Source organism: Canis lupus, chromosome 3 (genome assembly GCF_003254725.2).
Source record: "Canis lupus dingo isolate Sandy chromosome 3, ASM325472v2, whole genome shotgun sequence".
Classification (NCBI taxonomy): Eukaryota; Metazoa; Chordata; class Mammalia; order Carnivora; family Canidae; genus Canis; species Canis lupus.
The window spans coordinates 68,133,057-68,277,235 of NC_064245.1; the positions used below are offsets into that span (position 1 = coordinate 68,133,057).

The 144,179-nt window shown below is 38.6% G+C and overlaps 2 long non-coding RNA genes across 2 annotated transcripts; both read right to left on the reverse strand.

Moving 5' to 3' along the window:
• Positions 1-14,329: 14,329 nt before the first annotated feature.
• LOC125754886 (uncharacterized) lies at positions 14,330-23,809 on the reverse strand. The gene is made up of 3 exons (XR_007409930.1): positions 23,527-23,809; positions 15,405-15,486; positions 14,330-14,826 (listed from the first exon to the last, which is right to left on the reverse strand). It is a non-coding gene; the product is annotated as an uncharacterized LOC125754886 (long non-coding RNA).
• Positions 23,810-49,437: 25,628 nt separating this feature from the next.
• LOC125754887 (uncharacterized) lies at positions 49,438-83,873 on the reverse strand. The gene is made up of 3 exons (XR_007409931.1): positions 83,074-83,873; positions 57,747-57,837; positions 49,438-51,554 (listed from the first exon to the last, which is right to left on the reverse strand). It is a non-coding gene; the product is annotated as an uncharacterized LOC125754887 (long non-coding RNA).
• Positions 83,874-144,179: the final 60,306 nt, after the last annotated feature.

The window sequence follows — 144,179 nt, forward strand, 5'->3', positions numbered from 1 at the left end:
TAGCAATACAAGCATCCCTCAAAAAATTGGAAAAAACTCAAATACACAAGCTAAACTCGTACCTAAAAAAACTGGAGAAAGAACAACAAATGAAACCTGCAGCAAGCAGAATAGAGTTAATAAAGATTCAAGCAGAACTCAATGAAATAGAGACCAGAAGAACTGTAGAACAGATCAACAAAACCAGAAGTTGATTCTTTGAAAGAATTAATAAGATAGATAAACCATTAGCCAGCCTTACTAAAAACAAAAGAGAAAAGACTCAAATTGATAAAATCAAATATGAAAAAGGAGAGATCACAACCAATACCAAGAAAATACAAACAATTTTAAAAACATATTATGAGCAGCTATTGGCCAATAAATTAGGCAAACGAGAAGAAATGGATGCATTTCTGGAAAACCACAAACTACCAAAACTGGAACAGGAAGAAATAGAAAACCTGAACAGGCCAATAACCAGTGAGGAAATTGAAGCAGTCATCACAAACCTCCCAAGACACAAAAGCCCAAGGCCAAATGGCTTCCCAGGGGAATTCTATCAAACGTTTAAAGAAGAAACAATACCTATTCTACTAAAGCTGTTCCAAAAGAAAGAAAAGGATAGAATACTTCCAAACTCGTTTTATGAGGCCAGCATCACCTTAATTCCAAAACCAGACAAAGACCCCACCAAAAAGGAGAATTATAGGCCAATATCCCTGATGAACACAGATGCAAAAATTCTCAACAAGATACTACCCAGTAGGATCCAACAATCCACTTAGAAGATTATTCACCATGACCAAGTGGGATTTATCCCCAGTATGCAAGGCTGGTTCAATACTCATAAAAGAATCACAGTGATAGATCATGTCAAGATCTATCACTAGAAAATCACAAGAACTGTATGATCCTCTCAATAGATGCAGAGAAATCACTTGACAAAATACAGGATCCATTATTGATCAAAACTCTTCAGAGTGTAGGGATAGAGGGAACATTCCTCAGCATCTTAAAAGCCATCTACAAAAAGTCCACAGCGAATAGCATTCTCAATGGGGAAACACTGGGAGCCTTTCCCCTAAGATCGCAAACATGACAGGGATGTCCACTCTGACCAGTGCTATTCAAAACATAGTACTAGAAGTCCTAGCCTCAGCAATCAGACAACAAAAAGAAATAAAAGGCATTCAAATTGGCAAAGAAGGGATCCCTGGGTGGCACAGCGGTTTAGCGCCTGCCTTTGGCCCAGGGCGCGATCCTGGAGACCCGGGATCGAGTCCCACATCGGGCTCCCGGTGCATGGAGCCTGCCTCTCCCTCTGCCTGTGTCTCTGCCTCTCTCTCTCTCTCTCTCTCTCTCTGTGTGTGACTATCATAAATAAAAATTTAAAAAAAAAAATAGAAAAGATTGGTCTTAAAAAAAAAAAAAACAAATTGGCAAAGAAGAAGTCAAACTCTCCCTCTTCGCAGATGACATGATACTCTACATAGAAAACCCAAAAGACTCCACTCCAAGATTGCTAGAACTCAAACAGCAATTAGGCAGTATGGCAGGATACAAAATCAATGCCCAGAAATCAGTGGTATTTCTATACACTAACAATGAGACTGAAGAAAAAGAAATTAAGGAATCAATCCCATTTATAATTGCACCCAAAACCATAAGATACCTAGGAATAAACCTAACCAAAGAGGTAAATGATCTATCCCCTAAAAACTACAGAACACTTCTGAAAGAAATTGAGGAATACACAAAGAGATGTGAAAATATTCCATGTTCATGGATTGGAAGAATTAATATTGTGAAAATGTCAATGCTACACAGGGAAATTTACACATTCACTGCAATCCCTATCAAAATACCATGGACTTTCTTCAGAGAGTTGGAACAAAGCATCTTAAGATTTGTGTGAAATCAGGAAAGACTCTGAATAGCCAGGGGAATATTGAAAAAGAAAACCAGAGCCAGAGACCTCACAATGCCAGATTTCAAGTTGTTCTATAAAGCTGTGATCATCAAGACAGTGTGGTACTGGCACAAAAACAGACACATAGATCAAAGGAACAGAATAGAGGACCCAGAAATGGGCCCTCATCTCTATGGTCAACTAATATTTGACAAATCAGGAAAGACTATCCACTGGAAAAAGGACAGTCTCTTCAATAAATGGTGCTGGGAAAATTTCACAGCCACATGCAGAAGAATGAAACTAGACCATTCTCTTACACCACACAAAGATAAACTCAAAATGGATGAAAGATCTATGTGAGACAAGAATCTATCAGAGTCCTAGAGGAGAACACAGGCAACACCCTTCTTGAACTTGGCCACAGCAACTTCTTGCAAGATATATCTATGAAGGCAAGGGAAATAAAAGCAAAAATGAATTATTGGGAATTAGTCAAGATAAAAAGCTTCTGCACAGCAAAAGAGATAGTCAACAAAACTAAAAGACAACCTGGAGAATGAGAGAAAATATTTGCAAATGACATATCAGATAAAGGGCTAGTATCCTTTATCTATAAAGAACTTATTAAACTCAATAACAAAGAAACAAACCATTCAATCATGAAATGGGCAAAAGACATGAACAGAAACTTCACCAGAGAAGACATAGACATGGCCAACAAGCCCATGAGAAAATGCTCTGTATCCCTTGTCATCAGGGAAATACAAATCAAAACCACACTGAGAGGGGATCCCTGGGTGGCTCAGTGATTTGGCACCTGCCTTTGGCCCAGGGCCCGATCCTGGGATCCTGGGATCCAGTCCCACATCAGGCTCCCAGTCCCAGCATGGAGCCTGTTTCTCCCTCTCTTCTTTCTCTCTCTCTCTCTCTCTCTCTCTCTCTCTATCATTAATAAATAAATAAAATATTTTTTAAAAAACCACAATGAGCTACCACCTCACACCAGTGAGAATGGGGAAAATTAACAAGACAGGAAACAGCAAATGTCAAAGAGGTTGTGGAGAAAGGGGAACCTTCCTGCACTGTTGGTGGGAATGTGAACTGGTGCAGCCACTCTGGAAAACTGTGTGGAGGTTCCTCCAAGAGTTAAAAATAGACCTGCCCTATGACCCAGCAATTGCACTGTTGGGGATTTACCCCAAAGATATAGATGCAGTGAAACGCCAGGACACCTGCACCCCGATGTTTATAGCAGCAATGTCCACAATAGCCAAACTGTGGAAGGAGCCTCAGTGTCCATCGAAAGATGAGTAGATAAAGAAGCTGTGGTCTATGTATACAATGGAATATTACTCAGCCATTAGAAACGACAAATACCCACCATTTGCTTTGACATGGATAGAACTGGAGGGTATTATGCTGAGTGAAGTAAGTCAATCGGAGAAGGACAAACATAAATGATTTCATTCATTCGGGGAATATAAAAAAAATAGTGAAAGGGATTAAAGGGGAAAGGAGAGAAAATGAGTGGGAAATATCAGTGAGGGAGACAGAACATGAGAGACTCCTAACTCTGGGAAAGGAACAAGGAGTAGTGGAAGGGGAGGCGGGTGGGGGGACAGGATGACTGGGTGATGGGCACTGAGGGGGGCACTTGATGGGATGAGCACTGGGTGTGACACTATATGTTGTCAAATCGAACTCCAATAAAAAAATAATAAAAATAAAATAATTTTAAAAATAAAAGTTAACTTAGCTCTCTCTGTACATTTTGAAAATATTTATATGACCAAATAACTTTCTCCTATATTCCCCAGGAATAATATGTAAAGTTTGTTTGGATAAAAATCTGTATTTTAAAAGATGAGTAAATTTCTTAAAGTAAGATTCATTTCATGATAAACACACATAAAGGAACCCAGAATTGAGTCTTACGTCATAGTTAGCTCAATATTCTTTACTTTGTTTTGTTTTCTCCAAACTCGAAAAGACCAGACAGATGACACTTGCAGACTTTCTGAAAATAAATAACAGCAATATCACCTAGCCACAAAGATGGACAATACCAGCCAATCACATAGGCCAGTCCTAGAAATAGAATGAGATAAATCATGGCACAGGACAGTATGACCAAGATTATGGGAGGGTTTGTCAGAGAAAGGCTCTGCATTTCTGGAAGTAGTATATTTAGTGTGAAAAGGAAAACTGATGAGAAAGGTCACCAATGGATTACCTTGTACTGTGGTAAAATCTTGATATGTTGAAAAGAGGCAACATCAATAATTCTGAACGATTTGGATGTGGTATCCAGAGAGGTAACACTGAATCCTAGCTCTGCTCCTTGCAAGCTGAGGTATATGAGGCAGATAATTTACTGTCACCAGGCTCAGTGTTATATGTGTAAGTGAGAATTACATATGTATATAATATATATATATACACAATTATATATATACACGTATATATGTTATACAATGAGGAATTGAGGAACTAGCCATATAACTGCTATGTATATGTACCTGTATATAATATTATATGTATAAAATAATATTTTATGTATTAAATTGCCTCAGTGATTTTTTTAGGATCAAAAATATAAAAATTGCTTGGTATCAAAAAAGTGTTGACATGAATAAGTGTAGGAAAAATAGTGATTATTTGTATCATATAGTTGATCTCATTTTGTTTTCTTTTACACTAATGTTTTACACATAGAAATTCTATAGAGAAGGTCAGCACTTAAATACATGATAAACCCACCTTGAGGATGTCAACAACTGGTAATGTAAACTAGACCAGATCTAAGCATTAAAAGATTCCAGAAATGTCCCTTGAGTATGGAAAAGTCACAGCTCATGGATTGCCTTCATCAGAACAATATTTAATTTTATGCCCATTGTATACTGCAGCCTTTCCTTTAAGGAGTCTGAAAATCCCTTTATTTGGAAGTTAGGTCAACATAGCTATTGTGTTTGCTTGCAGCACCTTCCTCCTATGTGCTGTTCAAATTGACAGCAACTCAGAAAATCATCAAACATCGGAAAATGCTTACTGCACACACTAATGTGTCTGCTCCTGCCCTTCGATGGTTTTGTACCTACTAATGCTGTTTTGAGTGCGATGTTCTCATCTCTCATTGGATGCCTGTCTTACAAGAAGTAACTGTGTAAACAGGGAGGAGAGAGAGAGAACAATTTTTCTAATCTAACTACATGGTGCTTTTATTGTGTTTTCACTTCCAATGAATAGAGAATTCAATGAATGGAGAATAAACACTCCTGTGGGTTCCTTTCCCCGAAGAGGAGGGAAATACTGGGTTTTCAAAACAACGTTCACTAGGAGAAGCTGCATGCAGTATCAAGCCCACATTTGGAAGATGTGAGACCTTACCTCCCACCTTGGCTCCAACCTGTATAAGCCACATTACTTTGCTCAAGTGATTTGAACTGTATGAACTGCCGTGGCACTATTAGTAATGTCTGCTTCATTGGTGTGTAAGATGTGAAAATGTTCCATAAACCATCAAGCACAATGCAAACATTAGTTATTATTGTTATGACTTTTTTTTATTACTTCTATAGGGAAAAGAGTGCTGCGAGTTATAAGAATTCAAGTTACTTTACAATCCCATAAACAATATCACAAAAAGCCTTAAATGCTAAGAATAAGGATCATACATCAGGAGAGTTTATATTTATGTTTTCTGTATATATACACATATATATAATAAGATTTTTTTTCAGAGCCAATAATATGGTCACTAAAATTGGCCACAGTTGTAAACACAATGATTATTAGTGTTATAAAGCACACATAAGCTCAACATGTAAAGGAATGGTATGTAATACAAGCTTCCCAGCTACATAATATCTGGAGAGTATTGTGTTAACACACACACACAGGAAATAGCATCAAAAAAAAAAAAAAAAACAGGAAATGTAGTTGCTAATGAGTCCAGCTAAGGGTAATATTTCCCCCCAGTACAGGGGATTTGGTTAAACACTAGGGAGCCAGGGGCCTTCTTAGGTCTAGAGAACCAGTCTACCTTCTAAGGGTTCCCTTAATTCAGGAGAAATTTAACTGCAACAGATCAGATTCCAGATCTACATTTGCCTCTGTAATAAGGATATTTTCAGATACATCTATTCTCCCTTCACCTTGCCAGTGCAGATAAAGTGTGTCCCTGACACCCAACAAGGGCCTAGTTATCTGGCTCTTGAGTATGGCATTGTTGAGCGTGCCACTGGCTGCAGTGACAGCTGTTCCCTCACAGATGTTAAGGCCCAACAATTCCTTAAGTCAGGATGAATACATGAAGTGGGACAATTCTTTGCTACATGGAGTGTTCTGTCCATGTTCACTGTGGGTCCTTTCACTTCACCTTTTCCCACTGTCAAATTCTAGTAAGATCTCACAATAAATTGAAAAAAGTATTCATGTTTCCAAATGCTTCCCACAGAGGAATTAACACCATCTTGAGAACCTCTGGGCTTTGAGTGTATTGTTGTTGAGGATAGATTCTTAAGAGGAATCTGAGAACTCTTCTCTGAACTAATTCTACCCTTAGACCTAGAAGATACATAAAGTTGCAACGGTCAAAAGATGAAGGGCTATGTAGTAGTACACACCTGGTATTTTATTGATTTCCCAGAATCTAAATACTTTGCTTATGTTTACATGATCCCTACTTGTCAATAGATTTGATTTTCCAAGGTCCCAGGGAAAAGAGGGTGAAGCTCTGCAAATTCCCTCAACAGCCCAGAAGTGTGTATCTAGGATCAGTGATCAGAGTGAAAAATTTTGTTTCCTGGTGGGCAGCAGGCTGAGCAAGAACATCAAAGGGCCAGGGTTAGTCCACAACACAGTGATGGTCCTACATGCAATGCTGGCAGCAGGTGCTACTGCCTTTAGGTTCTCCTTAGACTTGCTCTCTAGCTCTCTTCACACTGGTTCTGGCTAATAAGCTTGCCCTCCTTCCTGCCATTTTCTGAGTCTAGTTCTCCAGTTTTCCTGGAAATCTAGGAATTGTTCTCTATATTTTTAGTAAATATATTTTCCACTTAAAGTAGTTCTAGTTGGCTTGTATTGTGAACTGCAAGTTTGTGTTTTCACAAAAATTATATATTGAAACTCTAACCTCCAAAGGATGGTATTAGGGGGTGGAGTTTTTGAAAGGCAATTAGGTCATGAGAGTAGAGACCTCATCATGGGATTAGTGTCCTTATAAGAAGACACCAGAGTACTTCCTCCCTTTATGTTCTTGGCCATGTGAGAGTGTAACTAGAAGACCTCCAAAAGTGCAGAACAAGAAGAGAATCCTCACTGGTTCACTTGGTACTGGATTTGCCCATGCTTTGATCTTGGACTTCCCAGCATCCAGAATTGTGAGAAATAAATGTTTGTTATTTAAGTCCCCCCATGTATGGTATTCCACTACAGTAGCTTGGACTTACCTAACATAGCTTGTATTGTTTCCACCTAAAGCCTGGAGTGATGTGGATAGTTGGGGATTAGCAAACCCCTGAAGGGGATTCAGCATATGGCCTTGTACCTTCTAATCCTTCCTTAAATGCTAACTGTGCACCAATATATGCCAGGTACTGTGCTGAGTGCTGTGGATGCAAAAATGACCCAGACTCAATTCATAACATGTTGCTCACCATGTCCAGGGGCTTGGGGGAGGCAGATAAGCAAATGTTTATATTCACCGGCTAGTATTGAGGCAGAGGTAATTGTTATAAGTAGCGAACCCTAATATTTTGTTGGCTGTATGTATTACAAATCCAGTTTATGACCTTCCTTTTCACTTTTTTTTTTACAATGTCTTTGTTATAGAGTTCATTATAATTTGTGCTTCTGTATCATGTGTAAAATATCTCTTCCTGAAATCCAAGATTATTAAAATTCTAACCTAAAAATATTTTTTCTCACAATTTTACATTTTCTATTAGTTTTTTAAATTAATTAATTTAGCAAATGTTTCCCCAAATCTGTTGAAGTGATTTTATGATGTATCTCCTTTAGTGAGTTAATGAAGTGAATTACTTTAAAATATTCACTAATATTAAGCCATACCAGCATTCCTGGAATACACTCAAATCAATCTTAATTTTATTCATAAATCATTGAAATCCATTTTCTAGTATTTTGTGTAAATTTTTTTATATCTACATTCATAAGTGAAATTGCCACATAATTTTTATTTACCATTTGTCTCTGCCTGATTGATACCAAGATTGTCTCAGCCTCATAAAATGAATTAGGGGGATTACCTGTGTACTAGTTTTCTGGAACAGTTTGCGTAAGCTTGGAATCAACTTTTGATTTTTTGTCAAAACTTGCCTTGTGAAATCTGAGCAAGGGGACTTTTTTTTTCTTTTTGGTGGCTAGAAGTAGCCATTTCTTTCCTGAAAAATCACTGTATCCCTCTGTAATAGTTACGTATTTTAAAATTTAAAAATGCATGAATGAGGCCATTCATTATTCTGCCCACACACACACACACACATACACACTTTCTCTATTCATTCTAATTATTCCTTTGACTATCTTTCCTCTTTGTGCCCCTTTCAGGTGTTATCTTTTTTATATTACTGTCTGATCTCATTCTGTCCCAATTTGATTTCTAAAGAAATCTCTAGTACCCTGGAGAATGGAGTGTATCAAGGTTCAGTAAATGGTTCTTCAATATTCACAGGGCTCCAAATGTTCCCGTTTTATTAAAACACCCACTATCCAACTCATGAGTCCCTTTGGGGAATGTATGGTCTCTCCTACAAAATCATTTGTAAGCATTTAAAGAACAATCATGGGGCACCTGGGTGGCTCAGTGGTTGAACGTCTGCCTTTGGCTCAGGTTGTGATCCTGGGTCCTGGAATCGAGTCCCACATCAGGTTCCCCTCAGAGAACTTGCTTCTCCCTCTGCCTATGTCTCTGCCTCTCTGTGTCTCTCATGAATAGATATTTTTTTTCTTTTTTTAAAGTCACTATGTATCAGACTGAGAGTCAGGAACTTGAAGGAGTAAAACAGTGTCCATACCCTCAGCCCTTCCAGTGAGGTTTCACAGACTTTTTAGGAGATGGACCAATAATTTGAAAGCAATGAGATAAATATGGAGATAAGAACCAAGAAACCCAGAGGAGGTGATGTTTAAATGCCCAGGGATAAGAGCTTGTCACTGTGGAGTCAACTTATTCCTCTAGATCTTGGATGGACAACTCTTTGCCCAGGAACATCCCATTTTTAGCACTGAATGTCTTAACACCTGGGAAACTCCTCAATCCCTGGCAAACTGGGTCAACTGGTCACCCCATCTAGACCTTCAAGAGTCTAGGGCTACACCTGGACAGCAAGAATCCAACCAAAGGGCATATTTGATTGATTGACATAAGACCTGAATAACCACAAACAGTAGATTTTCATCAGGCATAGCACATTAGAGATGGCAGGGCAGTCAGAAGGAACAATGGATGCAGAAGCAGGAGAGAACAGGGTTGTGGTTTGGAAATACAAGTCTTTCTGTGTGACAGAAGGTTCAGTACAAACAGGGAGAGGGTGAGAGATGAGATTGCTAGAGTAGGCAAAGGCTCAAGAGCGAGTCTTGTTGAAGAGAGTTAGCTTAATTTTACCCTTGGTCACTCTGAAGTGATGGCATTAAGGGAGTTGACTCTGAACTAACATGAGCATGATAGTATAGAATCCAAACTATTTCAGACCCTTGTAAATTCAGGTTTGTTACCACGGGTTTGGCAGACTTATCTGCATCTTTATTTTTTTTTAATTTATTTTTTATTGGTGTTCAATTTACTAACATACAGAATATTATAATCAGGATCCAGTGTCATGAAGAAGAAAAAAACCTCAAACTCCTGCACTCATTGGAGTGGGTTACACATTCACTGTGTGACCTCACAGGAGTATCTAAAATTCTCCCAGCCTTTGTATCTTCCTCCCTAAAACAGAAACGGTGATACTAATTCTATTACTTCTGTAGGGAACCAGGGGGAAAATGTCTGTGGGTGGACTCTAGAAAATGTCAGGCAACTAGCAGATCTAGGTTTGGAGTTTGTAGTTGGAATAATTGCAGAGCTAATAGTGTAAGAGAAATCTGACTGAAAAGAAAAGAAGCAACTGAACTCATTAGCTATTGAAGTTAGCCCTAAATTGTCTGTGCAACTTCAGCGAGGCTATATAATAGGCCTTGAACTTGAGATAACTCAGCAATAGCATAGCTCAGCACAGTGAAAGTCAACTGTATATAATTTGCATGTGAAATGGATCAGCCTGTGATCTCAGTGCAAAGGAGGGCTATATTTAACCAGACTCAGAAGTGAAGCTAACTTATGAAAGAGTTAACAACCATAAGGTTGATAGAGCATTTTAAATTAAATGGCACCTATCAATGTCTTTCTCACTTAATTCCAACAGGGACTGCACATTTCCCTCTGCGAGGTTTAATCTCCCTGGCTCTTAGCACTGCGAACACTCCATTGTTTCTATTTACTTTGAGATACCAACGTATTGGCCCACTGGGGCCTCAGGTGCCATTCTGACCTGCATATCTCTAAGCTTTGCTGTCACCTACATTGCCCATTTCCAAGCTGTCTGCTCCCAACACTGTAAGTGGGGCTGTGATCCTGGCTTGTTTATAGAGGAACTCTGGGTCACATTTGTTTACCTGATTTACCTTGTTATTAGGGTGAGGTTAGAATTGATATTATGTCCATAGATAGAGCTTGCTGAGAATAGCATGAACTCATGGCCCATAGATTGCACAGTGGCTTAGGACTCTTGCGTCCTGGTTTCTAGTCTCTGGTCTGCTGCTATCCGTTGAATGACCCCGGGTGAATCTCTTGAATACTCTGAGCCTGAGCCCCAGCTTTCCATCTGTGAAGTGGAAGAGGGTAATTTTATCTCTTTGACCCAGCGGTTGGGCTACAAATAAAGAACGATAAATGCACCTTTGTAAATTACAATTGCTACCAGGGTTATGAGTCTGAAAAAGAGGAAGGATAAAAGTGCCAGATTTTGACTCAGAAGTTAAAATTCTATTTTGCATTTACAGGTTGGATGATAATCGAGAAGACGGCATCAGCATCTTGGAGTAGTTAAGGGTTTGGCTCTGGAGCTAAAATACCTAGGTTCAAATTCTAAGGCCACAATTTGCCAGATGTGTGTGGCCTTTGGTTCAATTTCTTCACCTCTTTCATCCCGATGATATTAATTGATTATAAGATTGACAAATTAATTTTAATAGGTACTTACAGAGTCTATGCTAAGTAGTTGACATTGGAATAACCAAGTTAAAAACCTATAAAGCACTTTGATCAAAGGCTGGCACACTGAAATTTCTTTATCTATGTTAGTCATTATATTTATTTCTGTTACATCTTCAGAAAATGAGTAAGATGTGGCAGCCTCAAATGATACATTTTAAAATACTTTGTCAACTTCAAAGGACAGTTCAGATATCACTGGTGTGTGTGAATAGACACTGGTGAAGTGTACCTTTGCTGTGCCAGGTGGAATTCCTGGGTCTGGGGTCTCTCTCCCTCACACACACCACACTCAGACACAGACACACATAGCTGCACACATATACATTCACACATGTGTCCAAACACTCTAGAACAGTTCTGATTGTTCTCAGTACAAAAGTTGCTCTCTCTCGTCAATGTTGAAACTAAAAGACTAAAAACCAGGACCTTCCAGACAATCCACAACTTACTTTATTTCCAGGAAGTCCCTATCCCCCTGAGGTTATTGATTTGCCAGTCATGGGTCATTAATTTTAAACAAGACCAGATTTTCCTCCTTTCAGGCACTTGGTTACCTCAGGTCTAAGAGGAACTAGGTTACCAGACATGAGTCAGTCCATGAATATTTGTTAACTGACCAAATGAATGATTCTACAGTAAAAGAAACCATCACTGCCAAGATGTACTTGTTATGGCAAAATGCTTTGGAGTGTGCATTTTTTTCAGAACAAACTCTGTTATGTAAATACTTACATTCCCTAGGTCAGCCCAGTCCCTGTTTATTTTTCTCCTGTAGATCACTGAGTCATCTACAAAAGTCAATACTCGGAATTGAATGTGCATAAAAAACTACACTGGAAAATTCGTCCCTGAGAATCCAAGTCCTGTCTTCTGGGTACTCCCTGTCTCTCATTCATTCATTTTTTTGTTCATCTGTCATTCAGCCATTCAGCCATTCATTAGCAACCTTTTGCTAAGTGCTTTCTCCATAACAAACATCATGCTGGTGACAACAGTAGAAAAATGAAAGTGATAGGTTTCTGACATTAAGAATACATTCAGATGGGAGAGGTGAGAGATACAAAAAAAAAAAAAAAATGTGGCAAAGGCTTTCTGGAGGAGGTGATGGTTGAGCTACCACGAAGAAGAAGCAAGAGTACATCAGGGTTTCTGGGTCTGCTGCCAGTTGGCTGAAGGTTGGCAGCAACTCTGCTCAGCTCTTCTCCATGCATCTGCTCCTTCTGACACCCACACTATGGGAGCATTCCCTACCTGGCCTGTGGGCAGAGAGGCAAGAAGGACTTCACTGACAAATGAAAGATGGTACCTATAGTGTTTACTCAGACATAGAAAACATCAAGTTCATTCACATCCTGTTAACCAAAGTATGTCACATGGACAAACCCATGTTAGAAAGACATGGGTATATACTCCTGCCATATGGCAAGCCATGTGACAGTCAATGAGACATATTATCCTATTGTATGAAGACAGAGAAGAATTGGGAATACAAATTTAATCTGTCATAGACATTTTATTAAAGCACAGACAACTTATTAGGGCTAGGCACTCTGAATTAAAGAAGATGAGAATGAAGCCTAGCCAGTGGCAATCCTCCTGGTAAAGCCAGTTGATGTAGTTGTAAACCTTAGAGTTCTTTAACTCTTTATTTTCTCTCTTCCCCAAAGTGAATCACTTACTAAATCCCAGATTAATTCCATCTATTTGTGTTATATTAGCAAATACTAGTATTAGTATTATTTGTTATATAATTGATGAATGAATGAATGAATATAAGGTTGAAAAAAATGAAGGATTTGCCAGCCTTCCCTGGCAAAGTCCATTTTAGGTTGGCTCATGTAAGAGCACCTGAGCACCCGGGCTTATCAATTACTGTTAGACCTACTAATAATTGTTAACTTCTCTTCCACACACTACACTGTGTTGACTGTGAGGTCAGGATGTGTCATCTCTTCTCTCAAGGGCCAGGCACAGTATCTGATATATAATAAGAGCTTACTTATTTGTTCTGATTCCTAGTTGTCATTATCATCATGACGTCATAACCACTTTGCATATGATAAGAAAGGCTTTGTTTAGGATATAAACACTTTGTATATGATATGCACCTAAGAGGGGCTGATTAACCACAGGCTAGCTGTGTCACACGTTGAATAAGTGATGACACTAGAATTTACCAGGTCAGTATGTCTCCAACTCACACGTGTTACACTATATCATGCTGACACCTTAAGATCAGCCACAAGCTGAGAAAAGATACGTTTAATATAAGCAACAAAAAAATACGTAGGAACTTGTACAAGCTAATAAGAAAAGTACAACTGCCCAACAGAAATATGAGCAAACAATTTAGAGATCTGTCATAAAATAGAAAACTCAAATGGTTTATAGAATTCAAGGAAATATTCAATCCCATTAGCATAAGATCAAAATATGTTATTATTTTATGCTCATTTGATTAGCAACAATTAAAAAGTGTGACAATACCAAGTTTGGGAAAGTAAAAACACAAAACAAAACAAAACAAAAAAACAACCAAATCACAGCATATCTGGTATATTGCTGATGGATGTGTAAACTGGTTGAATCACTCAAAAATAGTTGGAAATTATTTTAAAGTTGGACATTTTAAAATCATAAAAAATAGCAATTTTATGAATACATGCAGAACCAAGGGAACTTTTTAAACATGTTCACCAGACATAAGTCCAATATTATTCACAGCAGCATCTTTGAAATTAACAAAAACCTGAAAACAACCCAGTGCCCAGAGAAAGGATAACAGAAAAATAAAGTGTTGCATATTTAATTGTACTATATCCCTAAAAATAAATGAGGTACAGCAACAAATAACAATATAAATGAGCCATAGCAATATGTCTAAATGAAAAACTAAGTTGCTAAATATTATGTATAACATAAATTCTTTTTTTATTAGAAAAAGTGAAAATAATTCATTTAAAAATAAGTCATTTCTTGAATGTATAAAAAAAGAAATGAGAAGGAAGAGGAATGATACCCAAAGACTTTGGGATGGTGGGTGACTCTGCATGGGATAAAGTAAGAAAAAGATTCCTCACAGTTTTTGTGAAGGTCTTGCCTCGACTTTCAAAGACGCCTATCACATTATTTCAAGATAATTAATTCAAAGACGCTTATGACATTATTTCAGGATAATTAATTATTTTTAAAAGTTTTAGAAGAGATTAATCTATGGAGCAATGATACAGTCCATGGCCAAGTTTTAGAAACAACACAATTGGACTTGAGGCCCATCAAAAAATAAAAGGAAACAAAAGACCTAAGCATAATCCAAGGACCTAAGCTCAGAATTAAATAGAATATGGGTTTTGAGGAGAAATCTTCCAATCTGTCATAGTCCTCTTCAATTAGTTCAAGTACAGTTGTAACAGGAAGATGGTCAAAAGGGGCAGAAGAGGGCCCCCAGGATCCGGGATACACATACTGTGGGTCAGAGACAAGTGAGACAAACAGGAATCAGGATGCCACAGATGACACCGAGCAGAGCCAGGCAGCCGCTTAACAACCAGAAGGCTGGTAGTCCCCGGTACACCCACGGGAAAGGAGAGGTCAGACGGGCCTCGTGCTGGGTAAATAATCAGGATTTGAAGATTCACAGGAAACAGAGATGCTGAAAAACAGTTAATAAGAGAAGCTGTGCAGTGAACTGGAATAAAGACTAAACTGGAAATTACAAAACTGTCTTTAGTTCTGTTCCTGGCTACTATTAGGCTTTCATGCAAGTCATTTTCTCTGGCTAAATTCCAGTTTCTTGCTAGGATGTCTTCCTCCTTTACAGAGGCTTTTTTTTGTTTGTTTGTTTTTTTCACATGAGAAAACATACAAGGATGTTCATATTTGGAAATTACAAAATGCTTAATAAAGATAAGAAGTTGTTATTATTTTGGTTATTCTGCTCATTAAGGATATTGAAGATTGAGTAACCATAAAAATGCCAGGGGGGTCTCTGATGTTTTTCAAGTGCTCATCATCTGTCTGCCTCCTTTAGTGGATTATAAATTCTTAAAGGATAGCGATATTAACACATTCTCTGACACAACTTTTGCACCTTGCTCATTAGATGATCCCTGTATTCTGTGAAGTATTGAATCAATTAATGGAATAATTGCAAACAACTCTAGTGGTGACCTTTTTATAACCCAATTGTACAATGACAATGATTTCATAGCTAGATCTTTTTCAGCTTACCCTCTACATAGGTGACACCCCAGCTTGGAAGAAAAATCTCATTTCATGATGCTGTTTAAAATTCCCTTGAACTCCCTCAAGTCTAAAAAGAGAGAGAGAGAGAGAGAGAGAGAGAGAGAGAGAGAGAAGCTCAAATTCCTTAGCATGATATTCAACACTGATAACATAGTTTGTCTTCTCCCTACATTTCCTCTCCTTACCTTCTCTTGTCTTCCGCAAAGGCATACTGAGCTGCTGTGTTCTAGAACCTGTGCCATGCACTTTCCGAGCCTTGCAGCATCTCATGTTCTTCCTCATGCCTGGAATTCTCTTACCTCTCTTAAGTCTATCCTTACCAAGCAAACCACTGTTTATACTAACAGTGGGAGCTCACACATCCATTCTCCTTGTCAGTCCCAGGCGGATTCCCACCTAGTGGTGTGATCTGTTTACGTGTGAGCATTCTCATGGCAGGAAATATACTTCTCTCTTACCTCCAGCACCCACCATGGTGCTTAGAAACAGAGGACCTGCTCAGGGTAGGTTCAGTGCAAGAACAGAAGAAAAGATCTTGCCCACTCCAGTTGAACACCGTAGATATTCCCAGGGACCTTTACATAATGATCCCTATAGAGGGTGGAAAATCAACAGCAACAACAAAGTACTAATATTTTGAACTTCACAAATGTGCCCAGCCCTCAAGAGCTTATTTCCTGTGCCACTTTGACTCTACAGAATTGAGTGTGATTTTATCAAATCATAATTTTTCACATGTGCAATATGTGGAGGTGGGTGATTGATGTAATATCTTAGAAAATTACTCTAGCATGTCAAAAGGACAAATGGATTAGTGAGAATTATTATTTATAGTGGTAAAGGTGGCTTTGCATTAACTCAGCCAAATCAAAGCCTTATGTAAAAGGAAGTTACCTCATACCTGATTCCTTCCCTAACTAAATATTATTACTAGTGAGGCCAATGTAGTGAAATAGCTCAATTGTGTTGAATTTCAGGCCTTACATCTGCTTCCTTTGATTAGTACTTCAGAACATTTTTAAACTATACTCATTTAGAAAAAAATGACTCTGAATATTACAAAGTCTTTATATCTCTAGAAATAAAAATCCCCAAAGAATATAAATACATTTTGCCCAATCTTTTTTGTTTTGTTTTCTGTTTCTTTTTTTTTTTCAAGTCTCTAAGTTACTGTTGTGTACTGAATTGTGACAACTACCCCCAAACACATATATTAAAGCCATTACCTCCTCTGTGACTACATTTGGAGATAGGCCCTTTGAGGAAGTCATGAAGGTGAAATGAGGTGATGAGTGGGGTCTTAATCCAATAGGACTTGTGTCCTTATGAGAAAGAGATGCCAGAGCTCGCTCACACACTCTGTCTCTCTCCTCATGGTCACAGAGCAAAGGCCATGTGAGGACATGTGGAGAAGGCAGCTATCTATAAACAGGAAGAGAGATTTCACCAGAAATCAACTCTGAAGGCACCTTGATCTTGAACTTCTAGCCTCCAGAAATATATAAAAAAAAAAAATTTCTGTTGTTTAAGCCCCACATTCCATGGTGTTCTGTTTCGGCAGCCTGAGCTGATTAATACAGGGACATATACGGCCTTAAAGGGGCATTGCAATATTTTTTAACATATGCATATTCTCATGTAATCCCTGCCTAATCAGGACAGAGCATGTTTTCAACAACCCAGAAAATTTTAAGCTACCACTTTTTAAGAAAATCTGACCTGTATCTCCTACCCAGAGGAAACCTCTGGTCTGATTTCCATCATCATACATTAAGTTGTGCCTATAATAGAAGGAAATCTTACAATATGTATTCTTTTTGGTCTGAATTCATTAGCTCAACTTAATTTTGCTAAGATTCATCCATGTTATTTCATGTATCAGTAGTTTGTCATATATACATAAATATATATAATTATATAGTTATATAGTAAAATACCATGCAGAAATAAATTGTATATACAAATATATATACTTGATATATACAATTTATATATATTATATATACTTGATATATACAATTTATATATACTATATATATACTTGATATATATATATATATACACACACACACACACACACACACACACTTGACTGGTATCTCTCTGTGTAAATGTATCACAATTTATTTATCCATTGTTCTTTTAATGGAATATTCTATGTTTGCTGAGAGTTTGTATAATTTTTTTCATTTATTGAGATGATTATGTAGTTTTTTTCTTTTTCTTTGTCAATTATAGTGAAGTATATTGATTTACTTTGTAATATTAAACCAATCTTGCATGCTTTGGACTAATCTGACTTGATGATACTGTATTATCATTTATATATAGTCAGAAATTATGTTAGTAATTACTTTCTAAAGGTTTTTGTGTCCATGCATGAGAAATATCAGTTTTGAGATTTTGTTTGTATAATGTATGTCCAGTTGTGATGTCTTAGTTAATGATGCCTCATAAAATGAGTTAGGAAGTGCTTCTTTATTTTCTGAAAAAATTTGTATATTACTTTAAGGATTTGCTTGTGTTCACCAGAGAAGTCATTTATGCTTTGAGTTTCATTTGTGGAAAGACATTTAAATACAAATTAACTTTTTCTAATGGATATAGGGCTATTCAGATCTTCTATTTCTTCCTGAGGTTCTGACAGAATGGACCTTCAGTGAATTTTTTTTTTATTTTATTTAAATAGGGAAGTTTGTTGGCATAGAGGGTTTCTCAATCATCTTTTAGGTCTGTTTTATTATTGGTTGGATTCTTAGTGATGTCCTCATCTTCATTCCTGATTGTGCTGATTTGTGTTTCGTCTCTTTTCTTTCTTGATCAGTCTAGTTTTTAGGCTATTGATCTTACTACTCATCTTTCAGATATATCAATTTTGGCTTTTGTTCACTTTTTATTTATCCTTTTTTATGTATTTCTGCTCTTATTTGTATTATTTCCTTCCTTCAACTTAATTTGCACTTGGATTTACTCTTATTTTTCTAGCTTCTTAGTGGTTAAGCTGAGATCATTAATTTTAGACTAACATTCATTTATAATATAATTATTTGAAGCTACAGGTTTTCCTTTAACTAATTCTTAGTTGCATCCCACATGTTGTGTCTTAATATTATAAATATTCATTGCATAATATAAACTATTTTATATTTATTATTTTAAAATTATACTTAGCATGTATTATTTTATCTTCAGTATTATTTAGTATTAAGTAGTACTAAATATCAAAAGGTATTTCTTCTATCCATGGCTTATTTAAAGATTTCCCATCTAATTACCAAATATTTGACTATTCTTTCAGACATTTTAAATTGCTTTTCATACAATTTTATTATGAACAGACTCTTTACAATGTAATTTCTTAAAAATGTACTGAGTTGTTTTATGATCCATTATATGAACTATCTAGGTAAATTTTTGTAACAGTTGAAAACAATGTGTTTTACACGCTTCCAGTTATTCTATAAATATCAATTAGATCAAGTGAGTTAATCATATTTTTTCAGTTCTATATCTCTAATGGTATTTTATCTACTCTATCAATTTTTGAGAGATATTTCAATCTCAAACTGTAATTGCTAATTTTTAAAAAAAACTTTTTACTTTAGTCCTATCAGTTTTTAATCAAGAGTTTTAAAGCTCTTGTATTAGATGCATTTTAGGTTTATTATATCTCCCTGAAAAACTGACTCTTTTATAATCATAAAACTCCCCCTTTTATCTCTGGAAAACTCTTTGTTTTAAAGTCTACATTGTCTAACATTACTATAGCCACTCAGTTTTCTTATGATTAATTTTTACAAAGTACATCTTTTCCCATCATTTTACTTTTCACCTATTTGTGTCTATTTAAAGTATATTTGACATAACAGCACAATATTAGGTTTTGTTTATTTATCTAGTCTACTAATTTCTGCCTTTTCCTAGGAATGTTTAATCCATTTATATAAAATATAAATATTAACATAACTGGATTTAGTCTTTCATGTTTCTATTTGCTTATTATTTGTCTCATATTTTTGTTTCTTTGTTATGTTTTGCTTCGCTTATGAACCACAGCCTGTGATCTCTGTTGCCAAGGCCTAAAAACATTTTCATATACTTCATCCAGTTTTTCTCATTGTTGTTGCTTTTACAGACAAAGAATAACTTCAATATCCATTATCCATCATAACCAAAATGGAAGTGCTTTCCTATTTGTTTTGAAATTTAATAGTAAATCATCAGCATTTCCAATGACAAAGTACCCCATAATCTTTGGGCTTTTATCCCAGGAAGAGATGTGCTTTACATTCTGAGTTATCAGCTGTAGGAGTACATGTGGAAAAGAACCCCTGGGTTATGGACTGGCTCTGGAGGAACGGGTGCTGAGGGAAACTGGGTCAGAGGTCAGAACAAGCAATGCATCTGGAATCCCAATTCTAGGCAAGCTTTCAACCTAAAATCAATTGTCACATGTCTTTGAGCTACCTGACTTAGATACCCATTGCCGGGAACAAGAAATTTAATTGATATTGAGAAAACATGTAACAGCAAATTCAAAGAATCTTTTATCAGTGGAGGAGGGAGTGAGACTGGAATGGAAGCAAAAGCTGGCTGAGATGAGGGTTCCTGAGCTACATCCTTCCAAAGCAGAAATCTTCTCTAACGTGTTTGGAATTTTATTTATTATTCATCACTTTGTAACAAACTATGCAAAAAAAAAAAAAAAAGTACCAGCTTATAATAGCAAACATTTGTTATTCCTCTTTGTTTCTGTGGGTCAAGAATCCAGAAGTGGTTTTAGCTGGATAGTTTTGGCTGAGGATCAATCAGGAAATTGTATCAGGCTGTTGATTAATGCTACAGTTATCTAGTTTTTGGCACACCTCTGGCTGGTGGCCGGAGACTTCAGTTCCTCACCCCTCAACCTCTCCCTAGTCTACTGTTTTCATGACATGGCAGCTGGCTTCCCATGAAGTGAATGAGAGAGAGAGAAAGAAGACAATGCCATAATACTCTTTATGACCTCATCTCTGCATCACGCACATCACTTTGGCCCTATCCTATTCATTAGAAGTAAGTCATAAAGTCTAGCCCACACTCAATGGGACAGGTTTACTAAGGACATTACTGCCAAGGGGCAAGGGGTCTTGGGGATCCCTGAAGCTGGCATCCTCAGAAGCTGTGATGTTAGTATTTAGGATGTCCTGTTTGCTTCTTGTTTAGGGGTAGGCGTGGCTGTAAGAACTGAAACTACAAGAAGTTCTCAGTGCTTATGGAAGAGAGAGTTGTAGTTGTGTGTAGGCTTACCTATTTTAGCTACTTTAGGCCAACACTTATTTTCGTTATCTGCATACTGGTCATTCCAATCTCTGAGATTATAATCTAAGAGATATTCCTTTCATAATTTCATGTAAACCATATATTTTGTTTTTACCAAGAGGGAATATACTTACTGCTTTACAAACTAAAAAAGTAAAGGCCCTCTTAAATCACCCCACCCTCAGGTAACCATGATTAATGTTTTGATGAGCATTTCAGACATTTCTGTAGCCACATAAACACCTAAACTACATATTATATAATTTTACAATAGTATTGCACCTGCTTCTCAGCAACTATATTTTTCACTTGATAATATGCTATGAGCAATTTTCCATGTCAATAAATATAGCTCCATACCATCATTTTGAGTGACTGCAGTGTGTCCCATTGTATGGATGCTCTATAATTTAGTCTACTAGTTACTTATTATTAGAATATTAAGGTTGTTTCATATTTGTGTTTTTAGAGGAACTGAATGAGCAGCTGTGGGGATGCCCAGCTTAGCACAAACCTAAAATACAGAGCATTTATTATCTTGGTTTTGTTTCCTTTTTCTATGCCTTTTCAGATTTTAGTGGAAATGTCCGTGTTTAACAATTATTTGTGAAGCTGCAGATTAAAAAAAAAAAAACAAAAACTTCAAGAAGCCACAGTTTACAAAGAAATATGTGATTCAGAAGGGTTTTCCTATTTCCTGGGTAAAGCTAACTTCATTAATTTTATGAGAAGACTCACAGCCCACACTCTCTCCATTCATTCCTGACATGACATAGTGAAGACAGGAAGAAACATTAATCAGAGTTATTGGTGAAATTAGCCCCAAAGGGACAGTTTCAGGGTAAAATCACACTAAGCAAGAACTGAAGTCATGACTACACTTCTATTCCCCCATGTTCATTGCATTCTGCATTCTTCCCATGAAGGTAAAAGAACATTACCCTTAGATCATGTAATACGGATGACTATGTAATTTATAACCTAAATGGGGCACTTTAGGGAATGAAACAAGACGTTATTAACAATTATCTAGGACAATTGACATAAACCAAAACAGTCCCAGGTCAACTGGAACATATGGTCAATGCAAAGACATCAGTTAAGGAAACTCAGATACAGATTGTTGAAATAAATTATCAGCACTGAGAACTAGTAAATTAGCTGGGAATCAAATCAGACTTCTCCTGTGCCAGATCCTTTACATTTCTGTAAATTTCCAGGTCCCAGAATATCTGTACAAGTTTGGTTTTTTTTTTTTTTTTTTGGTTGGTGTTGCTTCTCCCTAGGTGAAATCTCACTAACACAAATTTTTATTCATTGGAATTACTTGGAGGATATATTTCTATAGTGTAAATGTATTTATTCTTACCCAGATTCAACAAACATTTAGCTACTTTATATGTCCTGGGTATCTTCAACATCTTACTCCTGTTCTTACAATCTAGGATAAGGCAGAGGGGTAGTTCATAGGTCCACCACTAGAGAGAGTGCTGGCCAAGATTTTGGGTCTATAGCCTGCAAGTTGTGAATAAGGAAGAAAAGGGGAATTTGCTTTCTTTTTTCTCTGAGAGAATGAGATGACTTTTTATACAACCATAAAATCCTAATTCCCACTTCTGCCTTTAATTTTTGCTAATTGTTTTGTTTTTTAGGTTTTTTTTTTTTTAATCTAATTTTAACATCTATCAGAAACTTTTGCTCCTCCATTTATGGCTTTTCCCCCAGTATCTCCCACTCTATGTTCCTTGTTTCCTGTAACTTCCAGGTTTACCTCTCTCATTTAATTCATCATATTATGTTATAATTACTTATTAATGTTTCTGGGTGCTCATCCTTATCAGTTACAATCTCCTGAAGGACAAGAACTACCTTATTAATTTCACTTTTTCCAGCATCAAGTTGGCACTTGGTTAATGTTAAATGAATTAGTGAAAGGATGAATGAACAAATTAACAAAATGTAAGTATATGATATGATCCAATAGGAAATCTATATTTTAGGATGGCAGTTTCGAGACAAGATGCCACTGACTGGAATATTAAATTCAAATATTAAAATTTCAAAGAAAGAAGGTGAAGCCAAATAAAATATAGCAAATAGCTGGCTTCTTAAGCTTATCTCGCTTTTGACATTCAGTCAAAAGAAAAAGAAAGGGATTATTCCATGTTCCATAAAAGAGAAATCATTCGTGTAAGCCAAATAATCACAGACACTGTCAGGATCTTCAAGAACCTTGATTCTAGCACTCATAATAGTTAACACTTCCTATCATATGTTATCTACAACTTCCATGTATCTGTAATCAGATCATTGTTTAATTAAAATGTTAACTGTAACAGGTTTGACAAGATCCTCAGAGACATCAGTAGGGACCTCTGTTAAGTTTGACATTGATTTATTATGTCTTTGTGCTTTATGCAATCACCTATGAATTAAATTATTGTACTATCATGTAGCCCACATTTCTATTTGCTGGACATGGTGGGACCGTGAGAGTTTTCCCAAATGCCTTCTAAAATCCAGGCAAAATATATCTATCTATTTCTGAGTCTAACACCCTTGTGAAACATGTTTGGTTTGCATGAACTCATTTTCAGTGAACCAATGCTATTTGCTGGTTGGTTGGTTGGTTTGTTTTTGATTCTTGCCTTTTACCTAGGAACCAGTTCATTTAGTCACTCAACAAATTTTTTTCTGATGAATTCTCTGTGATAAATATTATGCTACATACTTGTGTCAAGTCTCTAACTTTTAATATTTTGTATCTATCCTTGGTCTTCTTTTTTACAAATTAAACAATAGTTACCTGACTCCAGTCTTCAAGGATCTATCTGTTCCCCCAGAATTCCAAGCTAATACACTGACAATGTTTCTCTGGAATCAAATTCAAGACTTTTAAATTTTTTCTTGTCAGTATCAGATATGTATTTTTTTCTGGCATAGTCTCAGTCCAGACAACTTCAGGATCACCTAAAGCAAGTCTCCGTTTTTAATTCCTTCCTGATGAGTTTCTCTTACTTGGGACCTTGTTTTTCCCATGCTTTCTCCATGGAGGACCAATCTCCTGGTTCTTTGAGCCCCTCTATGACCTACTTAGATTCCTTCTGTCATATGTCCTCAGTTCTGTGTTCTAAGTTGTTTCTTTTACTCTGTAACCCATGCTCAACATTTGGTATTCTTGGAAATGAGAAAAGGGAAGAAAAACGTAGCCCTTTTGGTATTGTCACATTTCTATCTTCTTCATTGTCAGTAACATTGTGCTCCACTCTGACTTTTTAAGGAAAAAGTTTGTTATATCATGTGGACACAGTATTTCTAACAAGCCATGGATGTTCTTTCTGTATCTTTCTGTATCTCCACCCTTAGTCCTAGTTAAGGTTGTCTTAGCTACCTATGGCAACTTGTTATTTCAGATCTATTGTAGTTTACACTGATGGCCATGTTAGGATAGAAGACTATAGCATCACAAAAATGTTTAGAGATGAGATTATCTATATGAACCTTCAAAATCATTGGATCGTTCAGTCTTGCATAGGTCCAAATAATGACCAGAAATCATATGTATTACTGTAATGCGAAACCCCATGATCTGAAGTTCTTTCTGTATTATTTTTGCCAATATCCCCTGGTAAAATTATCTGTTTTGCTCCCAATTCCTGCCTTTGGTTACATGACAATAGCTTATTTTTAAAAAAATAATTTGCAAAATTACTATGCAAAAATGCTTCAAGCCAAATGCTCTGTAGTGAATATTGATTGAGTGCCTACATTGTAAAACACTGTGTCTTTTCCCAGAAAACTTACTCTGAAAAAAATAGAAATAAAACAACAACAATTAAGATATAAAACAGAGCCAAGAATGAGGACATAGCTCAAAGCCCTAAGGTTATTTTGTTTTGTGTTATTTTCTCCTTTCCTTTAATTTTTCTTTTCATATTCCCTCCTAGGAACCTTGTCTCCCCAGGAGAGAAAGTCCTCATTGTTGCAAGTTCACTGAAAGATTTACAGAAGAATTGGGTTCTTTTGTTTTTGCCCTTCATTCATCTTATTTCCCTTTGCCAAAGCAAACACATTTGCATTCTGAAATCAACAGCTTCAGTCAACTGTGTTTGCCATATAACCCCTGTAAAACCTGTCTTTGAACCCTTTGGAGGCTTTGATGCTATAACTGAAAAATCCGAGGGATGTTCCTTTATCCCACTTGGAATTACTTGAGAAATTGTGTTGCTAGAGTTAACACATACCAGTTAGTCTCTTTTGGGCTTATTGCTTTGTGTCAATTTCTTCAGTAGCTGAATTTGTCAAATTGTGCCCATCCTACATGACTTTTGGATAGAAAGCTACTCTTGGCTTGCTTCATGTTTATTTGGAACTTCCACTTGAAATATTGCCTTTTTAGCCTCACAGTGCTCCTATGATATGGTCAGGGAAGGCATTTGCATTTGCATTTTTCAGATACTGAAATTTATATTTAATTGAGGTAAGCGATTTACTCAGATTACAAGGTACCTGGCAAAACCGGGACTTGAACTCAGGTTTTGTGATTGCATATCCAGTGAACTTCCCACTTTATTTCCTTAGCATCCAATTAACTGTTAAGTTAGGGGATATTGTTAATGGTAAGCTCTTAACCTAAAAATGTCCCTTCTGACACTGTGTCCTCCTCAAGCCACAACCTCAGTTCCATCCTTCTGTTTGTGATAATATTTTCAAAAGTGTGCAGTAGGAGATAGTACTGGGGAAAATACAGTGGTGGAAACAATGAAGTTTTTGAATCTTTAGAACTCAATTCTGACCATCCCCAGATAAAACAAGGATAAAACAGGGATATTACAACGAAAACCAATGGACAATTCCTACAAAGAACCAGGTGGTTAGTATGTCCTCAAATCTCAAAAATATAAGCAGGTAGTGACAAATCGCCAACAGCTGTGAGACCCCTGTGACATCAGCACCTGTGAAGTGGAAAGCAGAAGGAAGAAAAATGGGGCATCTGGAAGTCCCAAGGGCACAGAAGCTACAAAATCATCATAATATTGTAGTTTATACTCACCCAGAAGGATACAGTGAGGAGAAACGTTTACTGAATAGACATTTACTAGTGAGTGATCTTAAGGTCAATGCCTGTGGAAGAGAGAGACACTGGCAGCAGTACTGGGCAGGGGTAGAAGTCCAGCTGTGATACAGCTCTAAAGACAACTTCAGCCATCTCCTGGGAGGCTCTGGCACTAGAATGGACCTTCAGCTGTGTCCCAAGATCAGGGTGCCTGGGCGTTGTTATAATTTCACATTGATCAGTCACGGACTAGGTGAGTCCTATAAGACAGTATGATCTTTGGTGAAACAGATTTTTTCTGACCATGGCAATCCCCAGAGGGCTAACAGTTAAGGGTCATCTCTGGCAATACTCCTAGCAGACAGGAAAATCAGCCTTCAGTGTCTACCTTCAGGGTAGTACCTCACTGAGTCCACCAAAGGTACTTACTGGAAAGTGTAAGAGTAGGATCCCAAATTGAGAGTGGTTCTCTAGACTCCAGCTTACATGCAAAAGTAAGGGAACTGCAGTGAAGTGCTGGAGCCCTCTGAGCCTGCCAACTTCCTCAGCAAACAATTCAAACCTCTGTTGTAGACTGAAGCCCACACAGAGGACTAACTGTTCTAGGGAACTATGAATTGAGTAAAACAGGCAAACTAGAAACAAACAAAAAAGAATACCCAAAAACATTTTTTGAGTGTAGTTATCAGAAAGCTTGAAGCTATATGTTTTAACATTTCAAAACAAAAACAAATGTAACAACAATACAGAGGGAGTTCTAGAAAGGTGAAGCTTAACAAAAACTGTCCTTCACCACCATCCTTCTAAAAGTAGAGGAAAACTCATATCATGTAAAAACAAGGAACAGAAGAGAATTATGTATGATGTTATTATAAGAAAAAATAGTATAAGGAGCAGAATAAAATTGGTACAGATAATGAAATCCTGCCAGAATGCATGTCTATGAAGCAGAATGCATGTCTATGAATATCTGTAAACTAATATTTCTAAAAACCTTGAAGATATTGAGAAAATGATAGAAGTTATAAAAGAAACCATATATCAAAAGGAGATAAATTTTATCAATTATGTGATTTGAGGTAAGGAGGATTTGGAAAAAGAGGTGACAACTCACAAAATAAATTTAAAAATAAGGGATCCCTGGGTGGCGCAGCGGTTTGGCGCCTGCCTTTGGCCCAGGGCACGATCCTGGAGACCCGGGATCGAATCCCACATCAGGCTCCCAGTGCATGGAGCCTGCTTCTCCCTCTGCCTATGTCTCTGCTTCTCTCTCTCTCTCTCTCTCTGTGTGTGACTATCATAAATAAATAAAAAATTAAAAAAAAAAATTTAAAAATAATTTCATAAATGAACACTTACCTAGAAAAAAACACAAAATTATGTTAAATGCAAATAATATATTTTTAAAATGGAAGAGAGACATGACAAAAAACTTAAAGCCCCCTCCCAAAAAATTAGAGGTAAATAAGACTCAAGGAGAACATGACAACTGTGGAAAATAAACAAAGAAAATCTAATAAACATTTCATAGGGGTTTTATTTGGAAGAAAATTAACAAAAACACATAAATTCTGAGACTATAATTTAAGGTTTCTTGAAATAAAATAAAAATTGACTTAGAACTACATAAATACACACACCACATAGTGAATTTAACCCTGTGCACTCTTAATATAAGATGCATGCAAAGACTATATAAAAGAAAGGAAAATCCTTTTGGCATCCAAGTAAAAAGACCTACTCACTTATACAGGAAAGAATATTAGGTATCCATCAAAATTTTTGACACTAATACTTTATGCCAGAAGACAATGAAGAAAGATATTCACCATTTTTTTTCTATTATTTCTTTTTTTTCTTCCCAAACCTCCTTTTTAAGTTTTTTTTTTTTTTTTTTTTTTTAAGATTTTGGGGATCCCTGGGTGGCTCAGCGGTTTGGCGCCTGCCTTTGGCCCAGGGCACGATCCTGGAGTCCAGGATCGAGTCCCGCATCGGACTCCCGGCATGGAGCCTGCTTCTCCCTCTGCCTGTGTCTCTGCCTCTCTCTCTCTCTCTATCTGAATAAATAAATAAAATCTTTAAAAAAAATATTTACTTATTCATGGGAGACACAGAGAAAGAGAAACAGGTAGAGACACAGGCAGAGGGAGAAGCAGGCTCCACGCCGGGAGTCCGATGCGGGACTCGATCCTGGGACTCCAGGATCGTGCCCTGGGCCAAAGGCAGGCGCCAAACCGCTGAGCCACCCAGGGACACATACAATATGTGTCTAAAATTCAACCCATCTGAAGTTAACTGCAGTATTTTTACCCTAAATATTTTTGCTCCATTATAACTCTTACTACAGTGAACATCATGAGGCAAAATGACCATAAAATTGAGTACTTAATGTTGTTTATTATAACCCATTTTATGTTGCAAAATAGGCAACTGAATTGCATACAGGAGTTGAGATCTTCCCAAAGTTGTCCAGCTAGTTATTGGCAATGTCCAAGAAACCAACCTGTGTAATTATTAATCCAATATTTTCCTTCCAAAATCCCCTTTTGGCAAATAACTTAAGGTAAATTAATTAACTTTGTTGATATACTATTTGAAATTTATTGCAAATTCAGAAAGATTATGAAAACACACTTTAAACATCTCACAGAGCTATAGAAACTGAGTTTCTTTGTCATAGAATTTATGTAAAAAGTGTCTGTGGACATTAGAAAGAAAAAAATGAAAATTTGCTATCAAGATAAAAACATTTGGCTTCATGGATTACAACAATGCATATTTGCTACAAAGAATAATAGAGCCCACAAAAGAATAGGGTTTCATCAACAAGAAATTCAAAGACTAAATACTATATCCCCTTAGAATTTTTCCCCAAATTTAATCACCAGAAGTGACAAGAAACACACAAAAATCTCAAAGATGATTTTGAGAATGGAAAAGAAAAGTTAAAAATCACACAGTAAAAGAGAATTACCAATATATGTAGACTTTAAAAATATGCCATATGATTTCACTTATATGTGGAACCCAGAAAACAAGTGAATAAACAAAAAGTAGAATTAGACCTATAAATACAGAGAACAAAGTGATGGTTTCCAGAGGGGAGGTGGGGGTGCAAAATGGGTGAAGGGGAGTGGGAAATCCAGGCTTCCAGCTATGGAACGAATAAGTCACAGGAATAAAAGGCACAGCATAGAAAATATAGTAAATGATTCTGTAATAGTATTATATGGTGACAGATGGCAGCTACAATTGTGAGGAGCGCAGCATAACATATAGACTTGTCAAGTCACTATGTTGTACATGTGAAACTGATATAACGTGTGTCAGTAATACTCAAAGTCTACTGAAACTTAAAAAATAGAATAAGATGAAATGAAATGAAATGCCCATACTTCTCATTTCAAAATGCCTTTTATATTATTGGAGAAGAAAGAGTTGGGTCAGAAGCTTAAATGCGGGAGTGCCTGGGTGGCTCAGTCATTTAAGCATCTGATTCTCGGTTTAAGCTCAGATTCCTGAGATTAAGCCCCATGTTGAACTCTGAGCTAAGTGTGGAGTCTGTCTCTCTCCCTCTGCTCCTCCACCCACTTATGCGCTCTCTCTATCTCTCTAAAGATTTTATTTATTAATTTGAGAGAACAAGAGAGAGAGAGAGCACAAGTAGGAGGGTGGGCAGAGGGAGAAGCAGACGCCTTACTGAGCAGGGAGCCCAACTCGGGACCCAGTCCCAGAAACCTGCGATCATGACCTGAGCTAAAGGTAGACACACTTAACTGACTGAGCCACACAAGTGCCCCATCTCTCTCTTTCTCTTTCTCCCAAATAAATAAAATCTTAAAAAAAAAAAAAAACTTTAAATGAAATAAACACAAAATAATGGTAGAATAATAGCTTAAAAATGGATAAATACGGGAGGGTCAAAATATTCCTTCATTGATGCAATGTCCATGAATGTCCTTTCCTTTTTCCTTCTCCATAGAGAATTAAAACATTTAGATACTACTTAGTATGCCATTCAAGGATCTCTCCAATTTAGTATCAACGTATTTTTTGCTTCCAATAAATTGGTTCTTATATAAAGCTACCAACTTTAGCCAAATTGTTTTATTTATCACCTCCAAACATATGTTCATTTACCCACTTTGATATTCTTTAAATTATTAATACTTATTCTAGTATACAATGTGATACTTAGACAATGTGCTAAGTACAGAGATTTTGGTCAACTTTTCAATACATGTTGAATGTCCTTCCCTCAGCCTGTTTGCTTCTGCTTTCAGAGTCTATGTTTGCTTCCAGATCCAGATTAAATCTCATTTCCAACATCATTCTCCATCCACCTTGCTCTAAAATGGACTTGTCTCTGAATATCAACAAAAGTTCTTGACCAGACAAATCCTTTACTGAGTAATTTTACATTGATTTGGGATATCTTTGTTTCATGGAGTCATAGATGATAGTTGGTGGTGGAATCTGGCTGAAATGAAAATATGCTTTCCCCTGATTTAATCTACTATATCTCTGAAGGCATTAATCAATCAATGATTGATTTTTTATATCATTGCCATTATCATTTTTTATATCAATGCCATTAGGGATGAAGACCTCACCACTTTTTAAAGTTATATCTATCCTATCACTGGAGCATTCTGATTGCTTAAAGTTCTTCCTATACTTAGAAGAATAGTCCTCCATGTCTTCCTGTGAATTCCACATATTGGTCCCCAGTTCTGCATATTTGGCAGCAATCAAGGCTGGTAATTTACAGAAACTTCTGTTAGTGCCATTCAGCATCCACTCTCTCTTCTTCTGGGAACTATGCCCTATTTTCCACCAAAGGAAATTTCTTTTCCCAGTCTTAGTCTTTTAAATGAGATTGGCTCCATTACAGAGAGGACATGTTTCCTGTGCTTAAGCCAATCAGTGTATTCACCTACACATGGCAATGATTTCTCTAGTGGGCAAACAGCCTAAGCAAAGTCAATCACAGTGAAGTCTTTCAATTCTGAATATAGTTTTTTTTTTTTTTTGAGCTCTATGTCTCATAGACTTACTCTTTTCAAATATTTTTCCCATTTCCATTTTCTAGGTGACTTCACTGGAAAATCTACCAAGCATTTAAGGAATTAATATTACTAGTCCTATATAAATTTTTCTAGAAAGTAAAAGAGTTAACAATTTCCAACTTGAGGAAATTGAATTACCCTATAAACAAAACCAGACAGGGGGGCACTTGGCGGGATGAGCACAGGGTGTTATGCTATATGTTGGCAAATTGAACTCCAATAAAAAAAGTATTTATTTTTTTAAGATTTTTATTTATTTATTCATGAGAGACACACAGAGAGAGAGAGAGAGGCAGAGACACAGGCAGAGGGAGAAGCAGGCTCCATTCAGGAGCCTGACATGGGACTTGATCTCGGGTCTCCAGGATCAGTCATATTAATAGACTAAATAAGAAAAAATATGATTATCTCTAAAGATGTAGATAAGTCGTTTTATAAATTTCAACACCAATTTATGTTAAAAACTTTAAACAGACTAGAAGGTAAAGTAAATTTTGTCAATCTGATAAAGGTCACCTACAAAAACCTATAGCTAACATTATTTTTAATGTGAAAATACTGAATATTTTCTTCTCAAAATTGAAACACAGTAAGAATGTCTGCTGTCTCAATTCCTATTTAACATCTTACTGGTATTCCTACCAATGCAATAAATTTTAAAAAATGAAATAAAATGAAATCAAATTCATACTAAGTGGAAAATAATAAATAAGCCTATATTCTTTTCAAATAAATGATCATCTACATTGAATACACAAAACTCTCCAAAAAAGCTACTGAACCATTTTACCAAGATTATAAGATATTCGATAAATATGGAAAAATTAATTTTATTTCTCTATACTAGGAATGAACATATGGAATTTGAAATTCACCAGCCTATACCACTTAAATAGCATTGAAGCATAAGAAATTATTTTGTGGAAATTTATTAAAGTATTTGCAAGAGTTATATGCTGAAAACTACAAATAGTGATCAGAGTAACCAAGGTAGATCTAGGAAAACAGAGAAATATACCTTGATCATGGGTTAGAAGACTCAATGTCATTAAAATATCAGTTCTAGGGAACCCTGGGTGGCACAGCGGTTTAGCACCTGCCTTTGGCCCAGGGCGCGATCCTGGAGACCCAGGATCGAATCCCACATCGGGCTCCTGGTGCATGGAGCCTGCTTCTCCCTCTGCCTGTGTCTCTGCCTCTCTCTCTCTCTCTCTGTGTGACTATCATAAATAAATAAAAAAATTAAAAAAAAATATCAGTTCTACCCAAATTGATCTACAGATTCAACATAATCTAAATCAAAATACCAGTGAGCATTTAAAACAATCAACAAACTAATTTTAAAATTTATGTAGAGAAGAGAAGTAAGGGGCCCCTGGGTGGCTCAGTCAGTTAAGCATCTGCCTTCAGTTCAGATCATAATCATGGCGTCCTGGGATGGAGCCCCACATCCCTGATCAATAGGAAACCTGCTTCTCCCTCCCCTTCTGCCTTCTCTGCACTGGTCATGCTTTGTCTCTGTCTCTCTCAAATAAATAAATAAAATCTTAAAAAAATAAAGTAAGTTGAATAGTCAAAACAATTTTGAAAAAGAGGAAGAGGGTTGCCTGGGTAGCTCAGTGCTTGAGTGATCCTGGGGTGCTGGGATCAAGTCCTACATGAGGCTCCTTGCAGGGAGCCTGCTTCTCCCTCTGCCTATGTCTCTGAGTCTTTCTGTGCCTATCATGAATAAATAAATCTTTAATTAAAAAAAGAAGAAAGTTGGAGAACTCACATTACCTGATTTCAAGACTTCTGTAAAGCTACAGTAATCAAAAGAATGTGGTATCAGTTAACAACAGTTAGCAAAGTGTCTCTTTAAAGAGCTAGAGGGTAAATATTTTAGGCAGGCAGGTCATAGGTTCTCTGATGCAACTACTTCACTCACTCATTATAGTGTGAAAGCAGCTACAAATAATGTTTAAAAAATTGAATACAACTATGGTCCTATAAGACAACAGAAACTAAAATTTGAATTTCATATGATTTTCAGGTGTCACGAAATATTATTTTATTTTTTTACCATACAAAAATGTAAAAATCATTCTTAATTTATGGGTTATACAAAAAGAGGCAATAGGTCAGAGTTTGCTGAGCCCTGGGTTAATGAATGCACATAAAATTTTATTTCAATAAAATTGAAATACATCCATTTATTTAGGGTCAATTTAATTTCAACAAATATAAGGCAACTCAGTTGGGGAATTGTTAATCCTTTCAATAGTGATGGAGCAACTGTACAGTAATAAGAAAATAATAATCTACACAAACCTCACACCATATTCAAGACCAAATCAAAATTGATCAGAGATATAAATATATAATGTTAAACTATAAAACTCTTTGAAGAAAACAGAAAATCTCTATAACCTAAGGTGCCACCATACCTCAACTAGAAGATGAAATAAATTGGTAATACCAAGTACTGACAAAAATATAGAGCAAGTTAAATTGTAATTCATAGGTGATGGGAAAGAAAAATGGTACAGCAACTCTAAATAATAGTCTGCAATTTTCTTATAAAGCTAAACATACCCCTACAATCTGATGATAATCTCATTTATAGTTATTATACCTAGGATACACAAAAATATATATTTAGACAACAATCTGTATGAGGATATTTATTCATAATTGTCTCAAACTGGAAATAATCCAAACATCTGGCAACTGGTGAATAGATAAAAGAACTGTGGTAAATCCATACAATCTAAAATAACTGAGTAATAGTATAGATACATGCAACATGAATGTATCTCAAACATCACTATGCTAATAGAAGACTTAAAAGGCTGCAGATTATATGATTCTGTTTACATGACATCATGGAAAAGGAATAGGCACAGACAAAAAAAAAAAAAAATCTCTATCTATCTCTTAGTTCCTGCTATGGACTTGGGGAGATGAAGAGAAACGATTATAAAATGGCACTAGGGACTTTTCTGGATGATGGAAATGTGCTATTATTTCTATTGCAGTGGTTACACAGATATACATATATGCCATATTTCACAGAACTGAGCACCAAGAAAGGGGGGAGTTTTGTATGTATTTGTATGCGTTTGTATTCAAATGATTTCACCGTAAATTTGACTTAAGGGGAGACAGAGACAGAGGTAGCAGGTCTAACTCTCTAGATCTTTAGAGACTGAGGTCTGAAAAAGGAGAGAGACGAGGGGAAGTGAGTGAGATCAGAGAATTAAGAGTATAATCTTGGAAACCAAGGAAAGAAAAGAGTCTAAGGTGAGGTGGACCACTGCATTAGGCTGCTATAGGGCATGTGGCTAAAGGAGTGGATGTTACTGGTAGATTTAGCAATAGAGAGATCATTTGATAGAGTCTGACAAGATTATTTTCATGATGTGATGGGATAACAGTAGGTTCAAGATAAAAAAGAGAGAGGGCAGCCCAGGTGGCTCAGTGGTTTAGTGCTGCCTTCAGCCCAGGGTGTGATCCCAGATCAAGTCCCACATCGGGCTCCCTAGGTGAAGCCTGCTTCTCCCTCTGCTTGTGTCTCTCCCTCTCTCCTTGTGTGTTTCTCATGAATGAATAGATAAAATCTTAAAAAAGAGAGAGAGAGAGAGAGTGAGATGAGTAGAAAGTAAAGACAACATTTTTAAAGAGTTTTATTGTAATCACACATGGTGAAGTGAGAGAGTAGCCAGAGTCCTATAGGACCAAAATTGTGTCTGGTTACTTTAGGGTGGTTACTGCAGCTTGCATGCTGATTCGAATGACATGATGAGAGGGGAAAAAAAAAAAAAAGTGATGATGCAGGAAAGGGAGAGATCTCTGAAGCCATGTGCTTGAGTAAGTGAGGGAAGGGGGTCCAGTGCAGAGTCAGAGGTTCCCATCAGGGAATGTACCTGGAGAGCCTGGTGATCGAGATAAGGTTCTTCCTGCTCCAAGTGGCATGTCTAATTTGGATGCTAGTTTCTTATCTAAGGAGATGCCAGGGGTTACACCAAGGGGCATGGAGCCCCAGAGAAGGGGGATGATGAGTCCTGAATTGGAGGTCTGAGTCACAGCCAAGTCTTCATTCAGGCAAAACTTGAAAGGTAAATCAGAACTATTATGAATTACTAAAAATGCAAGTACCATACGATCCAGCAAGTCCACTTCTGGGTATTTACCCAAAGAGAACAAAATTACCATCTTGAAGAAATATCTTTACCTTCACATTCATTGTGGCATTATTTACAGTGGCCAAGATATGGAAACAATCTAAGGGTTTGTCAATGGATGAATGGGAAAAGCAGATGTGGCATACATACAATGGAATATTATTCAGCTGTAAAATGAAACAAAACAAAAAACAAACAAACAAAAAGAAATCCCATCATTTTCAACAATATAGATGGAACTCAATGGAACTATTCTAAGTGAAATAAGTCAAAACAGAAAAAGGCAAGTGCTGTATGATCTCACTTTTATGTGCAATTTTTAAAAGAAGCAATCTTATATAGAAACAGAGAACAACAAAATAAATAAATAAATAAATAAATAAATAAATAAATAAATATTTAAGAAAAGAAACAGGAAACAGATTGGTTGTTGCCAGAGATGGAGTGTGGGTACTGGGGAAATGGGTAAAGGTAGTCAAAAGGTACAAACTTCCAGTTGTGCGTTCTGGGATGTAATGTTCAGCATGGGGAACAAAGTTAAAAACACCATATTGTATATTTGAAAGTTGCTAAGAGAGTATATCTTAAAAGTCCTCATCACAAGAAAAATATTTGTAATTATGTGAGATGCTAGATGTTAACTAAACTCTATATAATAAACACTTCATAATATATACATATATCAAATCATTGTATTGTGTACCTTAAACTATTACAATGTCATATGTGAATTATATTGCACTAAGTTGAGGGAAGAAAAGCAAGTTTGATTAAGAAACCCAAGGGACAGGGAAAGGTCATTTGGACAGGGGTGGGATGATGTGCTCAGAGAGGTAGGATGGATCCCTGGGCATTTGGAGCCATAATCATGGCAATTAACCACATCTCTGGGTTTAGGACACATAATTCCAAACCCCACCTAGCCACGGCTCCTACTATGACTCCAGGCTTGCTAAGATTGACTCAGAAATCAGGAGACACTGGGCCTAAGGTTTGAAGGTTAAATGTGGTCAGAGCAGCATAAGAAAAAAATAGTCATTGACTTGGTTCTATTTGTTTTGATGGATATGTAAAATATGTGCAAAGTGCAAGTGGATTGATTTTAAATGTGATGAATTCTTTGCTAAAGTAGTAGGGGAGAATAGCAAACACATAAACTATGGATCAGGACAAATAAATCCTTTTTGAACCCAGAATCAAGCCATTCTTAAATATTATTTTTATTCCCTATTTAAGCCAAGATTTTCTTTTTCTCTCTTGGAACACTTCCTTGAAATGGCAGAACTTATGGGGGGTGGGGGGGCAGAGTATGCATATGTGATTCAACAAGCCAAAGTTGACTCTAAGTGTGATTTCTCAGGAATACTAATAACTATCATTTGTACTTTATTACAGGTTGTAAAATGCTTTCAGAAATTTGATCTCGTTATCCTTACAAATAAATGACTTTTGTCCTCATTCTATAAATGCAGACCCAAGACCCAGAGAGATATAACTGTTTGCTCAAAAACACGCAGCAAACGGCAAAGTCCAAGCAAAATCCAGGCTTTTTTGACACCCAGTCTATTGATCATTCTGCTATGTCAGTATATCACACTGTTACGAATCATCACAGTCCTGTGGGGCATGCACAGAAAATTCCTATTCCCAGGCCTCTCCTCAACAAATTCTGATTTGCTCAAGTGGGGCTGAGGAGTCTATTTTAACCACCTGGGCTGCCTTGGAGGTGCCACTCATTACAAGGTTTTTTTTTTTTTTTTTTAATTGTTTTTTTTATTTATTTATGATAGTCACACAGAGAGAGAGAGAGAGAGAGACAGAGACACAGGCAGAGGGAGAAGCAGGCTCCATGCACCAGGAGCACGACGTGGGATTCCATCCCGGGTCTCCAGGATCGCGCCCTGGGTCAAAGGCAGGCGCCAAACCGCTGCGCCACCCAGGGATCCCTCATTACAAGGTTTATTCCACTCTGCATCTTGGCACATCACAGTCACTTGCCAGCCTCTATCAGGAAGCGCCTTAATACAGAGTATGCATAACTGTGCAGCCCCCAAGAAAGCACCACCAGCCTGGAAACAAAGAAGGGTGGGTCCTGATGTCTGCTCTACCATTCTCCTGCTACATGGCCTCTGGTAAAATAAGTCACTTCTATGAACCTCAGTTTTCTAATTTCTATAAAATTGGGCTACCCTGTAGAATTGCTACAAAAATTAGAACATAGCATGCTCAATCAACACCATCTCTTATAATTGCAAAGAAAGTGTTAGAGATCAAAATTTGGCAAAACAAAAATATATAGGATCAAAAATAACCATCAAAAAGTCGTCAACAGAAGGAACGGGGTGAAAAACAAACGAAATCAGTCATTCATCTGTAAGATCCTTTGGTTTAAAGTCCCATTTTAATTCCGGCACTAAATTAGCAACCCATTGAAAATAGTCTGAAATAACTCACATTCAGAGTTATTAAAGGAGCTTGATGAGTTTCACACACATTCACACACACACACACACACACACACACACAGGCACACACACACAACCCTGCAGGTTGTGCTTTTTAACAGACCTAAATGTAAACTTCTGGAACCCAAAATAAACTCCAAGTTGGTAACAAGTAAAATTAGCTCCAGTTTGTAAGCGTCTGTGAAAGACAACCGAGAGTCTGTTCCGAAGATAATGATAATGACTCAAGCCCGGCGTGGAAGGGAGGCCTTCTGTAGAGACAGAAGCTGGCGAGTAATGTGGGGTGCTGTCCTGACAGCAGAGAGCCAGGGTGTCACTCCAGCTGAAGCTCATTAATTCCCTTTGCCCCAAAGTCTATGCTTGATCGATGTCTCCCTCACAGGCAGCTTTACTGGAGGCTCTGTGCCCCTTCTCTATGGTGTGCTCTTCCCTCCTTAAGACACTTGTGTTTTGCAAGTTGAGATGAGGACACCTGCTAATGAATGATTCAAGACACACAGGTGGCCCAGGGCTGGGCCTGGCAGGCGGATTCCTGGAGCGGCGCCCCCGTGAGGATCCTATATACAGAGTGAGAGCCCGCCAGCAGCCAGATTCTTGCTTAGTCAATTATGCATAATGGCTGTCAGTCAAGTGCTCCTCCTTGTGTCCTCATGGAAGCCATGGAGGAGGAATCAACAAGGCTGTTTGCAGCTTAAGGGCAGCATGTGGGCTCTGATGGAAGCAGCAGCAACAGCGCAGGGCTGGTAGCCTGCTCCTTGTCTGCAAAGAACAAATTCCTTAGTGAGGTTACAATACGCTCCATGATTTGCCCTTGTCTGTCTCTCAGAAGGGATTTCCTACAACTCATCCACATGCAATGCGTGCCTCAATGCAGAAAGACTGTTATGGGTTGAATTGTTCCCCCACAAAATTCATATGTTAAGTCCTCACCCCCAGTACCTGAGAACATGGTGGCTGTGTTTGGAAATACGGGCGTTACAAGTGTGATTGATTAGGACAGAGTCATACTGGGGTAAGCTGGATTCCCAATCCAATATGACTGGTATCCTAGAAACGAAAAAAAAAAAAAAAAAAGGAAATTTAGGTACAGAATCACACACATCCAGGGCGAAGGCCGTGTGAAGACAAAGGCAAAAATCAGAATGATGCACGGAATGCCAAAGATTGCCAGCAGACCCCCAGAAGCTAGTGGAGTGGCATGGCACCCCTTCTATATAGCTTTCTGAAGGAATCAACCCTGCTGACACCTTAATCTCAGACTTCCAGTCTCCAGAACTGCAAGACAATATATTTTTGTTACTAAAGCCTTTGGTCTGTGGTACTTTGTATGACAGTCCTAGCAGAAGAATGGAATAGTATCTAAAGACTGTCCTTGGGTTTGCACATGTATTTCCAAAATAGTAGAGGAATTAAGGGCACAAGGTTTGGAACCAGAGAGAATTTGCCATGATTTCCACCTTGACCACTTTCTGTGATTCTAAACAACACATTTTGGAGCCTCCACCTGAGAGCTTTGAATCATCATTAAATAACATGACCCTGGACTTCAGATAGACTTGGTTGCAAATTCCTGGCCATTCACCAGCTGATTGATCCTGTAATGTTACTTTATCTGAATGCACCTCCGTTCTGCGTCCTATAAGCAGAGGGTACAATACTCCTTTCTCTGCAGCCTGTGAGAATTCAGTGTCACAGGGCACAGAAAATTCCTATCTGCAGCCGAGCCATGGTCTCTACTGCTAAGGAAGAAGCAGGGATTTGCTCCCTTGGGAGAAAGTTCCCTTGTGCTATCTGGACAATTCTATTTTTCCTGCACATGCCACAGAATGGTGGCCTTCTTGGAAAAGTCTTGCTAGTCTGGTTAGTTTGTCTTACTATATCATCAAAACTTGTTCTTAAGAAGCACAAGTACCTGTGCCAACATCCACACATAATTGGATTGTTCTGAAGTAGCTTATGTGCGGAGGCTACTAGACTAGATCTTTTGAGGGAGAAGCTTTGTTTTTCAATTCCGTATCTCCCCGTTTCTTCACAAAATAGGTTTTCATTAAATATTGGATGGATGGATGGACGGAGGATGGATGGCAAGGCTTTAAGTCAGATTAAGAAAGTTCTAGGTGAGTGTTCTGTCCTTTCTCCTTGGTGTCAGTGGGGTCATACTTGTGGCTTCTTCCCAATGCTGGGACCTCAGACTCTGAGAAAGAGAAGTGGGGAAAGAACCCCCGCCTCCAATGTGGGAAAGATTCTGGCCAGATGAAACAGAAGAGCCCATATGTAACTTGCCCATTACTTGTGTCTAGATCTTTCCCTTTATAACACTTCACACTACACAACAGGATCATGGGTGCATTCTCACTTAGATATCACAACAATTTATAAGCCAGGCCAGAGAGACTTTATTTTCCTATCTACCAAGGAGGAAACTGAGGCAGATAAGTTTCCCAGGATCATGTAAGCTAATCAGAGACAGACCTGGAATGAGATCACAGTTAGATGGCTTGTGTTCGCTCTTCTTATTAAATCTTGCCAGTCTGACTTCATGGAATTGGTTTCTGAAATAAAGTCTTAGGTTTCTGCCTGAGGACTATTTGATAGACATTTTGTGAAGAGTCAGCAAGCATGGGCTTTATGGACTGGTTTTCCTGGGGACAACATACCATTGGAAGACAGTAACCTGAGCATAATCCATACAAGTTGAGGATAAACTCTACAGAACTAAGAAGGAGAATTCTAGAACATAGCACCAAACAGGAGATGAGAAATGCCTCCATGAAATTTTAGACATGGGCCTGATTACTAATTGGTTGGTAATTCCCTGAGTTTCATCATTCTCATCTACAAATTGAAGATAATATCATCTGCTCTAATGTTGAGCTTTTGACAATCTGTTGTAATACAGACATGAAGGCCACCCCAAGTTTGCAGCAGACATATAAAAGGCCCTTCATCTGGTCATAATTACAGTCAGTTCTGAAGTCAATGCTCAAGATTAAAATTAAATCCAAATCATCCTCCAAAATCCTTTGGAAAAGTCTTAAGTTGAAGACTAAGAATTTCTCATTCATCTAACACATCCTGCTTTCCCTCCAGTGTACAGACAGATTGCTTCTTCCTTCCTTGAGCACAGAAGACATTGCTGACTTGCTTCTATGGAACATGTGGTAGGAAAAATATGAATATTTAATATAAGATTCAGACTCCAATAGCACATTCCTGTCTCCAGTGTCACCCGCAATCATGGAAATATTCAGAGTGGAAAAATGGGGGTAGAATCACCTGCTCTCTGTTCATTATGATTCCATATCCCCCCTTCTTTGTTGTATTTTCTGCCACCCTCCTTCTTTTATTACCATTATTACCAACATCATCATGATTACAACCGTGATTTGCCAGTGTACATAATTGAAACGGGTAAATCAAATATGTGTATTATGCAAGACTGTGGTGGTTAGAAGTCAGAGATTCAAAAGCCCTTCTCTGTAACTGAATTCACCCACTGTGATGGGTTGCACCCTCCAATCATTATTCAGAATCCTGTGACTCAGCACTTGCCACTTTGGATTACCCAGCCCAACCCTATCTCTGAGCAGAATTCCAGGTCTGTAAATGCCATCCATATTTCAGCTTCCCTAAGAAACCTGACTCAGTTCCTGCCTTGCCCTTGTCCCCTTCTGCTGCAGACTCCCAGTGATAATTAGGGAAAAGGAGATGCAGGATCCCAGGAGGGCAGAGTTGAATCTAGAAATTGGCAGGAGTGGCCCGAGCCAAACTTGGCTCCAGCTGTCTCACTAACAGGTTCCATAATTAGCTTACAATGCACAAGGACTTGAGGGTTGACATGACGTGTGTGAGAGTGTGTGCTTCCCTTATATACTGTGTTTCACTAGTCATCTGAAGGTAAAGAGTCAGCAGACATGTGAACTGGGTTCTTCTGGCCATGGGAAGACTCAAGGTGATTTTCCTTTTGATGATATCAGAGTTAGGTTGGATCAGGTTGACTCTTTCCATGCTCCTCCCCACTTCGGCTATTAGAGCTTGGGTAGTTGGAGGCAGGACCAGGGAACATACTAATTGGAGGCCAGACCTAATGAGGCACCAGGCCCTGCTCAAAAGCCACTACCAAGGGGAGGTTTCCCCAGAACCTGATCTCTCTCTTTGCCCTCTCTACTGGATCCCTATCCCCTGTTTCACTTATTCTGGTTCTTAGAGACAGTGGCAGCATGCTCTGGAATCTTCCGCTTGCTCATAGTCTCAGCATACTCCAATTCAGCCCCCACACTACAGCCAGAGGTAGCTTTTAACTTGTAAATTTGACAAAGTAATTTACTGCCTAAACCTGTCAGCATCTACCAGTTACCCTTCAAGGCAGCATTCACAGTCCTTAAGAAGGCTTTCAAATCACTTGGCAAGCCAGCCCAAACAAACTCTCACGCTTTATCTCCTACCACACCTTCACAGAGTGCTGCCAGATTAAATTAGGGACAGAGGAGAGGGAAAAAGGCACATAGAAAATATGCAAAACAATGTTCTTTAAATTTTCAGAATCTGTGGAACTCCTGTATAATCTCTTTAACTCATTGCCTCTCCAACTCAGCTCCATTAAATAAGAAAACCCGAAATGTTCGACTTGGTACTGGATCATCGACAATGATGGGAAAGACGTTGAGGGGATTTTCCCCACATTTTGTGAAGTGCAGCCCCTACTCAGCCTTTAGGAATCCAGCTTAAAAAAAAAAAACAAAAAAGCTCAGGGGTAGCACCAGTGGCCCAGCGGTTTAGCACCGCCTTCAGCCCAGGGCCTGATCCTGGAGACCCAGGATGGAGTCCCATGTCGGGTTCTCTGCCTGGAGCCTGCTTCTCCCTCTTCCTGTGTCTCTGCCTCTCTCTGTGTTTCTCATGAATAAATAAATAAAATCTTAAAAAAAAAAAAAACCAACTCAGTTAAAGATGGCCCTGACACTCCCCAGTGTCACTATTCTTCTGTATCCTTCAGGAAAAAAGTATCACCTTCAGTGTGCCTGTAATGAATGTTGGGACTTTTGTGCCTCCATCGTACTGGTGCCAAAAGGGATTCTGAGTAAAAGCCTGATCTTTTTTAGCCAGAATGAGTGTTTGAGAGTGTTACATGGTGCTACGGTATCTATGTTTCTCTGCAAAAGGCAATCTGCTTTCACCTTAAACTCAATCTGGCAAGTGCATGACCAATAAAAAAAGAGTGACCCTTGAACCTCATTCCCATTCCCAAAGAGAATCAAAGCACAGAAAGCAAGAAAGGCTCAGAGGGGATTGACAACTACTATGTATCGAGCCGTTGGCAAAGACCACATGGGTGGGCTAACTCTGCAGATACGCCGCTGACAAAGCATGCTCTTGTCAAGTGAACTATAATAACTAAATAAGTAGAATGGGGCATTTTTTGTAAACAGTATAATCAATGGCTCTGGAATAAGCAGGTGCCAATATCAAGTATAGAGAAGCCCAGGGTATATGGAAAGGGATAAACATACCTGGAAGAAAGAAAGGAGAATTGCTTATTCAGGGCAGAGCGAATGCAATTCCCAAGCCATGGTGAGCTGAGGAAGAATATACAAGTGAATATTGAAATTGTAGAAATAATTATATTAAACAGGCTGTGTAGAACTATGCTGGAGTTAAGTGCACAGTATGTGGTTCTCACTCCATAGTTCAGGCCATCTCAATCACTTTTAATGTCTTCATATAATCTTACATATTTTAATTCATGTCTCTACTTTGCTAAGTGATATAAAAGTAATATTTCTGGTCCAGATTCTGAACACTTTAGTGATCAGCTGAGGCAGACAGCAGCACTTCTACCTTTGCATATAGGTCGCATTTCATCCATTCAATTCATTCTACACATGCATATTGAATTTATAATATTTGACAAGCACATTCCTAAATGCTGAGGAGATACTGCTAAACAAATCAGAAAATAAACAAATTGATACCATAAAGGGGCTGACAGGTAATTAAGAGGCAATGATAAGGGAACAAGGTGATTTCAGATCGTGATAAGTACTATAATGAAAAGGAAACAGAGTATATCGAAAAGGGCAGTGATGGCTCATTGAGATCATAGGGGGGAGGAAGGACATATATGAAATATATGAGTGGCTGAGTGAAGAGGACTGCATGCTTACCAAAGCCAAGGGGGCCTGAGGTCCCAACCAACTCCTCTCCAGCCCCAAGTGAAGAAGAGGAACTGGCATTTCCCCAGAAAGGTACAAAAGATAGCTAAGAGAACAAAGCTGATGTCTTGGAAAAAACAGAAATGGCAACCAAGCGGTTCTATAGAACAAGAGAGATTTCGGAGGGAGTCTAACAGGAATTTCATTAGCTTCTCCTCCTACCAGTAATGTCAGAAAGACTGCAGCCATGATCCTCATTTTATAAATAAAGAACTCAGAGTTGCCAGCTGATTTAACCCCCATGACCAACCAGTGGCAAGGAAACATCTAGAACAGGAGTCAGTAAATGAGAACCTATGGGCTGATGCCAGCTGGCCACCTACTTTTGCTCATAAAGTTTTAACACAGCCTGCTTGTTCATTAAGATCATTGATGGCTACTTGCACACTACAACGGCGAAGCTGAATACTTGCATAGACATTGAATGGGCTGTAAAGCCTAAATTATTTCCTCTCTGACTTATTACAGATGGAAGAAAAAAAATTTAAAAAGCCAACCCATGATCTAAACAGATTTCCTAATTCCTGAGTCCAATTCCCCTTCCTGTAGATGGTGCTTCTATGATTCATGATTGTTCATGATTGTTCCTCTTGATCCTTGGGGAAAAGACTGAGTCCTTAAGGGAGGGACGATATTTTAAGAACTCCATCCTGGGACTTTCAATGAATAGACATTCATTGTCTTGCCTTGATTTAAACTAAAACAAAAACCAAAAAATGAGAATAAGAAATAGAAATTATTTATGTATGTATCAACCTAATATTGATTCCTATAATTCCAGCTATTCACTCATATTATTTCCTACTGCATCCAATTATGTTATCAACACTGAAAAGGGAGGACTAATCTATATGTCTACAGTTATAATGACAGATAAAAGTCTTAATCAGTGTTTCATTTCATCATAAGTACTGCTTCTTAATGACACAGTAAAAAGAAGGCTGCAATGGGAAATTAAGGAAGGGAACTTTAATTCTGTGTCCTAGGGCACACAATTTCTTCCCTAGGAAATTACTTCAAATAGCTAAACATTCCACAATATATGATTAATAATGAAAATATTCATGAGTTCAGCATTAATTATTGCATTCATTCATCAATCCTTATTAGCTGCTTTTCTAGATATCTACTGTTATACGATGAATTTCTCCAAAACTTAAGGCTTAAGATAACAATCATATTCTATTATCTCACAGAATTCTAGGGGTATGAGTAGGTTGAGCTTGGTGGTTCTAGCTTCTCATGTGGTTACAATCAGACCATAGGTAGGATAGCAGTTATGCCAAAGACTTCCTCACTCACATGCGTGCTGGTTGGTGATGGCCATTGGCTAGGAGTCCAGCCGTGGCCATCTGCTAGAGTACCCAGCCATGGCCTTGCTATGTAGCCTGGGCTTCCTCACAGCAAGGTGCCTGCATTCCAACAGCATCCATCCTCGAAGTAGGAAGTGGAAGGGCCAACTTCCTATAGCCTGGACCTGAAAACTGGCAAAGTGTTCATTTTCCTAATCTATCAGAAAAGCAGTCACAGAGCCCAGTGCAAGGGGGAGGGTCTATGGGCAAAGCATCGATGAATGTCAGCGTCTTAAAAACAAATAAACAAAACAACAACAACAACAACAAACCTCTGCAATCTAGTATCCTCTATTGTGGAACTCTATTGTGGAACTCGCACCCAAATTTAGAATACATTCACTCACTTCAAATATCCCACAAGAATATTATTACATCATAGCATCGAGCTCAGCCTCCAGATCCAAATCTTTTAATTTTAGTTGGCTCCTCAAGAATGGTGCCTTAAGAACAGATCCTTGGTTTCTTTATACTTCCAATCTAAAGACTTATAAACTAAAGAGACAACTTATCTGATCCCACAACAACTCAACACACAATGGTGGAGCATTACAGAGTAATGTTACAGAGTTACAGAGTAACATCTACTTATGCTCCTTTAGAACAAGAAGGAAAACAAAGTGCACATGGATGCCACTCATCCATAGCGACTCAGAAATCCAGGAAGGCACATGCTCCTAGATTCTAGTTCCTAGATCTTATGTGTGTTCCCTCCATTGGTTTCTCCAAGTCTTGGACCAAGTGGGTGTCTGCAGCCTTGTGGTGAAGGACATCAGCTTGTCCGGATGTCCTGTATTGTTGAGGTGGGAAACAGTGCCAGATGTGGGTTCCAGTTTGTCCTACCTGTCCTCAATTTTACTTCCAGCTTTTTTCCTGACTGCTGTCCTTGTTAAATCTTCAATGAGTGACTTTTGATCTATTGCCAGATGCTGAGGTAAGAGCCTTCCTTATACTTCTTCACCATCTCCTCCAGTTACCGATGGCTTATCCTTATAAGAAATCCTTTTTTTCCATATTATTCATAATTGACAATGCTTTCTTGATAGAACCCAAATGAATAAGCTAATTATTATCCTGATGATACGTAATAATATGCATTATCATGCACAGATATGTAAAAGTGTAACTAAGGAACACATACAGTTTTCACAGAAGTAACATTTTACCTGGATCCTTTAATTAATAGAGATTTTATCACACAGAGAAGAAATGGTAATGACACTCAATGTAGAACAAACAGTATTGATTCTACTGATTTTAGAGGGACTGGTTTTGAAAAAAAAACCACTCCTATTGACAGTAGCTGGTAACTTCTTAAATTACATACCTTGATTTCCATCACACTTCCTCTATTTATCCTGTTCATGAACTTTCCATCTAGTCAGGAAAGCTTTGGAATTCGTGACACTTCACAGCCCCTCCTTCTGATTTTTTTCTGAGGTCTCTCAGGAAAGCTGCTATTTATTTCTAGCCATGGCAAGGTCAGGATGGAGAATCTTAATAACTTCCTTGTTACCCCTGAGTTGGCTCTTTGTGGCCCCACTTGATTACTCTATTTGTAGGACATTCCCAGAACTTCAGGCACGCCCATGAACAAATGTGTGTATCTTTAAAAAGCATTTTCTCAAAGGGAACATCAATCATTTCTCAAGCCAAATATAGTCTTGCTGTTATGGAAAGAGTTATATCTGAAATTGCAGTCCTTGAGTTTTAGATTCTATTATGTCACAACTAAACTGTTGGACTCTGAGCATCTCATTTAATTTCCATGAACCTCAATTTCCACAGCTGTGAAATAAGTATGATTGTCCCCCTTTTTCTATGGGGGATATATTCCAAGACCTCAGAGAACACCTGAAACCATGGATAATATCAAACTCTATCTACCTACCCATCTATCTATATCTCCACAGATATATATAGAGAGAGAGATATAATGTTTATATCTTTCTATATATACATAGTAGTGTTTTTCCTATATATAAATACCTAAGATAAAGTTTAATTTATAAATTAAGCACAGTAAGAGATTAACAACAACAATGAATAATAAAATTGAACAGTTACAACAAAATCTAATAATAAAGGTTATATGAATGTGCTCTCTCTCTTTCTCTCAAATACTTTATTTTACTATACTCCTCTTATAGTTATAATGGGAGATGATAAGATGTCTACATATGATATGAAGGGATGTGAATGATGTAGGGATTGTGATGTAGCATTAGGCTACTATTGACCTTCTAATAGTATGTCAGAAGGAGAATCATCTGTTTCTAGAACATGCTTGACCAAGAGGAAGTGAAATCATGGGAAGTGAAATCACAAATGAAGGGGGACTGTTGTAATGTCATTTTTAAGATGTGTTGTTAGGATTGTCAGTGGTACTGGTTGAATGATAAATGCAATTTATCACCTTCTTTGATGTCACCTTTTGTTTCTAACCATTAATATTAGGAAGACTTAACAGTCTAGAGAGGTAGAATTTCATTCTTTAATCTCAGATTTTATTTTTTACAGTATTGTTGAATATTAGAAAGAATGTGTACAACACAGCTCAAGTAGAAGGTGGTATATGAAAGGTGCTCCTTATCAAAGATCTAACAGATGCAATGTAGGTAGGAGATGCTGTTATGATGGAAGAGGTAGTCAGTCCAGGGGACCCAGGAATACTAATATCCTGCTTTTATCAGCCACCTCTGCTCCCTGCAGGCCATTGGAGAGAATAGGAAGGCAAGTAAAAGGCAAGGTAACACTTTACTAACAGCTGGATCTTTGTCTCAAGCAACAGGTAGATTTGAGTGAGCTCAGATGAACCATGTGGACATTCAGTCTCATCTAGTTTAAGACTAGAGTAGCTTTCTCCCCACATAACATCAAACTTACATCTTTGCACTCACCATTCACACTGTGGTAAAAAGTTTCACTGACCAGGGATTGGAAAAATGAATACAGAGAGAGAAACAAGCATGAGAGAGTGCATTTGTGACAGTGTCTAGATCCAGACTGGTCTATGCCTCCCACAATACAAGCAGAAGCCTGAGTCCAGCATTCACTTAGAAGAACAGAGAATGTCTATACAGAAGGAAATGCCCAACATGGCTAGAACACTTGTACCCTTACTTCTCTGTGTGGAAACAAAATTTCAAGGAAACACCATACGTATATATATTTCAACTTATACCTACTTTAAAGCTATATGTTTAAGAAAATGATGCTAATTCAGAGGTTTTAGTTTTAAGAAATCTTCCTCCACTGGGACCAAGAATTTGTACATTTGCACATGATTTATCAATGATACCTTATGAATTGTTACATTGGAGTATTTATTTATTTATTTATTTTTGATGAAACCGACTAAGGCACTGTGGTGTAGATCTCCGTTCTGACATTAGAGAGCCATGTGACCTTGAACATTGTTTCCCTCTGGTACTCAATTTCCACATCCTTAAACAGAGGAGGCGGACCCAATAAGTTTTTAAGTCCTTCACAGTTCTAACATTTTAGTAGATAACCTAGTTATCTATGTTTTTTTTTAATCACTTAAGGAAAAATTAAAAATGCAAGATTTTATTCTTTGGGAAATGATTTTGCATCCCACTTTGGAGTTAAAAATCTCTGCTGCATGAATTTATTTTAACAAACACTAAATCTTCGTGATTTAGCTAAAGCTAAAAATAGTCTCTGCAAAAATAAAAAAAGAGTCACGTTGTTTATAAATAGCAAGTCTTCAACTCTGGGGCTTGTTCGGTCAGAAAGAGCAGCTTAAACTAAAATGCAGAGTCAAAATAAACCTATTTTACTGGGTTGGCAAGAGTCCAGCTGCACGATTTAGCCCTTGATTCAGCTAAGAGAATGGTATGGAGGCAAAATTTGAGAATCATTCTATGTGCTGTGAACAGGTTGATGTGTCTGCTTTAATAACTACCCATTTTACAGAAGAGGAGATGGAGGCTTAGAGGAGTCAACTGTCCAGTCCATAGCCACACCAAAAGGGTAGTGGCTGGGATCAGACTTGACTCATTCTTTCGACTTCATTGTCCTCATGGAAGGCTGACCCACTGATTAATGAATGGATTAACTAAAATAACAGGTTTGGCAAGGACTACACACAGGGTACTATGAAATGAATGTTAGAAGAATCAAAGACACCCTGGATTTCAGGATACCCACACTCCAACAAGATATGATCACATCCAATTAAACATCATAAAGAAATAGTGGCCCAAGAAATACATAATACTCATTTCTTAAATATTCACCAAATGTAATGGCACTTATGTTTGGGTAGTGGTGTTTTATAAGAATTTTAATTTCTTTTTTGCTTTCCTAAACATGTAAGACTTTTACAAATGATATAATATATACAATGTCAATTTTCCAAGGACTCATTTATTCAAGCTTCAGACCATAAAGGCATGCCTGATTTGTTTGTTTAATATACTTATTTTGGTGAATTATTTGGTAGGTTTTATTAATAGAATTTATTTTCTTTGGGCAGTTTTACATTTACAGAACAAATGAACAGAAAGTATAGAGAGTTCTTATATACCCCTCACCACTGCTACCCTGTTTTTCTTATCATTAACATTTTGCAATAGTGTAGTACATTTATTACACTCAGTGAGACAGTATGGAAATACTATTATTAACTAAAGTCCATCATTTACATTAGAGTGCACTCTTATGTTCTATGGGTTTTGATAAATAGATACTAACATATATTTACGATTTCAGTGTCATATGGAATAATTTCACTGCCCTAAAAATTCCCTATGTTCTACCTATTTATCCTTCCAACCCTCCTCTCAACCCCTGGCAATGACTACGTTTTTTAGTCATTATAGTTTTTGCCTTTTCTAGAATGTCATATAGTGGGAATCATAGAATGAAGCCTTTTTCAGGTTGGTTTCTTTCACTCAACGATAAGCATGTAAGATTCCTTCATGTCTGTTTGTGGCCCCATAAATCATTTCTTTTTATCTCAAATAATTATCCATTGTCTGGATGTGCCACACTTTGTGCACTAACTTATTAGAGGGTATCTTGATTGCTTCCAACTTTTGACAGTTATGACTTAGGCTGCTATAAACATTTGTGCACAGATTTTGGTGCAAACATAAGCTCTCAGTTAATGTGGGTAAGTACCATGCAACATAATTACTGAATTGTCTGGTAAAAGTATGCTTATTGTATGATAAGTTTTGTAATAACTGCCAAACTTATTTTGAATTCCCACTGACAATGAATGAGAGTTCCTTGCCAACATTTGGTGTTGCCAATATTTTGGATTTTAGCCTTTTTAATAGGTATGTAGTGGCATGTCACTGTTATTTTAATTAGAAATTCCCTGAGGACATATGATGTTGAATATATTTTCATATGCTTGTTTGTCATCTGTATGTCTTCTTCAGTGAGATGTCCAAATCTTTAACCTATTTTTATTTGGGTTGTCTGGTTCTTATTTACTGTTGCGTTTTGGGAGCTCTTTGTATGGATATGATTCTTTGTTTAGATAATACTCCTTTACAAAATATACAAAATATGTATTTCAAAGGTTTGTTCCCAAGTCCTAGCTTCTCTTTTCATTTTCTTAACAGTGTCATTGGCAGAATAGAATATTTTAATTTTAATGAAGTCCAACTCATTTTTTTTTCTTTCAGTAATCATGCGTTTGGTATTGTACCTAAAATATCATCTCCAACCCAAAGATAATCTACATTTTCTTCTATTATTTTCTGGGAATTTTATTTTCACCTGTTATATTTAGGTCTATGACCTATTTTTTTGTGAAGAATATAAACTCTGTGTCTAGGTATTTTCTTTTCTTCTTATTTTTTTAATGTAGATGTCTAGTTGTGCTAGCACCATTTGTTCAAAAGACAATCCTTTCTCTGTAGAATTCCCTATATTTGTCTGAGTTTATTCTGAGCTGTCTATCCTGTATCATTGATCTCTCAATTTTTTGCCAATATCACACTGTTTTGATTACTGTAGTTTTACAGAAGTCTTGAAGCTGGGTAGTATGTCTTCTCACTTTGTTTTTCTCCTTCAATACTGTGTTGGCTATTCTGGGTCTTTTTCTCACCATATAAACTTTAGAATCAGTTTGTTGATATTGATCCACAAAGTAAGTTCCTGATCTTTATATTGGGATGTTGAATCTATAGATCAAGTTTGGAAAATCTTGATAATATTGAGTGTTGCTATCCACGTACATGGAATGTCTCTCCATTTATTTAGCTCTTTCTTGACATGATTCATTTCCAGACCTAAAGGTAGATGTTGCTTCTATAGATTACATTTTACATTTGCAGTACATGTACATAAATATATATATATATATTTGATTCTTGTTATAACTTTTAAAAAGCAAAAGTAAAGTCACAAGATAATAAGTGCTACTAACAGAGATGTACATAAAAAGCCACAGGGTGCAAAGTCAGACAAGATTAATTCTGTGAGGAATTGATGAAGAGAACATCTTCTCCAAGATGATGATGGATGGGTAGCTCATCACCTAGAGAAGTAATAGAAGACTTTTTTAGACCAGACCAGGTGTGTGTGTGTGTGTGTGTGTTCAGCATAAGAGGCTGAAAATAAATCAATTCAATATATTCATACAATTCAAAGGCATTCTGGAGACATGAAAGTACTTAAGGACAGGGGTTATTGGTCAGACATTACATATAATCATATAAGGGAAGGGAGAAGAAATGTGTGGGAAATATCAGAAAGGGAGACAGAACATAAAGACTCCTAACTCTGGGGAATGAACTAGGGGTGGTGGAAGGGGAGGAGGGCGGGGGATGGGGGTGAATGGGTGACGGGCACTGAGGGGGGCACTTGATGGGATGAGCACTGGGTGTTATTCTGTATGTTGGTAAATTGAACACCAATAAAAAATAAATAAAAATAAATAAATTTAAAAAAGAAAGGATTGAAATAATCTAAAGAAAGGAAAGTCTCCAGCAATGGGAACACAGAGTGCATGGACAGAGATAATGAAGTGTCAGATTTGTTTAAGTACTGATAAGAAGATCAATTTGCTGTTGTCTAGGAAGACAATTGTGGGTGAGGTAAAAAAAAAAAAAAGTCTGAGGGAACATCTGCTGCTTTTGCAAGCAGTAGCTCTATTCCTGGCACATTTTTGCAATATTTGTCCTTCCAAAAATATCTCAATAGAGTAAAGCCTCAGAGGACTCAATGATTTATTAATTCATCCAATAATTATGTGAACTACATTGTATTCTGGGTACTATTCTAGATGTTGGTACATACAGGTACGAACCAGACAGAATAAGGTCCTCCCCCAAGGCACATTTTTCTGCTCTCCTTGACAGCCATTTGCCTCCACCCATCACATTACATACTCTAAATGTTTGTGTCCTGTTATTGGCCTCAGTGAGAAATTCAGGTTTTCTTCTCTTGTTTACTGACCTAAACCTTTCTTTAGACCATCTCCCACCCTTATCCACTCCTTCACCACTCTGCTCTTAATTCAGTCTTCTGATTCAAGAACTTCTGAAATATTCTCTTCCATTCTTAGCACCATGAAATGCTAAGCATTGAGGTTCCTGTCCTCCCCCTAGAGTGGGAAATTTGAGTCAGGATATAACATCTGTGTTGTACAAATGCCAGAATAAGGTCAGAATAAGGTCCTGACAGAATAAGGTCCTCTTATTCTGTGGCTTTTCTGTTGATGTTAAAGGTTACAAATACTTCCTTTTTAGGAAATGATGGTATGAGATGTCATGTCCAAATCAACAATTACAGCAAGGCTATGCTGTAATTGATCACCTGGGGGAAAAGAGTGGTTTTCCAATTGGAAATGGGAACTGCTGGAAAAGCCTCGGCAGTGTCTGGAGCATATGCTTTACAACCTCACCATCACACAGAAGGAATAATCACATAAAGATATAACTATTGTTATCCCTCACAAAGGCTCAAGGACATTAAGTAATTTCCCCAGGGCTATAGGGTCTTTTATTTGGCAGAGCTGGGTTTCAGACTTAGGATGGTCTTCTATGGTGTCAAGCTTTTTGTCCATTTGCTTCTCAAACTACCTCCCAAAAGTGGCAGGACATCCAGAATTGAGGTTTCAGTTTAGTTTGTAACACAACAATTATAACAGATTTTATTGGTATCCTGCCCACCTCCTCCTGGCTCTCATCATTCCAGTATCTGCCAACAGTCTCCTACTAAAGACATTAAGGACTCTCTACCTGTGGCTTTTTTAAAGACCTCCACTGTAGGACAGCAGTACTGACAGGTATGTCCCTGTCAGTGTGTCTCCACCATTGACAAGTGGCAACTGAAGGATGAGAAGTCCAACCTCTTCTACCCTAGGCAGGATGACTTAAGGGTATGTTCTACACTGTGTCCCAAGGTTTCCTGGCAAGGCTGAGCTCAGCTTGTCCACAAGATAATTTGATGGAGAACATATCTTTTATTTGCTTCCTTCCCTGCCTTGTCTAACCTTTTCATTTCCCTACTATGGTTCCTGGAATCATGTCCCAACTTTCCAAATAAAACCTTTCACTCAAAGTCTAGTCCCTGGAGCCACTCCTGGGTGAAACCAATTAAAGACCCACCTTTTACCTAGGAAATAACAAATAGGAGAAGAGGCAATGTGAAAGATCTTTGAAATTATAGGGGAACCTGTCTTTATAGGTGAACTTCTCACATTGTCCTGTGCTTTTATTTCTCATTGTCTTTCCTTGGGATAAGTGTAATTCTGACAACACCGAGGCTTGTCTCATATGCATCAAAGGAAATAGAATATTTGAAAAAATGTTTTTCGCAGGGCTAAGATCAAGAATTAGAGCTAAAAGCTCAAGGTGTTTCTAGGCCAGGACCCTGCATCACACTGAGCTGATAGAATAGACCCACCAAGGAAAAACTCAAGTGGCAGGGACCATAGGGATGCTGGATTCATCACCATGCCCTTATCATGCTTTGGTTCAAAGCTGGGAGCATCGGCAGAGATCCAAGAATGTGCTTCTCAAAGGATCTTTACAGATAATGGTGTCCTAAGAAACTACCATCCCCTGGAATTTGGCATGTAGATTCTATTATCCACAGTTACACGTTTTCAATAATTATGTTATTTGAGTGTCTCTGAGGGAAATATTTATTGGAGGGTGAAAGGGGGTCAATCAATCACTCGTGGCAAATCAGCTACCATCTTAACCTAGACAACTAGTAATACCTAGAAATTTAGGTTGGCAGTGAGTGTGATAAATCTGTCTATACATAACAAGACCCTTGTGTCCAGGTTGGGGTAAAAGGTAGGGACTTAACTTTCAAGGGTAGCAATTTGAAAACAAATCTCTGAACCTAGTCAGCCTAATGATAATAATATTAGTAATTGTGTCCATGAGGGAGTAATAGAAGCAGCATGAGTACTTCCCACCTCAGACATAATTAATTCAGTAATAGTGGGATAAAGGGGCCAAGGAGAGAATCTATGAGATAATCAACAAGCAGCAGTGACATGAGCTGACATGAGTGGGGCAATACAGAGGTACTAGGGTTAATTGTCTCTGACAATTCTCAGTATCTCTTCTAGAAGACAATCTGATTAAAGCCACAGAATATGAGTATCAAGCCTTCTCAGGAAGGAATTTGAATTCTGATTTTGAGTCACCAGGAGATATTTCTTAACCTCTCTCCACTTGAATTTCCTAGGCTATAAAATGAGGATCTTAGTATGTGCTGTATATGTTACGGGAATTAAAATGAGATTTTGGACAACCTGATTTAAAAAAATGTACCAAAGACCATAACAGACACTTCATCAAAGGAAAAAAAAATTAAGTGGAGATGCCTAAGGTGTGTGCTTATAAATATTATATATATGTATATATATATACACACACATATATAATATATATAATATACAGTTCAGTGCATATATGTAGTATAGTATCTATAGTATAGTTTATGTGTATATACATATAGTAAATAAGCACATAAAATATATTTTCCATTCTCTATCATCAGAGAAATACAAATTAAAAAAATAATGGTGTACTACTATACTTCTATTAGAATGGCCCAAATCCAGATCACTGACAACACCAAATGCTGACGAGGATGTGGAGCAACAAGAACTCTCATATGCTGCTGGTGAGAATGAAAATGATACAGACATTTTAGAAGATATTTTGGCAGCTTCCTACAAAACTAAACAGTGTACTTAGTTTTATAGGAATCTGCCAAACAACTGTGCTCTTTGGTATGTATTCAAAGGAGTTGAAAACTTACCTCACACAAAAGCCTGCACACAGATGTTTATAGAAACTTTATTCATAATCACCAAAACTTGAAAGCAACCAAGATGCCCTTCAGTAGGTGAACGGATAAAATGCACTACATCCAGATAGTGGAATGTTATTGAGAAATCAAAAGAAACGAACTTTCAAGCCATGAAAAGGAGGAATCTTAGTGCATATTACTAAGAAAAAGAAGCCAATCTGAGAAGGCTACCTACTGTATGGCTCCAATTCTATGACTGTTTGGAATAGACAAAACTATGAAGATAGTAAAAAATCACTGGTTCCCAGCAGTGGAAGGGAAGAGATGAATAGGCAGAGAACAGAGGATTTGTAAGGCAGTGAAAATAGTCTACATGATGTCATAATGGTGGATATATGTCATTAGGCATTTGTCAAAAAACTCATAGAATGTGCACCACCAAGAGTGGGCCCCAGTTGGATGCCAAGTGATTATGATGTGTCTGTTCATCTATCCTTGGTGATGAATGTATCACTCTGGTGAGAGATATTAATAAAGGGGAGGCTCTGCACCTGCAGAGACAGAGGGCATACGGGAAATCTCTACACCTTCCTCTCAATTCATTGGAAACCTAAAACTGCTCCAAAAATGAAGTAAATTTGTTTAAAATGAGATGTATATCAAATTCATGGAAAATTGTAGACAATAGTTTCCTCCTCATCATACACAATAACAATTTTAGCAGAAGAAAAGAAAATCTTTTTAAATAAATTGATTTAACAAGTTGATCAGCTTTCTGGCTTACACACGGAATATCCTAAGTCATTACTTTTAAAAAGCCTAGAATGTAAAGGCAGTCATTGTTTCACTCAGAATTTATTAATGCATACAGTTAACTTCATTAGACAAAACATTCTTCTCCCAGGGAGCTCATCATTGTAGACAGGGTTTATTCTGGCATAAAGGCAGAAGGCTCAGTTCAGGGAAATATGTCTCATTCAAAAGAATTGAATAATTTGATGAAGTATATCTTAGCAATGGGTGGGAACAGGGACCTGAGTTTGCCTGTAGTACCACAGATTTATAAGGAGGAGATTACAAGAGGAAGAAACCTGCAGTTTGCAGATGGAGACAGTGGAGATGCCTGAGGAAGTGCATGATGTCCTGCTAGAACACTCTGCTGGGCGGTAGTGGGGGAGGATCATCCCATCCCTCTGCAGACTTGGCCCAGCACTTCCTGCACATTTCTCAAATGAAGGCATCAATGACATTCTTTTTCTCTAGCCACTTCTTTTGAGTCTTGTGTCAACACCAGGTAGCTGGTAAAATTCCTCATTACGTTCCCTAATTTCAATAAGAATGAATCCAGTCCAATTCCTTAGAGCATCTGAATTCATTGCATTCTGGGAGAAATTAGGAGAAGTCAATCTCTCTATAGTTATTGCTCTGAAAATGAAGCATGCAGCTAGAAGCACTTTTTTTTTCTGGCAGAAAATAATTTTATGAATACAACTCACAGCCTAAATTACTGAAAGAATGAGGATCTATAATGAGTTTTCCAATGCAATTGTTGTTACTGAGAATATAGGTTCCCCCCGCCCTCAAAAAAAAAAAGTAATTACAAAAATAATCGTATTGAGAAATGAAGTGGCCTGTTGCAGGTAAGGTGGTTCCTCTCTCACTGAATGCCAATCACTTGATTTGCTCTTTTACTCTAAAGAGTGAGAGAGAGAGAGAGAGAGAGAGAGAAAAGAAATTTAAAAAAAAAAAAGAAAAAAGTAAAAGAAAAGTTGTTTTATGGTACCATGCATTGTTCCTATAGGAGAAGGCCTTCAGGAAGGCTCTCAGTTGAAGTTCATTGAAAGTTTAATTGAAGTTATTACATGACTGCTTTTGGCAAAAAGGAAGACTGAGTGGTAGTGAGTATAGGCGGTTTTTTTTTTTTCCTCTGGCTATTCCTAGTTTTACCATCTTTGCTCCCAGACTCTTCGTAAAAAAATATAGGGATGATACTTTGACAATAAGGGGTAGATTTCTTTGTTGCTTGCTTTAATGAAAGGTAAATAGAAGATATTAACTGGCCAAAGTTATTACACTTCATAAAATTATACAGGTATCTATACACGTATTATGTGTGTGTGTGAGCTACTACCAGAAATAGCATGTTTTATATTTTTCAACCTGAAACAAAGATATCCTTACACTGACATTGATAGAAGAAAGCTAAACTTTTCGTTTTCCACAAATCATTCTTTTAGATGGGAAACATGTTTTAACCTTGATTCTTGAATAGCCAGAGTATATTCCACATCAGATCATGCTAAACATTGACAGTTACAGAGTTCCTGAACACCTATTTGTGTACGAATAATGCAATGTGCCTTTGGAAAAATGTTCATGAATGGTTAATGAACAAGAAAATATCTGTTAGGTAAATCTGAAAGATAGGGTGAGGAGTCATCCGTGCACTCACAGGCTAGCATCCAGTGATACTTCTGATATCCATGTAACCAAAGGAGTATGCTCCATCGGTGAGGCCGTCCTCTCTGCTCACAGTCCTGGGTCTGTTGGTAAGGCAGACAGCACAAGACTAAAAATGAACGCTTTTGTATTTCCTTTAAAGCAGGATTAGGAATTTATCCTAATTTGGAGATAATTTGAAAGTACTTTAGTCCAAGGACTGGAAACTAGGTATTTAATTTCTTTGAAAAAGTCACTTTTTTTAAAGTCTCATTAATCCTAAATTCACCTTCTACCTGGAGGACTATACTGCCTGAAAGTTGAACTTGGAGTTAAAAATTAGGGACACATACCTTTTTTCCTCCTCTTTCCTTCTCCTCTTCCACTCTAATTAGAAAGCAGCTAAACTGGTTATAAACCCAGGTCTCTATCATTTTCCACTGAACCACCCTGACTCTCAGGATTATAAATGTCTTACTCCTGATTTTACACAGCTTCCCCGCATATATGATCTAATTTTATATTTACAGTAACATTTTGAAGTGCATATCAACAGCATTATTTTATAGATGAAATATTTGAAGCTCAGATAGGTTTCTTAGCCATTAATTGGTAAGGCTGAATCTGAAACCACTATTTCTGGGTTTAATTCAATTATGTAACATCTTAGATGTGGCTTTCTTGTGAGTAATTGGCATAACAAAGATGAAATATATTATGTATAAATTTCCTGGCACTTAGAACATTTATAGTGGTTTTTTTTTGTTTATTTGTTTTCTGCATTGTTTTGTTTTCTTGTAAAAATGCAGTATGGAGTTCTGGTTAATAAAAAGTTACATATGCAATCCAGAATAATCTAGAAAACATCTTAATTAGAAACACAAACCCTGTTAAATAGGTGATGGAGATTAAGTAGTGCACTTGTAGTGATGAGCACTGCATGATGTATGGAAGTGCTGAATCACTATAGTGTCCACCTGAAACTATGATAACACTATATGTTAACTGGAGTTAAAATAAAAACTCAAAAAAAAAAAGGCAATGGAAGAATATCTATGAACCCTCTTTAGGGGCTGTTATTTTAACTGTTTTATCAGAGAATTGGAGGCATTAACTCCAGTTCCAAGACAGTGCCCATCTAACTTGAGTGAAAGTCAGTAGAACCACAGAATCAAGTGAGACAGCCCGCAGACTGACCATGATCCCAACTTGATATGCAACAGGGGATGGGATCAAGAGGTGGGGACATTTGAGGTGACATAGGAAACAAATGGTTTATGGGTAATGAGGGAGAGAGTTCCCACCAGCATTAAACCCTGGGAGTATTCTTTTTGTAACCAAAACCACAGGGCTTATTCTTCTGTAACACCCCCACAGAAGATATTTCAAAGAAACCAGTCTCCATTTTTTTTTTGCAGAATGGTCTTCATGTGTAACAATGCCACAGCTTTATTATTTCCAGAATGTGTGAAATAATGAATAAAACAAAAATAGCAGATCATAATTGTGATAGACTGCAAAACTGGCCACAAAGATCTCCCTGAGCCTGAATGTCTCTGCTTTGCTTTGTGATGGAGTGGCGTGTGTTTCTCCATCCCTTGAATTCGAATCGGTCATGTGACTTGCTTTGGTTAATGGGGCACAAGCAAAATGCCTCAAGCATAACTTTAAAAGCATTTGTGTTTTAGGGCTTGCCCAGTTTCTGTTCTTGGAATCCTGAAATTGCCATATGAAGGAGCCTAAGTCATCCTGCTGGAGCAAGAGAAACTGTATGGAGGAGAACCAAGGCATCCCTGCTGCCAGCCAACCACTGCCAGAAATACAAATATGACCGTCTTAGCTCCAGACAGCAGCTTGTCGCATAGCTAACCACCAATGCATTAGAGAGTCCAGCAGAAATCAGACCAGAAGAAACATCTCTCCAGCCAACAGTATTGTTAAGATCAATATTATGTGGTTTTACACCTCTAGTTTTGGAGTGGTTGATATGCATCATTGGCTGACACACACAGAAAATACAATCCATGAAGACTGAGCCAGTAAAGGAAAATTTCCTAGTCCTTTAAAAAAAATACCTCAAAGATATTTCAGGCAGAGTGATTGAGAAAATTTTGTGTTTGAAAAGAATACTCAGTAGTAACTGGGTCCTATAGATTTACTCCTATCATGAATCATGAAGAAACAAAACAAGGAAACAAGATTGATGATTTAATGAGGGTGAGGGGCTTATGATTAACACCAGCAATGCAATAAAACAATGTTTTTTCACAATGTGGTAAGTTTACTCTACGTAGGTATATAGATCAATCTAGAAGCAGAGACTGAAATTCATTTATTCTAATATGTCTGTTTATGTATTTTCAAAGGACTCTCTTGTTTTCCATTAAATTTTTCCACTAAGATTCTGCACATTTGGGGATTAATTTAATATAATGAATATTCAGCAGCTAAAGTAATGAACCACAGTCATGAGTGGATAGATCCTAAAAACATACTTTTAGTGAAAAAGCATCCTTTAAAAGTTACATAAGCAAGGGGCTGCCTTGGTGGCTCAGTTAGTTGAGTTTCTGACTCTTGATTTCCACTGAGGTCAGGATCTCCGGGTCCTGAGATCAAGCCCTGGGTTGGGCTCTGTGCTCAGCACCAGGTCTGTTTGAGATTCTCTCCCTTTCCCTCTGCCCCTCTTTGCTGCCAGCTCTCTCTTTCTCTCTCTCTCAAATAAATATTTTTTTAAAGTTACGTAAGCAAGTAAATAAGTAAACCGTGTATTTTCTACCACACAGATTATAAAAATAGTCATGAGACATTCGTTTCTATCAAAATGATGATCTAGAGATCCTTTGAAAGAAACAAAGGTGTAGTTTCTTGCTAAAAAACAAAACTTATGGGAAAGTATATATCTTAATCTATTTAAATGAATAATTGAGATTGCCAGAAAATACTAGAATTTTTCTTGTAACTGAACCAACATGAATTCTCTCCTTGGTGAATCAAAGATACACCAGGTAGGGTTGTTGCACAAAGAAAACTTTATTTGTAGCAAATAAGGAGATCACAGTGAATGACTTCCAAAGCTGTGACTCTTCTAGCAAGGGTCATGGGTTGCTTTTATGTAGGGTAGATATTTTGATAGGGATGCCTTGTGATTGTATGTAGAGGTGGACATAAGACTGTGCATATGCCATAGGAAATATGCCTATACACACTATATATGTGTGCTTGTGCTCCTCCTTGTAGAGCTTTTAGTATTATCATGAAGTGAAGGTAGAGGTTGATCATTCTAGAAGTCACTCCATGGTCTATTTGCTCAGACATGAGGTGGGGCCTTTAGCTCAAACTGGTCTCAGTGGTCTGGGCCACTAGAGCCTTTCCTCTGGGCAGTTGTTGTTGCTGGAGGGGTGGTTTTGTTTTCCATAATGGGATGTCAGGTGTGTAGAGTCCTTTGCTTAAGTTAAGAGATAAACTAGAAACAAGAGCTTAAGGAAAATCTGGGACAAAGGTCAGTGGGTACACGCAGTGGGTACAAGATCAAGTCTTGGAGTCTAGCTGGTGGCAGACACTCTGGGTTCAAGATAGAGTAGGATCCTGAATCTCGAGTGATGAGTTGTCAGTAAAGCTGGTAGCTGTACAGTTGTTGTCTAATCCCTGGTAATTGTGAGCCTCCTATTGAATATGATGCCCACAGGTGACAGAGGCAAGACTCTTTATCTGCTGTAAGTGACCAGCTGAAAAAGAATGAGTGCAGAAACCCAAAACTTTAGAGGGCCACATTCTCAGTGAACAGCTCAGACAAGAAAAAAAAAAATCCAACCTCAATGTTAATGTGACTTGTCTTGCAGCTGAGCAGAAAGAAGAGGAAAAGGATTCTTCCCAGCCCTTATGAAGGAAAATTCTTCTAACTTTTGGAAGAAAATATCATTATTATTATGCCAGTAAGAGCTCATAAATAAGGACTGCATTTAATGTTTCTGAACATGAAGCAGTAAGAAAAAGACTGATAAATTACATAAAATATAAAAGCTTTGTTTATTTTATTAAAATAAACCATCAACAAAGATAGTAGCAGGGAAAAAAAAAAAAAAAAACTTCGAACAGTTTTCACCACACATGTGACCTTTATAAAGAATTCCTGGAATCAGTGAAAAAAACAAAAGTTACCTAACAGAAAAATGGCCCAAAACATCAAGAGCTATTTTGCTAAAAAATGAACACATCAGCCAAAAAAAAAAAAAAAAAAAAAAAAAAAAAAAAAAAAAAAAATAGAGCGAAGATGATCAACCTCATTAGTAATGTGAGAAAAGCAAGCTAAAAATCACAACAAGATACCATTTTACACCTCCTAAATTGGCAAGCAATGTAAAGTCTGACAATTAGAAGGTCTGGTAGAGATGGGAAGCCGTGTGAACTCCCAGACACAAATGGTATGAGCATAAATTGGTATGTTTGATTTGGAGAGCGATTTAGCATTATCTGTAAAAGTATAAGGTACAAATATATAGTGAACCAGCAATTTTGTTCCTAGATAAACTTTGCTTAATGTGTCAGAATAGGATGCCCCCATCCATATTGTTTGTTATAAACTCAAATATCTATTAATATGATAATGGAGCAAAAGTAGTGGGAGAGAAAGGGGAATATTATACAGCAAAAAAAAGGATTCATTACATCTCTAGACCTCAATGGAAATTCATCTCACAGACAGACATGAAGAGTGAAAAAGACAGGCTATAAATAACATGCAGGATGGTACTTAAATGATATTCAAAACAATGTAAAACTCAATACATTGCTTCAAACACAATAGAGAATCACAGCTCACGTTGAGCCTTAGGGTTATGCCTTCCTGGGAAGGAAAGTTTTATTTCTTAACATATATTATCTTTGATATACTTATAATATTCTCCATAAAGATTCCATATGTATGAAATATTGCAATACCAATTATTTTAACATGACTTTGAAAGATTTGCACTAGTTGTACCAGATTTATACTAGTCATTACCCCTGAGGAGGGGAACAAGGAATGTATTTTTTGATTTCCCTTAAATGTAAAGCCTCAGTGTTCAGCCCTGCCGCCTCTCATCCACACACCTTCTCTAAGTGGTTTTGTCTATATTGGTGCCTTAAAGGCCATCTATATGATGATGAATTGCAAACTATACCCCTTGCCTAGCACATTCCTGGATTTCTAGCCTTTGCATCGACTGCTTATTTATTCATCATTTCCCCTTGGATTTCTTTCTTTTTTTTTTAAGATTCTATTTTTAAGTAATCTCTACACTCAATGTGAGGCTTGAACTCACAACCCTGAGATCAGATCAAGTCTCCCAACTAAGCCAGCCAGGCACCCCCTTCTCCTTGAATTTCTAATAGTCATGGCAATTTTAAGACACCCAGAGGAGAACACATGACTATTTCCCCCGAAAGGGCTCAGTAACCAGTATTCCACATTTCGTGATAGGCACCGCCATCTGGTCAGTTGCCATTCACATATCTAGGAGTCATAGATAATTTATAGTCTGGTTCCCTCTCTGTACTCTGATCTGGCCCATGTCATCAGCAGTCCTGCTAAGGTGAGTCCCAAAACATACCTCAAATCCATCCACTTCTCAGTCTCCACTCTTAATCACCGTAAATAAAGTCCCCACCAACTCACATCTGGACCAGAGCAGTAGCCCCTGCTCACTCTCCCTGCCAGCACTATTGCCTGCCGGCAGGCCACTCTTCTGAAGACAATCCAAGAGACTATTTTAAAGGTAAATCATATGATGTCACTTCATGATGGAAACTCTTTGATGACATTGAAACATGGTAGAAAATGTCACCCCCAAGTGTGCCCCTTGGACATCAGTTTCGTTTTGAGCTAAAGGCATGTAAACAACAATGAGTACCTAAAGGATGCGCTGATACTCCCACTTCTTCCAAAAAGCAGGAAGTGAATCCCCCATGGAAGAGGTCTTCCTGAAACCAGAGGCAAAGTAGCATTCTTATCACTGAGTGTGGGCACCTGAGAGAAATCTGTACAAACATTCATGGACATTCATGGACAACTTCTCCACCCACCGACTACCCTCATGTAAGTGACTTTGCCTTGTCACATTTTCATAGTTTATTACTTTTTGTCCAGTTGGGTCGATTAACAGTCAACCTGAAGTGCTTCTTTGAGACTTCATGTCCTTATGAGGGCTCTCGTGCCCTTGCAAAGCCTACATTATATAAATTTGTATGTTTCTCTCCTGTTAATATGTTTTATGTCAACATAATTCTCAAGCCCAGCCAAAAACCCTAAGAGCATAGGGGTCAAATTTAGCCTCCCCTACAGGATCACATTGCTCTTAGAAATAATATCCAAATTCCAGCTTATCAAGCTCTGTAGGATCTTGCTCACATCTCCACACATGCCAAATCCATGGGGGCTCTTTCTGCCCTTGATACTAGAAGCATTCTTCCCTCTCAATCTGTAAGTACTAGATTTCTTTCTCCTGAGATCCACGAGTGTCCCATCCTGTTCTTTATTCCAGAGCGTGGGTCACCTCTGCAGGCCTACTGGGCAGCCATGGGAGTTAGCCACCCAAACCTCTGGGGTATCTTTTCACTACACTTGGGTTATCCCAGAGCACGTAAACACTGTTACACTGATTTGTGCAAATACTTATTGTCTCTCTCTCTCTTCTCTCTTCTCTTTCCCTCCAGAAAATAAAATCACACAATGTAAACCTTACCATGTGATAGGCTTTGTTTAAGAACTCCAAGTGTGTCTACTCATTAATTACTCAGCACAGCTCTTAAAGGTAGGTGCTACGATTATTCCCATTAGACAGATGAGGGAGTTGAGGCATAGGAAGACTGAGTTACCTGCAGAAGAGCCCACAGTCAGTAAACACCAGGTGCATGGCGTGAGCGTGGACAGGCTGGCTCCAAGATGCACATGCTTCCCCTCCACATCCTGTAGACACCTCCGTGTGGGGGAAAAAAAAAATCCATGCTTTGTGTTCTTTCTTACTTTATTCTCTGTATCACACCACTTAGAAGAGTGTTTGGTGCACTGTGGCTACTTTTAAGAAATGTTGAGTAAATGCATGAATATATAGACTTTAAAGAAAATCCATGCTCACCTTGCTTGTTTCATATGCACACACAATAAAAGCAAAGTGCTCTGTGGCCTTAAGCAACAGAAATTTAGCCTCTCTGTGCTTCATTTGTAAAATGGGAATAACAATAGAACCATAACATAGATTGGTAAGGATTAAATAATTTAATATACAGATGATATTTAGAATAGGACCTGTTATATATATATATATATATATATATATATATATATATACACACATATATATATATACACACACAGAGAGACATATAATTTTATTTTATACATTTTATATGCAATTTACTATATATATTATATATTATATATAATTAATAAATGTTAGGTATGATTATGAACATGATGCATCTGGAAAACAGTTCTTTTTTCCTTCATGTACCAAATTTCCAAATGCATAAATATATCAATATAATTATCTGTATATCTGTATCTATGTCTAATTCCTTTAGGCTTTTCTGAGGAGAATCCCTGAGCTGACTGGCCTTTCTCATATGGTCACCTTGCTGGCTCCTCCACTGCCTAAAGCAAATCTGTGTCTACTCAGCAAGATCTCATTCAAGAGCTGTTAAGCTGGAGCCTACGATGTGCCTGCAGCCCTGTGCTCCCATGTGCTGGAGCAGTCTGTTTCAGAATCAGAGTACTGGGTTTGAAGGCTGATCTGGAAGACTTCCCAAAGGGATACCTGCTTACTTCTCAAATACCAGCAGAATCCTAATAAGAACCACCTGCATTGAGTATGTAGGTGTAGGTTTGCTTCTTTTTCCTCACAGCAAACCTACAACATGGGAAGTAGGACATCCATTGCACAAATGAAAAACTTGAGGCAGAGAGGTGAAGGAACTTTCCTGGGATCACACAGCTGATAAAAAGAACAGCTCCAGAAACCATGCCAAAGGCCATAGTGGAAGATACTGTGCTGATTATCAGCAGATGTCTTGAGGGAAGTATTCACTTCTCAAAGTGCTGATCAAAAATTTTGACCTCATAAACGTTATTTGCATTATTCCTGTATAAACTAAATGAGATGTTTCACATAATATTACTTTATAAACTACCCAGAACCTTAAAATCAGAAAGATGAGAGAGCAAGCAATTATTAATTATAGTTATTTTAATAATATACTGATTACAGAGTTATTATAAATAGTTACCATATAATTATTATTACATCTTATCTAGGACGAGGATGATAACTAGGCTAAGGAATGAGAGCCAGGTGAAAACAAGTGATTTTTTAGAATTTAAATTCAGTATTTTGTCACTGGCAAAACTCCAACCCCCAATGGGGGGGGCGCTTGTGCTCCTTCCTGGTCGGCCATGTTATCATCTTGATAACATCATCTCCACAAATAAGAGTTGGCCTCAACCAGTACAGGATCAGATGGAGCCGAGTTCCACTGTAATCCCAGGAGCACTTTGTTATCCTAACTACGTGTATATGTATTTGCTATTTTCATATTCTTGTGATTATAAACCAGGGGCATTGTTTATTCCCCATAGACAAAGTCTATCAAGATTTCAGCAGAACCTTATCTTTTAGAAAAATTCGGATAATAATTTCTATACTGTTCTAGAGCATGAACTTTGTTTTCATTTAGCAAAATAATTTTTACATTTTCTCACATCAGTTAACATTATTTTAATATTAATATTATTTCATTAGAGGAATGTACCATAGTTGGCAGAATTGTTTTTTTTTTTATCAGTTTGAAATGTTAAATTACTTATAATTGCAAATTGTGAAATATATCCTTATTAATACATTTTTGCATATACAGCTTGCAATTTCCCTGGAATAAGTTCCTAGATGTATATGCAGTAGGTCAAAAAGTGTTCTCATCTGTCTTGCCTTGAGTATGCCTTGCCAAAATGCATTGCTGAAAGGTTAAACCAACTTAAACTTAAACTTAAATTTAAACTCTTCTCAGATGTTTGCAGTTGTGCCCATTTTCTCTTATTTTGGCTCGACTAGAGAATTCTAATTTTTAAAATTGCTGATTAAAAAGTGACACTTTATTTTAATTTGTATTTTAAAAAATGAATGTATAGTTAAGCCTGTCTTACAATGTGCTTATTGACATTGAGGTTCTTGTCTTGTGAATAGTGTTTTCAGGAATCCCAACTACATTTCCTACTGGCTTTCCAACATGCTGTACTATGAGTCAGTCAAGATCTTTGTCCCCAGAAACAATTTTTTATCTTCCTTGCTCCATCCCTGCACTTTTCTCTCCTCTGATTCCCTTCCTTGGTTAATGATACATAAGCATTAACCTAGTCAACCAAATTCTGTTGTGTGTTCATTTTATGCCAAGTAGACACCAAATCTTCATAATATTTCCCTGAAATATCTCTCATACCTGTCCCTTCTGGAACCATCCCCACTGACACCATTTTAGAGGAGTCACTGATCAATACTCAGAGATATTTTTAGTAGCTTCTTAAGAGGAATCACAGGCTCAGACTCACTCTGGCAAATTGTCTGTCACACTTCTGCCAGAGGGACTGTTTCAAAGTGCAGATGTGCTCAGGATGGATCTCCCTCCCTTCCTCTTTGTGCTCCTATGGAGCTTTATCTGTGCATCTTTGATACTGATCTTTCAATAAGTTTAAGATGCCTACCACTGTCTTAGGTGACAAGATTTTAACACATGGATAGACTCTATTTCACTACTTACATGTATTTATTTTAATGCAATAGAAATAACATCATTTGTCCAATGAATAATAGAATGTATCATTCACAGATTTCTTATGATCAAATTGATGTAAATGTTTTACAAGCAAATAATAATGAGATTGGTGATCATAAACAAAAAATCTCCAGAATGGAATATTATAACTTCAGTTTGTGGAGCACCGTCTCATTATAGCCACACTCAGAGGGGCATCCCTTGCTAGGCAATGAGCCCCAAGGCACGGGGAGTCCCTTGTTGCTCTCTATCCCAGGCACATTCACAGTGATTTCTGTATTGGGCAAAGCTCAGCTCTGAAAGGAGAAAAATACTCAACTGCTGGCCAAGTTCCCATCCCTGGTATTTCTCTCTGTGAGTCAAGATTCTTTTGGTTGTAAGTGACAGGACAGAAACACAACTCTAACTGCTTTAAGCTCAAAGGAAATTTTTGCCACACGTAATTGAAAAACCCGGTGGTATCTGTGGCTCAGTGGTGGCTGAATCCAGATGCTTAAATGACGCCAATGGGAGCAGTCACGTCTCCCTTTATTTGGACTTAGGCTCTTAAAGAACTTTTTTATTTGTTTGTTTTGGCTTTGCTCTCATGCAACTTCTGATAGCATTATCTATATGATAATTCTGCAGCTCCAGGCTTATGTTATTGTTACAAGGAACAATCAGGAAAGAAAACACCTGTTTTAGTAGTTGCCAGCACAGAGGTAGGATGGGAACTTTTAAATGGATGGTCCATTTGAATATGGATCCAAATATCTCCAAGTTAACCATTTATTGAATATTTATTTTGTTATTTCTTTATTCAACACACATTTACTGAGGACCTACTATGTATCAGGCACTCTGTCACAAAGATTCAAGTCTATTGTGGGATACAGAGAAGAGTGTAAGAGCATCACATTATAGCATTGGAAATAACACATAGAGAGGGGTATGAGTCCCTTACTCAGACTCTGGAGGCAGGGAGAGCTGAAGGGCATATCTGTTGGAGCTCCCTAATGGAGGAACTTTAGAATTTGGGCAGTCTTTGTTATCTGATGGGGGTGTTCTTTACACTCACTGCTGCCATTACTGGTTTTGTTAGACTCCGGGGCAATCTCTACAGACAACATCTCTTTAGAAAAGGCATGGGTCTGCCTAGAAGGCCTATTTGTCACTTGACCCATGTAAAATAGTATTTGGAACTTAAAAAATATTTCTCTTCCAAATACTTCTCTAATGTATGTGAATTTGTTTTATGCTATATTCATTATTTATTTTCTATTAATGAATCGTTTGATTATTTCCCTTGGTGAGCAGATTTTTTCAGCAGTTGAAGATCTGAATAATGCAGAGATAACTAATTATGTTATTTTTTTTTCAGCATGCACATTTCTGATGCAGAAAGATTCTTACCGAGGGAACATAAAAAAACCAAACATTTTAAATTGCCATTGTCTAGAAAATGTGATGGGAAAATGCTCTCGATTAGTTTGAAAATTAATGACTAGGCTGAAGGGAAAAAAGAAAAAGACATGATCTCTTTGTTAAACCAGCAACAAATTGTGACAAGTCAGCAGATCAGGTTTTTGGGATTTGTTACTCCACTATTTAGTGGATTAACTGGGAGCCTGGGCCCTTCCTTTCTCTACCCCAACCCTTCGTTTTTAAAAATAAGGCCTTTCAGTACTGATAATTGAGATACCTATGAATCAATGAAATTAATTTCAAAATAAAAATAGACAAATTGATTTGCAAATCAATAGAATAAATAATGTGTAAAAATTTATTCTATTTATTCAATAGAATAAATAACTTGTATACTTTTTGACCTCTAATCTCAAGGCACATGATCAATCAACAGAGGAACACCCTCCAATCCCAAAAGCCAGGCAGAAATTTCATTTAGGTAATATTACAACTGGATAAAGATAATGACTAAAAGAAAGGAAAACTAATAATGTCAATTTTTGGAATGCTACATGATTTTTTTTACACTTACATAAATGGTTCCACATTTTATGACTGCCTATTTGGACAAAGTATTTATATTGAGGACTAATGTCCAATAGCCATGATTGATGCTAATCCCAGGGTCTGTTCAGCTGAGCCACAATGTGTGCCATTCCAATGGCGACATATTTTTAATGTCACCCCTGCTTATATTCATTGTGAAAAGAAATCTCTATGGCCTCCTTGTGAACCTGAATAATTAAGGATAGACAGATATTTTATATTTTATCTGCCAAATATTATGGAAATCGTCCAGCTTTCAGACTGGACAGGCTTAACACTAGGTGAAACAATTCCTACATTCTGTGTGGGATCCAATAGTTGTTGCCCACCCTCCCCGAAGTAGATTGTTGTACTTTTGTTCAAACTAACAGAAGTATAGATTGTCTACTTCCTAACAAGATTTCTTCCAGAAAAATAGAATTTCCTCCTCCGACAGGCCATGGACAGACTAGGAAGGGGTTCTACCAATGTGGATTAAAGCCAACTAGCGGTAGGTTCTATGGTTAGGTCAGGCTAGAGACAGGAAGAGCCAATGACTGAACAGAGCCTCAATGCCTAGGTGTTACAAGGAAATTTCTATAGAAATCAGGGGAAAATGATCTTTTCTTAAGCCCAATGACATAGCAAGAGAAAAACAGTAGAGATCCTTTTTTTTATTTTTTTTTATTTTTTTTTTACCTTCAGTAAATTCTTTTTTTAAATTATAAATTTATTTTTTATTGGTGTTCAATTTGCCAACATATAGAATAATACCCAATGCTCATCCCGTCAAGTGCCCACCTCAGTGCCCATCACCCAGTCACCCCTACCCCCCACCTACCTCCCCTTCCACCACCCCTAGTTTGTTTCCCAGAGTTAGGAGTCTTTCATGTTCTGTATCCTTTTCTGAATTTCCCACTCATTTTTTCTCCTTTCCCTTTTATTCAACAGTAGGTATCCTAATTGGGAAAACTGAAGAGAAAGATGTTGGCAGAAAGGTATAAAAAGAACAACACTAGAGAGAACAAAAGTGGAAGGGAATGTCCACATGGCTCAGTTGGTTAAGTGTCTGACTCTTGTTTTTTGGCTCAGGTCACGATTTTAGGGTCTTGAGATTAAGCCCCACCATGGGCTCTGCAATGAAAATGGAGCCTGTTTAGGATTCTCTCTCTCCTTCTGCCCCTCCTGCTCACATTCTTTCTCTCTCTCTCTCTCTCTCTCTGACTCTCTCAGAAAGAAAGAAAGAAAGAAAGAAAGAAAGAAAGAAAGAAAGAAAGAAAGAAAGAAAGAAAGAAGGGAAGGAAGTTATATGAACATGGCAGCTCCCCAAAACTCTACAATATAATCTCTTATCGGGGAATTCAAAAATAGCGCTGCATAGCTCTTAGAGTTATTATGAGGATAAAATACAAACAATGTGGGCACATTTCTAGGTAGAATTACTCGAGTAGGGACACATGGGTGGCTCAGCAGTTGAGCATCTGCCTTTGGCTCAGGGTGTGATCCTGAAGACCTGGGATCGAGTCCCACATCAGGCTCCCTGCATGGAGCCTGCTTCTCCTTCTGCCTGTGTCTCTGCCTCTCTTTCTGTGTCTCTCCTGAATAAATAAATAATTTTTTTTTAAAAAAAGAGAATACATTCCTCAAGTGTATGGGAGTGGGTTGAAGAAGGTAATTACAAATAGAATTCTCATAAATCATTTGATCATTTAAAAAATTTTTACCTTCAGTTCTTAAGGAGCTAATATATTTATCTTTTGCTTTCTGGCTACCCCTCCTTTTCCCTTCCCTGGTACACATGTTTTTAGCTATAGAAAAATTCATTAAATAGTTTAAATTGTTTGTATGTTATAGACAGATTCATTAAACTGTAAAGAATCGGTGCAAATATCTGATCCTAAAATCATGTGTCCGAACACATGTGGAAGTTTCCATCTGGAAACCTTCATGACTAAACAGCTGATTTTGTTCATTCTTAGAAGGCTCCAGCGAAAAGGAAGCTAGAGATGGTTCTAGACAGTAAATGACTCTCTTGTAGAGCTGGCACTGTCAGGGTGAATCCTAAGGAAAAACCCAAATTGCTAGGTTTACAGAGAAGTGAGGGTTGCCATCCTATCTGCTAGCTGTGACTTTTTAGAAGGTTTTTTTCTTCTATGTTGATACTCACAGGCGGGTCTTATTTTGTAATCGCACATCGCCTTCTAGGTTTGGAGGGAAAGGTGGTGGAAACTTACACCGACCGTGAAAACCTCACATTCATACACAGATTCAGTGCCACTAAGGTAGGCTTGAAGTACCAGAAAATGAGGTTCTAACTCCTTTTCTTCCACTTGCTAGCTTGTTATCTTTGGGCAGTTAGATAACTTCTTGATGACTAGTTTCCTCATTCATTAAATGGGACTCATTATACCCACCCAATAGCATCATGGCCAAGATTATAGGGAGGCTTATGCAGATTCCAGTCGAAAAGATTTAAAACCACTGTAGGAAACATGAAACCAATGTTTGCTCAGCTGAGCAAAATAATTTCAAATATGATTCTTACCTAAAGCAGCTAACAGTATTTAGTACCTCCTTTTTGGTGGCCTTCATTTCCCCACTCTTATTGTAACTGTTAATCCACTACATGGTCAGATATGAAGCATGTAGAAAAATATCATAAAATAATGATGCAATTTGATCAGTAATTGTAAAGTGAACTCCCATATAACCATGCACTCATGACCCAGTAGGCTGTGGCCAGTCTCCCCAAGCCCCAAATTCCCTTCTTCCCCATTATCTTCCTCTCTCTAGAAATGAACATCATTCTAATGTCCATGATGATTGCTTTATGATTGTCTTTAGAGTTTTGCTGCTATATGCATCCCGAAAAATAGTTTAGTTTTGTCTGTTTTCTTACTTTATATAAGTGAAATAGCAATCTACATATTCTTTTTTTTTTCTTTATCTTCTTGCTTAAAAGATCTATTTATTTATCAGAGAGAGAGGTAGTACTGGGGAAAGGAGCAGAGGAAGATGGAGAAAGAGAGAGAGAGAGTCTCTAGCAGACTCCTCACTGAGTGTGCAGCCTACAGCAGGGCTCAAGCTCATGACCCTGAGACCATAAGCTGAGCTGAAATCAAGAGTCAGACACTTAAATGACTGAGCCACTCAGCCCTTTTTCCCCCTCCATCTTGCCTTTTCAAAATAATGTATGTGAGATTCTGGTTGTCTGAACATTCCTTTTTATTTGCTATATAGCATTGTATTAAATCAATGAACTCCAGGTTATATATGCATTCCACTGTTGACAGACACTCATTTCGTTTCCAGTTTCGATTAGTTATAAGCCACGCTGACACTGACATTCTTGCATGTGTTTGCTGGTGCTCAGGTGTCTTTGGGTCCCCAATAAAGCAGAGACTGAGATAAGGATGTGGTATGGGTGTTTTATTTGGGAAGTTTACTTTCTCTGGGAAGGAGAAGTGAGGGAGCAGTCAGACTGAGTGAGGGAAGGGGGACACTCCTCACACTACACAGGCCATGGAGCGGGATGGTCTCTCTGCTCAAGGACTGCAGAAGTATCAGAGCAGAGTGGTCTCAAAGCTATCTTGCCTCACCAAGTTCCATTTTTCCTTCAGTGGGTCCTGGTAATTGACTGATACCTTGTCAAACTTTCTTTAGGTTTAAGAAGTTTATGAAATTAAAAAAAAAAAGAAGTTTCTGAAATATTTATTCAGCTTTATTACTTGGGTGTATGGCAGGTCATTTAAGGAACAAGAAAGCCCTTACTTGTATTTCAACTTGCTTTGTAACAATATTTCCCCCACCCCCTATTGTGCTTTATTCGAGAACAGGTGCAGGTGCTGTCACAACAGAGTAAGATATAAAAAAAGTTATATAAAAATAGCACATATGTGTGCATATATGTTGAATAATGAAATCATTGTTGTAGTGTTCCATTTTTTTTCTTTTTATCCTTAAAGTGGAATTATCTGTACATGTGCATTACTTGTATTAAGCTTGAAAAGTCTCGTAGGTCATCTTGCTAACCTGGATAAGGTCAGTATGCCCATTCATCTCTGTGTGAGCATTCTTCATCTAACATTCAGTAATTTAAGAGGCTTAAATAAATATTTTATTTTATTTTATTTTTATTTTCTTAAATTTTTAAAAGATTTTATTGATTGATTGATTGATTGATTGGGGCGAGAGGGAGAGAACACAAGCCAGGGGAGGGGCAGAGAGAGAAGCAGACTCCCTGCTGAGCAGGGAGCCCAACATGGGTCTCGATCCCAGGACCCTGGGATCATGAACTGAGTTGAAGGCAGATGTTTAACCAACTGAGCCACCCAGGCACCCCACATATTTTTTATTTATTTTCTACTTCAGTACAACCATGGCAAACAGGAACAATATTTTTTTAAAAAAAGAAAATCTTAAATAAAATTATGATGTAGCATTCCAAAATGTTATGTTTTCAAAAATAATTTTAAAATGTTAAGTTTTCAGGATGTTAGTAGGTACATCAAATGAACACACGAGTCCACATGAAAGATTGGGCCTTCACAAGCTCTAGCACATCTGGATCTAGCCATTCTAAGTATTGAGAATTGTACAGTGATCACTAATAGTCTCAGCAAATAGCTACTTTGGACTCTATGTGCACTTTTACAATGCTTCCCAAAGCAGAAATGCTGCTATGCCTTCTCCCCCACCCAAGTTCTTGATGCCCTAGGACCTCTGAATGCAAACACGGTCTACCTTACAGTACGTCAGCCAACTGGCCTAATAAGTTGGTGATAAGATCTTGCCAAATGCAGCAGCTTTTCTGTCTGTATTATCATTTGTAGAGACACAGATAGCCAGAACTTTGGAATTTCACCATTTTTCTTCTTCCAAATTGAGTACCATTATTCCCTGGTCATTCTGTCTCTTCCCTAGTTACAAAAATTTACATTGTGCTGTGGCTACAAGAAGAGATACAGTGGACAGGCTCCATGTGTCACACATGAATTCAGCTGCTCTGGTCACAGACCCTTAGAGCTACTCACTGTTGGCCTTTGGAGGAATCACTGAGTGGAATTAAAGTTTAGGGGTTTTCAGAAAACTAGCTTACCAACCACACTTGGACAGCTTGACTCAGCCTTTCAGACAGCAGCCTGTGATGTGTCATGTCATGCTAGAGAAACCGTGAGGTCGTGGAAAAAGTGCTGCAGCGTGTCCAGACTGGGTTCCAGTTTGAATTGGCTACACCCTAGATGAGTGAATGTGACAAAATGTACCTAAGTCCCTGGCATTCTGGTTTATCTATTGGAATTATGGTATCAACTGTTCAATTGACTGGGTCTGTGTATTGGAGTGACGTTGTTGCAAACTGTCAACACGTGGAAAGAAATCCAGATACTAGGGATTCGTTTCTTACCTCTTCTTAGCAATGTGCTTATTCTCATCTCGATCTTACCCTTCATGTAGCCTGGAGGGAGACAGCGGTGTCACCTCACAGCCACTTTTCACCTTTCACAAAGCAGCCCAGGAAAATAACACTGTCTAAGCTGTCATCACCTCTTACCTGGACCACAGCAGAGCCTCCCACCTGGGCTCCCCCGGCCCACACTTGTTCCCAACACTGTGGAGCTATCACAGTGATCTTTTAAAATCTTTTAAAATGAGGTCATGTTACTCACCTGCTTAAAATACCCCCAAAGCTTCCCAGCACACACCCGTCGGAAACCTGAAGTCCTGCTGAGTTCACAAGGCTCTGCAGACCCTTGCCACCACCTGCCTTTCTAACCTCACCTCCTGCCACTCCCTCCACCTTCAAGTTCCAGGCTTGCTCACCTTCTTTCCATTTCTCACAGGTGCCAGGTTCTTTTCTAACCCACAATATTGCCTTTGGACCATCTGTTCCCCCTTCTAGGCATGCCCTTCCCTCTGTTCTTCACATGGAAGACTCCTCTTCACCCTCCCAGTTTCATGTCACCTCTCCAGAAAAACTGTCCTCACCTGCCCTCTATACTCTTTTCCTAGCATCTATCACTGTCTTGCCATTGCCCTAGTTACTTTCCTGACAAACCAATTGTGGTCTCAAAGTATCTTGGACCTGCCCTTTGCTCTGTTTCCTACCATCCCAATAGGGTCTCCAAAAGAAATCTCATCTGCTACAGTCAGTGCTGGATCCTGAATTTCTTGAGGGGCACCTGCTACATTATAGGTTCTCTATAAACATTTGGGAATGCAAGGGCCTTTAGGAATCCAACTAAGACTACCTCTTCTTTATCACAAACCACCTCGTCCTCTACATTCCAATACCATCAACAGAGTCTATCACTTTGCCTTTCAACATTTGTTTTTTGTTTTTTTTTTTTTCTCAAGAAACAAATGCTTCTTCATTCTCTAATTTTGCATACTCATCTTTGGAGATGAGTTTCACCAGCACCTTCTCTGGGAAACCTCTGTGAATCTCCTTAAATTGTGTTTAATTGACCTTCTTAAGTGCTCCTTCTATGTGACTGAGCTACCCACAGCATAGCTTCTTTATTTGCTTACCAAGTACTTTGAGAATATTTAAGAATATTTCCTTCCATTCTGCCAAAGATCAAAAATAAACATTATTTTTTATTTTTATTTTTATTTTTTTTAATATTTTATTTTTATTTTTTTTAAGAGAGAGACATACATATGTGTGTGTGGAGTGGGGAGGGGCAGAGAGAGAGGGAAAGGATTTTAAGCAGACTCTTGAGCCTGCTACAAGGCTCAATCCAATGACCCTGAGATCATGACCTGAGCAGAAATCAAGAGTTGAACATTTAACCAGCTGAGTCACCCAGGCGCCCCACCAAATATAAACTTTTTATCCACATATTCATAATACCAACCTCCATGCTTAACACATAGTAGGTGCTAAAAGAAATGTGTGGAGAATGAAGAGCTGAATGAAGGAATGACCAATTCGTCATATTAAACAGCTTGAAAAAAATCAAATAACTAAACATATGGAGGCAGCAGAAGAAAAGAATTAAAATATCTCTTCAGGCATTTCTCTGGGCATCCACCTTCCTGATTTGTATTATATGAGGGTCTGTGTTATTCTAGGGACAAGAGACAGTGGAGAATATAATGTTCACAGTGTTCTATGGATGTTATATCCTTTCCTTCATTTTTTTCCTTAGGAAAGCCCAATGAGTTAGAGTTATAGATAAGTTATGTATGAATTTAGATGACATACACAAGCCAGAGTCCATTGTCCAGTATCAAACAGCCACAATAATGATAAAAGTGGAATTACACCTAAGATTTCAGATATGAACCATAGATGGGCATGGCTATTGGGCCCCCTTCCCCAGCCTGGATGGGAGATCACAGTGTATTTAATACACATACTCTGAGTTGAGTCTTAACCCTTTTACCTGTTGGTAAAAACATCTGAAGAGTCTAATATTAGTACTAGTATCTCTGCCAAAGTTATAGAAGATGCAATACAATTTTCAAATGATAAAAATAGGAATGCCTAATGAAAACCAGAAGAGTTTATTTAAGGCTAAACTAAAATTACTCAAATCACAGTTGATGCTTGAGGGGGCTTCACAGATTAGACCTCAGTGAGACTTTTTTTTTTTTTTTTTAATTTGGCCAGGCACCAGAACATCTGGGATTTAAGATGTTTTCCTCAGAACACTATCAAACATGAAACCTAAAATAACTGCTTGTCAATCACACATAGACAAGTAGTAGCATATGCCAATTGCTTAAGATGTGTGTGTGTGTGTGTGTGTGTGTGTGTGTGTGTGTGTGTGTGTGTCTTTTGGCAGAGAACATGTTAAGGCCTTTTTTTTGCCCATATATGATTAATCTTTCACTAGAATCCTCTTTCAAATATCACCTAGTCTGGGGGAAGGGTGCCATCTACATCAAGGATGATCTAGTAATCTTTCACTGAAGCAATAATATAAGTGTCCCCGTCGGTAATGCTCAGTCTTATTTCCTATCTTCCTGCTTCACACCCCATCTCTCCTTTCCAAGATGCCCTAGCGGTGTAGGGAGGAGCTTACGGCATCCTCACAGAAACTATGTGTTGGGGAAAGCTCTCTCATGCACACAGCACATCCTCTGGATGCTTGGAGATCCATGACAGCAATGGCAGCATCAATGTCTTCTGTGGATTAGTGTCCACTGTGGCGCACTGACCACCTTTAGAGCACCTTTACAAGTCCATGATCCTAAAGACCCCGTTCTTGGGGTCCCATTAGTCTAATTCTTTGCTCTCAGAAACATCAGGTCTGAGAGTACCGAGGTCTCCTGCAGACCACTGGGAATGCTGCAACCTGCTCACTGCCCAACTACCTCACATTGATGCTGCCACCATGGACTTGCAGCATTACACTGTACCAGCCAACAGGTCTGTAAGCAGATCTTCTAGAAGCTTATGGCCCACCAGTCCCTTTGTTGTCTGACTTCACCAGGGTTATTGATGGCAGAGGGGAGAAACACAAACACTTTAGAACCTGTTCACTTCTTTCCCCAACTCTTTTCCCTTCTCTTTCTAGGAGAAGAAAAGGAAACTCAAATTTTAAAATGCAGGCATTAGCATTTTTTCTAGGGTTGAGAAAGTCCATGACTTTTCTATTTTTTAAGTGAAAAACTTTATCTCATTAAATTGCAAATTTTTACTGTATTACAATTTGAAGAACACTGATTTACTCTAGCAACATAATTTTATGTTATTTTATTTTTTAAAGATTATTTATTTATTTATTCATGAGAGACACAGAGAGAGAGAGGCAGAGACATAGGCAGAAGGAGAAGCAGGCTCCATGCAGGGAGCCCTATGTGGGACTGGATCCCGAGTCTCCAGGTTCAGGCCCTGGGCCAAAGGCAGCGCTAAACCGCTGAGCCACCTGGGCTGCCCAGAGCAACATAATCTTAAAGATGAGAACAAAAGACTGTTTGACTTTCCTAAAATCTCAATACTGCTCCTTTACAAATTGTTACTCTTAGCAATTCTAAAAGGGGTCACTAAATTTTCATCCCCTAAATTCAGAATACACGGTCATATGGTGAGAATTAAGTGAGCAGGCAAACAATAGATAAAATTTCTAATGTAGTTTGGGTCTCTGAAAGTCTTTACAACTTCAGGTAACTGAGTTATGCAGAGCTTGAGACCAGTCCCAGTAGCAAAAATGCATCCCATTATTTACTCAGCAGCCCACCGATCCAGACATTTACCCATTCATTCATTCAACAAAATTTGTTGATAACCTATCTACTATAGTTTGGGCACAGTGCCGATAAATGTTCTAGGTTGTTAAGGTATAATTTTGTAAAACAAGATCCCTTCTAGCAAACAGAACTAGGAGACAGGATTTGCAATGCATTGGAAGTGCCATCATGGGGATATTTAGCGGGTGCTGTGGGATCATGGAGATATTAGCTGGAACACAAATAAAGGGGGCCATATAGAAGATGGCATTTGAAATGAATCTGAAAGTAAAGTTTTACTAAGCACAGGAAGCCATACCAGCAATAGCTTGAGCTTAGACATCCAGACATAGAAAGACGTATCACCTTGTATTGAAAAGTTCCTTATTCCTTACTTGGAGTTTCCGTAATAGCTACTATCAGTGGGCTGCTTTATGTGGCAACTTACTATTTAAAGCAAATAAATGGCATATAGTGTGAGGGAAAGAAGTAGGAATAAAAAGTGGATTACATGACAGAAGTCCTGAGGTCAAGTGTTTATCATGCAATTAACTAGTTTTAAGACTGTGTCAGTTAGCCACCTTTGCACATTTTTCCCCAAACAAGGCTTTTGTTTTTGTTTTTGTTTTTTAAGATTTATTTATTTACTTTAAAGAGAGAGAGTGGGCAGCCCGGGTGGCTCAGCTGTTTAGCGCCGCCTTCAGCCCAGGGCGTGATCCTGGAGACCCGGGATCCAGTCCCACATAGGGATCCCTGCATGGAGCCTGCTTCTCCCTCTGCCTGTGTCTCTGCCTCTCTCTATCTCTGTGTCTCTCATGAATAAATAAATAAATCATCTTAAAAAAATAAAAAAAATAGAGTGTGTGCACAAATGTGGAGGAGGGGCAGGGAGAGAGGGAAAGAGAGAGTCTCCAGCAGTCTCCCTTCCAAGCTCAGGGCCCCCACATGGAGCTCGATCCATGACCCTGAGCTGAAATCAAGAGTCAGATGCCCAACCCATGAGCCACCCAGGCACCCCAATAAATAAGTTTTAAATCATAAGCAGTAGTAATAATAACAAGAATTACTAAAGCATGTTTTAAGTGTGTGGGATGTGTTTTTAAGCTACTTAATTCTGGGACACCTGGATGGCTCAGTGGTTGAGCATCTGCCTTTGGCTCAGGGAGTGATCCTGGAGTCCCAGGATTGAGTTCCACATCAGGCTCCCTGCATGGAGCCTGCTTCTCTCTCTGCCTATGTCTCTGCCTCTCTCTCTGTGTCTCTCATGAATAAATAAATAAAATATTTAAAAAAAATAAATCACTTAATCCTTAAAATAACACAATCATGCAGATACTCTCATTTTTCCCATTTTTGGAATAATCAAGGTCTCATTTTTTTAGATCTATGAAATATAGAGGAGTGGGAACTGCTAGAAAGGAATGTTGTTACATTGACTGCCCCCACTTCTGAGAAATTTGATTCACTAACTCTGTGGTAATCCACCTTGCCTACTCAATAGAATCACCTGGAAAGCTTTTCTAATTACTGAAGCATGACCACCACCCAGATAAATTCAATTGGGATATCGAGCTGGGTGGTCCTAGTTAACAGATGTCCCCAGAGTATTTTAATGTGCAGTCCTAATGAAGAATCCCTGATGTCAATCTGTTCATTTAGCTACCCATATGGTTCCTTTTTTTTTTTTTAAAGATTTTATGTTTTTTATTCATGAGAGACACAGAGACAGGCAGAGACATAGGCAAAAGGAGCAGCAGACACCCTATGGGGAGCCTGATATGTGGGACTTGATCCCAGGATGCTGGGATCATGACCTAAGCCAAAGGCAGATGCTCACCCTGAGCCACCCTAGCGCCCCTTCCCAGATGGTTCCCAGCCACGTTGAAAATCTTTGCTCCTGACCCAAAGGTAAGAAGGGAAAAAGAAGAATGCATAGTAGAGGTAGAGGTGATAATGGCTGATGAGACTAAGAGAAAACATTGTGCAGAGAATATAACCAAGCCCTGGGTTTGGCAGTGAAAGCAATTTAACTTGTTTTCGATAATTTAAGTGAGCAATATGAGCCCACACTGCAAGCTCAGGAGAGATTTCTTTTCCCATTGATCACAAGTGAAATTTAAAGTTAAACAAGAGGGGCATCTTGGTGGTTCAGTTGGTTAAGTGTCCAACTCTTGGTTTCAGGGTTGTGAGATTGATTTCCCCTCTTCCTCTCATGGGCTTGATGCTTGGCTCGGGAGTCTACTTGAGGTTCTTTCCCTCTCCCTCCCCCCTTGCTCCTCCTGCTAACCGTGCTCTCTCTAAAATAAATAAAATCTTTTAATAAAGTTAAACAAGATCCTTGATCAAAACCAGAAGCTCCATCATATTTAGCTGCAGGCATGGTGCTTGGAGCAGTGTGGGGAGGAATAAACAGAATCCTTCCTAATAAAGCAACATGAGGTCAGTTCTGGATTGGACCTTCATTCACATTTCTTTATTAAAAATCATGGAGATTAAATAATGTAAACAGAGGGAGAGATACCTACTGTTGACCCTTAATTGTAAAGTTGCTAAACATGCAGGTTAGGGGAGTAGAAATAATGTAAATGTGACAAAAAAAAATTAAGATGTAAAAAAATGTCATCCTTGTCACTCCATCCAACAGGAAACATCAAAAAGGTCCTGTATCTAAGGAATGAATGGCCTTAGAAGTAAGGAAAAATTGGTATTTTCCTTGGAAATACAAAATCTAAGATTAGCATCTTAGTTTACTTCCCCATACTTACCTTCATTTCTTCTTTCCTTGCCTTGAGCTACTCTGACCTTGAGAATGGAAGGATCAGATGCACATCTGGGTTTTAATAGAACATACAGTTTATCTCTCTACATAGATCCTCTTGTTTATTGATAAGTTCGTAGTAACCCTGTGAGATAGGCATTATTGGACCTTTTGACAGGTGAGAAACATGCTCAAAGTACTGAAGGTGACACTTCTCAAGATCATACGGAAAATAGAAAGATGAGATTTGGGCATAAACAGGTTCCAAAGCCTGAATTGGTTGCACACCAGCAATCCAAATGCTTTGGACCTCAGCTGAAAGCAGAGCTAGAATTTCAGCCCTTGTACCTTACTGCCATGTCCCAGTGCACTCGCCACATCTATAACCACACACAACACTTCTGTGAGCCTGAATTTCCTCAGGGAGGGAATGAGGAAAACAATAAGTAGCTCCCAAGATTGCAGAGGTAATTGCGTGGGGTCAAGTGAGTGAAGTCACTGTTTTCTAACATTTTATTTTGAGATTGTCAAACATACAGCAAAGCTAAAAGAACTTTGCAGTAAACACCTAGATAGCGGTAGAGTGAAAGTCTATGATTAGCATGTTGCTACATTTGCTTATATTGCATTTCTGTCTCTCTATACCACTCTATTCACCAGTCCATCTTATTTTTGGATGCATTTATAACTAATTTGCGGACATCAGTATACTTTCTTATGTATCTGAAGTTGGTTTTCAGGAGTTCAAAATCGTTATAAAAGCATGGATCATCATTATTACAATTATCCTTCTTATTATAATAATTTCTTCCCATTACTTCTATCACATGCCTATTTCCAGTTTTTATAGTATTTGTCTATTATTCTTTGTTATTGAACAGCACTTCCTAACAGTTAAAAAAAAAAAAAATAGAGTTCACTCTGCTTACTCTTGGCCTGCTCAGGGACCATCTCTCTCTGTAGGACATACCAACTTCTTATTCTCAGTTCCCCTAGTCCAGTCTGCATCCTTCATCCAGTTACTTTTTCAATATCTGACCATTGCCTCAAATATGGTGAGAATAGTCGGTGCTCCATGTGGAGAATTTCTTAAAATATTCCTATAAAGTGTGGAGTAGAAAAGGAAGAGAAGCAAGCATTTGCCATGCGCTGTGTCAGGTTTTTTTATATTTAATTCCATAATATATAAGTACAAAATCCATTTAAATATATCTTATTTACATATGATGTGTAATATTTGTAATTATTACTTAGATATTGTAGAATATATAATTATATAATTTTATCCACTCATTATTCTTATATAGGCTATCTGTATTATAAAATGTAAATATTGTACATAATAATTGCACACTATAGAATACATGTGATATATTATGTGGATAATAAGTATAAATTATCTCTTTAACATTAATTTATATATAAATAAATATTTGAATGGTCCTTAAAATCCAGAGTTTACCTTGATTTCAGTAAAAGGTTGAAAAATAAAAAAGGTTAAATAAAGGAAAGTAGGAGCAATAAGAGGAACTGCCATATCTTGAATACGGCAGAAACAGAACAAACTAATGTCTCTGGATTTATTGAAAAACGTAAACTAAAAAAAAAAAAAAGAAAAACGTAAACTACTTACATCAGGAAGGTTGCAGAAGCTACTGGACTTTGAGGACATAATTGGCATGATGTGAGAGTTTCACTGCAGTTATAAGAGAAAGTAATCACTGTCTGCCATCATCATCCACATGCTACATGATATTATCATCTAACTGAGGATGAGAAAGCAGACGTCATTCTCTCCAAACACAGATATTTTAGCTTCTATGGAGTTGCTAAAGAATAAAGTGAACAGTCACGAATTCTAGAGAAGTGCTCTGATTCACACATTGACATCTGGCCCAGTTCCATGCAGTTTTCACAAAATGTACAGCAAACTCCCCAAAAGCTTTCTTAGTGTTGGCAGTGGCACCAGGAGCCAAGCACGAAGCAAAATATTAACATTTCACACAAAGAGCGGGTCACACCATGTGAGTTTCAGGAACAAAGTGCCTCTATTTCCCCAGAGTTTATGCCGATGACAGAGCCTCTTGCACAGCTCATTACCAATGCTCTGATGGCTTCTCCCAGAAGGATGTATTGACTTTTGTTGGCATTGAAAAGATGCTCAAAAGATCAAAATAATAAAATCAAGTGACAACAGTCTCAGCAGGAATGGAATGCTTCTGCTCAATACTGCCTGAACTGGTTGCATCAAGAAGAGGTATTTCCCATGGAGAACTCTGTTCAAGGCTTGCCTTTTGCCGGGAGTGTCACAGCATCTGAGACAGAGGAGGTGTCGGTGCAACATATGCCATATCTCTGGGATGGCTACATTTCTCCAAAGGAAGGCTGGTGGTGCAGGAAAACCCAAAGACTCCCTCTTGAGGATACCTGCACCATCGCTGTGAGCATCAAATCCCTCTAGTTCTTCAAGTCATAAAGCACCTCTTCCCAGTGCAGATGACAAATAAAAGGCCCCTGGCATCCTTTGAGATCCCTGACTACCACCCGCAAAACCCCATCCCCAAGAAAATCTGGTTTCTTTCTCTACAGTGATTGTTTTTTTAAGATTTTATTTATTTATTCATGAGAGACACACACACACAGAGAGAGAGAGAGAGAGAGAGAGAGTGAGAGAGGCAGAGACACAGGCAGAGGGAGAAGCAGGCTCCACGCAAGGAGCCCGATGCGGAACTCAATCCCAGAACCCTGGGGTGATGACCTGAGCCAAAGGCAGACACCCAACAGCTGAGCCACCCAGGTGTCCCAACAGTGATTAAAAATTAAATGCCAGAACAGGGACTTGTTAGCAATACAGAACTTCAGGCATATTTTTAGTACTTAATGTGTGCATACTGGTTTATGTACATCATCTCTAGTCTTCTAGAGTCATACAAGTAAAATACTATTATGCCCCTTTACAGACTAGGATACTGAGGTATTACAAGGCAAATAATCTTGTTTGAGGTCACATCTCATTGCCATGACCTCATGGCACTACTGAATGGTGGACGTGGCTGGAAACTCAGATCTGTCAAATTGTAAAGTTTAATCTGCTACCAATATTTCATACCAATATTCCATCCCAATATTCTATCAATATTCCATTGCATAGGATGTTTATTAATTGCTAGATACTTTTTATGTTCTAGCAATGTGGGTTACATAGGAAATATATTTTAGAACAGTTCTCAAAGTTTAACATGCATACAGACCACCTGGAGATCTTGTTAAGTACAAACTTTGATTCAGCAAGTCTAGGGTGGAGCCTGGACTCTCTGTTTCTAGCAAGTGCCCTAATGGATGCTGCTGATCAGAGGATCACACTTGAATTATCAATGTTTAAAGTATACAACCTTTAAAAAAATTCTTTTTGAAGTTGCTTTTTAGAGAGAGAGGGTGAGAGTGAGCTGGGGTGGCGGTGGTGGTGGCATGCACAGAGTGAGAAAGAGAATCTAAAGCAAGCTCTATGCTCAGCATGGGGCTCCATCTCATGACCCTGATATTATAATCTGAGCCTTTATAAATCAACAGTTAGATGCTTAAGGGACTGAGCCACCCAGGTGCCCCTAGAACATGCAATCTAAAGGAATAAGACCTTATGCCCTTTCAACATAACACTTGTGAGTATTTTCATAAGGTAGCTCTAACTAGGTACGGGTTATTCTCAGGATCAGTGTTCCTGGGGTCATGATCAATGGTAGTTCTACATATATCTTCACACTGCGCACCTTTAATTTCCCTTTTTCAAATCAACAGAGATTCATTGGCTGTATACAAAAACACTCACAGCTAACACTTGCTGGGTGCTTTACCACTTAAAAAATGCCTTTGCATGTGCGATCTTATTCAATTCTCACAGAAAGCAAAGAAAACAAAGTAGACATTGTTACTGGTATAATGTTAAGTTGATAATATTAAGATTTATAGAGATGAGGTGACATGTAGCTGGCTTGTGTCACAGATTTTATTAGAATATTCGGTTTTTCCTGAATCTCAATGTCCTACCAAGATATAATTTGCAAGACCTTGATGGCAGGTGTATTAGTTTGCTTAGGGCTGCAGCCACAGGCAGAATGGCTTAAACAATAGAAATTTATTTTATTTATGTGTCTCAGTTCTGGAGGTTAGAAATCTGAAACCAAGGTGCTGGCAGGATTGATTCTTTCTGAGGACTGTGAGGGAAAAACTGTATGATTCCTCTCTCTTAGCTTCTGCTGATTTGCTGGCAATCTGTGGTGTTGCTTGGGTTATGGAGTCATTACTTTGACCTCTGGCTTCATTTGCAAAAGATATCCTTCTTATGTAGGTGTCTTTGTCCACATTTCCCCTTTTTATAAGGACACCAATTGTTTTGTACTAGGGGCTCATCCTACTCCAGGATGACTTCATCGTAATTTAGCTAAATACATCTTGAATGACCCTATTTCCAAATAAAGGTAGATTCTCAGGAAATGAAGGTTGGGACTTCAAAGTAGGAATGTGGAGGTGGAGGGACACATTCAACCCATAATCATAAGTATTGCCTGGTTCCTATTTGAGAGTTGCTTATGAACTACTTAAGCAGACAACTATGCACATATCTAAATCATCACACATAAAAGACAGGAAATGACAGTTTGCCAGTGGGTCTTGATGCCTCCTGAGGTAAAGAAGAAAGTATTCTCCCGGCTAGACCAAGACAGCTTTTATACGTTGGCCACCAACGTTATTCTTGGAGTAAAAGACAAAGACAAGACATAGTAATATGGAGAAGTAAAGAACATTACAGGCGTCAGAATACTGTTTGCCAAAGAGAAAAGGAAATCAATCCCCAACGATGTCCTGAAAACAGAAAGTAGAGACATTTCTTCTAAGCTACAAATGTACAAAATAAGATTAGAATTAAGTAACATTGATTTTATATTTGTTTCTGGAAATTGAAATAAAATAACCCCAAGGCCTGGTCTTAGTCTGTAAAATGGGGATGCTAACTCTAATATCACTGGGGTTGGCTTTATTCATTCTTTGTTTTTTTAACATTAAAACAATGTTTGTTGAAGCAGTATGCTAATATCTCAACAGATGTCTGTTGGTATGCTGATAAAAATTAACAAGAAGCTACTGTCTAAAGCAGAAGAGAACAATTATCATTATTGCACGCTAGAATTGAGGTGACTTTTCCACTGAAAATATAGCTAATCTTCTGTTGGATTACAACAAACCCAGTCCCTGTTTACAGGCTTGAGGATTTAAGAGAGCAGGTCACCATTTTAATTGACAGAAGATTCTGAGACTCTGTCAAGAGGATTTATTTAAACTCTTCTGGACCGTCTCAGAACTCACAGTCCTGTGTGTGAAAACAATTCGTTCTCAGTTCAGAGAATGACATCTTTGGGGAGTTGTCTTTGAAAGGATGTAGTCACCAACATCCACAAAGAAAGAAATGTTCACACCCTGAACAGAGATTATCTCACAAGATAAATCGCCATGCCCTGATTCAGACAGAAATGCATTTTGACAAGGTCAGAGACACTCTTCTCATTCCTCAGGCCTCAGTTCCCTGGGACACACGAGGTTCCTTGTCTGAGCCAAAGAGCTAAGAGACCAGTGGAGAGAGAGCTCATTAATTCTGTCAATACCCATCCCTTTCCCCTCAGCTTTTATAGACTGTCTTAAGTAAAAGATGAGCTTCTCTTCAGCTCCTTATTCCATTCACACAGTGATTTAAGAATGGACCTTTCTATTTTCAGCTAATATCTTCTTCTTTATCTAAGATTTACAAGCCCCATAAATCTGCTCATTCCTCACTCCTCCCAGTGTGTAATCAATTGCTCCCAAGCCCAGAGCCACTCTATAATCAAATTGGTTTGTAGATCTATCAACACTTCAGATGCATTATGTTTGCCTAAAGTTTCACAGTATAAGTTCTTCTCGAATGAAAGCTTCCTGTGACTTCTCTCCCTTCTTTCCTTTACATTCACTTCATCCTAATTTAGAATGGCCATCTTTTAAACTCTTTCACCACTGCCTGTGCCAGGCCAGGGGCAAATGTTACCAAAGGATCACAGCATTCTCTCCTGCTAAATGTGGATGGGTAGCCGTGGGGTTTGTTTTTTCATTTACACAATTCTCCAGCTTTGTCCCACCCACCCATCTCCCCAAAAAAGCAAGATTTTGAGTTGACAGAAAGATACAAGTGAAGGGATGGTGGGGATGACCCTATGAAGGTTCCTCAAGAAGTTAAAAATAGAGCTACCCTATGACCCAGCAATTGTACTACTGGGTATTTACCCCAAAGATACAGATGAAGTGAAATGAAGGGTCACCTGCACCCCATGTTCATAGCAGCAATGTCCACAATAGCCTATTTGTGGAAGGAGCCACAATGTCCTTTAGCAGATGGATGGATAAAGATGATGTGGTATATATATACACAATGGAATATTACTCAACCATCAGAAAGGATGAATACCTACCACTTACATCAATGTTGATGGAACTGGAGGGTATTATGATGAATGAAATAAGTCAGTTGGAGAACGACAATTAACATACGGTTTTACTCATATATGGAATATAAGAAATAATGAGGAGGACCATAAGGGAAAGAGGGGCAACTGAATGGGGAAAAAAAAAATCAGAGAGAGAGACAAACCATGAGAGACTCTTAACTCTGGGAAACAAACTGGGCAATTATGAAGGGGAGGTGGGGGGGGAATGGGGTAACTGGGTGATGGGCATTAAGGAGGGCAAGTGATGAGATGAGCACTGATTGTTACACACAACTAATGAATTATTGAAAACTACATCTGAAACTAAGGATATACTATATATTGGCAAATTGAATTTAAATTAAAAAAAAAAAGAAAGTCAAGGTAGGGTATTGAATGTGGATACAATTTTGTAGAACATGAGGGAGACATCCCAGCAGAGTGAGCAGATATGTCAAATTCATGAGAAACACATGAAGGTTAAATTGAGTGACAAGAATTAGACACTGATACCCAGAAGCCATATTCACTAGCATTTTTAACTAGTCATTACTGACCTGATGGTATACTAGAAATTTCATGTATATAATCTCACTTATGCCACTTAGTTTAATGATTTGCCCAATCATTCAGAAGTGAACAGAATTCTGTGTTCTTTCCACTCTGCTATTATGGGAAAGTGGAGACTCTCAACAGTTAATACACATTCACTTAGCTTCCTGTAATCACTTGCTAACCTTCTTGCTAACATTTGTTGAGACCTTTATTTTGCTCATGTTCCACTAAATTGTTTAAAGAAATCTTTAGCTAAACTAAATAAAGAACTTGAAAGAAGGGAGGGAAGAAGAGTGATATTTTATGATAGAACTTTATCAAGGTGAACCTGAAATTTTCTAAACCAGAAAAACTATTTTATTGCCAATCAAATCTCAGAGTGAAAGGATACTATTTGTACAGAGTAGAATTTTCTACTCATTCTTAGGCAAGTCTACACAAGTCCCATTTGATCAATCATATGCAATTTAATTTAAGGTCCTTCCAATAGGCTTTCAAGGATTGTAGGATTCATTATTCCAACCAGTACAAAAGAGAAGTTCACCATAAAATTCTATTACATGCCTTTTTTTAAAGATTTTATTTATTGCGATCCCTGGGTGGCACAGCAGTTTAGCGCCTGCCTTTGGCACAGGGCGCGATCCTGGAGACCCGGGATCGAATCCCACATCCGGCTCCCGGTGCATGGAGCCTGCTTCTCCCTCTGCCTATGTCTCTGCCTCTCTCTCTCTCTCTCTCTCTCTCTCTCTCTCTATCATAAATAAATAAAAATTTTAAAAAAAGGATTTTATTTATTTGTTCATGAGAGACACAGAGAAGCAGAGACATAGGCAGAGGGAGAAGCAGGCTCCCTGCAGAGCCTGATGTGGGACGTGATCCCAGGACCCCAGGATCATGACCTGAGCTGAAGGCAGTTTCTCAACCACTGAGTCACCCAGGTGCCCTATCACATGTCTTTTACTCATGTTCTTGAGCATCAGTTTTCAAGAGAAGATCCCAACTTCAAAGAAGAAACAGAAGCCACCATTTGGCTCGGTAAGAAGGAGGTGCACCAGAACTCTAGATATGTCATTCAATCACAGAACAAACATTTACTGTCTGCCTGGTGTGTGTTGGCGTTATTCTATGTTCTGAGAGTACAACAGTGAGATTTGCCTTCATGGCATTAGATTCCAGCAGGGCAGAATGGAGAATAAACATTGAAATAAACAATGCATAAATTTATATCATTTATTTATTTTTTTTTTAATTTTTTTTTATTTATTTATGATAGTCACACACAGAGAGAGAGGCAGAGACACAGGCAGAGGGAGAAGCAGGCTCCATGCACCGGGAGCCCGACATGGGATTTGATCCCGCGTCTCAAGGATCACGCCCTGGGCCAAAGGCAGGCGCCAAACCGCTGCGCCACCCAGGGATCCCAATTTATATCATTTATTAGAAGGCAATGTATACTATGGAGATGAGAAACAGACCAGGATAACGATGATCAACAGTGCTGAAGTTGAAAGCAGTGTTGAATAGGGTAGTTTGGGTAAACTCACTGAGTAGATGCTATTGATGTGTTGATGCTCATTTGAGTGAACCATGGTTGGAGGAAACATTGCTTGTTTCTCAGACAGGCTAGAGTGTACTGGGTTGAATCTACCAGGCAGACATCTGGGTTTGGGGATGGAGGTTGAGAAAAATTCGTCTAAGATACGCTGAACAGACTTGCCTGACTGGGCAGAGTGAGAAATTTCTATAAGTATAAAGAAGAGCAATCAAGTGGTGAAAAATTAGTTGTGGTCGAGAAAGGAGCCAAAGGTTAAAGCTGGAAAGGCAGTACCAAATATCAGACCAAAAGTACCAACCGGTTTTAAACAGTAACAAGTGACTTGAGATTAGAAGCCAAAAGAATCTGGGGCAGGTCATGAATTAAAATGCATAATGAGTCAGAGTTCAAGGAGCCTGATTTTTTTCAGAAATTGTTAGGTGGGCAAAGGTGAACTAATGAGGTTAATTGGTGGCAAAAGTAACCCAAGACGCCTTGGATATCTGGCCGTCTTTCATTGGTCTATGGTAGCAGTACAGGAGGGACAAATCGATGGATAGAAGTTGGCATCTCCAAAGGGTCCAAAGTAAGGAATAGGTATGCCTGATAGAGTAATGTGCTAGGCAAATGGTGCAGCGTTAGGTATAAGGCAGAAACTATGATTTGGTTTCTCTGGAGAGGTTTATGACCATTCAGTCACTCTATTTAAAGGTATCTGGGGCTGCAAAATGGAATTGGGCATCAAAGAAAAAGGAGAGAGAGGCTTCAGTAGAGATGACTAGACCATACAAAGGCAGAGTGTTGCACTAGGTGCAAAGTTGAGATTATGTGGAGTTAGAAGGATGGCTAAAAGAAACATACAGACAAATAGGGCAGGATCCTCAAGAAGCTCTGCAATATGAGAAGAGTTGGAAGATAAGACATCTGTCATGGAGCACCTGAGAAGTAGATCGTTTTGCCATTCTCACAGTTGGATCCTCATACTGTAAATCCCACCACTTTCATAAAGTACAGTTTTCTTTTGAATCCTGCATTTCCTCCTCTCCCTTAGGAGAGAGGTAGTATCATTTTGTGGTCAACTGCTAGAGCAGCAACTTCCTGATTCAGCAGCTTCTTGGGCTTGGCAAGTGCAACCATTACCTTGGTGGGCCAGTTGTACAGAGTAGCTCTGGGAAGCAGTCTTGGAAGCTCCCTTCATAATTCAGTGAGCTACCTATTGCCCTTTCATAGACAGTCTTTCTGTTCAAACAAGCTGGAGTGAATTCTGGTTTCTGCAACCAAGAACCTTGACCAATACAGTCGTCATAAAAACCTCTAGAAAGAGACGACTGGACAAGGAAAGGCCAATGCAATTTTCTTTCATCTGTGCTAGCACCCTGTGCATCAGCCCTTATTTGATAGTGAAACCATTTGAATTATGACCACATCAGGATGACATTCTCTGCCAGGAATAAAATGCTTGGGTGCTAATATTACAATATTTATAATATTAATGCTTTAATATTATAAAAGCGGTAATCAAAGTGATGTGTAGTATCCAGAAAGAAAGGACTCTAGAAAGAAATTTGTAGGGATTGAAAAATTATTTCCTGGTCACACAATTCCAAATCATAAGTATTTTTAAAAACATATTGTAGATTTCTGGATCATTGTTGTAATACCTAAATGAGATTCCTTATCATCTGACTCAATTGTCAAAATATTAGAATAAGGATAGGCATAAAAAAACAGGTGGCACCTGAGGGGCTCAGTTAGTTAAGTGTCAGATTCTTGATTTTGGTTCATGTCATGATCTCAGAGTCATGAGATAGAGCCCTGAGTCAGTCTCCTTGCTCAGCAGGGAGTTCTATTGGGTTTCTCTCTCTCTGCCACTCCCCCAACTTGTGCAAGTGCACTCATGCGAGCTCTCTCTCCCTCTCTCTCTCTCTCTCAAATAAATAAATCAATCTTTTTTTAAAAAAAGAAAGAAAATGATACAGATAAAGGAGGAGAAGTAGCATCGGTCATATAGTCAACTTCAGGACCAGGAAAATGGACCAGACTTTTGATCATAGCACACATGCTGCAGTTGTCATTTAGACATAAAAGGAAATGAAGGTCTACAGCACTCAGTGGTAGAAGGTAGTGTCTTTTTGTAGCGGAGGAAACAGTTGTGGTTTTTGTCCTTTCCCCAACTGTATTAATAATGGTGTTCCATTTCACTCTTTAAGTCTTTTTATTTGGAGGATAAGTAATGTGTCACCTCCAATCAGATATGACTCATGAGGAAGGATCACAACCACTTTGCTAGTTCATGGGACATTGGAAGGAGTGGTCATACTCCTTGTATCTACCACTGCCATACTAGCTTCTTGCATAAGAGGAGGAAATACAGATATTTGATATCCTTCAGGTTACACTAGATAAGTGGGAAGGGTTACCACATTGTCTGGAATATCAGTGAGCGTGTTTTTCCCTATATCTGAAGACAGACTAAGGAAGGATCTGCCTTCTCAATGCCAGCATGGCAGCCTCTTGATCCCTTTGTTTGCTCTATACCAGTTCAGGAAGAACCTCCTTCTTCCACTCAGTAAGTACACAGGACAGGGTCCAGTGTGCCTCCCAGATGAAGGGCTGGCCACTGTGACAATCTCTTGATTACAGATTTTTCTCTGAGTTCCACAGACACTCCATGACATCAGTGTAGGTATTTGCTCCACAGACCTGGGCAACTCTTTCTTTTCAAGCCACTTGAGTATTCAGTTCCAAAGATGTGTATTTGGGCTTGGGCTAGGAGCAACATGCTGACCTTAGTAATGAGCCATGTTATTCATTCCAGTTTTTACCAAAACTTGTCCAAAGTGGTACAAATTTCTAGTTTCTGCATTTATTAAAGTGGATTTATTATTCCCATTGACTGATACTAAAATAAGTAAACATGAATTTTATTAGGTCAATCTTACTAGCAAAATACTAGTTCTCTTCATTTCATCCATTGGGGTTCTATTTATACCTCATTAAAAAAAGAAAGGGGTTCTGTCCTGATACTCTGAACATCACTAGTACAGCCTCCTAATTTTACTATAAAAAGCGTAATACCCCAAGAATTGAAGCAACTCTGTTATAGTGTCACACAAGGTATATTTTAACTTGGTTCCCAGAGAAAGCTGTTTTTGTTTTCCTCCCCTTTTCCCCTTTTCTTAGAGAGAGAAAAAAAAAAAAATCACTGCCTAGTTATCCTTCATGGGAAAAACATCATTAGCATTTTGTATTTTTTGTAAGCTTTTCTTCTTCCCTGGGGATTATTCTACATCTGAAAAGGCATTATTCATTAATGAATAATGAGAAAGGTTTCAGGAAAGATTTTTCTCTTCAGTCTTGCTCTCAACCTACCCTCTTTCCCCAAACTGCATATGCAAAGAGTGTGTGATGGAGGCCATCCCAACAAGGACATCCATCCCTACCTATCATGGCTGCCAAAGAGGGTGGTTGTCATTGACTCCGAAAACTAACATAGCAACTTTTATTAAATAGTGCTCTTCAAATGGATGTAATTGAACACGTAAATTGGATTTACACACTCAGATTTGGGGAACAGAGACTATAAACACAGAGTAAGACTCGCATTCACAAAATTATTCTGGACTGTACATACAAATCAGCTTGCATTCAATCTTTGAAAATGAGACCACATTTCTTCCGGATTTACCACACACTCCACACTGGATAACTAGAGCAAATTGTTGTCACCAAGCTCAGCTGAGAAAATATGAAATGCCCATGATGGTTATTTCTCCTCCCTCCTCATGAGGGGCTTTGCAGGTAATGTATTTACAGAGCATTTAAAATGTGATACAAACCAAGTCCCTAAATTTTCCTCCCATTGGTGGTGTAGTCTGGATAAATCACACCCTTTGGCATTTGCATTGATGCAACAAGAACATACCATGCAGCACAAATAACCTCATTTCCATAAAACGGCCTTTTAAAATTAGAAAATGTATAATTCATTTGGGGTAGTTATTACCGCTTTTGGACGGGAGGGATTTAGACTTGTATTTAAATGCAAATAACTGTATTTTTCCCAGTTACACATAGGAAGCCACAAAACTTACCCACTCTGAGATATGTCCTTATCCTTAACTATAAATTCAGGATTACTATATTAATAAAGGAAGATGTTTGCATGACCTGCTACAGTTTACAGAAAGCATGCACATCTCAGATGTGGCCTCCACTCTCCATGAGAGGGATTTCTCACTTTACACTCACGGAGACTGAGGCCTGGAGAAGTTAAGTGACTTCTCAGGATCACACACTCTGAAATTGGCAGATCCAGGACTTAATTAACCCCGGGTGGGAAGACAGAATGGACAAGCATGGAAACCCAGAGAAATCCAAGAGTGGAAACAAGGCAGCCAGAAGAAGGTGGGAATGAGAGAAAGCAGAAGCAGAAGAAGAGGCAGAAACTCCCAGATAAGAAAGGATCCAAATAAACTGCAGGGAGGTAATGCACCACTTGCGATGACCCTCTCTGTGATATACTACAGCTCCCAGATATTTGAAGAACCAAGGGAAGCAAAACTCTCTGGTGGTTCACAACCAGAGCATCTGACCCTAGATCCCTGGCTCTCTATTCAACCATGAGGCTCGTGTCTTCTTGATGTATTCTGCAGTCCACCAACCAGTAAAGGTACTGGGTCTGGCGTACAGTAAGGCACGACACGACAGCTAGCATAATTACCATTGCTAATATTAAGTAATGATTATATGTTTGAATATCAGGGACCCTGACCTCAACTTCATCCTTTTGGCCTTTGCATATCAGTTTGGTATCAAAAGGTCCCCCGCCTCAGCCACATTACAAATGACACCACTATGGTCAGCCCTGTCTCCAGCACAGAATCATATGGCCCCCCAGGACCTTCTATTTCTCCAACCTCAATGTCAAATCCAACATTAACATTTTATAATCAACCAGCTTCACTGGGGTATCTGGGTATCAGAAATTGGGTTTGATCAAAGGAATTAATGATTCAAGGTACTTGCAAGGTACTTGAGGTAGCCGTGAAATTGAAAAGCTTCCCAGTCCAAAAATTAAGAGCAAGAGGAAATATCTGTTTGAACTTGAGCAAGACACTTTCCTTTTCTGAATCATCATTCCTTATCTAAAAAATAATGGTCAGAGAGTGTAGGATACTCATGTGGGTGTGTTCCTGAGCTCTAGGGAGGCATGGAGAAAGTGGAGAGGCTTTGTATTGTCACAGTGACACTAGGTGGGTGAGTTTAAGGACATTATACACCCTACAATGTATGGAATACTCCTGGAGGATGAAGAATTATCTCTCCCAGATTTTCAGGATTGTCCCAACTAAGGTTACCTTAGCAATGTTCAGATGATCTCCATAGGATGTTCTAGTTTTAACATTTTGTGAGAGGCTAATTGAAATAATAAGTGCTCAGTAAATTTGTTTAGAAAGGTTTGTTTTGTTTTGTTTTGTTTTGCAGTGCCTTGGTTTTCATGACACAACATATAATTAACCTTGGAATCCATCTTTGACTTAAACAGAACCATCTTTCTCTTCTTTGAGCACATGGTTTCCAGAAAATGTGCATTCTCATTTCCTCTAATCTTTCCCTCACTTACCTACATCAGAGCCTCAGCACGTCTTAGAGCTCCAACTAGTAGACTTGGAAGAAGCATCTATCCAGAGTTTTCATAGCATTAGACTGTTTCTAGCTTAAGTTCCAGGAAGAAAAACTGAAAATGGATCCTTCCACCTCTAAAATTTCTGATTTTCATATTTATATGATTGTCTTTAAAAAATATATAGATTGCATTTCCTGAGTGCCTGCTCTGTGTAAAAAGGTGTGTTGAAACATTGTTTATAATAATGTTTATAAACATTATTGTTCATATAATAAATATTCAGTTATAATTTATTTCTCCATGTTGGGTATGAGGAAAATAAGTTTAAAGGAGGTTTGTAAATGTTCCTAAGTAGACACAGATGCTAGTGGTAGATCTAAATTTGAACACATCTGTCCAACTTGCAATTCTTGATTTCCAACTACGTGGCATTCTTCTCTATAATTGAGAATTATATATAATTCTCTATAATTCTTCTCTATAAATGCTCTCTGTTAGAAGGGGCATGGTGTCCACCTGACATTAACCATATGCAATACCCGGGTCCAGGTAATAGCAGGGCTGACCCAAGGAGAGAGAGGCTGGTTAGCATGTGTGCCATGTATATGACAAAATCCTTGTTTATATTACTGGCCATTTTGTCCCTTCAGGAAATCTCCACTCCCACATTAAGAATGAGGTCTCTCATTCTGAAAAATTATCTCCTGTCTGGAGATTGGGAAGCAAAAGAAAAACAACTTCCTAGAAGTGAGAGAAATTTAGCTTTCAGATCAATACAAGAAACAACTTTCTGACAGTCAGAGCTGCTGTTGCAGAGTTAAAAAGCTTGATTAATGGAAATCCATAGATTGTTATTTTGTCAAGGGCAAGGGTAAATACCAGGTCTACTGTTTACTAACTTTATGACCCCAGAAAAATCCCTTATGACTTCTGAGGCCTTATTTCTCATCTGTAAATTGATTCATAATACTTATTTCAAATCATAGTGTAACTAAATAAGGTATGGAAAAGCCATTGAATGCCTCTGTCACCTTCTATAGGATGCTTCCATTCTCCTCGCTCTTGAAGGGTTAACAATTCCTGGAATTCTGCACCCTCCCCTCATTTCCTTTTCACATGTTCCCACTGAGCAATCCCATTCCTTCCTGGTATTCCTTATCTTCAGTCTTGAGTTTGAGAATTGTGTATCTGATTGTGAACTAGACCTTTCCATTTGGTTACCATGAAGGACTTCAAGCCTGAGATGTCATTATGTGAGCATACCATCTCCATTCTTTCTTTGACTACCCCATTCTTCAATCTCATGAATGGCAAAACCATCAGCCCAATTCTAACTGTAGAATCAAAGGGTCATTTCCTATTCCCAATTTTTATTCCTTATGGACATTGACTCCTACAATAAGGTATCTGGCCTAGGTAAGCCTGATTTTCTCCAACAACAGCTAACACAGACAATAAAGTACAAGTGATAGGGACACAAGCATGTGTAAAATGGATCATGGAATTCTGGAAAATACTAGTTGTTCAATTGGCTACACTGAGCTGACCTCAATAAAAATCCTCTAACTGCCTTCAAAAATAGTACTGTCGTTAACACTGGAGGTATTCAACTTCAGGCTGGGCAGCCATGATTATCTTCTATAGAGTAATGAATCCTTGTAACGAACATACTTGAATTTATATTGTATGATAAAAATATAAAAAGTATATAGATTGCAATCTTTTGTCACAGAAGAATCTTAATGGTAAAGAGGGTTCTAAAATATAGCCACGTTTAAAAGCTATATCCTTAGGATTTGGCACACAATAAACACTCAATAAATTTTTGTCGAATTAATCAATTGATTAATAGTGTGATTTTAAGAAAAGGTAGGGATAATCCAACTTCAGGACCAAACTTTCCATCCTATAACTTTCTCACCAATATCAATTTTTAATCTGTGCTTGCCTTTTCACATTTCTGAAACTGTTTCCTTTCTTCTTCCCTTGAGAAGCACACACATCCTCAAGACCTCTTTTTAATCAACTCATCCAGGATAAGAGTAGAGATCCCCATGATTTTTCAGTGCCTTCAGCAGGACTTGAGGATTTGGAGAGGGAACTGCATTCCATAATCAGACATCCAACCACCAATGTGACATCTCTTCTTAATGTCTCATAAACATCTCTCTGTAACATGCTTCAAACAGATCTCTAGACTTTTCCTTCTAAAACCTAGTTATCTCCCCCCACATTCCCTGGCTCAGTTAGTGGAACACCATTTTTAATAAATGCATTTAGGTTAAAGTTTGAAGTCATCTTTGACACATGCCTTTCTCAGACCCTATCCTATCCATTAGCAAAGATTATCCATTCCTACCTCAAAATATATCCTAAATTTGTCCATTGCTGACCATCTCCACTCTAAATGACACAAAACTATTTTTCCATGGACTTCAGCATTCATTTCCTGATTAATTAATTAAACTGTCTCCTAAGTGACTAAGTTACTTGGCCAACACAACAGGATTCCTGGCTCCCTCAAAATAGATTGGGGCAGAGGACAACTGTCATAGTCAGTTTGGACTACTATAACAAAATATCATTGACTGGAGGGTTTAAACAACAAAAGTTTATTTTCTTTCAGTTGTGGAGGCTGGAAAGTTCAAGACCAGGGCACCATCATAGTTGAGCTTTTGGTGAGGATCCTTACCCTGGCTTGCAGGCAAATGCCTTCTCACGGTGTCCTCATATGGTGAAGAGAGAGAGAGAGAGAACTTTGGTCTCCTTTCCTCTTCTTATAAGGACACTAGTGCCATCATGGCTCTCCTCCTTATGACCTCATCTGTATCTGATTACCTCCTAAAGGCATCACTTCTCAATCCTATCACACTAGAAGGTTAAGTCTTCAGTATTTGAATTACAGGGGGGGCAAGAGCAAGTGACAAAGTAATTTCTTGAAGTGAGAACAAAGGTCCAAGACTGTCTCATCACCATTGAAACCATTGATCTCAAACAGCTTAGAGACAATCAGAATCCAGGGAAAACATAGAAGTCAGGGAGGATCAGAGAAAGAGATGTCAGTTAGGGCCTGGAGGAAGTTTGGGAAGAGAACATTGTGCTTGCTACAAAGTTCAGAAAAATCCCTGTGGCATCAGGAATGAATAAGATGAGGTCTCCTAGATCTATCTCCCATCTAAGTGAAATGCTGATACATGTTTAACAGGGAGGAGTCAGGGGAAAGCCCTGATATGCAGCATTTGCTAATATCTGGTGTAAAGCTTTCCACCCTGGCTATCTGTCTCTACCCATTGGCTTGTATCCCCACTGCTGGCAATGTCAGTTTCATAAAAGAGCCTTAAATGCAGAGTAGGAACTACAATGGTAAAATGTAGGTTTGGTATAATAGGGGAGAAAAGCAAGCTCCTCATTCTTACTCTGCAAAATAAGAATTGTGCCAATTGTAATAATATTGTAATAACAAATTATTATTAAAAACCATAATCATAATTTGCATTTGTGAAGCATTTAGAATGTGTACTGCACTCTGAAAAAGATATTCTACGCATCACATGATTTAACCTTCACAGCAATTCTGTTTGGCAAGTGTCATCATGAGCTCATTTTAAAGAAGGGAGGAAAAGTCTTACAAAGGTTAAAGAATGGACACAATTTTCAGTTGGTGGCAGAGCCAGGGCAGGAATTTGTTTTCTTCTGGGTCTGAAGCCCTAGTCTCCCCTCCATACTCAGTGCCGCCCAACCCTCAAGGTCAGATTGGAACACCTCCCATGACTGGGCTGCCTGCTTTCCAGTCCACAGCGTTGGGAGGAATGCTGTCCCTGTTTCCTGTGTTTCCTTCTTCCCACAGCTCCCTCAGCCAGTGAGCTCCTCAGGCGTTTCTGGTCTCATGCAGAGCCACCCCCATCTTCAAGGTTTGTGAGGCGAGGAGAATTTTGAGTTATTGCTGCTGGTCTCTTGTTACTGCTGCTCCAGTGAGAAATTCCAGCTATGCCTGTTTTCACAACAGTGTGTGTCATGAGCTGAACTGCCCCTCCCCCATTCATACTTTTATGTCAGCAGCTGTATCTCAGAGCGTGACTGGAGGTATGGTCATTATTAATTGATTCATTGATCAACTGGTTAATTGATCAATGAATCAGGTAATAATGTTACAGTGAAGCTATAGGGGATCCAACCCAATCAGACTGATGTCCTTGTAAGAAGAGGGAATCAGGACGCAGACACACACAGAGGGAAGACAGGGTAATGACAACCCTGTACAAGGAGAGAGAACCCTGAAGAAACCAACCTGCCTACCATGCTTTAACCTTGAACTTCTAGCCTCTAGAACTGTGAGAATAAATTTCTGTTGTGTGATCCACCCAATATGTGGGTATTTTGTTTTGACAGTCCAAGCAAACTAATGCAGCCTGGATTGTGCATACTTGTATCAAATTCGTTCTACCAGCAGAGTTAGTCTGTTCCAGATGTGAAACTTTTGGTGGCATGTTGTACTCACTTCAACATAAAGTGAGCACTATATATGCACTATAAAGTGCATGTAACCCTCCCAGACAGAGAGAGCACCAAGGGAACTGGTAAAAGTGTACTGAAGTGCCTGACCTATGGGGGGATGGAAGGGCACAAAGCAGATGGGGTTAGGATGAGGGTAAAAGGACACATTTTGTGCAAGTCACACCTGCTCTATTTGTGCCACGTGTTATCCTACGTCCTCAACATGCATTATCTCATCGAGCTCTTATTTTAAAGGAAAGGAAACAGGCACAGCAAGGGCAAGTGACTTATGTCCTTCATGTAGGAAGTGATGTATACTTGGTAACATCCCAGGTCCATCCAGAAACCTGGTTTTGGCTATGACTCCAGGTTTCCCTGAACCACAGGATAGTGGCAGAATTTCACATGAGTGCCTACAGTGCAGTAAAAAGGGAAGCTCATTGTGTCTGCAGGACACATGGGGCCCAGGCTAATTCTACCTGTGGAATCTGAGGACTCAAGGTGAATGTGACTTGGGTGCTGGGCCTTACAGTAGAAGTCACTTTGATTGGTATGGAAAGGGAAAGGGCATTGCTGTGAGCCAAAGCAGAGATAGTGCCATGCAGGGGTTTTCTAGGGAATATTTAGCAACTAATGTTTGGACAGTGGGGTGAGAAAGGGTCATAGGAGGGACATGGCTAAAAATGTGAAGATTCTCTTCCCTACCTTCTCTGCCTGCATATCTACATTTGCCACTGTCTTATGATCAAGTTGAGCAGGATTTAAACCCAGGATTACCCTTCACTGCCAAGTGACTTTATACTTCTGGCCTTTATCTGGGGACCTGCACCCTGTGACTTGCTTTCAGGCTTCCTTAGTTAGTATCTTAATTCCTGCCTGGTCTTCACCCACTCCAAATGCTCCAACCTACAGATCTGTATTGAGATGTACCTTTCTCTCAGAGCAGGACGTTGCCCTACCATAATTTTGACAAGGCCATTTGGTGCAAGGAATGATGGTGTGATCTGTATAATGTCACCCTGGTGAGGCTCACGGATGGGAGGAACTGAGGAGAGCCACTAGACCTGGTTGGGGTCAAATATGGGTTGGGTTGTTGTACCTGGGTGACTCAGTTGGTTAAGTGTCTGCCTTCTGCTCAGGTCATGATACCAGGGTCCTGGGATTGAGCCCTGTGTTGGGCTCCCTGCTCAGTGGACAGTCTGCTTCTCCCTTCCCTTCCTGCTCATGCTCTTTCTTGCTCTCTCTCTCTCTCTCTCTCTCTGTCTCAAGTTAATAAATAAAACCTTAAAAAAATGGGGTGTGGATAGAGTGCCTGCCAGTATATCTATTGGTTATAGCAGTCTTATCTTTGAAATTCTCAACATTTAATGGTCTGAGTTTAGACTATATCACAATGTTCTCCTATTATGATAGCATTATTAAATCCTATGCAGTTCCCATTATCTCTGTTTAGAAATCCTGTGACCATTAGCTTATTTTTCACATGTACTCTGGTTACAATAATATCTATTTTACCCACCAACTTAGAAAACTCCATCCTGAAAATGCCATTTTAAAGTCTGACTTTCGCCAGATAATCTGATCCCAAAACTGTTCCCATAAAGAGTGACTTACAGTTCTTGAGTTCCTTTCTCACACACACCCTCAGGCAGGAAGGTGGCTCATCGGTACCAGGGTGTTGTCTTTGAGCTGGAGGAGGAGGGCCGTGACTAACTAATCAGACACTTCCCTATAATGAGGCCACTTCCTGGTTCATTCCATCCTTCCATCCTTGCAGAAAATGCTACACCCACCAAGTAGAAGTGTTGAGCCCCTCACCTTGAAGGTTTCTGGAAGAAGCATAATCCTGTGAAACTGGATGAGCTTTGTCTCATTTGTTCTATAACCACAATTTGTATCTCTTCTGCCCCACCCATAGTCCTGCTGCAGTCATTCAGTTTGGGAGCAGCCCTGAACAATGGCAGAAGCTAGGTTTTATCAGGTTAATGTTGATTTTCAGCTTCAGGATTTGGGCCTATGGCTTAGGCTTGCTAAATCTTAGTCTCCTCTTCTGGGAAATGACATTAACTAGATTCTCCACAGGGTGATTGGGAGGCTTAGATGAGATATCATGGGCCAAACCCTTAGGTAACATTGTCTAAACATAGGGCAATGGCTCTGAGATGAGTCTAAGAGCTTTCAGCTTCAAATGACTACCAAGAAAACAAATGGTATATCAGGCCACATTAATGCAAATGAGGTGACCAGGGAAAACACAGTGAGAGTTGTGCTTAATGCAAGCTGATCAGATCAAACTGGGATCCCAGTGTCACCTCCAGGAGTCACAAAGCAAAAATAAGGTTGATTCAGGGTAGTCTCAGGTAGACTCAGACAAGCAGACTCAGGGTCAGAGGAGAAGAGCCAAAATGTGGAGCGTCTAGCAATGAAATGCATAAGGGATGTTTAGAAAAAAACTCAGGTGGTTAACCTGAGGCACACAAGACTTGGAGTCATGATGAAGCACTGTCTTCCACTCTTGAACATACTTTGTACATGAAAAATAAATTATCTTGTTTATGACTATCAAAAAACAAACAAACAAACAAACAAAAAGGTGTCGGCGAACACAAGAAGTGCCACCACGAGGATTCCAAAGGAAGAATTGGATGCAATGGGTAATAAGTAAGGAAAAACAGACTACAAGTCAAAATGTAAAAAGAGTTTTCAATGTAATGATCCTTGTCAGCCCAGAACAAGGCCTCCTGGCTCAAGAGTCTCCCTCGTACTATTGAGTCATGCATCTGCATTCTTGTATACTCTCAGGCAAATTAAGGCAGACATCCCTTTACTCAGCAAAAATATTCCTGAATAGCTGCATGTACATCACAAGTCGATACGAATCATGTTTTATCAGTGACCTCCATTAATCTGCCGAGAAGTTTCTAAATAATTCAACTCTGCTTTTCCTGGGGCCAAGTTCAACAAGCCAGGTGTTCCACCATCCAATGTTACTATCTCCTCATTGTGTCTTCCAAGAACGTAACCAGCAATTGTTCTCTCTTTTGTGCATCAATTTCCCCTTTATTCTCTATCAGTCTGAATAAAATTATATATGATTTTTTTCCCATTAACTCTCCCTTAAGTTTCTATCTTTGCCTCTACTTACCTGCCCATTTCTTTGTCCCATGTTCAATGACTTTGTTCAATGTTCAATGACTAGTTGACATTCACTCTCTCCAAATCCTTTCCTTTTGTTTCCTCTTGAGCTCAAGCCATCGTTTTGGTCACCCCAGTGCTCCCAGATACTCCTGTCATTCCATTCTCCAAAGCCCTCAGCAATGCTAAGTTAATGCTCAATTCAATTCAGTCAGTATGCCTTGACCTAATAGTATTTAATGCATGCTCTCCTTCTGCCCAGTCATACTTTCTTCATTTGACTTCCAAGACACCTCCCTCTCTGGTTTCCTTCTGAGCAACCTCTTCGAAGTTGACTTGGCTTGTTTCTCTTCATTCTAAAGACATCTAGCCAGGCCTCAGAAACTGCACTTTCTTTATCTGGACTTGTTTCCTAGGGGACAGCATCTAGATGCATAGCTTCATAGACTATTCCTGCTCTGGCAAATCTCAAATGCGCATCTCTAGCCAGGACCTCTCCTTTGAATCTAGATGTGTAGTCCAAATGCCTACTTGACATGTCCACTTGGAAGCTGAAGAGACATTTCTAATTCAAAATATCTAAAACTTCCTGCTATTGCCTGCTTGCCACTCCATCTATGCCTACTAAAACCTCTTCATTCCAATCAGCAGTGACTTTAGTTTCTAGTTGGCCATGGCAAAAACTTCAGAGACATTCTTAACTCTTTTCTCTCAATCTTCAGAGATGGTCTGTCTATTTTTGAACTGGGGCATCAGTCTTCTCCTACACTCAGATTGGAACTTACATCACTTGCTCTTCTGATTCTTCAGCATTTGGACTTGGACTGGAGCTTCCACCATTGGTTCTGCTGATTTTCAGGCCTTCAAACTCAGATTGAAACTATATCATTGGCTTTCCTTGGCTTCCATCTTGCAAAAGGCATATCATGGGACATCTCAGGGTCTGTAATCACATGAACCAATTCCTCAAAATAAATCTCTAGTGATATATAGAGACAGACAGATTCTATTGGTCTGTTTCTCTGGAGAATCCTGATTAATATAAAAAAATCCTGTTAATTCCTTATTCTTTGAAAATCTAGATTTTCACCACTTAATTTAGCACCTCCACTCCTTTACCCAAGCTACTGTGGTTTGTCTCTGGATTATTGGCAATAACTCCTAACTACTCTCTCTCTCTCTCTCTCTCTCTCTCTCTGGCACATGAACCAAGAATGCTCTGTAGATAAAAGCAAAAGTAATTAATTAGAAAAGCAAATGAGTTCACATAATTTCTTAGCACAAATCCACCAAAATGTTCTCATCATTCAAAATAAAATCTGCTTTATAGACACACCAAGAATGCTCTTGTTTAAGGTTTTATGTATACTCTTCCTCCTAAAAGGACTATTGTTTTCTCTATATTTTCATTACTGCTTCTTTATCTCCTTCAAGTCTTTACTCAAATGTCATTCATGCCTTCCTTGAACACCTCTTGAAATGGACACACCCTTCCCTGTCCCAGTGTTCATTAGCTCACTTCCGTGCTTTTGCTTTCATTCATGGCATTGGTTACCATTTGCCATATATTTTTTTTTCTTTGCTTACCTTCTATCTCTTTCCCATTATATTATAAATCTGGTCAGGGGATTCTTTCTCCACTTTTGTTCTATAGTCCACCTCCTGCACCAGGAATAAACTTAAAATAGATACTTCAGGCCACATCTATGGGGAAGAGGAGAGAGCAGTTATGGGACCCCTGGGGAAGCTATAAGAGAATTCCCCACAGAAACTGCTCTGCTCAAAGAGGAACATGGTCATTGTCAAGTTGATGCTAGGCAGAGAGAGAGAGAGAACCAGAGGAATAAATACCTCTCCTCTCTTTCCTTTTACATCCATTTTCTTGCTGGTGCATCCCATTGACCAAATGTAATAAGAAGCCAAAGGATAGGAACCCACAGTCCACACAAGTTAGTTTCCCAGGGTACCTACCAGAAGGGACAAGGGTGGAAAGTGAATCCGGAGGGATAAATAATGGAATGTACCAAACAGAGAGTAGACAGTGCAACAGAAAGAGAAGCAATACCTTAATTTTCATTAAAGAACTCATTACTCATCAGGTTTTCTTCACCTGAATGAATTCCAGGTGCTTCTGTGATGATGAAGAGAAATTGGCAGGGAGATATTGATCCAAGGTGTCTGTTTTCTTGCTTTCGTTTTCTTTTCATTCATTTCTTTCCAACAAGAATGGCATTGGAAAAAATGCATTTGACTTTGAACACTTTGTTCCAAAAGGGATTTCTGATGGTTTGGCTAAATGCATATAATGCAGTAAGCAGAAACATACAGAGCATTGGAGATTTATGCTGCACTTGGATGGAGAAATGTAGGGAAAGGGAGGTTCTCATTTGAACTCCTGAGCATTCCTGAAGAACAAAGATTGGGTTAACATTGGCGTTCAGCTTTCCTGTCTTCCTAAACAATATCAACCTCACTAAACAAGAGTTTCACAACACTAAGCATTTTTATGAGGTCATAATCACCTGGGAACTTACAGCCCACACTTTGGCCCCTACCTATCTAAGTCTATGGTTTGGCGTCATAGATGAACCTTTTGAAGCCCTGCTTTATTTAGAGCTCAGACTCACTCAGCCCTACCTGATGACAGTCTGACAACCTAAACCAAATCCTAAACTTGAGTTAAATGTTTAAAGTAAATTAAGACCCAATATTTCTTCAGTTTCACATTCCCCTTACTACTTTCTAAGAAATGCTTTTGCTGATAGTCATTTACTCAAGTTTGTATTTTTCAAATTAAAGGTTGTAGGATTTCTAAAAGTTATTCTAAGTTGAGTATTCTTTGGGTCCTGTTTAGTTTACCACCATATGCAGTGAGCATGAAAGAAAGCTCAAAGAAGAGAAGAATGTCTGATATGTTTTGGGACTCAGCCCTACCAGTTTCTCATTAGTATACTTAGGTAATCTATAAACTTGTCTGAACCTCATTTCTCATCTGTAAAATGGGAATAATAATACTAGCACTTAGTTTATCGTTCTGTCACATGAGGACTAAATAAGTTGACATCTTTGAAGTAGCTTAGAAAAGCACCTGGCACAGAGTAAGGACGATACAAGTATTTGTTGAATAGAACAAATTGCAATCTTTTGAACTTTCACTTTATATCTTTCTTTCCCTTATTCTGCTGAAAAATAGAAAGTAGCCTCAGCTTTTAGGAAAAATACAGTGTGCTCTATAAGAATATAACACATAAGATAGTATTGTTTTGGAGAACCAATTTTTAACCTATTCATAAAATAAACAAACTAGGAGGTGTGTTAGACAGAATGATGTCCCCCAAGCCCCCAAAGATATTCATGCCCTAATGCCCAGGACCAGGACTACATGGCAGAAAGACTCAGAAGATGTGAATAAATTAGGCTCTTGAGTTAAGGAGGGTAGCCTGGATTACCCAGGTGAGGCAAATCTAATCCTTAAAAACTTTTCCCAGTTGTCATCAGAGGAAGGAGACATGACTCTAGAAGAATGGTCAGAGAGGGGTGCCACATTGCTGTCTTAGGAGATGGAAAAAGAAGCCATGAGCCTAGGAGTATGGGTGGCCTCTTGAAGCTACATAGGGCAAGGCAACAGATTCTCCCCTAGAATCTCCAGATATCATGATTTTAGCTCAATAAGATGTGTGCTGAACTCTTGACCCATAACTGCAATATGATAAATTTGTGTTGTTTGAAGCCATTAAGTTTGTGATCGCTTGTTACAGCAGGAAATAGAAAACTAATACAGGTGGCAGGTTTTGACTTATGAAGGGATTCTCATGTCATGTAATGTTTCTAGCAGTATTTGTATATCCATACCAATTTACCTTTTTGGGAGGTGTTTGCAAATGAAGTTTTTAGTCACGTGTTTTTGCCCTATTTGAATTTCACTGATGCTTCAAAATTGAGAAAGAGAAACACCACAATGTAGTTAAAAGACAACAGGCTTTTCTGTTAGAGACACTAACTCTGGTCTTAGAGTTGCCAGACCTGCCAAATAATTTTTGAGTATATGTTTGATGCAATAATTGCAACAAACAGAAAAAAAAAAAAAAAACATCAATTTTTTATCTGAAATTCAAATTTAGCTGAGTGTCCCATGTCCTGTATTTTGTATGGCAAACTTACCTGTGCTGGAAAAATAACTATCACAAATATAAGTGGACCCTAAATGGGGGGTTTCAACCCTGGCTGAATATTGGAATATCCTGGAGAGCCTATATAAATCCCAGTCCCCAGCCCCAGTGATCTAGTGATAATTTAATCACTATTTCTGGGGTTAGGCCACAGGCACACAGGCACACAGGCATGAGTGTATTTCTAGGTCTTTAGGTGATTCCCAACATGCAGGTAATAACTCACACAGTGGCTCTCTAACTATATTATGCATGAGAATCACACAGAAAATTATGAAGATGCAAATTGCTGGTTTTATCCCAAGAGATTCTGAATCAGTAGGACTGGAGGGGGAATTTAAGATATGTTAACCAGCAACCTGGGTGACTGTGAAGAAAGATCCATGACTCACACTGTATGAAACCTTGATTTTACCTCTCTGAACCTGTTGCGGCAACATTAAGTATAGCGAAACTCACTGAACAAGTTTTATGAGGATTATATGGTTTACGTATACATGCAGAAGAAATTAACATAAATTGCTGAAAAGATAGTCATCTGAATCATTCTCTTCTTCCTACATTTCATGTTGCCCTGAACTTTCTTTAGCTGTTCTGAGCCCCACCTTTTACCTCTACCATCCTCCAGGATCAGGCATTTACGTCACATAGCTTAGTCCAGATTAAACACCATCTTTAATTGTTCTTTCTAACGTCAGGGGTACTCATCTTGTTTTCCCAAAGGGTTTTGAGTTTTCTATTCATGAGTAGAAGTAACAAGGATCACCACTTTGTTTTTCAGATTAATCATCCAATGATCCCGAAAGCTTGGTATTTTTATCTCCATTGTCCAAGACAATGCCATGTCTCCTTGTCATTCCCATTGGGACTTAACAGCTCAGGGAACATTTTCATGGTGAAGCAAACATATGAAACTGCCTTTTCAATTCCAGGACAGATATGCTTTCATAATCCACCCGCCTCTCCTGAAAAGAGATCAGTTTCTTAAGCCTTTGGTGCACTTCCCCCACCCAGCCCCACTCTGAGGACATAGTCTGGCCTGAAGCACGTTCCCACCAACTGAATGACCCGCACGTTATGGAAAACACACTGTGCACGGAAGGAGGACTTTTTCCTCTTCTTCCTTGATTCTTGGCGCCTGCACTTTCACAATGCCTGCTTGGAAGGACATGAATCCAAGCAGGCAGGCATCCGTCCTCTATCCCAGGGCCACCTGGGGCTTGCCTGAATGGCCCGGGCCCACTGGGTTTGAGAGTCAGGAAATTAGTGGCTGCAGGGTCAACCAGGCCCTTCTTAGAAAAATAGCTCACATTGTTCTGACTACGGGGAATAATATCTACACATATTCTAAGGCTGTTCTGAGGAACAATGGCAGCACTTACCAGACCCATCCCCCACTCTGCCAAACAGATATGGCTTCCCACGGTAAAGGCAACTAACAAAAGTTTTTCAGTTGATGTAAGGAATATTTAATAAGTGGAAACAGACTGTATTCTATGTGTGGTTTTCATTTCCACAAAGCTCTCAAGTTAATGTGCATTGTGTATGGACAAAAGCAGAGATTTTGGAGTTGTTAGAAAGCTCTGGGTGCCAACCACACATCTGTCACTCTATAGGCATAAGACTATGGATGTCTAAACTTTCCAAGTTTCTATAATCAGGGTGCACTCTAGAGGACACAATCCCTTGTTTTTAGTCTCTACCCAGACAACCCAGACATTCCAGTCCTGAAAAGTATATTTCTATTACTCATCATGAAGAAGCTCCAGTGGTCTCCCTAGGACTCTGACAGACAGAAGCCCACACCTGACCAAAAGTCACAGGCCTAGGATACTCAAGGCCACCTGTGGTGACACCCTTGCTAAGCTGCGGCTTGCTGGCATAGGCACAAACCTTCCTAACACATCTAATCAGCATGCTTCATTTTCGATGAACCACTGGCTAAGTCATCTTGAGATACCTGGAGAAAATGGCAGTCATGCTTCCTCTACATCTGAGGTCACTCCCAAGTCATCAGGATGCACCCCCTGAATGAGAAGGGTATGAAATATGCTGAATGTAGTGACCAGGACCTGCGGGGCTGTCTAATGGAGGGTCATGTGTCTGAACCTAGAGGAGGCAGGCCTGGGGCCACAGAAAGTCAAGGGTGATGGCAAATCATAATCCAAAGCTAAGGCTGAGGTCTGAGCAGTCCCTAGGCTAACTCCCTTATCTTCTTTGGATCTCTCCATTTTTTTAATCTTAAATAACGAAAGAATATTTGCCTCACCAGATAATTGTTATAAAAGAGGGGGGATGCATTCCTCGTAATCATTAAAGTCTTATCAAGTCTTTCTGCTCTAGGAATATAATGAACTGATTATGAAGAGAAGCAGAATTACCTGCCAAGACATGGATTGGGTTGAATAGCCTACGTCTCACTTTCTTCATCTCTCAAATGGTTATAAAATCACAATATTCACAATAAATATTAAATGATATTGGTTGTAGAAAACTGCTTTGTAAGCATTAGGGACATAAGAATATTTGTGGTTTTGTTTGTTTCATTTTGTTTCATTATTTTTATCAGTTTTCTCCCGTCTTCTGTCCTAGTACCCAGAGAGCAAGACAGGCATATTGGGTCAATGAACTTGATGGCTGTTGGCTATCATGATGGCTATGGCTTTCAGAAATGGGCTGAGGAAAGCCAGATGGGCAGGCAGGTAAAGCACATTAGAATAAGCATTAGGTAATGCAAGCAATTCCCAACAAATGGGTCTAATATTAGGCATCAGGTAGCTTCCCTAGCAAGCAGGAGGTTGAGGACTGGTTTGGCAGTTGAATCATGAGAGTCAGGGACCCAGTTTATGTTACATCAACATGACACAGGAGTCTTGAAATTAAGAACAATCAATTTGGTATATTGTCATAGTTGGTTTAATTTATTCATTTTGAAGTATTTATTGTTTGCAATATGTCTCAGGCAGTGTGCTAGGCATTTGCAATACAGAAATGAACAAGAACAGTCCTTTCTCTCATAGAATGAGCATAGAAAATTGTAGGAAGACAGACATAAAAATAAATAACAAAATCTGAGATAAATGTTTACTGTGGGTATATATCATTGCTCAGCATTTTTTCCCTGTAACATTTACCATTCCATAAAGTTTGGATGGAACCCCTGCCCCCAAGCTCATATGTAAACAGGATGAACCAGAATATGTTTGGCTTATGAATGTATATATTATTTTTCTCCTGAATCTATTGAGATTTCTCCAGGATTATAAATTGTGGAGACAAGAAAGACCTAGGAATGCCAGTTACCCTCTTTCCTTCCTCACAGACCCTATGTGATAATAGAGCTCATACACAGGGGGAAGCAGAGGGAAGAGAGGCAAGAAAGCTTACACCATCATTTGAGTCCCTGAATCCAGCAATGCCTGAAGCTGTGAGAACCTCCAAACCTTTCTCCTGCACTAGTTGGAATTGGTTTTCTGATTTTTTTTTACAACAAAAAGAGGTCATGCTGATAGAACTATTATAAAGGAAATGCAAAGTTTTATGGGAGCATAGAGTTTCTGAGGGTCTGAGAAGGTACCAGAGAAGGTAACTTTTAAGAGGAGGGCATGCAGAGTTTAAGAACCTTAAAAATCGTCATTATGACTAGGACAAAATTTACTAGGAGTGTGTGCACATGCATGCATGCTGGAGGAGGGAGGATTGAGGCCAGGAAGGACACATGAGGATAGATTTCCACCACTGTCACTTCATGGCTTTGAATATGTCATAATATATCTTTCATCTGTGAATTAGAAATTCATTGGGATGATGTGAGGTTTAAATAAAATTACTATGGTCATATATGTGAGGGTACCTGTCTACTTAGGGTACACATTAAGCAAAGAGCCTAAAGTTTCTCCTATGCTGCCACTTGCATTTGCTGCCGAATTATCTGTTAATGGGCCACAGCATGCCTCAGTCAGGGCCCCCAGCTTTTTGAATTGCTTCTGCTCACTGGGAGAGATCCTGGGAAGAATCCCCAGTGTCCCAGTAGCATAGAAAGAGAGCATCTGAGCTGACCACCTGGCTTGGGTCAGGCAACAGGCAATCCAAGGCAGCAGACCAACAGCCCAGCATCAGCAAAGCAGGTGCGCCAGTCACTCAGCTCCTTCAGGTACTGTACAGAGTCTATAATACAAGGTTGACCAGGAGTGGCTCCCAAGGGCTTTCCTGTGCCAACACCACCAGGTGGAAGAAGTAACACAGCATGCCTTTCCTTTCCCTCTAACTAGGGTGAGTGTCATTTCTTTCTGGAGTAAAATAGCCTCCCTCACATATCAGCTAATGCTGACTAAAGTCCTTAGTACAATGCCTGGCATACTGCAAGTGAATAATAGAGTAATAATGGTTAACTATTACCATTATATGGCAACTAAATGAAAGAACGCCTTAGAAAGTTCAAAAGCAATATGTGGTATATAAGGGCTCAGTGCAAAGAAATTCATTAGTTCAACTAATATTTCCTGGGTGACTATTGTATGCCAGCTCCATTTCTGGGCACTGGAAAAATAGCTGTGCACACAGTTTTATAAGGGTTGTGAAGAAGTGCCTGGGTGGCTCAAGTGGTTGAGCATCTGACTCTTGGTTTCAGCTCAGATCATGACCTCGTGGTCATGAGATTGAATCCGGCAGCGCCTGGGGCTCCACACTCAGTGTGGAGTCTGTCTGAGATTCTCTCTCTCCCTGTCTCCCTGCCCTCCCCCTAGCTCATGGGCTCTCTAAATAAATAAATGAAATCAATCTTTAAAAAAAGGGTTGCGAAAGTGGAAAGACTAAATAAGTCAAGACAAACAGCTCCCTATTTTTCCCTGCTCTTACAGATCTTAGCTCCTGCTGGGAGAAGTGGACAACAGAAACCAAATAAATTAATATACACACCATCTAATTGCAGATGGCAGCAAATGCTATCAAGAAAAATAAACCAGAGCATCATCACTGTGAATGACAGGGAGCCACATTGCAGGAATCTGTTTCAGAAATGACTGTCAAAGACAGTCTCTGAGGATGTGGAAACTCTGAATGAGGCAAGTGGGTGAGCGCGATAGAGGTCAGCATAATAAGAATTTATAGTACGAAAAGAAAATTCAAAAACCCTGTGACTGGAATAATCTTGACATATTGGAGGGATCTAAATGTTAGCAAAAGAGGAGGTGGAAGGGGGGTCAGTTTTACTCTATATTTTGAAGTTTGCACCAATGAAACTTGCAAAGAGATCAATAGCATCACATGAGCAAAAGAAGAGAAACTGAGTGAATCACGTTGGTATCTACCAAGATGAGAGAGTAATTAGAGGAGGAGAAATATTGAAATAGAACAATCAGGAAGTTTCTTTTGTACATGACAAGTCTGACAAATTTATTCGGGGTCAAGAGGAAATATTGAACCCACAGGCCAAGGAAAAGAGTTCAAGTCACTGGCACATAGTAAGTCTGTAAAGCTATGGATTCAGATAAGATCCCCAGGGAGAAGGTCCAGGTAGAAGAAAGGACTGACCAAAGTGCCCTGTAGTGTCTAAGGTCTTGAGAGGGTGAGGACGAAGGAGACAGAGAAGAGGCCACTGAAGGAGGAGGAGAAGCAAGAGGCTGTGGGATCCTGAAGGCAAGTGAAGAATATTTTAAACAAAGACAAGTTAAGTGTGTCCCGTGCTGCTGAGAGGCTGACTGCATGGGGAGTTGGAGAACTGACCTTTGGATTTGGCAAGATGGGGATTGTTAATGACCTTTATGAAAGCGGCTTCAGACAACAGAGGTGGCGAGATAAGGAGAGAACAGGAAGTGAGAAAATTAATTCAGCAAATAAATTTCTTGAAGACCTTTGCTATAAGACAAAGCAGAAAAATGTGGCAGTGGCTGGAGGAAGTTGTGAGATGCAAAGATTGTTTAGGGAATATTTTGCTTTTTAAGATTGGAGATATAGGGCATATTAATAATTCAGTGAACAAGGATAAATCATGTTGAAGGAAGACAGGAGACAATTTCAGCGTGAAAAATGTGCCTGAACAGCAAAAGCAAATGGAGCCCAGTGTACCAGTCATAGACGTGGCCTCATATAGGATCAGGGACAGCCCATGCCCTGATGAAGGCATAGGGTGTGAAGATGGGGCTGACTGCATGGGAGCTGAATCTTCCTCTAGCTCCTGGACCAGAGAGGACACCTGTGTATGTTAGTTTCTTCTCACTGTCTGGGTGTGTGACTCTTTTCGCAGAATTTTGTATACTAACAAGGACTCTAACTTGTTCTGTAACCTAAGAATTAGTACTTAGAAAGTCCTTGACCTCACTTTGCTCTACAAAAGAGTTTTCCATGAGTTCTTTTTCTTTGCCAATCACACTCCATTTTAGTGAGTTTCCTGGCAGGCTTGGGTACTCATTGAAAAACATTATGGAAGTTTATCAGTCCCGCCTCTCATTTAGAGTCTATCAGAGAAGCACAGTGAAATGACTGTCTGGGATTAAGTGAGGATTTCTAAAAATCTCCTGAGTGAGGAGGAGAACAAGGAGAGAAGCATAAGAAATTAGTTTTTATGAGTGCCCTTCCTCAAAACCCAGGTCTTGAGATGTTAGTTTGGCAATTACTAAGTATCCTCTTCTGCAAGGAGCTCATGCTTTAGAGAGAAATGGCCAATGTCTCATACCCATCCCCCTCCTAGGACCTGCATGTCAATTATGTGACCTCTCTGAGATTCCATCTCTCCACAAGATGCTACTAACAAGCATCCATCTGAAGGAAGCAATGGTCGGTTTAAAATATCCACAGGTAGTAGTCTGGACCTTCAGCAGGGGCTCACTTAGGTCTATTTCCCTTGAATTCATCTTTTGAACTTTAAGTGTATTGATAAAACACTTACCATAGAACTTGAATTGGGGGATCCCTGGGTGGCGCAGCGGTTTGACGCCTGCCTTTGGCCCAGGGCGCGATCCTGGAGACCCGGGATCGAATCCCACATCAGGCTTCCGGTGCATGGAGCCTGCTTCTCCCTCTGCCTGTGTCTCTGCCTCTCTCTCTCTCTCTGTGACTATCATAAATAAATAAATAAATAAACTAAAAAAAAAAAGAACTTGAATTGATCGAATAAATGGAAGTTTAACAGGCATTTCATAAATTTCAGACAGTTTCTACTATATGTAATACGGAAATCACATAATTGTCCCTGTCCTTCAAGGTATCTATGATACATACATTATATCTTACGTAGATATGTCATATATTATATATATATAGAGAGAGAGAGAGACCATACACATGCAAATGTATATAATATACTAGTACAGTTGATTCCATAACCACCACTAGAATTTACCTGCATGTAGATGGTTGAGATTTTGATATTTGTGGAAATAAGTTAAAGAACACTATATTAATTATGCACTTGCATGAAGGATTTTTGTGTGAAAAGTCCCATTGGGTGCTATGGTGAGATGTATAAGATGCAGTCCCTCTCCCCTTACAGGAATAGTTATGTAATTAAGAATCTCAATCACACATAATTCATTCAACACTCTTGTAAGCACCAGTATATGGCAGTTTATAAGGGAAGTAAGGCCTTCCCTTTTGGATATTACATGCTAATGGAAAGATCGATAATATAAACTACTAAATATATCCAATGAATATGCTTAAGTATTAATACACAGCAAGAAATGGATTTCAGGTAAATTTTATGTAACTCCCAAAGTCCATGGGCTTCTGTTCCCCCAGGGGTTGGGAAACTATTTTCTGCAAACCATATCCAGGCCAGGTCTTAGTTTTGTAAATAAAGTTTATTGGAATACAGTTACACCTGTTTTCATGTTCTCTATGGTTGCTTTCCAGCTACAACATCAGAACAGAGTAGATACAAGAGGGATCATAGGATCCACAAAGCCTAAAGTATTTGCTATGTGGCCCTTTCCAAAAAAAGTTTCCTGAACCATGTATTATACCATATTGGGCACAATACAAAAAGAGCTCTATAGTCAACTACATTATTATTATTATTATTATTATTATTATTAATTTATTTATGAGAGACAGAAAGGCACAGACACAGGCAGAGGGAGAAGGAGGCTCCATGCAGGGAGCCCGACGTGGGACTTGATTCCTGGTCTCCAGGATCAGGCCCTGGGCCAAAGGCGGAGCTAAACCGCTGAGCCACCCGGGCTGCCCTAGCCAACTACATTATTGAGGCCAATTTGTACTGTAAGCAACAGGGAAATTATATACTACCACATAACAAGAAGTAGTCAGCATGGGAACTCCAGTGTGAATAAAGTTAGCAGTCAAAATGTCATCAACTAGGGCACAGATTCTTCCTTTCTTTCTGTTCTGATAAGTTCAGTGGGGCCTGTGCTCATCATCCCAGCATGTCTGGTCCAGTTCCAGATGTTACGTGGAACGACAGTGTCTAGGAGGAGACAGACAAATACCCACATCCTGTGCCCCATCTAAGAATAAGACAACCGCCCCCCCCCCAGATCCTCCCAGTAGACCTCTCCTTATTGTGCCATTTGGCCAGTTATGTAACCTTCCCTTTTCCAAACTGATCACTTACCGTAGAGTCAAGACCAGCAAGTTCAGACTAAATTTGATCCTGATTCACTCCCTGAGGCTGAAGAGGGATCCACTTTCTCCTGAAACATAAAACTATCTCCTACTTGATGAAAACTGGGGAAATCGTCTATTAAAATGAAAACAGGAGCAGAAAAGGGTACCAATGATATCTGCTACGTTAGCTGAAATAACAAATTATAGACATTTTTACAAAGGATTACAAGTTAAACCAAGCATCAGCATATGAGCTTCACCAATGCAAGCGTCTTTGTTTGTCTTGTTCACTTCTACTGCAGCATTGGAAAGCAGTAGTGGCAATGTCACATCGCCATACACTTGGTCTGAGTAATCTCAGCTCTCAAGAGCTAATGAGAAAAGCCAGAATCAGGCAAAGACAAGTTCTAGGAGATGAGAATGATAATCCAGCTTCTCATTTTATATACTCGCCACAGCCTTGGAGAAGCACAAGAGACCCTCAGGTAGAGAAATATTTGCTAAGTAAACCATTTTCAACAAGTATTTTTCGTGGCCAGCTCTATGTTTATGTATCTCGTACAAAATTAAATTATTCAGCAACTTGAGAACTTTCACTGCATCTGCTCACCATGTCAGGCTTTGGGATAAAGGAACAAAAATGAGGTCCCTGCCTTCAGGAAGCATATAAACCAGAATGAAGGAAAGATGCATCAGGGTGGAATTCCTGGAGAAGGTTACATCTCAGATGAGCCCCATAGAATGATTGGGAAGTTTTCCAAGTTACAAAGGGCAGAAGAGTGAGCCATGCAGAAGAAGCTACCTGCACATGCTCAGAGACGAGAATATGCCAATTTGAGACATTCAGAATCTGGGCTAGGAGTCGGGAGATCCAGGTCTGAAGCCCAGCTCTGACTGAGACCAAGTCACTTCATTCACTCATTTACGATATCTCTCTGAGGTTGAGAGATGCTCCAGGCACCTCAGTGTTCTGATGTCTCTGATGTATTAAAAAATAAACAAAGAAACCCTAAAAAAATATTTAACTCATTTTACAGAAGAAAATATCACCATAACAATTATCTTAAGATCAGGTTTTATGAAAATAATTCATTAGGTCACTATAGCAGTAGTGGCCAGAAAATGAGATTACTTTAAATTTCTATGAAGAACTTTTTTTCCCCAAAATTCTATAAGTTTGTATATTACCGCATATTTAAGTTCTTGTGGAGACAGTACCAAGGTCTAACTTTGAGGACATTGTTTATTTTAAGACTCAAGTCCACATTGAAGTACCCGATCCAATTTAATGACTATGTACTATTTACTAGTACATTCTAGGAACATTCCAGGGCTAGGCATGGAGACATTGATTACAAAACAAGTATGACACTGCCCTCATGGCCTTGACAGCCTCATGGATATTAAGGAAATATTAATAATTCTATTAGTCCACATCAAGTTAAGTGCTTCGAAGAAAACACAATCCCTCTCTGGGTCTCAGTTTCTACATTTACAAAATAAAGGGAAAAAACTGCATCTCTTAATTGATCCTGATATTAGAACTTCTACCACCTAATCAGTCCATGGAGATAAACCTGCTTGGAACAAGTCAAATAAAAGGCATAAAGGAATGATAATCAAAGGGACAGATGGACTGCTTAGGAAACACATTAAGGCAGAGCTAGAAGCTTCTATTCGAGTACTAAGATGAAATGAAGTCAGAGTTAGAAAAGAATGAAGAAATGAAGGAGTAATGTAAGAAACTTTCTCCGTGGGCATCAAATCCAGGGAGCTCTTAAAACCAAAGGACTGTTGGGGAGCATCCATTTGCATCCCATAACTTTACAGATAAGAGAACTCAGGGTAGGCTAACAGATCCATCCAGAGCAAACAATGAGCTAGAATTTTAAGTGCTGAACAAGTGCTGAAATTTTAAGAATAGCATTTTATGGAGTCTGGTAGACTTGTTGATTTTCCGGAAATACAGGTTAGTTGAGTCAGAAAGGTCATTCCTCTAGGCCAAGCAACGCCCTGGTATAGGTAAATGTTTCACATCCAAGAAGAACAGCAACAGGAATAGACTCAGCCTCAATCTTAAGAGGTCAGGAACTTAAGCCCCAGAGAGACTGGTATATTTGGCCAATGAATAATGTTAGCAGTAAAAACTAGGAAGCAGATAGAGGTTGTAAAGAAGGAAATGAGGAGGAAGGCATTTAAAATTCAAGCACTACCATCCTTGGAATGGGTTGTAGAATTTCTTAAGTCAAGCTCTCCTCCACTGAGTAGAGAGGCTGTTTTTTGCCCGCAGAGACTGGGACATCCTGTTTCTTTCCCTCTGTGGCCTCTCTGAACCAGATTTCAGGTCTCCGCTTCTGAGAGCAGGATCTTGAAAGAAGTCAAGAGAGCCAAGAGGGACATAAGGCTGCCCTCCCAGCAGGTTTTCCTGATGCCTAAGCTCAAGGACATTTCATTTACACTTTCAGGAAAACGTAGAAAACCTGACTCCTTTATTAATCTTTCCACCAGTTCAAAAGGAAGGTGTGTCATTTCCCTTTGATACTGCAGCATAAACTTCCAGAATAAAGATACCAACCATGCTGCTTGACAATGTAAGGACTCTCAGGAAGGATTTAGGACACTAAGTGTATTTTAACTTCTGCCATCAACATTCAGCTTCCTCTTCACTCTTGTCAAATATTTCTGGTTAGATACTCATCCATCACACACATTTTGACTATATACTGTCAATTTCTTGTGTCTTACAATTCCACCATCCTGACAACAACAAAATCTAGGTAAGTTCTGCGCTAGCTAACATTTTCCACATTCCTTTTTTGTAAAAAAGCACGAGCCTGTCATTACAATTTTCTACAACTCATGGGATGTAATCAGGACTTTGCCCTGTAATATATCTATGCTATTTTGAAATAAATATGTGAAGTGCTTATTAAAATGTGAAGCTTTTCTTAGCAATGTAGAGTTTGAGAATTACATTTAGATCCATTATTTCACCTCATGCACTCAATAGTGTTAGACTCCAGCAAGTGGTAGACAATTTGCTTAGGAGGAAATTGAGGGCCAGAATTTCTAACTTCAGAAACTAAGGCCCCAAGTACCTCAATTATTTGCTCAAGGCCATGCATCTCCGAAGTGTGAAGATAGGCAGGCTGTTACTCAGGATTCAGGATAGTGAAGACCATGCTGTACATGACATTACAGCTTATTAGGGAAAAAATAAGCAAATCAGTAAATAAACAAATGGGTAAATAAAAATGAATTTAATAACTACCTCTTGAATACTCTCCTTGATTACAAAGAATAATCACACATCTTATCTCAACCTGACAAAATCCCAATGAACTTACATAAAGAGGAAGAAAGCACTTAATTTCAAAAAGACAGAATTCAGAATCTGGAGTTAGCATAGCTGAGCATTTAATATTGTAGGTACTATTATGTGTCTTTCTCCTCATTTAGCCCATGCATATCTTGATGTAAAAGGGTATTCTACTGGGGCGCATGGGCGACTCAGTCCGTTAAGTGGCCAACTCTTGGTTTCTGCTCAGGTCATGATCATCAGGCTCCAGGCTCGGTGGGGAGTCCGCTAATGGATTCTTTCTCTTCCTTTCCCTCTGCCCCTCTCTCTGCTCTTGCTCTCTCTCTCTGTATATCAGATAATTAAACAAACAAATAAATAAATACTTTTTTTTAAATGAGTGTTCTTTACCATAGGATCAACTAATTGAATAAATCAGATAATTCATTTAGAATGAGGAAAAAGTTCAGTATTTTAAGACTATTGTAAAGACTGTCAAATCTCATTCTTTCCTGATATCTGGAATATGAGTCTTTATAGAACTGCTTCTGACATAATGTCAGAGAGAAAAGCAGAAGCTTTGGAGTCCAGAAAGAGCTAGAGTTGAATCCCAGCTAAGCCATTTGTTAAATGTCTATGTTCTAGAAGTTTCTTAACATTAATTAGTATCTACCCTCAGTTTCTTCATTCTTAATGAAAATGATAATTCCTCTCTAGTGGAAATGTTATAAGGATTAGAGATAATATAGTTAATGTATCTATTTGACAAATATTTATATACCCTGTCCCTCGTATGAAACCACGGGCAACCCCATTGCCAAAGTCTTTTCTAGAATAGAAATCTACTGGATCTAATTCATTCTATAACAGGCACCAACATGATTTCCTCCTCAATCATTACTGTGAGATCTTAGATAAGTCATCAAGGTCTTTTGGATCTCAGGTTCCCTTGCTGAATAAGAAAAAAAAAAAAAAGCAGAAAGAAGAAATTTTATGACCTCAATTGCTTCTTTCAGCTCCCAACACTCAATTTTACATAATTTTAGTGCAGATCTATTTTCATAGTGATATATATTGGATGAAGATAGTTTTCCTAGTTATTTACACAGTGCTTTGTAGAAGTCTAGACTGCATTTCACGTCACTGCATATGATTTCTCTTTAGCTGATATCTAGAGGTTGGCAGAGATGGTGTCGATAGACTGCACAGATAAGATATCACAATGTTAAGGGATAAAATAGGTGAAGACAGAATCAGGAACAGATTTGGGTAAAATCTCACACTTTAGCTAAGAGAGTAAATATGAGAAATTGTTGAGGAAATCTGAGTAACTATGCTGATGCACATCAACACCGAGAACAAGTAATAAAAGTTGACATTAGAAATGATCGGGAAGTTGAAAAATAATACAACTTGCCTACTAGGAAGTGTATTTTTTTCAAATTATCTTCTGCGGTGGTATTTAATTATCTCAATCTTTGGTAGGCTTCTCAGCAGAAAATTTTTGGTGCAAAGAGAATGAGGATCATGGAGCTGGAAAATATATATGGAATTCTAATTCTAATTCTCCATGTGATCTTCCCAATTTTGAGTCATCACATGAAATTATCATTGAGTGTCCCCTTCTACAGGGCATACTATTTGCTATTGCAGGGTGATCTTAGTTAAGGTAACCAACTAAACTATGTACTATGTACAAAATGCAATAAGTCCACAGAATAACATTAGTCAAGGGTAGTTCTAGATCACAGATGGGTTTATGGGTAGAAGAGTTGGGATACAAGTTTACTTCATACAGTGATTCAGGAACCCAAGATGATGTCAGTTCTGCAACCTCCAACAGGAAGCTTGCCTAAACTGTCAAAGAACATTAAAGGGCATCCATGGAAAGTTTTCATGGACTCAGCCTGGATGCAGCCCACAATGCTTCCCTTACATTCTATTAGGGTGAAGGCCTTATGGCCACACCTAAGTGCAAAGAAGGTGGAAGGATTTGGCTGGCTCTACAAACAGGAAGAAGATAAGGAGAGTGGGCAACCAGCATATTGTCATGGATAGGAGACCTTAAGGAAGTTCAGAACCATTGTAGACACAGGCATGTCAAATTTCTCTTATATATGGCCCACTGCCTCCCCACTCAACTGAGAGACCTACACGTAGGGAAGACAGAACATGAAGTGGGAGATAATTGATTTGCAACTAAGAATAATCAAGGAAATGCTTTACAGAGTAGTTAAGAATGAGCTGGACCTAACAGATGTGATCGATATAGGAAGTGTCACTGGATAGTCCACAGGTAATTCTAGTAAAACACATCTAAAATGTATATAGAATCTCTACTTCCACTACAAACAGACTCCACTATTAGGTTTTCAAGACAGCCAGAAGTGAAAAGCATCCAATATTCACAGAGGTTCAGAGAAATAGGTATTCTACTCATCAGAGACTGTCATTGTCTACTTGTTCCTAGTAGCATCCCTGTCCTTCCGGCCCCTAGCCTGCTCTTGATAACAAAGTTACAAGTTGCTTGTTATTTGTCATTCTTCCTTCCATAAGCACCATAGGGGAGGATATTTTTTCTGACCTGTTTACTGGCCTAGCCCCAACACAGAGAACAGTACACAGCACAGCATTCAATGGATATTTGTGGAATGCATTGTACAGACTAAAGACTAAGCTGATTGACCAAGGGAGATCATTCTACATGAAGCTGAATCACAAAGATGAATAAAATGTCAAAGCAGAGAGGGACATTAAGAATAACTCAGTTCTGGGGCACCTAGGTGGCTCAGTCAGTTGAGCCTCCAATTCTTGGTTTAAGCTCAGGTTATGATCTCGGGGTTCTGGGATTGAACCATTAGTCAGGCTCTGCATTTGGCAGGGAGTCTGCTTCTCCCTCTCTCTGCTTGTGCATGCCCCTCCCCCTGCTTGTGCATGCTCTCTCTCTCTCTCAAATAAAAATAAATAAATAAATCTTTAAGAAAAAGAAAAAGAATAGCTCAGTACAAACCTTCTATACAGTATTGAAGAAATAGACGCTTAGGACAGGGAACTGATTTTTCCAAAATGACATAACAAATGTCAAAACATATTTTCAAATGCAACATGGTGACTTTCCAATATGCTATTGCCAAACTAGACCATTATTTAACTGTAAACAGAGTTTTGGAATTTGTTTCTGTTGTTGTTGTTGCTTTCACTTGCGGTGATTTAATTTTTATTTAGTATTGCTCCTTCCTCTTACTGGCAAAAATCCATCTGTTGCCAATCATCATGCAGCATTCTATGATCATATTTCCTTTTGCAATGCTGCATGTCCAATATGGGAGACAAATTTGAAAGCTTGAAAATATTGAGGTCCTTAAAATATAAAGATGAAATATAAAGAATTATCAAAATTCACTAAAATAGATAAACATCTCCCCTTCTCAACCCCCCACAGACAAATGGGCAAAGGACATGAACACAGGAAAGAAAGGCAATGGACCCAGAGGGAGCACAATTTCCTTGTGAATCAAAAGAATACAGAAGTGAGATTTTTTTTTCTTAGCAAACTGTATTGATTTTTGAAAAAGAATGATACAATCCAATATTCACAAAGGTTCAGAGAAATAGGTATTCTAATAACTCTGGAGATAATATCAAAGACTCATTTTGTTTTCTTTTTATTTTTCTCCCTGGACTTAACATTTCCTTTTCTAGAAATTTGTCTTAACAAAATAGTCATGACTGAATAGCATGTAATTTCAAAGCTTTTGATTGCATATAGGTGCGTGTGTTTAATACCTATTTAAGTGATATATGTATACATATATAACTATATAATATATATTACATGAATGTACAACATAAATTTTAAGAAATGTCTAAACATAGGCAAGGATATCCATAGCATACTATGACTGATCTATGAGAAAAATACTGAAAAGAAGTTTCCAAAAAGCTACAGCTCAAATGATAAAAACAGAGGGATAGAAAACTATGTGTTTTAGTAGAAACAGTGCCTTGGTTTTGACTCTGTTTCGAACACATCTACCTGGCAAAGTCCTTAAGGACTCAGTTCTACACTTTATAAGACAAAGGTACTCCTTTGCCCACAAACTGCCATGCAAGGATGAACAGGAAAGGGAAAGAGCTTCTATTTTTTCTAAATATTTATTTTTTATGCTAGAGAGAGAGCACATGAGGCAGTGCATGCGTGGGGGAGGGGCAGAGGAAGAGAATCTGAATCAGTCTCCCTGCTGAGGAGTCCTACAATGGGCTCCATCCCACAACCTGGAGATCATGACTAGAGCTGAAACCAAGAGTTGGGTGGCTAAAAACTGAGACACCTAGGCACCCCAGAACAGATCTGTTAAATGAGAATTTGCAGTACAAATGCTCAGAAGACAACGTGTGAAATTACTGAAAAGGGTGTTATAAGAGATGAAAGAATGAGTTAACTTCTTTGGCCCTCAGTTTCCTCAACTAAGACATAAACATGACTGGCATTTTCCAATGGCATTTGATTATAGGCAGACTTTTAAAATCACACTCAATTCATAGAACACAAAAAAGCATTTCATGCAAAGCCAGGTATACTTTTGATTGAAATTGTCTTTTAGAACAATTATGAAGGGACACATTTTTTTAGTATTAACAGGGATCCCTGGGTGGCGCAGCGGTTTGGCGCCTGCCTTTGGCCCAGGGCACGATCCCGGAGATCCGGGATCGAGTCCCACGTCAGGCTCCCAGTGCATGGAGCCTGCTTCTCCCTCTGCCTGTGTCTCTGCCTCTCTCTCTCTCACTGTGTGCCTATCATGAATAAATAAAAATTAAAAAAAAAAAAGTATTAACATGTGATCTGCAGTCACCATTGAATAGTATAAATACATAGTGAAAATATATAAGCTAAGATGGGGATCCCAGGGTGGCGCAGCGGTTTGGCGCCTGCCTTTGGCCCAGGAAGCGATCCTGGAGACCCGGGATCGAATCCCACGTCGGGCTCCCAGTGCATGGAGCCTGCTTCTACCCTCTGCCTATGTCTCTGTCTCTGTCTCTCTCTCTCTGTGTGACTATCATAAATAAATTAAAAAATAAATAAAATTTAAAAAATAAGCTAAGATGCAGAACTTAGACCAGAGACCCTTGCCTAGATGGAATATACCGTAATCAGTGACAGATGTAATGCTGAGGCTTTGTGCATATGCATCAGGGGACCTCATGTGACCTTTTAGATTTCTTAGATCTGGCCCAACTTTGGTGCAAGCAGATTGTCACATAGCATAAGAATTACTCTCTTAATGTATTTAATTTATTTTCTTACATTTATTTTGAAAGATATATTTTAAAAGAAAAAAAAATACTACCACTGATTTTTTTTTTCTTCCTAGAATCTATTTATGTCTCTTGAAATTCAGGTGAACCATATCAGGCTGTATTGCTGGTCATCAAAATATCTCATTTCTTTTTTACTCCAATACATAAGGTGGCAGGGTCCAGAAAATATTTTGTAGATATGGAGTTCATAAATGTAAAACTCCATTCATTGTAGGAGGGATTCATCTATTGAAACATGTACCCATCAACACCTGTAACCATTCATCCATTAAATTAATCAGAAAACAAATGTTTATTGAGTTTATACGAAGTCCAAACTCTTATATTCAGGAATATATGATATAACAACAGAATGTTTGTTCTTATGGTGTACACATTCTAGCGATTATAAATAATTTAATCAAATAATTATACAAATATATAGTTAGGAATGAGGGATCAGTACTGTGAAGGGAGAATAAAAGAATCTACAGTAATGTGTAACCAGGAAATTTGATCTCAACCAGAGAGTTCAGGGAAATGGAGTTTGTTTAAGCTGAGCTAAGACAGGAGGAATGAGGAGGTGGTAATCTGACCCCAGCCTAACCAGACTCCTTTCATTGCTTCTCACGCAGGAGGAACACTCCTGCCTGAGGAAATTTGGGTTTATTTTTCCCTCTGCCTGGGAACCCCTTCCAAGACATCCGTGAGGCTGACTCTCTCATGTCCTGCAAATGTTGCTTAATGTTACTTTCCCAATTAAGTCTGTTTTTTTTAAAATAAATATTTTATTTATTTATTCATGAGAGACACACAGAGAGAGGCAGAGACACAGGCAGAGGGAGAAGCAGGCTCCCTTCAGGGAGCCCAATGTTGGGACTCAATCCCAGGACCCCAGGATCATGCCCTGAGCCAAAGGCAGATGCTCAATCGATAAGCCACCCAGGTGTCCCCAATTAAGCTAACTTTGATGTCTGTTCCAAAAGGACAATCTGTGGGGGTGTCTGGGTGACTCCCCCAATCAAGCATCTGACTCTGAGTCTTGATTTCAGTTCAGGTTATGATCTCAAGGTGGCAGGGCTGCATGCTGAGCTTAGAGCCTGCTTAAAATTCTTTTTCTCCCTCTCCGTCTGCCCTCCCCTGCTCTCTCTCAATAAATAAATAGATGATGATAGATAGATAGATAGATAGATAGATAGATAGATAGATAGATAGATAATAAATATCTGTAGCCCCACCCTAGCCCCTAATAAATATCTGTAGCCCCACCCTAGCCCCTGAAACTCTTAAATTCCCCTTATACCCCTCTACTATTTCCCATGGTACCTTCTAACTTACCATCTTGTACTTTTGTGTTTTGTTTTGCTTTGGGTGTTTGTTATCAATTCTCTGAATTAACTTACTAGATGCAAGTACCATCAGAGAAACTATTTTTTCTGCTTTGCTCATTGATGTATTCCGCATTTAGAACAGTGCTTGGATATAGTTAGATATCTTAAAAAGTTAATCAATTAATTGTTAAATTAATTAATTGCATCGAGTCACAGTAAATGCACAACATAAAATGTCTGAGAAGCAGCAACAATAGCACCCAGAAGAGAGGTTAAGCTTCAGATGAATGTATCAGGTGGGAAAAAAATTACACTCCATTATCTTACTTTCCATCTGCCAAAGTTGAAAAATAAGAGTAAAGTAAAACTAAAGCATGTAGAATGACGTAAATGACTCAGATATGAGATGAAACAAATTGAGAAAACCAGCAAAAGCAAAACCTGTTTTTTTGAAAAGTTCAATAAAACCATTAAACATATAGTTAAACTGCTCCGGGGGGTGGGGGGGAACAGAGAGAGGAACAAAACCCTCAAATCTCAATAGCAGGAATGAAAGCATAGACATCACAGGGGAGATTTTACAGATACCAACATATAATAAGAGAATACTATGACCAACTTTAAATCTATACATTCAACAACTTAAGAGAAATAGATCTATTTCTTCAAGTACCCAAACCCCTAAAATGACTATAAAAAGTAATTTTTTAAAAAAATCTAAATGCTTTTATATATGTTAACCAAATTGAAATGCAAAATCCATACCCAGAGGTCATCACTCGCAAATTCATTAAGCATTCATGAAAGAAAAAACACTAATGTTTGGAAGGAAGATTTTCAATTCATTTTAAGAGGACAATCTAACTTGATGAATCATTGTAGCAAGCAGAACAATGCTCCCATTCTAAGAAGTCCACATTGAAAGCCCTAGGACTTGTGAATATGTTACTTTATATAGCAAAGGATTTTGCAGATGTGATAAAGTGAAGCATTCTGAGATGAGGAGATATCCAGGATAACCTGGATGGGCCCAATGTAAACACAAGGGTTCTTGTAAGTGAAAGCTGGGAAAAGGGACAGTCAGGGTCAGAGACGGAGTTGTGACAGTGGTGATGGAAGCAGAGGTCAGAGTCATTTACGGCTATGAGGCAAGGGATGTGAACTGCTTCTAGAAGCTTGAAAAAGCAAGCAAACAGATTCCCCCTTCTAATCTCCAGAAAGGATGCAGCCCTGACCACTCCTTGATTTTAGTCCAGTGAAACCTCTGTTGAGCCTCTGGCACCCAGAACTGAAAGGTAGGAAGTTCATATTGTTTGATGGCACAGGATTTGTGGTGCTTTGTTATAGCAGCAATGAGAGACCTCTACAGCCACATCTGCAACAGAAAATGAGGAATTCCTGCAAACTTAGTCTATAACCCAGCAAATCGGGGACCACCTATTTCTGCTCACGAAATCCCTTTTTGCTTGGAGTGATTTCTATTTCTTGCCCTGAAGCCTGATTAATTCAGAAGTACAATGATCAGAGTCAAGAAAGCTGGTTTCTAGGTCCAAATCTATTGCTCCTCTGCTCTGTGCCCTTGCGTAAGCCATGTGATTCCTTTGGATCAACATTTTTAATCTATAAAGCAAGGGTATCTTACTAGATCAATATTGTTGAAATGACAATACAAAAGATTAATTTAAGTGGATATGAGTTGCCTTTATATCTATGTATACATTTTTTTATTTCCCAAATACAGCAAGTGAAGCTGGTTTCCTAAGGTATTGTAGTATCTTAAAATTTCCTTTAAATAAATAGTCTGGAATTGTTCAAAAGAGAATAATTTAAATGAAAATATGTAAATACAGGAGTACTTTGAAATGATAACAGGATGAGGGTGGTATGAGAAAAAACTGAAGTGCAGAGAATAGCAGGCTAGAAAAAAATCTTGCTTCTTTACACCTCTTATCCAATCAGTAATGAATGTATTCATTTATTTATTCATTAAATGTATACATATTCATGAGCATCTTTTAAGAACAAGTAAGAGCACACCAGGTTAGCCATAATGAATGTGAAATAGTCCCTGACCTGGAAGGCTTCAGAGTCGGTGAGAGCAGACAAGTACATGTTTAAAATGGTAATGCGCCAGGCTTAGACCTTGAATGGCGATACATACATGCTCCTGCTAGTTTCTAGCTTTAGAACATCTAGTGTCTCCTCAAATTCCTCCTCCTCGCCAAGTTTCCAAAATGAACAACTTAAAATGCAGCTCTAACCAGGGCACTTCTTTTCTTTCCACCAGTACATGACAAACTAGGGTCCCAAGACAAAGAGCATCTGCTCTAGCATTTTGTAAATAAAGTTTTGCTGGAAATTTTACTGAAACAGGGCCATGCGCATCCCCTCATTGAGGCAATGTCTATGGATGCTTTCATGCTTTCATAAGTAGTTAGGACAGAGACAGCAGGAAAACCTAAAATATTTACTATTTGGTTCCTCATTAACACTAAAACTATTATCCTATAAAACCTTCCTTTAGGGTCCTCATTTTGATCAACTGAAACCCAAGCTTCATAAAACGGCACATGTAAACTTTCTAAAGCCATCCCCTAGCATCTTCCTGAATATACCTAACACGTCATCCATATCCTTAAAAACATGACTTTTCAAGATTTTTGGCCTGGGAAATGGCATACTTTAGCCAAAGATTCTCTCCTTCCTTTTCTATGTGGACAATTCCTACTCAGCCCTTAAAATCTAATTTCTTCAATGAAGCCCTTCCTAACTTTCCAAGGAAAATTGTGATTTATTTTTGCTCTCTCAACACTTAATGTTACAAATATACCTCTTAGAATGTTGTAATTATACCTAAATAATCTCATTGCCTTTCTTTTTTTAAAGATTTTATTTATTCATGAGACACACAGAAAAAGAGGCAGCGGCACAGGCACAGGCAGAGAGAGAAGCAGGCTCCATGCAAGGAGCCCGACGTGGGACTCAATCCCAAGACTCCAGATCAGGTCCTGGGCCGAAGGCGGTGCTAAACCACTGAGCCACCCAGGCTTCCCTCAGTGCTGCCCTCATTGCTTTTGTTATAATGTTTCATTCCTTAGAATAAAAAAATACAAGCAAATATAGATTGAATAAAACCCAAAACTTCATCCCAAATAACACAAATATAATAATCTCAAAAATTATCTCTATCAACAATTAGTTAATATCATTTTAGCCATACCTCTATGCATATTTATAGAAACAAGGATAAATAGAGATGATTTTATTAAACATGCACATTTATGGGGCACCTGGGTGGCTCAATCAGGTTAGCCTCTGATTCTTGATTTTGGCTCAGGTCATGATCTCAAGGTCATAAGGTGGAGCCCTGCATCAGCCCTCTCAGTCTCTCTCTCTCTCTAAAAAAAAAAAAAAAAAAAAAAAAAAGCACATTTATGACCTAATCATATTCTAATAAAAAGTTTATTTTAGGAAATCCCTGGGTGGCTCAGCGGTTAAGCGCCTGCCTTCAGCCCAGCACAGGATCCCGGAATCCCGGGATCGAGTCCCACATTGGGCTCCCTGCATGGAGCCTGCTTCTCCTCTGCCTGTCTCTCTGCTTCTCTCTCTGTCTTTCATGAATAAATAAATAAAATCTTAAAAAAAAAAAGTTTACTTTAACTTTGCCTATATTTAGTAGAATATAAAGAAATCAATGAAACTGAATGAATGTTAAATTCCATAAATTTTTGTGTGATAAGCATTTACAGTTTTTTTTAATATATATATAAAAGTTAAAAGATTAAAGTATTTATTATGGGCTGAATTGTGTCACTCCAAAATTCAGACATTGAAACCCCTAACCCACAGCACCTCAGAGCATGACTATATTTGGAGATAGGCCTTTAAAGAGGTGATTATGTTAAAATGAGAGCTTTGGACCCTAATCCAAAATGACTGATATCCTTACAGGAAACAGGTACTTCAACCCACAAAGAGATTCCAGGAATATGCAGGCCCAGAGGAAAGGTCATGTGAACACGCAGTGAGGAAGTAGCCATCTGCAGGCCAAAGGGAGAGACCTCAGAAGTAATCAAACCTGCTACCACCTTCATATTGAACTTCCAGCCTCCAGAACTATGAGAAAATACATTTCTGTTTGGTTATGGAAGCCCTAGAAAACTAATACGCTATTTTTTTGCATTTACTTCAAATTTCTCCTACCTCTTAGGACAAGAAAATCTCCCGAATTCTATTAATTATATTATTTTTACTGTTGAGGTCTGAACTATTCACATACTTATGTGTTCCATTCTCACTTTAAGTCGAGTTTTAGGGGCAGGTAAATTTGATTTCACCATCAGTCATCTGACCACATGGTCTTCTTTTGAGAGTTCTTCATGATCATATGTCTCTTGCTTGACCAGTTTTGTCTTCAAGTATTTTTCAAAGAAGGATAACAAGTGCTATAGCCCCTCAGTTTGTTATGATTAAAATTGTCTGTTGCCTTTGTACTTAAAAAAATTACAGAGTAGCAAAAAAAAAAAATTACAGAGCTGAAATTTCTTTCCTTTATTTTGTGCACCTAGTCTATTAGCCTTTAGCTTTAAATTATTGAGGAGTTTAAGGGCAGACAAATGATGTGACCATGTAGGTTACGTGATCATTCTGTATCTCACTCTGTCTCTGGGATGCACGGAATCTTTTCAAGTCTGGATTTTCATCTTTAATTTTTTTTAAGGTTCTATAGATGGATATTTGTTGTTCTAACCAGTATCAGGTAGTGACTCAGAGAATAGGTTCTACAGCCAGGATATTCACTCAACATGCGGCCTTGAAAAACCACTTAACCTCCTATACCTCAGTTTCTCATATCTGTCAAATAAGGATTATATTGCTATCTACTTCATAGGGTTGTGAGACTTATATGAATTAGTAAATGTAAAATCATACTATATAATATTAATTATTATAAATATGCATCAATCTTTAACTTCTCTTTTAAGTTGATAATAATATTTGACACTGTTATTTTTCCATTTCATTTGTGCATTTCCTTAAACCTACTGGATGTTTCTAGTTGTGTTCATTCTTCAAATAAAAATCCCCTAATTAGAAGTTCTGTGTTGGGATCTAGGATTACTGCTCCTTACCCTCCTATTTCACTCAAACTTACCTCTGTCAGTGTGCCCTAATAGATTAGGAGTTAGAAACTTATTTTGTAAAGGTAGAGATAGCAAATATTTTAGGCTTTGTGAGATACGTATGGTTTCTATTTCATATTTGTCTTAGTCTGTTTGGAGTAGTATAACAAAATATCATCAACTGAGTAACTTACAAACAACAGAAATTTATTTCTCATTGTTCTGGAGGCTGGAAGCCAAGGTCAGGGTACCAGCATGGTCAGGTGAGGGCTGGCTTCCAGGTCCCAGATTTCTTGTATCTTGTATATGGCAGATGGAACTAGGGAGCTCTGTAGGGTCTCTTTCTTAAGAGTGGTCATCTCACTCATGAGGACTCCACCTTCATGACCTAAGCACCTTCCTAACACCACATTGAGGATTAGAATTCCACACATGAATGGGGGAGGGGAAGTCACATATATTCAGGCTATATGAACCCTTAGCTTAAGGGTTCTATGTAACTATGTGGGTCAACCTGATAGGCCATAGTTGCCCACCCCTGGAGGTATTAAACAATAATGAATTAGAGTACCTGTGTATGTGTGTGTGTGTGTGTGTGTGTGTGTGTGTGTGTGTGTATGTTCTTCTCTCGAAAGCATCCCTCCTTGTAGATCTCTGCAATGAGATTGGGTTTCAATTACAATAGTCCCCATTTCTCCCTTGGTCTTTATAATATTTCCAGATCTAATTTATCTAATCAAAAGGGGCATTGGAAGGGTCATTCAGTATTGTGACACTTTTTTTTTTTTTTTTGAAAGAAAGTAGCACTCTCCCCAAAGCCTAAGGAGGTTAATATAGTTGGCAATATGTCTCCATATTGTTTCCAGAAGTTTCCATATTGGGCACATATTCTTCCCAAGATTTAGTTTGGAGTGGTGTTCATTTCCTTTTATTGAGGTCAGAGTTTTCAATTTTTGTTTTGTTGATAGTCAATTTTGAAAAAGGTGAAAGTAGTAAATATTCCTTCAAAATCCCACCTTAAAGCAGAAAAAGCATGACCACTTCAAGTCTACCTCTCACGCAAAGTTACATGGTTCTTGAATCTAGAAAATGAAAGATCTGGCCTCTGAATGCTCAATAAACTTTGGTTGAACGAAATAATGCACAAAACCTCATCACTTCACAAATGCAGAAGCTGGGTGAAATATGTATATTTGGCATCTGTTTCAGAAAATACCAGTTGCTTATTTAACCTTTTATATTTCAGGGGACTATTTTTTTAAATTTATTTTTTATTGGTGTTCAATTTGCCAACATATTTCAGGGGACTATTGAATGAAACTGGCTCCTGCATACATATTCCTCAGTGGAATCCCCACATCCCAGCCACCTCCAAAGGTTTGCTTCCTTTCTCTGCTCAGCAGAACAAATGAAAGAGATTAGGTCTCCAAGAAGCACATGAAGGTTTTAGAGAGAACAAAAGAAGCGTTGCAGTTTTCAAAGTAATTTGCAGGGCCTCAGTAACATGTAGGTGGTGTGGCTTTGCTGACGAAAGTATGAGTCCTGTGAGGGTGTGGACAAACTGGTCTCTGACTCTACTTTGAAACCTGTGCTCTAAATGCCTCTCAAAAATAAGTCCACTGAGCTTAAAGTTTTAAACTGGGGAATTATTTGGAATCTTTAAAAGAAACATGTATTTAAAATTATAGGCTAGTAGTTGAGGCTTAAGGAGTCATCTTCATCATGTCAAACAAATTTCAAGACAAATTTCAGGATGAGGGTGGGGGAAAGGAAGTCCACTCTCTCGAAACAGACATTTAGTCTTTCCTGACTAGAAAAAAAAATGGCAGAAACTATCTCTTACAGACAAAGATACCCAACTGTTGAGCAATTACGGTTTCCCTCTCAGTTCAATAAATAAATAAATAAATAAATAAATAAATAAATAAATAAAATCTCTACCTCTGTTTTTCTTTCTCTTTGTGTGTACATGAGTGCCTCAAATATATCTTATTTATTACTATAAACTCAACACTTAGCCCATCCATTTTCTGACGAGTTTTTATTTTATTTAGTACATTAAAAATATTTAGAGAAGTCATAAATTAGTGAATGCACAACTGTCAGAGAGAGAAAAATATCCATAACCCAGAGGTAGGAACTTGAGGTACAAACAGAGAACTTCACTAAATTGCTTGTTAGTAGACAGGACGCTTATGTGAAAATATGATAGAAACACGTCTGTGAGGACTGTCATAATCGAATATTCCTTGAGCCTGTAAATCCGAACAGGCTCCATAAAAAAGACTGACTAGTGCGAGGTTCATGGCTGAGAGAGATGTCCAACTGATGTGCTGTTTCAAATTGTCCATTTAGTGATCTGTTTTTTTTAATATAAATACTGCTAATTTTTTTTTTAATTTGTTAAATACTGGTAGTTGGAAAGAGGCAGGAGTAATACATCCATTCCTAACAGCCTGACAACAGTGTGGCATGTTACAATAGAAACCAACTTCAGGCCAAAGTCTTCCAAAGGTCATTGGCAGTCACTTTGAAAACAAAACAAAACAAAATAAAACAAAACAAAAAGTGCTCCAAGATTAATTAACTAGTGATTTGAAAGAAGATTAAACTGTCTCACCATCTCTCTGGTCAGATCGAGCAATAAAGGCCTGCAAAATGCATAATGGTCCATGTAGCTCTCCACGTAGATGTTCTGAAGATGACTGGCCACGAAGGTGCAGTTTGCCAGATTTTTATCCTTCACATTTGCAAAAGTGCTCCACTTCTGATGCCTTTCTAGTCAGTCTTTTTTTTTTTTTAATTTTTATTTATTTATGATAGTCACAGAGAGAGAGAGGCAGAGACATAGGCAGAGGGAGAAGCAGGCTCCATGCACTGGGAGCCCAACGTGGGATTCGATCCCGGGTCTCCAGGATCACGCCCTGGGCCAAAGGCAGGCGCTAAACCGCTGCGCCACCCAGGGATCCCTCTAGTCAGTCTTATATGTTGAATGCTACTCATTTCACCAATGAAAAATGATTTCTAACATGTCTTATGCTAATTAATGGATCCTCATATAAATTTTGATAATGATATCTGAAGCACTTGTGAATTGCTGCTTTGGGCTGTTCATTCCTGATCCAGTGCTTTTAAAGCAATTTAACTGCTGCTAAATATAGACTAAAGTCAATTTGCATGTAGGTGTATACATTACATTGTTTATACTCAGGTGTTGTAAAGCAAATCGCCACACAAGTGGTATAACATAAAATTTCAGGGTGGCTCAAAACAGCTCAAACTGAAACAAAACTGAATTAGGTTTAGTTGAGAAATAGCCATCATTCAGTCACTCACTAACTCATTCATTCAGTCATCCAGTAGACATCAATTATGTGCCAAGACAAAAAAACAATAAATTCTTTGGAGTCACTCTGTGGCTCTCTGAAGACAATGTGTTGAGGGCACCATCCTTTAAATTCATGCTTCAGTGTCTTGATAAACACATTTATAGAAAAAGTAAAAAGAAGAAAAGTGTGTTAATTTTTAATTCAAATAGCTATGTCTCAAGGGCCCTAGGAAAACTCCTCTGGTCACTAAGCACAATTTGGTCATCACTACCCATTGGCTGCATGATATAGGTCTGGAGGACATAAAGATGCCTTTGGATTATTAGACTTCTAAAATTAAACATATCCTATGATAGAGATATCATGGTGAAGAAAGACATAACCTGTCGAGTGACAGTTGTCTTTGGGTGTTTCCCATTTCTGAACATCTTTTGAGCAAAAGCAGAAACAGCATTTTTGTTCCAGACTATTCTTTCTAAGGCATTTGTATAAAAAAATCTTGGAAGAGACATAGTGTCTCCATCTGGGGCAGATTTGTGTACTGGCCTGGGTAATAAAGACAATGTCTTTTCCATGGCAAGGATTATTTTCTAGCAGCCTCCTTACATAAAACTGGGGTTTCCTAGTCTCAGAATTTCCTTTCTTGAACACACCCTACTGCATAAGCAGGCAGTGCCTTCTATTCATTGCTTCACTGCTTGGGGACAGGGCCCCAGGAAGCCAGGGCACAAACATTACTCTAACTACAGCTGTTGCTGTGAGCAATGCACCATCTTTTGCTTTGACCCATGAGTTCTGTTTTTCCATATGTTACCATGAAACTGTGGCAGGCCAGCTTGTTAGTGTGCAAAAATTGTAAAATCTCATACCCTTCAGAACTCTTAGCATCTTCTTCACCCTGATTATCCCAAATAAAGGAAAAGGTAGACATCATCTGCACTTGAATTTCTTAGTTTCCAAAGATAATTGATGTAAAATTGGTCCATAAAAAAAAAATGGTCCATAATAAAAAGTATGAAATGACTTCCATGATCACTGAAAGCTCACAATCCCTTTTACTGCATCCCTAGGCACCATAGAACAGGGTAAAGACCATAACAGGACTGAGAACACAAGTCATGGCTTTGGATTTTGAGGGAGCATGACTCTGCTGACATCTTTATTTGACACTTCTAGCTTCCAGAATTCTGAGAAAATAAATTCTGGTTGTTGTTGTTGTTGTTGTTGTTGTTGCTTTAAGCCACCTAGTTTGTAGTACTTTGTTATGGTAATTTTAAGACACATACAGAAAGATTTCTCTTTTTCTTGGAGAAGAACATAAATGGCCGCTATCTTACATCCATGAAAACAGCAAACCTGAGGACCAAGCTGACATAAGAAGAGGAAGAAAACCTAAAGAATTATGATAGATTCCTGGCCTTACAAGCCTAAAGTCTCCCAAAAATCTAGGTTTCTTCTCCAAAATGATACACTTCCTCAATGGACAAGCTAGTTAGAGTGATATTTTTCTATAGTGTCAATGGAAAACACACACAAATATACTCACATACATATTCATGGGGTGGTTACACACACACACACACACACACACACACACACACCACAAGTCCTAACCCTTGATATTCATCATTTATGATTGTCTGCATACTATTTGTGTTGTTCCCTGTTTTATATAAGAAAAGAAAGAAAAATTAGTTGCTTTCCAGCTAAGCTTGAATTCCTTGAGGATGAGTGCTAGGTTTTGTATTATGTGATAAGCAAAGATGTGAATGTTGATGCTCTACAAACACTGATTCTGTTTTAGCACCTACCACTCCACTTGTAATTATTCAATAGGTTATGATATTCCTCTGTCTTCTCTTGAAGCCAGGAATATGTCTAACTGTCATATTGGTAACACTAAGCTCACAGTATTTAAGAAAGAAGTGCAGATGGAATGAAGGAAGAATAGTTGCTTTCCTTTAGGAAACCTTGAAATACTATTATTAACCAGGTCTCTTCTCATTTTCTTTTGTCTGGCACTCACAAGGACACAAAAACAGCAATGGCATGTCCCATTTATTGCTGCAGTTTTATGTCTCAAAGCTGCCAGGTAGACTCAGGATTGGAATAAGGATCAGAAGTTCATCCTATTCATGCTATTGTTAATAGCACTTATGGCAATAAATTAGAATTTTCCCATGAGGAAGAAACATTCTCCCCCCGCCCCCCCCGACTTTTTGGGTTTGACAAATGCTCAGTTCTGGATATACCAGTGATAAAATTGCAAATCCTTCTTGCCCCCTTCAGGGTCAAATTTATTTTATGATGTGGTATAGTAAAGCACACTAGGTCCTTTGTGGTCTGGACCATTTAGATGTTCCCACTTGCCTTGTTTCTCCTTGTTCTGTTGTCCTAGTTTACCTGGAACTTTCCTGGATATAGCACTGAAAACCACACATCCTGGGAAACTCATAGACCCAGGCAAACCAGGACTGCTGATTACCCATCTTCATTATTCCACTTTCCTCTACTTCACCATGAGAACTGAGTGTAACATTCATTGAATGATTGGTGTAGTTTTAATAACTGGATACATTAATGACCAAATAAGGGAGCATGACACAGAAGAGTTTTGGAGTCAGGAAGATGTGGACTGAAATCCCAGATCAGCCATGTATTACTACTGTATGGAACCTGTTCAACATGTTTTGCCTCTCTGAGTCTCAGTCCTGTCATGAGCAAGAGATTGGGAAGAAAGTGGTCATAAGAATGATATCATTGACTTCCACTGGGAATAATCCCAGATCATCATCTCACCAGTAGACTTTAAATCCTTTCAAGCTCTGCTAATTATGGCAAACTCAGGCTGCTATTACAAACATACCATGAGTTTGATGGCTTAAACCGCAAAACATCTATTTCCCATAGTTCTGGAGACTAAGAAGTCCAAACTCAAGGTGCCAGTTAATTTGATTCCTCATGAGGACCCTATTCTTGGTTTGCAGACGCCCACCTTCTTGCTGTATGCTCACATAGTGGAGAGGCTAATCATCTCTTTATTTTTTCTTCTTATAAAAGCACTGATTCCCTGTATGGGGCCTACCCTCATGACCTACTCACTTCCCTGAAACCTCACCTCAAAATGTCATCATATTGAGGAACAGGACTTCAATATATGAGTTTTTATTTTTTGGGGGGAGGAAACAGAAACATGCAGTCTATAGCACTCAGTGTCTGTAACATAATAGGTACCCAACAAATGTTTGGATAATTAACATAATATATGCAAAATTCCTAAAGCATAGATGTTTTCTAAATGATGGATATTGTTAATGTTGTAATTATTGACATTAAAATGAGTGAAAAGTACGTGTCACGAACTCCCCTAGTGTACAGGTAGCTGTCATCAGGCTTAGGAGAGATGAACGTGGGGAAAATCAGTTATATTCTGGTTACAGGGTGGAAGTCCTATGCTCCTGATAAGGATAAGGCCAAGCACAATATGACAACTCTCAGTTAGAGGATGGACTTGCATGAGTGGAGTATGTATTAAATGAGACAAAGATGAATTGATGGAAAAAAGAACCAAGAAAAATATGAACTCTTGAGTTAATACAATGAAATAAATGCACTGAAAAACTAGAAGGGTCACAAGTCCTGAGGCCCCATTCTTCTTGGGGCAGTGCTTGTTGAGGGGCTTCCCAGAAGGTATGCCCCAGCTCCAGCCTCAATTTTCTTATTTTTAAAATGGGGGTGCTTATTCTCATTCTCTAGTTTTTTTACTATTATTAATAGCAGCCACATTTTTTGGACGTTAAATTTCCCAGCTATAGAAGTTCTTCCCCTGCTATTGCTAATGCTGCTGGATATGGCTAAGTGTGTGTGCATTGGTAAAGCAGTACATTAAAGTCAAATCTATGGCTTCTAATGTATGCCTAGGAAGACAAAATACAACCTCAAACCACATCTAAGAAAACTAAGTCTTTTTGGTCTTTTTTTAATACCTTATCTGGAAGAAATAAAATAATAAAAACAAAAACAAAAATAAAATAAAGTAAAATAAAATAAAATAAAATAATAAAATAAAAAAATAAAATAAAATAAATAAAATAAATAAAATAAAATAAAATAAAATAAAATAAAATAAAATAAAATAAAATAAAATAAAATAAAATAAAATACTTTCCTTGCTATTGACCAAACTTCCTGTCGCTGAGGCCGACCCATTCTTCCTTTCTGCAGGGAGTCACAGAGAGGGTTACTGAAGTAACATGATTCTGAGTTCCCTGGAATTTACCCTCAATAGCCTGATTGCTTTCAGGTAGGTATCCTACAGAAATAATTATAGAAGGCTAAGGTCAGTGTAAACCACCAAGTTATTCGATTATGAGATAAGAGATGGTAATGACAACCATTCTTGGGAAACCCTGCTTCTCTGGTATTATTGGTTCTGCCCCTGCCCTATTATTATACAAACCTTTTCGCAGATTAAAAAAACAAAAACAAACAAACAAACAAAAAAAAACAGAAACCTATTGCAATGAAAATGAGTGAAAAAGAAAGCCTGGGTGATAGATAATATTCCTGTGTTCTCCAAGGAGCAGTGGTTTCTTCTCTCTCTCCTCACCTTCTCCTTGTGCACTGACCATACATTCCACAAACATTTATTGAGCATCATCCACACCCAGGGCTGAGGACTGAGATGCCATGGCAGGTAATGTCGGACATGAGTTTTGCCTTCACTGGACTTATTTAGTGAAGTAGAGCCTCATCAAACAATCAGTTTAGAAGTTTAGTCAGATGCTGAATCGATTTAAAATGTACTGACTTGATTAGCAAAGGGATCATCATCTGAGTTGGTTGGTGTGAAAAGGGATGATGAAATGGAGAAGAGTGGTTGGAGCTGAGAGAAATTTCAGACATGCTGTTGGAGTAAATGTGGACAGATGCATGCCTGCACAGCTATGTGGGCCTTGAATGGTGTGCAGGCACCCCACCACATACAATCAAGTTCAGTCAGTATCACAGATCAGAGCACATCACATCACCATAGGTGTAGGTCAAAGAGATGGTTGAATATTGACCATTTCGTGGGGCTCCCTTTGTCTTGATGGGCATGCTTTGCTCAACACCCATACTGACTTAATCCAAACAGAACAAAATGCGGAAGTAGGTGGGATATGCCCTTTTTCTCTTTTAATACATGCAGTGGGATTTCTCTTGTCATAGAATTGTAGGCCTCTAGAGACATAACGGGCCATCAGAAAATCTGGTTCAACACCTTCCTTTTATGGATCATCAAGTTTCAGAAAGGCTAGAGACCCAAACACTAAATAATATAAAATAATATGTTGTGACATAAAATATGAAATAAAACAAAACAGATGTCCCTTTCATAGTAGCTGACACTAAACCCAGGAATACTGGAGAATATTTCAGTAAAGGTACAATCAAGAAGGACAAACTGGTGCTTCTGGAAGAGTGCTTGGCAGTCCTTAGAATAGCCATGACAAAGGAACAGGTCTTCCCCAATCACCAGAAGTGGAACACTTAGAAGCATCAGGGTGACTCCAGGCCTGCTGTGGATATGGCTGTACCTATCAGGTGTTATTAGGTTTTGTCAGTTCGTTCTTATTTTTGTGACAGAGCATGTGGCATAGCACTTTTATTTCAGAGCACTGTTGCCACACATCCATTCAAATAAATTAACACTCCATCTCTACTGACCCATTTGTCAGAAATGCCAAAATGTAGGGTGACCCATATGACCTTTCTACTGAAAAGTACATATAAAGAGTGTCATTAGGCCTCACACTGACAAGCCTGAAGTAATGGTTATCTTTCCTTTTCCTTCTCCCTATTTGTCATAATAACACCAATTGAACTACACCTGCCAGTCTGAAACACAGTCTGCTTTCTGAGAAGAAGAACGACACTCAGAGTGGGTATTTCCAAGTCTTCAAGCAATTGTTATTAAGATAAGACCCTGCGGAGAGAGAATAAATGAAATTTATTGAGCGCTTATTTTGCACTAAATTTGGAATGTGAGTAATTTCATGCAACACCCGTAACCTCCTTTAAATGATTGAACCTCAATGCAATTAACATGCCAGGGCTCACGGGGCTGAAATAGTCAAGATACCAACCCAGGTTTCACCAAGCTCAAGGAATAGTCGCTTTTCCTTCTATCTTGTTGCCAGGAGGAATCTAGCTAGCATCCTTCCCTAGAGATCAGTTACTTGGCTCCAGGAATTCACTCTTTTTATAATCCTTGAGACTTCGCCACGATACATGTACATTTGTGAGACTTTGGTTAGATTTCTTGGAGGACACTAGAGGGAAAACAAAAAAAAAAAAAAAAGGAAGAAGGCATCATTCACTTAAATAATTAATCAGAAGCTAAAAATTCTGTCCTAACAAAGCATGCCATTTTGGTATCAGGCCAACACTATTCCAAGTAGGCTGGTTGCAATGAATTTGTAAACACAACAAAGAAAGGGAATTGACACAAGTCCTCTGCTAAATTATCCCAGATTGACACTAGAACATCCAGGCTATGAAATATGCAGGAGATGCAAGGTTGAATCAAAGTGCACTCCTTAATTTGCACCACACCAACTGAACAGTAAAATGTGATTTAATTTACTATATAATTTGCTTGTTCAACAAAGCTGAAAGATAACTCACTTAGTGCCACTTTGCTTATAAGTAAGCTGGTAACTGGCGGTGTTCTTTCAGCGAATGGCTTTGTTGTTGATGCCAGAGAAAGCCGTTTGAGTGGAAAATACACAAAATTAAGGGTCTGCTGCTGTAGTATTTGCAACGCACTCCTTTTGTCCTCATCAAGTTTATTTCTGCACAGAGGCAATAATGGCCCTTTGTTTTTCAAACTCGATGAAGTCACTGTGTCTTGCTCTGTGGCACACGGCTAGAGAAAACTGCATGCGGCCAAATTTAGAAACATTTGGAACTCACGACTTGTGAATTTTGAACCAAACTTGAATCTTTTAAAAGCTCATCTGTTCCACAGAGCGTGCCAGCTCGGCTAACAGCCTTGCAGCAGGGGCTGTCCTCTGAGGGCTGAGCCGGGGGTCCTCGGGTCTCTCATGCTTCCCTCAGCATCAGGTTGGGGTGTCTCATGACACAGGAGCTTTAGTGCAAGGAGATGGTGCATGAAAAGCCCTGAAACCAACACCACAGGAGGAGAAATTTCCCAAAGGTGAAATAAGGGGACTCTTTTGTCATTTGCCAAATTTTAAAATATTGCATTTGTGTCTCTTGAATCTATTTGTCCTTTGGTCCACTAAAGCCATACCAGTGTCTACCTGTATCAACCAGTATCTACTACAGCCTCAAAACTGGCCTCACCCTTACCTGCAGTCCATGCTGCACACTCCAATGCTTGAATCAGATTCCTTGCCAGGAATCTCTGTGTGCACTGCCCACACCTTGCTCAACACCCTCTCATTTATCTGGTCAACCTTGTGTATCAGGCACAGGGCCCGCAGTCTGGAGTAGATGGCCTGCTGTGACCTGAGGAACCACCAGCTTTGGCTACAAGCAGGTGAGGTGTGAATCTGAAAGTTCAATAGTTATCCCAGAGTCCATGTGCTCTAAGAAGTTTGCTGCATGGCAGTGTTAGAGGTACAGGGAGGTGATGAAGGATACCTGGGGTGTGAGTCTCAGAGCACGGTTGTTCTCGGGGAGATACTGGAGTACCAGGCAAGCAGAGGCAGGATGGAAGTATTGTCCCAGGAGAAGAAACAGTCCCCGTGCAACAAGGAGAAGGAGAGCATGCAAACAGCTCCAGAAACTACATTTGAGTCACGAACTTGTCACGGACTGGGTGGATCAGTGTCAGCAAGTGGAAGTGGGAAAGTAGCATCGAGGATCATGGGCGACAGGAACAGTGGAAGAAAGTGAAGCTGGGTGGAAAGTATGCCCCAGTTCATGAAGAATTCACAGCAACCTGCTAACGAGTCTGACCATGTCCCGAAGACAAGTAGGCATCTTACCTGATGACTCATCCTCTCCCGTAAAACACAATCCAAATGCCTTCGCCCAGTATTCAATGCTCTCCATAATTGTTTCCAGCCTCCCCAGAAAAGGTCATCTCTCACTGTTTCCCCAAGCAAACTTCTTTACTTGTCTCACAAACATACTGAACATGTCACAGCTCTGCCTCTGGAGTCTATGTATTTGATCATTCCCCCAGCCTCCACCTGGAACCATTATCAGGGATGCATGGCCTCTCCATGTTTCTAGTATTCATTCATTAAATAAATACTGTGCAGTTAGCCAGGCATAAGGCTAGGGGCTAAGAACTCATGTATTCTTTTAGTAAATATTAACCAAGTTGTTACAGGACAGAAACTGTCCTACTTGCTAAAGTGATATTGATAAATAAGATGGACAGGGCCACTACCCTCATTATGCAAGCATCATCTATTTTGGAGATAAGTATATGTACGAGCAATTCAAACAGAGCCCAACAGATAGCATACAAGTTGCTATGATAATGCCTGGGAGAGAAACCTAACTTATACCTGAATAGTCAAAGAAGGCTTCCTGGAAGAAGTGTTTATTGAGTTGAAAACAAAAACAAAAATAGCCAAATTGACAGAAAAAGAGAAGGAAGGAAAGAGCCTCCTAAGCTGAGGGAAAACCATATGCAAGAATCAGGGCTGGAGAGATGATGGAATGCTTAGTTAGGTGATAGAGCCAGTTCATTATGGCCAGAGTCCAAAGTTCAGTGAGGACAGAGAGTCACAGGATGGATGCAAGAAACCAATTCCCTTGGAATAATGCATATAGACAGTGCCAGGCACGAAACAGGCAATGGCGGTTTTCTGAGTTTAAGATTGAGTTTGAGTTTACAGAATGTGATCAGAGAGATCTGAAAGGAGAAGGAAGAGCAGAGAGGCTGGAGATGATGCTGGCCAGTGACGTAGGTAAATCAGCATAGGGGCAAAGTCTGAAAACATCCTCTTCTCACTGTGTATTCAGGAAAAGAAGCTGACTTGCAAGAACTAAGTTGGGAGGATGGGGGTCCAGCATAGGGAAAGACCTTGGTTTTTTCTCTTGTAGGTGATGAGCGAAAGCTCACCAAAGACTTTAAGGCAAACACTGTAATGTATAGTTTCCATGGGTAACAGTTTATCTCCTATCCTGCATTCCTTAGCCCACCTGAGCTCACTTGCAGTTGCACAACTTTTTTTTTTTCTTCATGAGGACAGCTTTCCACCTCAAGGACCTGCATCTCAAAGGTTCTTAGCCTGTGGCTTTTTAATCTTTTTTTTTTTTCACATGTTACATGTCAAATTTATTTGATTAAAAAGCACTTTAAAACCCATCTATACTCAGGTTGTCTAAATCTGTTTTTTTAATTTGTTTTTATTTAAATTCAATTTAATTAACATATAGTGTACTATTCTTTTCAGAGATAGAGCTCAGTGACTCATCAGTTACATATAACACCCAATGCTCATTACATCACATGCCCTTATTAATGCCCATCACCCAGTCACTCCATCCCCCCACCCACCCCTTTAGCAACCCTCAGTTTGTTCCTATGATTAAGAGTCTCTTATGGTTTGTCTCCCTCTCTGATTTTGTCTTGTTTTATTTTCCCCTCCCTTCCCCTATGATCTTCTGCTTTGTTTCTTTTTTTTTTTTTTTTTTTTTTGCTTGCTTTGTTTCTTATATTCCACATATGAGTGAGATCATATGGTAATTGTCTTTCTCTGACTTATTTCACTCAGCATAATACCTTCTAGTTCCATCCATGTCAT